At 41.6% G+C, this 106799-nt stretch overlaps 2 protein-coding genes and 2 pseudogenes across 5 annotated transcripts; 2 read left to right on the forward strand and 2 right to left on the reverse strand.

The window, feature by feature from the left end:
* Positions 1–34351: 34351 nt before the first annotated feature.
* Positions 34352–40619, reverse strand: tor2a (torsin family 2, member A). The gene is made up of 5 exons (XM_033620457.2): positions 40463–40619; positions 37814–38079; positions 37435–37610; positions 36888–37015; positions 34352–35239 (listed from the first exon to the last, which is right to left on the reverse strand). The coding sequence occupies exons 1-5, from the start codon at positions 40581–40583 to the stop codon at positions 34995–34997; spliced, it is 936 nt and encodes a 311-aa protein (XP_033476348.1). The 5' UTR covers positions 40584–40619; the 3' UTR covers positions 34352–34994.
* A 1603-nt stretch (positions 40620–42222) lies between these two features.
* sh2d3cb (SH2 domain containing 3Cb) lies at positions 42223–102514 on the reverse strand. 2 transcript variants are annotated; one of them, XM_033619808.2, is made up of 12 exons: positions 102388–102514; positions 93179–93911; positions 79668–79707; positions 78245–78373; positions 76040–76410; positions 74033–74133; positions 56243–56709; positions 52096–52211; positions 49442–49613; positions 48751–48862; positions 48454–48660; positions 42223–46195 (listed from the first exon to the last, which is right to left on the reverse strand). In XM_033619808.2, exons 1-12 carry the CDS (start codon positions 102404–102406, stop codon positions 46026–46028), a joined length of 2637 nt encoding a protein of 878 aa, XP_033475699.1. In that variant the 5' UTR covers positions 102407–102514; the 3' UTR covers positions 42223–46025. The 2 variants fall into 2 exon arrangements, with proteins under 2 accessions (XP_033475699.1, XP_033475700.1); XM_033619809.2 differs by lacking the exons at positions 93179–93911; positions 102388–102514 and adding an exon at positions 91380–91519.
* Positions 59736–69575, forward strand: LOC117252720 (UDP-glucuronosyltransferase 2A2 pseudogene; annotated as a pseudogene). Its single transcript, XR_013492107.1, has 2 exons — positions 59736–59874; positions 67493–69575. The product of XR_013492107.1 is annotated as a UDP-glucuronosyltransferase 2A2 pseudogene (transcript).
* On the forward strand, positions 59737–65548 carry LOC117252719 (UDP-glucuronosyltransferase 2A2 pseudogene; annotated as a pseudogene). Its single transcript, XR_013492106.1, has 2 exons — positions 59737–59874; positions 62371–65548. The product of XR_013492106.1 is annotated as a UDP-glucuronosyltransferase 2A2 pseudogene (transcript).
* Positions 102515–106799: the final 4285 nt, after the last annotated feature.

Genomic DNA, 106799 nt, shown 5'->3' on the forward strand with positions numbered 1-106799 from the left:
GGAAAATCACACGAATGGATGGGTTGGCATGAAATTTGGCACAAACATTCATTGTACTGAGAATAAGAATTGTAAGAACATTGATCCCCTGAGATGTTTCATCTAGCGCCATCATCAAGCCAAAATTTCTGTTGGTCCAGTTCCTACTCCGCTCTCAGCTGCCGTTAAATTTTGTTCGTTACAAATTGTCCTTTATAGCTCATATTTTTGTTTGACAGTGTTCTTGCTGGTGAAGAAAGTGAGCTCTAACGTGCACTCTCTGGTCTGGTAGTGATGCATCAGAGGGACCTCGTCCTGTCTGAATGACCCTCCTCTGTTAAACCACTTCACACTATCATGGCTGAACTGTCATTCATGTCACTGGTTGCATGCAGCAGAAGCCTCCTGAGGCCAGTTCCTGACCACAGTTACCAGCCCTGTTACCTTGGCAACCTGATGCACCACCAACCTGCAGCAGAGGCATGTTGTCACAATGTGGTGTCAGAGGTGTCGACGTCCAGGGCAGCAGGAGAGACTTTGATCCTGCGTGTGAGGAGATTTGAGTGTAGCCTCTCTGCAGACACCAGCTGAGGTAAAACTTTCAGGATTTTATTTTGACATTGGAAATTTGTACGCGACAGTGAAATCGCTTAAAAAGTCCTTTGGTGTCCGACGGGCATATCATGTCATTTGTTTAAATTATTTTGAACCCATACAGGGTGTAGCCATATGCAAAGGTATAGAAATTTAGGGAGGACACAAGGAGCAGGAACCCCTCCCCCGCTATGGAAGTAGCAGAAGTTTATTTTGACAAAATCAAGGAAATTTACATCATAAACCGGTGCATTAAAAATCACGAATATGCAGAAAAATGAAGTGTTTGATGCTTAAAATTGTCTTGCAGAGGACCCCCACACCTCCCAATGTTTAAGGGAATCCTACGCTCTTGGCCATATCCCATATATCTCACATATCGCTGCTTTGTCAGTGGATTTCTCGTCTACATACGAGGGGTAACTGAATAGTTTTGAGCCTAACCCCAGAAAATGAGTAGCTAGGCAAGCCAAATGATGCCTTTTATAATCTATTTCCTCATTATCATAAACATGCTCATGTTTTGAACTCTTTGTGTTTATTTCTGCAGATTCTTGAATTCATTAGTTTTTAATAACGGGAGCATCGCGCTGTGATCAAATATTTTCATCTCAAAGGAATGTCACCATCTGAAGTCCACCAAGATATGCTCAAAACTTTACATGACAATGCCCCTTCATGTGCCACAGTTTAACGCTGGGTACAAGAATTCAAGCGTAGCAGGGAGAGTGTTGGAGATGGGTCTTTGAGTCCCAACCTGATGAGTTCTTGTCCACGGGGATGAAGGCGCATCGGCACCGCTGGAGCCACTGTGTTGCCCTTGAGGGGGATTATGTTGAAAAATAAAAGCACTGAAAAATCTGTATCTTGTTTTATTTCCTTGAGGCTCAAAACTTTTTAGTCACCACTCGTATTATGCTCTAGGTATCTCTTTGGGTCTGCTCTTAACGTTCCGCGATGCCGCAACCAACGCAAGGACGTCAACAAAAGCTTATGGTGCTGTTTTAAATTACTTTTCATTATGTTGTGCCCTTTGAGCACCTTTCTTTTTGTGCGCAGATATTCTAAATAAATAGATTTTGTTTTTTATGCATTGATTTCAGCCTGTGGACCCTTTTTGTGGCTGTCCAGCCCAGTTGCCGTGCAGATATCTCCTCTGCAGCCCTTTTTAGGTTTAGAAAACACATCATGATTTGGTTCAACATTCACACAGGAAGAGAACACCCTGCTCCCGAGTGAAAGTCCAGCGTTTGTTGGATCCATCCACCACCCCTGCTCCTTAAATTACGTTGTTACCAACACATTCTCACTCCGACCTCGTCACATGTCCACGTTTGGTCATGGACTTTCCACGTCCACATATGGCGTCCAAGGTACCCTGGGTGTGTTGGTTGTTGACGTTCTGGGACGCCGTGTCAACTTCAGCCTGTTACATGCATTGTCTGTTTTCAAAATACACTTCTGTTTTCACAGGAAATGTACAGTTTGATACAGTCTCTTTCAAAATAAAAGCACTACGTCTGTACAACACTGTGAATTGACCTTTTTTTCCTTCAACAACAAACACACGTGGTTGGCTTTAGGAAAAAGAACAAGGTTTGGCTTTAGAATCTCATGGGACATGAACACCACTCTCTCGGGTGAAAGTCAGTGTTTGTTGGACCCCTCCACCTCCTCTCCTGCCTGCCCCACTCGGACTTTTGCTGCCTTAACTTTTGTCCTCGTCCTGAAGCATTTCCCCCTGACGCCGCTGGGCACTGTTAAACCATAACGCAAATCAGCTGCGTATCATGCTGACGTTAAAGGACGCCTTTCTGCGTTGGTTTCTGACGCTGCGTGTCACTGCCCGGATTGCGACGACTTCGGATTGAGACCGAGCTCTACCAGAACTGTCTCAACCTGACACCACAGGTATCATATCACCACAACAGGTTGCGTATGGCCGCGTTGTGAACTGACAGTGGGGCATTCAAGTGTAAATTATGAATTTCCCACATTTGAACTAAAGGTCATATTTCCAGTGAAGAATGATAAAAGAAGATGCCATGTAGATGTACCATCAGAATATAGGATCCAGAATTTTTGGAGCTTTATTCAACAAAAAGAACTAAAAAATCTCAGGATTTACTGCTTTGGTTTTTACCTTTTTTAAGACCATTCTCTCCCCCAAAGTCTCTCAACTTCATGGAGGTGCAATAATAAATAGCTTTAGTGTCTTTAAAAGTATATTGTGATCTCAGTGTATTTCTGTTATTATGACTGCATGTTGTGCCCATTTGTGTTTATCTGTAGTGTATATATTGTCCTATAATTGTCACCTTTACATACGGAGGAAATAAGGTTGTAATTTGGTGCAGTTGTCCTTTAATATTTTGTATAGTAACATATCTATAAATTATAATATTTCTTAAGTAATATTGACCTTATTGTCCCTTATGTTACTTTTTCCCATCAGTCTGAAGGTAACGCTCATGATGTTCCTGTAATATGTCAGCAGGGACTGAACGGCAGTTTGTGGTGACCTTAATGTAGTTTATCTCTTGGTGTATTACTGGAATGTTCCAGTAGGGACCTGTAGTGTCGCTCAGTATCTCTACACTTTCTTTTTTTCATGAGGCTTCTGGTTTTTTTTTTTTTTTTTTTTTTATCAGAGCAGACTGAAGCCGCCGTGGTTTCCCATGGCAGAGCCGTGTGTTACAGTGAATCCAGGCCCGTTGGGGATCCTTTTCTCATTCGTCTCTTTCCGATGAGCAAGCATTAATAACGCGTCCTTTTCCCCTTTCATAGCCATAATCTCCAGTGATCTCGGGCCTCCCGCACTAAATTATTCTTACAGGGCCATGAAAAGGCAGCAGCGGGGCCCTTTAAGAGGCAAATGAGCATCCAACGTGCAAAGATGTTCCCAGCAACGGAAATGTTAACTCACCGTACAGAGCAGAGCAGGGCAGAGGGAATCCACTGACATGTCTGATGAGAGGGGAAGGAAGGGTCCACCATCGCCCTGAAGGCAAAGCCTGCTGGGTAATTTATCCTTTAACCCCTTGTCTAACTGTTTACATTTGTCTTTAAGCTGATGGTTTTGTACAGAGCGACTTGTGAGGAGTGCAAGTAACAAAAAAAAAAAAAGATTCACATGCTGGATTAGCACAGATACGATCATTTCAATATTTCAATTTGTACGTTCTCTATAATAAAAAATAGAGCATCACCATCACAATCGAAACATATCACCATACGTGTTTTGTTTTACCATCCGACCAGACTGTGTCTCTTTATCCTGCACCGTACAGAGGGTGTTTTCCGTCTGCCTGATTCCACATGAACGCAGTCTAATTCATGCCCAACTTCCTCCGGTCAAATGTATAGTGCAAAATTCATAGCTCATCATCAGGGGTGTCCTTAAGGTTCTCCTGGGCGCGAAACACTCTTCTCAGGCTGCCTTCATTTTCCACATTAATTGCCATAAACTCAGCCATGTTGCAGTTAAGATGTAGTCAGAGACACTGTTTTTCTTCTTACTTTGGTTGCAAAGGTCCTCTGTGCAACAAACTTTAAGCAATTCCTTAAGTATAAGAACCAGATAAGGAGAAACACTTAAGGAAACATTAAGGAGAAGACTTAAGGACGTTTGTACAACTGATTGTATTCAAAGGAAACTTTAATTTGGATTTAAAGGAAAATCTTAGGGTGCTTTATGCAACTGACCCCTGGACTTCAAGATGCAGGTATGTCAGGTCGACACAGGACTGAACAGGTGGCGTGACGCATAGGTCCAGGGACCTCCAGGAGGCCTTGAGGGAGTTCCAGTGGACCCCAAAAATGGGACATCTTTCATTTTCACTACTAATTTCACTGTCGAAGTGAGCCTGATGTGACTGAGACTCTTAAGAGTGACGATTCTAATCATGGGTTTCACTTCGTCCATGCTTGTCTCCTCAGCAGGAGCTGACAATTATAGAATTCTGGTTTCAAACAAACAAATCTTTTTAGATGGAGATCCCTGAAGCGAAGTCTTATCAAGTAGGAGTCTGTGACCTAATGTGACATCAAACAGGCTGAGCACCACTGCTGTAACTGTATTGTTAAGCGGGTGTGACCGTAGTCCTGAAAGCCAGACGTATTGTGGGTTCTCTCTTTATTTTCCTTTCATATTCTCAAAACTGTCTCCAGTTTATGCAGAAAATAACCCCAAGAGCTGGAGATGGAGACACAGGAACACTGTGTAGCAACACACAGTAACGTACCAAAGACGCATGGCATTCATAGAGCCTGCACTGCTGAATGAATTTAATATTAGTGACACTTTTCTGAGTCACAGCAGCCTCGTTTTACACAGAGATGGCGCTACAGAGCCACTACCAAGTCTCCTCTTTACGTCGCGTTTGCATTTTTACACAGAACCAAACAACAGCAGCATCATGTGTGTGACTTTAGACAGCACGCTTGCATCCTGAAAGCAACGGGAGTGACATGTAACAACAGCGTCAGCCTCTAGTGTGATATATAACATACATGTCAGTAGCACTTTATAATCAATAACAATGACATAACATGGCATCAACGGTCATTTACCGTCTCTATTAAATGGCGGCTGCTCTCATCCTCTGCTTGGAGGGTAAGAAGCTCCCAGACCTCATTGTTTCCCCAAGTTGTGGGCATTTTTGGCTGTTCTTCTTCTGTGAGTTAGCTGCTAACTGCTGCTAGCTGTGTTTTTAAATCTACCAGTGGTGGGTTGGGGCAGTTACAATGCATGTGACAGGCTGAAGCTGACACGGCGTCCCAGAACGTCAACAACCAACACACCCAGGGTACCTTGGACGTCATATGTGGACGTGGAAAGTCCATGACCACATGTCAATATATGACGAGGTCACAGTGAGGATGTGTTGGCTGGTAACAACGTAATTTAAGGCGCTGGGGTGGTAGATGGATCCAACAAACGCTGGACTTTCACTCGGGAGCAGGGTATTCTCTTCTTGTGTGACTGTTAAGCCAAATCACGATGACCAAACGTCAAGACATGTGACAAGGTTGGAGTGAGAGTGTGTTGGCCGCTGCCACTCTTTCCCCCCATTTTTATAAAGAACAGCGAGGAGGAATAACAGCATGAAATTCCCACCTTGAACAGGCTGTGTGAAAGGGTCTGGTGTTTCATGTCCCCGTCTCAGCTGTCACAAACACCTTTGTGTCTCCTCTGCTTCATCCGCATCGACTGCTCTGTGATCAGTATTGATTTCATGAGGAAAATCAATAAAGGATATTGGCTTTGACCCCTCGTTCACCTCATCACTGAGCTGATGGTGTGTCTCTCTTCACCAGGCTTGTTTTTTGTATTTGTTTTGTTTCACTCAGTGGTGTCATGGAGGGTGTACGCGGGAGTATACTTACTAATGTTGCAGCTGACTTTGAGTATACACACTCCTAAATCCCCTCTGATGCGTCTTATTCAGACGAGTGCTGCAAGCCATTTTCAGTAAATTAATATTGCAGTCATTTCTCCAGGCACCACGACACCACCGCTTTCATTTGTCATTGAATTAACCAATAAAATCAAGTTTTTAGAATTGTCTTTTCGTCATATCATCCATGTATCATTTTGAATCAGCTGAGAAAGCAAACCTTTTAAAGGGGAACTAATGTTTTTTCAACCTGGGCCCTATTTTCTGATCTACTTTTGCCTAAATGAGTGATAGGATGTTCAATATGTGACATTTCTCCAGTATGAAGCTAGGGCTGACCTGCCTGCAGCCCGTGAGCGCGCGCTATATTAAATAATAGGGCACTCAGACAGCGTCAAACAACGTCAAAATACGTCCACTAAAAGTGCATTTTTTTCACACAGATAGGCTCGGATTGTTAGTATAATTATCCAACGACATAACGGAAAGGAGAAATGAACGTGTGTGTTTACCTTTAGCTGGATTCAGACATGTTCCTCTGCCTGTTGCTGCTCCCTCTCTCTCCTCGTCCGCTCTTCAGTTTCAATGAGCTCTGCGTCCATGTACGTCCGTGTTCAAATAAATACAGGCGCTCATCAAATTCAAATGGCTCATCCAGATCCAGCTCGTCAAAATCGGGTAAAAATTCCGACATGTTTGTTGTGGCAAGTCAAAACACTCACTCAGAGATTGAAAGTCTGGCTCTGAAATCTCACGTCTCGCGAGATTTTAGTTGTTGCAGGAAGTTACCGCTGGAGTGACCTTACAGATGCGACTGTTTGGAGTAGTCATGGCTGAATTTTTACCCGATTTTGACCAACTGGATCTGGATGAGCCATTTGAATTTGATGACCGCCCGTAGTTATTTGAACACGGACGTACACGGACGCAGAGGTCATTGAAGAGGGACGAGGAGAGAGAGGGAGCAGGCAGAGGAAGTGTTTAGACTTGCCACAACATGTCAGATTCCAGCTAAAGGTAAAGACAGACGTTCATTTTTCCTTTCCGTTATGTTGTAGGATAATTATACGCTGTCTGAGTGCCCTATTATTTAATATAGCGCGTGCTCACGGGCTGCAGGCAGGTCAGCCCTAGCTTCGTACTGGAGAAATGTCACATATTGAACATCCTATCACTCATTTAGACAAAAGTAGATCAGAAAATAGGGCCCAGGTTGAAAAAACATTAGTTCCCCTTTAAAGACGTCCTCTTGTTCTCTGTCTTCTCTCTCAGGTGGCATCAGTTTCCTCTCTGTGTGTCCAGTTCAGAGGAGGGTTCAGGATGTGTTTAGCCTAGCTTAGCACAAACAGCGGAAGCAGGGGGAAACTGCTAGCCTGACTTCATTCAAGGAGAAACATGTAGGCATTCAAACGACTTGATTCCACTTGATTGCTGTTGGTCCAACCTATTTTCATTGTCAAATACCGTTGCTTGCAGTGATTCCTACATACGAAACTGACAAACAAAGCCATCTTTTCGAGGCAGTATGATGCACCAACAGGCAGCGTCATTTTTAAAGTAATGCCACTGGTAACAACATGATATAAGGAGCTGGAATGTCCCTACAGGGTGGGAGTGGTGGTTGATTGGTTTCAACAGCAGCGGACTTTCACCCAGGAGCCTGGTGTTTTCCTCCCGTGTGAAAATAGAGCCAAACCATGATGGTGTTTTACCCACATGGCAAGTTTTTTTTTTTTTTCTTTTTTTTTTTCATAAAAAGCATCTGACAAACCGTAACTGGACACTTCCTGTGAAAACAGAAGTGCATTTTGAAAAGACAGGAAGCAGGTAACGCCGATATTTGACTAGGTTGGGAGTGAGAATGTGTCTACTCTCTTATTTTATTTTAAAGTTTTAGGTCATAAATATTCAAAAGGTGTAAGGTGTCAGGGTCCAGCTGTTCTGGAGCTTTCAATCACATCATCTTCATCAGTGGAGAAGTTTGAACTTTTGTTTACTTTTTTTTTTTTTTCTTGAGAACTTTAAGGACTTCTCTTCCATGGTAGCTTTGGAGTCAAGTATCTAATTTATCATTTATAACCATGATCTTGTTTATAGATTTTTTTTTTTAAAAATCTAGATGCTGTGTACATTTTAATTTCAATGTATATTAAGCTCATTTAAATTGAAGTCACTTGCATTTTTTTTTTATTTTATTAATTTATTTAATGATTTATTTTTTCAACTTTTTGTTTAGAAAACACGTCAAAGTCCAGCTGTTCTGGAGCTTTTGATCACATCGCATGATCATCAGCGAGTGAGCTTTGCACAGTTGTCTTTTTTCCTTTACTTTTTTTAAGAACTTTGACTTCTCTTCCGTTGTAGCTTAAAAGTCAAGTATCTAATTTATCTTTTTTAACCATGATCTTATAAAAAAAAATTCTGTCATGTGTATAGAAAACAATTGTTTAATTTTTTATTTTTTATTTAATTTTATTTAATTTTTATTTATTTATTTATTTATCTTTTTTGTTTTAAAAACACCTAAAGGTCCAGCTGTTTTGGAGCTTTGCTGTCATGAGGGGAAAAAAATAATAATATTCTTTTACAACTTTCTTTTTTTTGATAACTGTAAGGACTTCTCCTCGATGATAACTTTGAAGTATCTAAATTATTTTGATTATATTTTAAAATTTAAATTCAACATTACAAAAAATGTAAATGCAAATTTTAGTAAATAGTTCTTTTATGACTGAAACAATACTTTAAAGTAAATTAATGAAAACATTGGATTAAAAATTCATTCTTATTCTCCTCTAAATCGAACAAATTTTGTTGCAAACTGTGCAAAAATGAATCTTTTTAAGTAAGTTTCGTTTGCATTAAATGGACTTGAAGCAGCTTTTTGTTTATTGTTGTTGTTGTTGTTGTTGTTGTTGTTGTTGTTTTCTTCACCATCACAACATCACTGAGGGAACCCTCTGTGAGCTCCAACCGACTCCTCCAGCAGCAGCAGCAGCAGCAAAAAAGGGAAACGTCATCTATACAGCACTCAGTGTGTGTGTGTGTGTGTGTGTGTGTGTGTGTGTGTGTGTTACAATACAGAGTTGATGCAGGAGGGTTAACAGTGTTTTCATTGTGACTGGAAGTGAAGAAAAAGCGACAGAGAGAGAGAGAGAAGAGAAAATCAGACCGTTGTGTCTTTAAGAGGTTTCCTGCTCCTCCATTCGCAGCTGCTCTCTCTCTCTCTCTCTCTCTCTCTCTCTCTCTCTCTCTCTCTGTGCAGATTCATTACTTCTCCTCCTCCTCCTCCTCCTCCTCCTTCTCCTCCTCCTCCTCCTCCGGGCACAATGGGCATTTATCATCACCCCCGCGGTGTGTGTGAATGTGTGTGTTTATTCAAATCTCAGTACCAAGAGCGGACCGGCCCCACTCCCGAGCTCTCTCTCGGTGACACGGACGCACCGGGGCTTATTGTTGGAGGAGCCCCAGAAAAAGCCCCCAAATCGGCCAGTGAGGGAGGAGGAGGAGGAGGAGGAGGAGTAGGAAGAGGTGGCGGAGGAGACCAGGAGCGACAGAGGGAATCGGAGCCGGCGGCGGCGGCGGTGGCGGTGCTGGTGGCGGTGGAGGTGGTTGTGGCCGCGGTTTGCCGTCCGCTCGCACCCCGTCCTCCCTGCGACCATCCGGGGGAAGCATGCAGCCTCCATGCCCGCCTCCCTCCCTCCATCATCAGCCTCTGGAGTAGCCGCTTCCAATTTGTCTCCTGGAACTACACGCGGAGGAAGGAGCAGGTGCATCCTGCAACCTGCAGCTCACTGCACATCCTTTTTCTTTTTCTTTTTTTTTTGTTAAAATCTCCCTGCAGGTTGAAAAAGAGAGCTAGATGATAGTTGCACATTTTTGGGGAGGTTTAAACTACAAGGGGAGGAAAGAAGGAAGGATGGAGGAGAGAGATGCGTCTTAACAGGTGCAGATATGGCGGAGAGGAGTTTTGGGCTTTGATTCCGGGGATTCCTCTTTTCTTTTTTCTTCTTCCTCTTCATCTTCTTCTTCTTCTTCTTCTTCTTGTTGTCCTCCTGCACATGAACTCAAAGTTAATGTCTGTGATGTTTGTGAATGGAGGCTGCTGTTTCTCTTTCTCTCGGCTGGGATTATTTCTGATAAATTGGAGAGCGGCTAATTAGCGGCTGTAATTGGATAACATGGCTGATGTGGCCTCTGATGTGTAGAGACTGTGTGAGAGGTGACTTCACTTTGAGTCGTGATAGAGGAGAAGATTCACTTCCTCACACACACACCGACTCTTCTAAGGCCTCAGAGCACCTTTGTGTTTCTCAGTGTTTGCTGTGAATGTGATGTCTGAGCTCTAGCTGCTGATTGTCCAAACGCAATTCTTGTGAAATCTCAAATCCCACCCGAGAATTGTGCCTGGACATCTGTTGCTGGACGCTCCTGCACTGCCTCCGTAGAAAACCTGCCTGTCTTCTTTGCATGTGTCTCATTATTTCCTGCATCTTTTCCTTTGAGTTATTGCTCCATAACTGTTGTGCTTTCTGTCTCAGGGCCTCTCGGAGGGGCCACGGTGTTTCCCTGCCTCCTTACTTTGCCTCCAATTAATCTTAAATGAACTTTAATTCTCTAAAAGAGTTATTTCGGTTGCTTTAACTCTGATGAAGTGAAGCAGAAAAAAGCCCAACAGTCGCTGTGTGCAGCTTTAGTTTCATCGCAGGCCTGCAGGAGAAGGAGGCCAAGCAAAAAATAAAGAGTGATAATTAAGTATTTTACAAGCTGGGACGTTTTTTCTAAGTTGTTGGAGTGAAACTAATATTTCCCAGGCAGGCCCAGCTCCACAGCTTCTCTCTTTATTCGCACTTTTCCTGCTGAAAACCTCGCAGGGAAGGTTTATTGTCGCTCCACTGGTGAGCTTTTGTTGCCGCCTTTTGTTGGCGTTTTGGGGATTATAATTAGCATAATTCTTCAGGAATGTATCATTTTAATTTTGTTTAACAAACCGTGACCTTTTCCAAGCCCTTTATCCTTTTGATAAAGGATGCCATTACAAGCCAATAAAGACGGAATTCGTTTGTGCTGATTCTACTGTTGGTGAATAATAAAGAATTAATGATCACTGGAAGCATCACATTTTCTTTTGGTGCCATGTTTTTTGTTCTTCCTCTTCTTCTGATCATCTGTCCTGAAATTTTTTGTTATCTCATGTGCATCTAGATTTATTTAAATGTTTTCTTTTATTTAAATCTAATTCATAAGTGAAAGTTTAGCATGTTAAAGTGGTTATTCTTTAAAAATAGTTTAAAAAGGGGGGAAATTTCCTTCATTTTGTTCCGTGTTTTATTCTGATCGTGTTTCTAGATTTTATTTCATGTACATCTAGATTTATTCTTATGCTTACATTTTAGCAGGGTCAAGGTTTGACACATTGTGCTTTAAAACAAAATAAAAAGAGGTAATTTCTCTTTTTATTGCATGTGTTTTCTCCTTCTGATCATCTTTTGTTATTTTTTTATGTACATCTAGATTTATTCTTTTATTTAAATCTCATGTAATAATTAAAATTTAGCAGGTTAAAGGTCAGACACTAGTGATTATGTTTTTTAAAAGAAATTTAATTAATCAGAGGAAGTTTTCTTTTTTAATTCCACGTTTGTTTGTTTGTTCTTCTTCTGGTCATCTGTCCTATATTTTAAAATGATAATCTCATGTACATTTGGACTCATTCAAATAACTTTATTATTTCATTTAAATCTTGTGTAATAGTCCAGGTTAAGCAGGTTAAAGGTCCAAAACTAGTGACTGTGCTTTTTTTCCTAAATAAAATTAAAATAATAACAAAATGAAATAGAATAAAAAAGAGGAAATATTCCTCTTTTTATTCCATGTTTTTCTACCTCTAGTCATTGGTTCAATTTTGTTTCCTTATCTCATGTACATTTGGATTTATTCAAATATTTTATTTTAATCAAATATATTAGTTTAACTTGAGCAGGTTAAATGTTTGAAACTAGTGATTGTCCTTTTTTCCTAATAATATAATTATAATAATAATAAAGAGGTAAATCTCCTTCTTTTTCCATGTTTTTGTTTTCTTTTAAGCATCCTTCCTGTTGTGTTTTAATCTTGTGTACACCCAGATTCATCCAAAGAAAAACAAATTCATTGTTGTATTCAAATCTTATTTATTAGCTGAAGTTATGCAGGTTAAAGGTTTGGTCTGAAGGTGTAAAAAAAAAAAAAGGGGAAATGTTCTTTTTATTGTCTGACATGCTTCAGTCATGTGACTTCTTCTCATCCTGACATCATCCATCAGACATCAAAAGATCTGATTTAAAAAATAGTTTCTGTCCAAAAACAACAGATGGATGGACACAACAGATACTGAGAGTACTTTACCAATTTAAAGGACACATGTTTGAAAGTTTTAAAACCTAATCCAATTGTAATTCACTGTTTGGGGACCATTTTTGAAATGTGAGTCAGTTCTGAGTGAAACTATTTGCAGACGACAACAGATGTCACCATGTGAAAGCTGTGACATGACAGGGATGTGAAAAGCTGTCAGCAGCAGAGCAAACCAAACCCTCAGTTTGACTTTGGCCTCCTTGGGTTTCTGAGACAGGGGTCTGTTTGATTTTCACACCACAGCATCACCTCGGCTCGGATGCGTCGGGTCTCCTCAGACTAATTTGCTGCTGTAATCCGCTCTCAGCGTGTTGCCCGAGGAGCAGAGCAGCTCTGGGACGGAGCTCAGCCTCACAACAGTGGATTAAAAACTCGGGGAGGTGTGTGTGTGTGTGCCGAGTCCAAACACCACCACCCAAGTTGGGGAGAAAAACACACAGGTTGTCTGTTGACCGAGTGCCACTGAACGCCCCATCATGATCAGAGGGTTAAAACTGAGGAGACCCCTCTCATGGGGCTGAGGGCTGCTGGGAAACTGTCAGGTTTCAGAACCAAACAGAAACTTGTTTGAGTTGTTTCTTTGAGACTTTTTCTGCAAAACTGTTTTTTCATTTAACCAAATATTAAATTCAGTGTAAACACAGGAATCCAAACAAGAACTTTAAATAAACTCAAGTCTAAAAGTGTCGAAATTCTGATCAGAGTCGATGCTAACTTTCAGATCAGCGTTTGCTACCCAGGCCTGTTTGTGCGTCAAAAATTATCCAAAAAATAAGTCCTGGTGCAGAACTGTGATCACGTTAAGAGTTTTATATGTTTTGGAAACAAAACACGATTGCAAAATTTGAATGTAAGGACCAAAAGAGCGAGGACTAACCTGTAAAAACACCAAAGAAAGGTCAAATAAAAATGAAAAAATCCAAATTTTTGTTCAGAAAAAGGCTTTTATCTCATATTTTAATTGTTACAATGTTTTTGGCTTTAATACAAGGTAATATCTACCTGTCATCCATCATCACCGGTGGCAAGAAATTCTCCCAGAGAGCCATCTTTTTCCATTTTGCTTTTTAGAGGCCTGAAGATTTGAAATTGTTCAGTAACTTGTGAGAAAAACGTTACCATCTTTTCTATGACTTTTCCAGGACCTATTTGCCCTGCATTTATTAAACATATCAGATTCATCCCAGACTCCCTCTGAGGGTCCTGATCTGATGGTCGGGAACCATCTTATTGCAGCAGGTTTAGTTGTCAACAATCTTTAGTGTGCTCTAAAAACTAATTCATGGAGTTGGTAGTGGATAACACCTGGAATAAATACGTTTTTCAACAGAAAAAAAATTATGTTTCTAAAGTGTATCAGTCAGTCGACAGCTTATTTTAAATAGCTGGCCAAAATCTAAAAAAAAAATTCAGTTTTTTTAGTAGGACTGAATTAATTAATTAATTCATCTTGAATAAAATAAATTGATCACTAAACATCACCACAACTTTTTAATTAATATTTAGTTGGTTCAACTTAAGCCTCTTACCTCTGCTATAAGCGCGTACTGTCAGTTGCTTATTGTGATGTCATTTCCTGAAATATATCCAAATGCTTCAAATCCCTAAAATCTGTACAGCCAAAGCTAAAACAGAAGTGAAGCCAGTAAAAAGTTTTAATTAATACAAGTATTGAAATTGTGTCATTAAAAAACGAAATACAAAGAGCTTCAGATTTTACAAAATAAAAATACAAAACATAACGATCCAAAAGATTTTAAACTTTTACTTGAGTTATTTGAACCATGTTTATTATTTAGTTTTTGAGATATGCTCATATTTATAAGCAGAGTGATAAATTCATCATTCATTCCACTGGCACCACTGTGCGTTTTTGCACCACACGTAATGTAACGTAGCGTAGTGACGTCATTTTGAGCGCACAATGTGATGACAGAAGCCTTTCTGCTGCAAATAGAACAGATGTTCTAGCTATTGGGGTTTTTATTTAGTATTGAAATGTACAGGATTATGCAAACAATCTCGAAAATGACAGCGTGCAAAATTCCACGTTTGCACCGCATGTAAACTGAGGTGACATAGGGTCATGACGTGATGACGAGGAAGACAGAAGCCTCAGTGCTCTGCTAGAAAAAGACTGAATGTTTCAACTCTAATGATTTGTTTCTACAGATTTAAGCAGAATCCTGCCAACGACAATCTCAGCCAGTCGTCTGCAGGACGTCTGTCTGTAAAGGGTTAATTCATCTTTCAAGCTCAGAGCAAGTCATGTCGGTTGTACTTAACTTAACAGGTTTGTCAGGTTATAAAAGACTCACAGGATTTACTCAATAATGCTGCAACTTCAGAAGCTGCAAATTGTTACCTTAATTTTTTTAAGTTGAACCAGTTCATTATTTTTCTAGAGTGAAGGCTTTCAATCATGATGATATAAAAAGCGTAAGAGGATTTTCTGTGAATGTTTTGAACAAATCTGATCCGAGAGCTGTTTGATTAAAGATTCAACAAGTTGGTTTTTTACATCCGTTTGGAGCAGGATTTAAACACTGAGCTAAATCATCAGTTTATCCACTAAAACAATCAGAACCCTGGTTACTTAACACCAAACACAACCACAGCGCCCGTGCAGCTGATGGAGCTGAAGCTTTCCTCACTCTGAGGGTTACTTCAGGTGCAGCGAGGAATTGATCAGTATCGGCAGCAATATTGATGACAAAGATATCTTGAGGAAACAATTAGGAGAGCAGTGTAATGATTAGAGGGATCATTACAGCCATTTAACCTCTCTGGCATCTGCTGATGAGCTATAGACTGCTCGCCGCGCCTCCTGCTTATTTTGTGGAATATGATACAAGCTCGCCTTCTGCTGTGTTGTGTCTCCATGACGTCTGTTTCTTTCTGCATCTGACAATCAACACCTGTGAAGCAAATGTTGTCTCTGATTCGAGGCGTCACAAAGGCTGTGCAGCGTAACAGATGGTCAAAATGAAGCTGTGTTTCATGTATTCAGGGTTGAATTTAAAGGATATGGCCTCCTGATTGTCTCCTGTTTGGTGAGGATGTCAAAAGAAAAGCCCGGATTTATCTCTGTCTTCATCTCCAGAGGTGTGTGTGTGTGTGTCGAGGGGGTGTGGATGAAGGTAAATGTGATTACAGACGTTGACGCAGCATTAAAACGGTTCCAAAACGCTTCTTGCTTCCAGTTTCGGCCTCCATGTTGGACAGCGTCGAGCAGCTCTGGTCCTGCTGTGTTGTGCTCCGGGTCACTCACTTCCTCCTTCATGTATCCCCCTCTTCTCCTCCGTCCCCTCCTCATCCTTCTCCTCCCACCCAACACAACCACCTCCACAGTCACATGACCTGGGCTGTGTCATCACTGTGACACACACACACACACGCACACACACCGCCGCAGAGTAAAAAGGCAGGGAGGATGGAGAAGGAGATGAAGGGAGGGGACCGGATGTGGGTGGAGGAGGAGGAGGGGGTGTGGGAGCATCACAGGGGTGACGTCACATCACGACCTCCTTCCCAGCATCCCTCCCTCCCTTCTTCCCATCACACACACACACACACGCACACACACACTCCAGCAGCAGCAGCATCTGAGAAACAAGTAACAATGTTGAAGGTCCGTCGCTGGAAATGACCTCCTGACTCCACGAAGACATGTGACGTCTTCTTTTAGTGACGGGCGAAGAGGCCATTTGTATATACGCATGTGTGTGTGTGTGTGTTTGCATGCAGCATCCACAGTCTGCAATGTTGGTCGTTGGAGGCGAATGAGGCTGAGGTGTGTTCATGTTCTGAGGGTCGGGGCTGTGAGACAGACTGCAGCTCATCCATATGATGAAGCACTCCCCCCTCTCCTCCTCCCCCCACACCGTCGCCCACCTCCACACACACATATATAATCACACGCCCCCCAAATCACATCATCATCACCGACCCATCACCTCCTGTAAAATGTCACCACCGCTGTGTTCACCAGCCAGTTTGTTCAGCGGCGAAGACAAGAACAGGCGGCCATGTTTGATGCTCAAAAACACCAGCGCGGACAAATGGCTCCTTTACGACGCACACGTTCGTACGTGACTTATGAGCGGGAGCTTGCACACTTTTTTTGCCTGTAATTTGTTCCTCCCTTTCGACACTGGCTGGAGACGTCTCTGACCGAGCCACCATCACCCCATCCCCGCCCCCATCACCCCTTTAAATGGTACCAAACAGCAGCCGGTCCCCCCCCCACCACCACCACCACACTGCACCACTGTTCAGCACCAGCTGCAGACGCACAGCTGCGGTTCAGCAGGGGCGCGCTGACATCACCGCCTCCACCCGGCCAATCATCTGCTTTGTTTATTTTAAGCAACACTTACTGCCTGGTCAGAGGAGAACATGTTGGGTGTAAGTTGTCGTGTCTCTGCTGCCAGTTCCTGTCAGAAGGAGCAGAGACACTCTCATAGAATCATATCAACAAGTTCATGTAAAGAAGAGGCTGTAGAAATCACTTCTCTCCACACAGACAGGCACTATGCAGCATGCAGCGTTCATGCTGGCAGCTATTTTAGATAGCAACAATATATTCTTAGTGTTTGTTTTTTTAGATATGAATACAAAACAGCAGGACAGTCAAAAGGATCAGCGTCTATAGTTAGTCAAGCAGGATGTTTTCAAGTGTGGTATAGTTTGAGAAAAGGAGATGTGGAGTCTATATTTTCCAGCCCGGTCTCACTCTGAAGTCGTCGAAGTCCAGTACATGGGCGTCAGAAACCAACAAGAAAAGGCGTCCTTTACACTTTCATGACATGATACTCGTGATACGCGGCCAGTTGCTGCTGTAGTTTAACGGCCAAGGGCGAAAATTAAGGCGACAGATGGTGTATAGGTCCAACAAACAAACAAACGGTAAGCTTCTAAAGCCAAACCCTGCTCTTTTTCCTAAACCTCACACATGTAATTGTTGTTGAAGGAAAGAAAGCATCAATTTGCGGTGTCGTACCGACGTAGTGCTTTTATTTTGAAAGAGACTGTATGCAAACTGTGAAAACAGAAGTGTATTTTGAAAACAGACAATGCATGTAACAGGCTGAAGTTGACACGGCGTCCCAGAACATCAGCAACCAACACACCCAGGGTACCTTGGACGTCATATTTGGAGTGAAACAAACAGGTCTACTGTACTCAGTGATTATCTTGTGCCAGTTTGCCGTAGAAGGTGGTTTGACACTTATCCATGACACAAAGATCTTTCCTCCGCACAAATAAATCCAATGGAGGACTAGCTCTTCCAAATGTCATGCTGCATCACTGGGCCTCTGCTTTTACATCCGTTACCTTTCGGCTAGATTCGTCAATCTTTCTATCTAACTGGTTGAAAATAAAGCAAGAAGATTGCTATCCCTGCTAGGGTTATGGTTACTTAATTGGGCCCTGGGCCTTTTTGGGGTATTTTTACTGCCTTTACTTTTAAGCTCATATCACAGTCATTGTAAAGGCTACATACACATGCTATATCTTGTTGTTTTCAGGATAATCTGGGCCAGATTCCCCATCATTCCATGTTCTTCTATGTGCCTGTATTTTATATTAATTTTTATATCAATGACATTTTTACATGTATCTCACCATAGCAAGTCGGAAGTTGACATATTCTGCCATATATGAAGAGGGGAGACTCTCTGGAATCTGGCAATATAAGAACCATGATGCTGGGACATTCTGTCACTTCACAGCTGTCCAAAACATGTGGTTTGTGCCAGGCGGACATGATTGACAGTATTTTTTCATTATTGCAAGAAATTCCATTGACTCATTCACAAGTCAAAAATGTGTTTTATCTGAAAGAAACATGCAATATTTACATCTAAGATCACGGAAAAACAGTAATAATATTATTCCTCACTATATGAAGTGACTGGTAACAAGATCTGTATAATGGATTGTAAAGAAATTCGTCAGGTTTTTATTTTGTAGACAATTGATCTGTATTTACAGCGTGATGGGATGACAGCACAATGATGTGTTTGGTATCATAGGAAAGCTCCGGTCCTGCGCTTTCATGTGATATGCGTGGTATTTCTGTGCGACCCTGCATTCGCGAGTAATCCATCCAAGAGTAATGTGTGTGCAGAGCTGTATGAAAGCTCTGTCATACATAATGTTAGTGTAACTTTGTCTTTTTTTTGCTGTGAAAACATTGGACTACCGACAAGTCTTGGTCTTGTCGGAAAGCTACAATTCTGCTGTTATGCTGTCACATGATATGCGTGGCTTCTCGCTATGACGAACGGTTGCGGAGAAAATCAATAGAGAAGAACAGGTGTGAATTAGGACGCACTATGCCTCGTTTGGGCCCATAGGGTTAATACGTATATGGAAGCGAAGAAAATCCCACTTTGGTCTTTTTAGCCTATTTCTCTCGCTCTTTCCATCGCAAAAAAATCCACTTTTATCCCATCCATTCTAGACAAAACCTTTTGTACACGGACTGACGTAGGAATACATAGTGCCAACTACCAATAATTTATTCACACTTCCAAACTGTCATGTCTCCAGCAGTGTGTGACAGGTTTAAGGGCTGATTTACGAGCACACACTTACTGATCTTCATTTGAAAAGCTCAACATCTCTCTATTTATGCTCTGAACAAATAACAAATGTGAGACAACTGGGATTCATTGTAACTGCTGCAAAATCAAGATGAATTTTAGAGGCAGCACGGTCACATGAAACATCAATTCAAAGATAGAAAAAGACGCAAATTTGGTCCGAATGGCAGGTGAGGTGAATGTCGGGTGAAATTCGTCTAAACAAGTAGAGAATTTTGTTCTGACCTCAAATTAATCGACGGAAAAATGATGGAAAAAATGAGAAAGAAAACACTCCAGTGGTCAAATTTGTGCAAAAATGATGCCGATTTGCTTCCTGTTTGGTCTGAACCCACCTTAGAGTGTTTTCTGGAAGCTAGACAAACATTTCTTGATCAATTTAATTACATAGGAGGGCATTTTGGACTCATGACTTCAGTATTTCTGAAGTTCTACAGATGCAACATGAAGATCCACTTCACTTACACATATCTGACTCCTGTTTGTGGCTTTTGATTCTAAGAACATCTAAGAAATAATTCCTGTGTGTAGAGCATGTTGTTGGGAACCAAGCAACTTAAACTTGAAATCTACTTTTTAAGAAATAAACGTCGGAGGTTGTGATCCTGCCCATTCGGTGGGATCAGAGAGTCGTGCGGAGCAGCTGCAGAGTTGCAGCTCGTCGCCTCTTTCAGCATTATTACCATAATTTGTGGTGGGAACGAAATCGCTCATCAATCAGAAGTGTTGGGAAAGTGACCACGCCAAAGACCCGGGGCCGCTGTTTGAGCAGCGGGCTCACAGGGGTCAGCCGGGGTGCTGTGTGTGTGTGTGTGTTTTGTCATTAATCACTGTGGTCTGAAGAGAGCGAGAGGTGTCACAGCCTTTATCCTCCTCTGCTCCTCATCCTCCTCCTTCACGGCCGGTGGCCTTCGCACCCCATCTGACCACAGCACAGAGGCCAAGGTCAGCCTGACCCCCCCCCCCCAACACCATCTCTCCTCTCATCAGCCCTCTTCAGGAGCCACCCTTCACCCCCACCCCCCCAAACTCAACCTCCCTCCTCGCCTCACATTCCCCCCGCCGCGTCCCCTTTGTCCACCTGTTGTCCTGGAGACTCGATTGCCACTGAGACCACCCCTCTACTGTGTACTCTGTGTGTGTGTGTGTGTGTGTGTGTGTGTGTGTGTGCAGAGGTCAGAACAGAAGCTAAAATAACAGATAATCCCACAGAACACTGGTCAGGCCATGACACCATGGAGGCCACTCAGCGATGACAAACAAAGTAACATCACAGAACTGAACATATACCGTCACACAACACACAACTGAAACTAACTTCATACAACAAACTACAGCTGTCACTTCAATTAAAAAAAAATCAAATAAAAATCATAATAATAAAACCACAAACTGTTATTTTTACATTTCACAAACTAAAGGACGCTCAGAGTGCAGACCTCCACCAAGGCCAGATGCCTGATCTTGCAATGTTAGCCAGTGAAAAATAATTAGTGTATCCGCCCTCTGACTCGGATCCACTCCAAAATTAAATTCTTCACTGACCCGTGCTTCACCCTTTCAACAAGTTTCATGAAAATCAGGCCAGTAGTTTTTCCACAATCTTGCTAACAAACAAATCAAACACATAATCTTGGAGGATGTGAATATAACTGTGGGCCGTCCTGAAGCCTCCCACAGACTGAGAGATTTTAAGTTTAGTGCAGCGACACTGTGCAACATGGATCTAATAACTTAGTGTGTGTATGTGTGTGTGTGTGTGCATGCTTCGTCCTTTATGCGATCATGGTAAGAGCACATCATACAGACAAGGTTTCTGCTGCCACTACACCACAAGGTTTTCCTCTTTACTGGAATCACTAAGCTGCACATAGAGCCATAACCAAAGATATGCCCACAGGCCCCATATGTCGTATTAATGGAATAAACACTCTGTCTCATCAGTGTAGGTTTTCCAGAAGTGCTTTTATGTACAGTGAGCTCCTAAATAGACATTTCTGTCGTCGCTGATTAGTTTTCACTCATACTCACACATTCACTACATCGTTTCACCCTTTTTTTTTTTTTTTCAAAAAGCACGTGGACAGAACGTCAGCAGAACATGTGAAATGTTTATTTTCTGTGATATCTTACTATATAATGATGAAAACTCTGTCTGTGTCTGTTCCACGTTTTTCTCCTCGCTGACTTGGTCAATCCATGTGAAATTTGGCACAGTGGTAGAGGGTCATGGGAGGATGCCAATGAAGCAATATTACATCAATTGGCCAAAGGGGGGCGCTATAGCAACCCATTGAAATGTCAAACTTTGAATGGGCATATCTCATGCCCCGTATGTCGTAGAGACATGAAACTTTGCACAGAGATGCCTCTCCTCATGAGGAACACATTTGCCTCAAGAACCCATAACTTCCGCTTATATAGATTTTCGGCCATTTTGAATTTTTTGAAAAACACTTCAAATGGATCTCTTCCTAGGAAGTTTGAGCGATCTGCATGAAACTGGGTGAACATAATCTAGGGACCAATATCTAAAGTTCCCTCTTGGCAAAAGTTGGAAAACTTACTAAAACTGAGCTTCTATAAGGCAATGAATATTGCGGAGGGCGTGGCTCATCACATAAAGGTGTATAACATCTCAAGGGTTTCACCCATCACCACGCAACTTTGTAGGCATATGACCACACATAATCTGAGGGGACCCCTCCATTATTGACCCCATCAAACAAAATGGGGGCGCTAGAGAGCTCATTTCTTATCTAGGCCTAACCGCCATATGGATTTTTACTAAACTTGGTAGATATGTAGAACAGGACGCCTCAAGGTGACTGGAGAAATTTAACTCAAATTGGCAACTGGGTGGCCCTGATCAGCTTCCTCGCCCTCTGTAAGACTGTCTGAGAGGCCGTTTACACGTTGCTGGCTATTTTCATAAACGGACATTTCACCGTCTCTGTTTTCAAAAAGATCTTCGTTTACACTTACCCGTGTATATATACACAAGAGCATGCCAAACCTGTAGGTGGCAGTGTAACAAGACGCTCAAGCCTTCCATGTATCCATTGTCACCGTAGCAACATAGGTCGCACTTTTGACACAGGCGCAAGTTCCGGCGCATACTGTGACGTCGGCTGCCTATAACTCCGTTTATCTCCGTTTATCTCAGTTTACATGCAAACGCGCAACCGGAGTTTTCCAAAATCTCCACTCTGGTCGGAGTTTTTAGAAAGACTCGTTTTCAGAGGAGAAATCTCCATTTGCATGTAAACGAAGGGCACAAACAAAGGAAGATGTCTCCGTTTATCAAAATCACAGTGTATGTGTAAATGCCTTCTTAGTCTGTATACTAAACTAATCATCTTGCAGCTGTAGACACCAAACTCCTCCTCTGGGAAATGTCTAAGTCATGTCTGATGTGAGACATTACGTAGGAAGTTCTGGGTGGATTTCAATACATTTAGAGTCTTTATTTGGGTGGAGGGATAAGAACAAATGTTTCACCACTCAGCCTCGATGTTTGCCACTTAGTTCATCCTGATTGTTTTGTTGCTTCAGTTTGTTTCAGCTCATTTAAAAGTCACAGAAAAAGTAAAGAAATGACACAAGACCATCATCATTCACATAACTCTGCATCCTAAAATTAACCTTATAAAGTACTCATTTGAGACTGCAAATGCATCAGTTTGTCAGACCCAGACATCCCCTCATCAACAGCCCTCTCCAGCACCTGACCTGATTACCTGCCGACACACCTGCCCCTCATTCCCCTGATCAGCTTCCTCGCCCTCTGTAAGACTGTCTAATGTGTGGATCGCCTCAGCAGCCAGTTGTCTGTCTTCCTGTCTGTTTGGACACTTCATCCTGCCAACAGACTCTTGCTTTTTAGTCTGTTTGGACTGACTCCCTGTTGATAAACCCTGTTTAACACTGGAACAGTAAAATTTTGGTGCTCTGAGCCTTTTCTATCTGATCGTGGCAGCTAGAGCATAATGAAGTTTTATGGTTCTGTCTAAACTCTGGTTAAGGCTGAGACAAATAAAGATTTCAACAGTGCTCCAGAAAGCACGTGTTGACTCAAGATGCAGTTCATTCCTTAGTCTACGGACATTTTCACACCTGTAGACTGAATCAAAATGTTTATATACAATAATTTCCGTGTTGAAAATCCTGTGTTGTGTACATAAAATCACCTGACGCTGAGCAAGCACTGCCTCAGCTTGTTACTTTTTGGACACCTAAAAAAAGGTCTACCTAAACAAATCAATATCAGTTTAAGTGTACACTATCTTTAGAATATTTTTACCACTTTACCTTACAATCAGCCTTTTCCAACAGGGAACTGAAGCTGTTACATCAAAGCCACCACACTCCACTGACAAAAAGAGTGACTTAACTAAGCAGATCTGTGGAGTTGCTGGTCTGTTACGGCTTCAGTGGCTTCATGTGTGTGGTAAAGTGAAGCAAATATTTAAATATAACATACACTTAAACTAAGTTTTATGCTCGGGGACATAGGACCCCAGTTTTTGTACTCCAACCATCACACTAACCACCTCCCTGTACCTTCTGTACTATACAGGAACACAGCACATCCTGGACTGGAAAGGAAGGCTGATTATTTTGATAATTTATTTTAATATTAAAATTATATTAAAATTAAATTATATTATATTATCATATTAAATTATATCAAAATTATTTACTTCAATATTTCTATATATTTTGGTAAAAAAAAAAACCCATTCGGGGGCCTTGTCCATAAACCATCATTTATTTACAGAGGCCAGTGTATTGTTTTTAAGTTCTTTGCAATGGGAGCACTGTGTATTTATGATACGCAACAAACTCCAGCGGCGGACGAGGTGCTGAGCATCTATTCTGGGCAGAGCGCAGAACATTTGGCTTTTTTTTGTTTTTTCCTGGGTGCTGAGAGTATGCTGCATCATTATCACTTCAGCCATTGAGTCACTGTGAAGGAGAGACGGGACAAATACCACGAAGACCGACGGTCATATCTTACAGGTACAAGTGATCAACAGTTACAAATTGAGGAGAAATGTGTCCTCTTCTTAAATGCTTCAGCCTTCCCATCATGCAAACCAAGTACCCTACCTCGAGCTGACAATTGTACATCCACGAATATTCCGTATCATAGCAACCAGACGCAACCAAAGTGTCTCACCTGAGAAAATGCAGTGCCTCCAAAGTGCTCTCAATTGCTCCCAGCTGGGTGTTTCCTGTAGAGCGCCTGGTGTTTTCAGCTGGGAAACAGATGCTTCAGAGGACAGATGTGTTCAGTCTCTGACGACTTAACGTCACCACAACAACAAAACCTTCAAAACAAACAAAATTTAAATCTCTGAAATGTAACAAAAATTAAAAGTTTTTCTAAAACCTCATCCTGTTGAGTCAACATCTAAGTCAATCCGCTGTTAGATCAGGTGAGAGCCAGGCACTTCCCATCATGCTCTGGGTCTTGCAGTCGGTGAAGAAAGCAACTGCACACTTTTGTGTGACGTCAGAGCAAGTTGGGATGAAGTCGGGCACAAAGCTAACCGGCATGCATTGTGTGGTGATCGCCAGTGATCGAATCCACGCAGGCCTGGCTCATCTCGAACAAGACGAGTGTTCTTGGACAAGATACTAAACCCCAAAATTGCTCATGTGTATGTGGAAGTTCATTTCTGCACCTTGTGTAGTAGCCTCAGCCACTTATGTGTGTGTGGGTGAATGTTGCTTGTGTTGTAAAGCACCTTGAGTAGTTGCTAAAACTGGAAATGCGCTGCATGAATGCAGTCCAATACATTTTATTAAACTACATCACAACATTTCAGTGTGTCCAGTGTTTTGGTTTATCACCAAGTACCTGCAAAACAAATGTTAGCATGCTAAAGGGCTAAACTACGACGGTGAACACGGTAAACAGGATCCTTAAACGGCTGAATTCCAAGAGGCTACGTCATCAAGTCCCCTTAAAGGACTGATCCAATGTCAAGGATCCTTTAAACTCTACCAAGGACTGAGTCCTTCCTTCAGAAAATTTTCAAGGATGCATGTGTTTAATCTCAGTGGGCAAGAAGTACCCACAATTCTTTGCACATGATTTGTCAAAATTGAAGGCGGGGCCTCTTGTAGGACTGGACTTGGAAGGACCCGTCCTACCAAGGAAGCATCCTTGACTTTTTATACCTGCTAAACATCACAACATTAGCTTAGTCATTGTGAGCATGTGTTAGCATGATGACGTTAGCATTTAGCTCAGTGCCGTATTGTGCTTATAAAGCTTCACAGAGCTGCAAACATTGCTGCAGATGTTTAGTTTTATTTAGCAGACAGGGCTGTGAATGCACAACATTCAAATTATTACAAAGAACATCAACATGTTGTTGAAGCACCTGTTGCAACAAGGCCTCAGTGTTGTTCTGCTCTGCTCAGGGCCTCTGCACACGTCCTCCTGCACAGCTTCTGCCTGTTCAGCTTTCGTCCTCTCCATCTTGCCGGGGGACGGCCGGCTGCAGGAATGCGAGGCGAGAGCTGGGCCCGTCCCAACCGTCCCAAATGACTGCACACACAAAAAAGGATTTAACTCTTTGTCACAATTGTCCCCTCACACTCTGGCCTGCAAAAAAAAAAAACAGCACAAGACTCCCTAAACCAACCCTCCCCCCTCCCCTCGCCACCCTCAAGCCTGACCCACCCCCTCATTGTATCCACCCCCCCTCCTCTCCTGCCCCTACCTTTCTCCTGACCCCGGCCGTGTGCATAAAAGACCCATCAGAAGTATCGCTGGCCACATTTACAAGTCAAAGAGGCCCAATAATGGAGCGGTTAGGGAGAAGAATGAGGAGACAGAGGGGCACTCACAGATGTGGAGGTGGGTAGGGAGGGGGGGGAGGAAGGAGCAGCGTCCCATTGTTGCCCCCCCCCCCCACCCTCGATGGAGGGGAGGAAGAAGGGAGGGCTGGGAAGGGGTGAGGAGGTAAAGTAGGAGGTGAAAGTGGCTTTTTACACCCGATTTGTGATGGAGGAGCAAAAGAGGGGGAGACAGAGAGGAGGAGGGGGAGGAGAAGAGAGGGAGAGGAGGGGTGGAAGTAAAGAGGGAGGAGAAGAAGAGGAAGGGAAAAGGAAACGTGAAAGGAAAGAAGAAAGCAATGGGGACTATTTTGCCCCAACTTTCCCTCTGTCTCCTTCTTTCCTCGCTCGCTGCCTCCAGTCGCAGAAAAGAGGGGCAGGTCCAGCTGTTCTGCAGGGAGCGTGTGAAAACACACTCAGAGGTCACGAGCGGTGTGTTTATATACTATGTGTGTGTGTGTGTGGTGGTCATCCCAGCATTATTATGCATGTGTGTGTCTTATTGTCCAGAAGGCTGGAGATGGCGATACAGCAGCTGGGGTGAAGAGGCCTCTAAGCTGACCTTCGAACCCCTCCTCTTCCTCACACCGCCTGTGTGGTGGTGGCGGGTTGGAGGGAGGACGGGGGGGTTAATGAAGTCATCACGGCAGGATCGAGGAGAGATGTGGCATATGTAGGAGGCGACGGGGTGCCGTCAGAGGACGAGGAGATGTTTCCAAAATGTTGATGTGGCGGTCAGCTCCAGCAGGTAACGAGCCAACATTTGGACGTCGACAAAGAAACTGAGTTGGCTGAAAACTGAGTAGCTGATGAAATTTGGCAGATCCAGGGACTTGTTAATGTGACGCAACAAAGTTTAATAAGAAGCATTTATACCTCTGCATTGACTAGACGCTTAAGGGGGATTTATAGTAGTGTGTCTGCTCTACGCAGAGCTAACACAAGTGTCCTTCACCATTGCGATGGTTTGTCTGTGTCGCTTTGCAATCACACCTTCAAAATACTAGTCTGCGATGGGGTTTCTATGCTGCGGTGTTAAGTTTCTGTAGCCCCTTTTACACTGCCAGATTTTCCGCGAATGTTGGGCCAATTTGCCGGCCAGCTGCGAGTGTTTAGACACACAGAGCTGCATTGGCGAGTTGATCCGAGGCGCCCAATTTTCCGCCTCAGAAGGTAGACATATTGGTGGAACCCTTTTAAGTTTAGACCGAGGCGGCCTTCCGCAATGGGAGGGGCTGTTGAAGACTTGTGGGAGGAGCTGTTGATGATGCCGCACGTGCGAGCCACTGGCGGTGGATAAACAGGAAACAGCTGATAGCAGGAATTAGCGAGCAGCTAGTAGCAAAAGGGAAACACAAACCTGACAGACACTGTAAAGATGAGCAACTGGGGAGACAAGGAATTGTGCGCCCTCCTTGTCCTCGCAAACGAAGAGGCCATTAACCGTCAGATGACGGGGACAGTGAAGAACAGGCCGACTTACGAGAGAATCGCTGAAGGACTGACCAGCCGCGGCTTCCCTCCCACGTCACTGTTTATGTCACACGCTGAGCTACACGTTTTGTTACTTGCTCACGCCCCCCATTGCCCCGAAAAAGGCGCATTCTGTATAAACAAAAGTAGGTAGGCGGCATTTTGCTGCACTCCCCGATTTTGTTTTTATACTGCCAATGCTGAAAAAAGACTGATTGGGCTTTCCTGCTAATTTGCACAATTCCTATCTAAAAAGGGCTAGTGATTCGAAACACATCTAAAACATGGATTAATAGTCACAATCTTAAAAATCAGTTCTATTGTGACTCACAAGGTTTGCAGACAAAATAAAAATGTTTGTAGTTCGTGTTTTTTCAGTTTTCCTCATAAATACAGCATGCTAGCTTTATTAGCATAAACCTATGAAATTTTACATTGCATAACTTAGCCCAGCGCCTGGGTTACTGCATCCATCACTATGGAACAAACCAGAAAACAACTCACAGGAAAAGAATCAAAGTCCCAAACTTAAAGATCATCTTTTATCTGTGTGGACCACCTGAAATGTCCCCACAACCCACAGTGTCCCCACAAGCCAGTTAACCTCAAGTTGTCACTCACACAAACACACACACACAAACACACACACACACATACATATATATATATATATATATATATATATATATATATATATATATATATATATATATATATATATATATATATATATACACACACAGAATACTAAAGACCTCGGACACCTGTTCATTTCCGATGGAGAAACTATTAATTTCCTGGTGAAGGAGATAGAGACGCAACGTCTCCGTCCGTTAGAGGGATCACATCATCTCTGCTTCCTGTTCAGAGTCGACAAGCACAGTGACCGTAGAAGGAAAACAACATGTATCACCAGTTTTCAGGCATCAGTGTCACTTTTAAGTCCTGATAAAATACCAAATGTCAGGCTGACAGAAAAGCTTTGAAATGGATCTGTTTTGATGAGCTGGAGGTTTTTACCTAAAATATGACGTCCATATATTCCACTTCTTCATAAATGAACGCCACTCTGGGGTTTTGCTACAGAGCAGAGGTTCCCAAATCATGGTGTGTGGACAGGCTCCAGGCCTCAGAGCATTTGCTTCCAGGCCAAAGGGAAACATACAATTTGGCAAAATATGGAAGGCTTTTTATTTAACTTTATTTATTTTATTTTACCTTGAACTTGTCACAGACTGTCTGTGCTGTATTTTCTTCATTACTTCCTGTCACACCTCCTTCTATATCAGTTTTTCCTTGAATTTGATACTCAATATATATACATGACATTTTTTTTAATCATTCATATTTGGCTGGGTGGTTGATAACACGTTTTTCTGTGGTGTGACGAACTCATTACACACATGTACTTTTGCTTTACCTGGACTTTAAGGTCAGAGAAAGTTCAGAGGTTAAAGGGGACCTATTATGCTTTTCCTTAGTTGGTTTCTAATGTTTCCGATTTTAGTTTAGCAGTTTAACTTGTGATTTTTTTAGGCTAGAAAGTGACGCTAGTCTCTGTTACAGCCATTCCTCGGCTGCAAGGTATGTGCAGAGACTTAGCGTTGCAGAAGACCCAGAACAACTGACTGATCAGAGCAGGCTGGGGTTTTCCGTGAAGGGTGCATTAAGAGACGGCGCTAAAACAAAGTGTCTCAGACAGAAGCCCTTTTCACACAGAGATCACACTATAGGGCTGCTATGAAGTCCCTTCTTTACACCCCCTTTGCATTTTTACATCATAATGCCACTGTGTAAGATTTTAGAGACCATGCCTGCATCGCAGAAGCAAAAGAGCTGTGATGACATGTAAAGCCCAGTTCAGACAAGTGATTCGCGTCGAGACAAAACCATTTTAAAATGTTGCAGAGAAAAGTTGCAGCGATGTGAACTGGCCGATCTGAGCTTGAGTCAAGCCGTACTGTCCGTACTCTGAGTTTATTTTGTGCATGTTTTCTGAGAGCCTGTGGCTACAGACGAAATGGAGCAGTACCACCAGAGATCATGGAGGCAGTGTAGTAGAGTTCAAACGAGATAAGGCCATAGGAGATGACAAAGAAATTTAAATAATGACAGAACAAAACTGTAATAAAGTGAAAATAATTCTCTTTCCAGGTCGCAATTAGCCTGGTTCCAGACCATAGACCCCGCCCACTCAACTGAGTAGGCTTGCATCTCTGGTCTGGCATACTGCAATGAATTTGCGATTTATCTCGTCCAAACGATGGATGGACCAATGAACGCCAGGGGTGGGGGCGGGTCTAGTGATTAGCCAATCAGCGCCACGCTGATGTCAAGCTGTACGCCGGTGGGTAACTGGTGAGGATAGCAACAATGGCGACCGCTGCAGATCCTACAGACCACATTAACGATGCTATCGAGGTGTTTCGCCACTACTCACGTTAATGGAGGACCAAATTAAGGAAGCTGCTAAACTGGATTTAACGGCGATGCAGCTGGGCGTGCACGACGACGGAGACATTTTAAACGGGCAATGCTCGCTTGTTTTCGGCACCCCCGAGGCATGGATACTAATGACGTCAGATTCTGGGTGAGTCGTTGATCTCTACTGATTGGTTAGGGAAAAATCAAATTCCCTCCCCCTTGTAAATCGCCTTCAATGGAGGCGATGTCAGACTGAAGGTTCTGGGAGCTGTGTATTTAATGTAATGTATTTAATGGCCTTACACACCACCACTGTCTACAGCACTGCCTTCATTAAAAGGTACATTATTACGACCTCCTCCACCGTCGCCTCATTGGGTAAAACTTTTGACTCCGACCTCTAGTGCAATATGTTAGCTGTATCTACGCCACCATAAAGGACACATGGAAGTGACCTTTATGTTTGAAACAGATGCATCTATTTTCACATATAAAGGGTGATTGAATGAGCCTTAATACGGCGTCAGAAGTCACCTGTCCTGCCCATGGTCCCATCCTGTCAGCTGTCCCTTTTACACAGGAATTGATTTGGCGCTGTCACTGCCTCCACTTCTGGCTTAAAGGCAAAACAACTATGCCCCTATTCTGCAACTGTACCTTTTTATAAAGAACAGCGAGGCAGCACAACGGCACCAAATTCCCACCTTGAAGAGGAAGTGTAAGGGGGGCTCGAGAGTGAATACAGGAGTTCCAGCACAGACAGTGTGAGCAAAATAAGGAATGCATGTGAACATGTCCCAGTAGAAACCTTTAAGTATGGAATTGAAAATAAGCATAATCTGATACAGTGATACACCACCCCACCCTCCACACCCTCATATTCAAAATGTTACTACATGTATGAACAAATCTTTAATAATGGATCATGAAGTGAAACTAAACAAGAGCTTAGTGCAAAGAAACAAGTTGTCATCAAGGTAAACAAACAGGTTTCAATTTTTTTAGAAGGTTTACCGGCCACTTCATTAGGTACACCTGTTCAACTGCTTGTCAACGCAAATAGCTAATCAGCCAATCACGTGGCAGCAACTCAATGCATATAGTCATGTAGACATGGTGAAGACGAGCTGCTGAAGTTCAAACTGAGCATCAGAATGATGAAGAAAGGTGATTTAAGTGACTTTGAACGTGGCATGGTTGTTGGTGCCAGATGGGCTGGTCTGTATTTCAGAGTATTTCAGAAACTTAAGGTTAGAAAAACGTTGCCTGGTCTAATGAGTCTGGATTTCTGCTGCCACATTCAGATGGTAGGGTCAGAATTTGGCGTCATGGATCCATCCTGCCTTGTATCAACACTTCAGGCTGCTGCTGCTGGTGTAATGGTGTGGGGGAGATTTTCTTAGTACCAACTGAGCATGGTTTAAACACCACAGCCTACCTGAGTATTGTTGCTGAGCGTGTCCATCCCTTTATGACCACAGTGTACCCATCTTCTGATGGCTACTTCCAGCAGGATAACGCACCATGTCACAAAGCTCACATCATCTCAAACATGACAATGAGTTCACTGTACTCCAATGGCCTCCACAGTCACCAGATCTCAGTCCAATAGAGCACCTTTGGGATGTGCTGGAACGGGAGATTCTCATCATGGATGTGCAGCCGACAAATCTGCAGCAACTGTGTGATGTCGTCATGTCAGTATGGACCAACATCTCTGAGGAATGTTTCCAGCACCTTGTTGAATCTATGACCCCAAGAATTAAAAAGGGGGTCCAACCCGGTACCAGCAAGGTGTACCTAATAAAGTGGCAGGTGAGTGTAAATAGAAACGGTGATAAAAATTATTTTCAAAAAGGTTTTAAAATATTTTTCACTCAAGTGAAGTGCAGAGAAACGGATGAGTTTAGGGCGGCAGGCAGTCGCTTACACAGAGTGCGAGTTTTAGTAGACAGAAACATGTTGTCATGCATTTAATGAGCATTTCTCTTCAGTGCATAAAGAAAATAAGTTTCTGTGTGCATGTTAATTTTATTTTCATAATATTTTAGAACCAGTAGTCCTACTTGGCTTCAGTCACCAACATCCAGGCACTTCAGTGGCTGAAACTGTAAACTTAGTGGTCAGGTGATCGTCCACAAACAACCCTTAAAATAAAGTCTGCTTCCACAGTGACTGCTGTGATTTAAAAAGGGAGATTATGTCATTTACTCGCAGTGTAAAGAGTCTGGTTACTCTCACTGCCTGGCCTATGATGGCGATGACACCAAGCTAAACACAGCTGATGTTTGTATGAAGTCTGGGAGTTTACAGATGGTCTTCTTTGCACAGCACAGGTTCAAAAGCTGTGCATCTGCAACTGAATCAAACATACAACTGAAACCAAATTAATGTTAAACTGATGGTTTTATTTAAGAATACTACTGCAATTTTACGCTTTAAAAACATCAGTAAACATGGGCTGTAATTTACACACCTTTATCATGTGTCATTATTCAGTCTGTCTTTGCTCCAATGAGAAAACCTCTTCTGATTAAGCTTGATTTTTATTTTTATTGCATTTTCATCTTCTGACTTGCTGCTGCAGGTTTTAATACAGCCATCATTTAATACAACAAATAATCAATGCTTTTTAATCAATAATTATTTGTAAACAACTTAAACTCATGGCAATATTTCAGGATTTGAGTCATCATTTTGGCAGATGCAGACTGACTTCTAATCACAAACTGTCTACATCAACACATCAGGTCCATTTTATCCTCCACAGCAGTAAAGTGCACTTTGAGTGTGTTTAAACACACAGGCATCGTCTTTACAACAGTTGACAATAAAGAAACAAACTAATATCATTTTTTTTTTTTACAGACTTCGATTGAATTAAAGAGCACTGAGCTGCAGGTGAACTCTGCTTCACCTCCTCCACTCTCAGCAAAATGAGGTCTTTACTGCCCCTTGCTGGCACAACTGATGATGTGCTGTAAAACCATGACATCGACCCTGATGGACAGCAGCAAGAAAGTAAAACTGTTTTCAAGTAAAATCCGTCTTCTGCTTCAGATTTCCTCCTCAATTTAAAATAAAAAAGACGTGGCACTCTTCAGACAGCAACTCAGTTTGGCTTGAGTCCCAATACAGCCCTCCAGAGGAACAATACTTGAGGACATTGTACATTTTCTACTGTATGTAGTTTGGTACAAAACACGTTGGATGCTGTGACGATTATTTAAAGGAAAACTAAAAGTTGCTGAGTAAAGTCATACGTTTATTTAAAGGAGCAGTGTGGGGGATTTAGTGGTGTCTAGCAGCAAGCTGAAACTTCTCCTGGTTGGAATTCCTTCAGTGTTCATTGTTCAGGAGGTTTTCACCAGGTGCTGAATTATCCACAGAGGTCTCTTCCTCTCCAAAACAAACAGACCTGGTGATTTAAACCAGCAGAAAACACTGAATAAAGCAGTTTGATGTTGAAATCTGTGTTTCTCCACTGCTGTTTGGCTCATCAGCCTGTCCGCTAATGTGTGCTCATGTTTTTTTCTCTGACAGCTGAAGATCCAGATGCCAATATGTCTAATCCTACACACTGAAGCTTTAAGGACTTGCGTTGGCAGATTTTACAATCGTTATATACTGTTAAATAGATCTGGTTCAGCACCAATGATCGAATGAGACAAAGCATCTTGCTAAGAGCTCTGATATAAATCTTGAAATTTTTAATCTCAATCACTCAACGTATCGCTAAGTGAAACAAGCCTAAAACTTACTGTAATCCAGCGAGACAACAAATTTTCTTAGCTTCTAAAAAGTGAACAGTTTGGACATACAATTTTGAGAAGAGCTAAATTTCAGCTCTTTTTTAAAAAGCCGCATGGAGGAGAAACCTTGTGTTGACAAAGATTTCCCCCCCACGAATAAAAGGAACAATGTGTAACATGTAGCAGGAGTTAGAGGCATTATGCAGAGGATGGCAGATTGCAACCAGCTGAAACGTCTCCTGGTTAAAATTCCTTCAGTGTTCAGGAGGTTTTTACCTGGAGCTAAATTATCCACTGAGGTCTCTTCCTCTCCAAAATAGACAGACCAGGTGAAACACTGGATAAAGCAGCTTTACGTTACAAATCGGTGTTTCACATATGCTGTTCAGCATGTGAGAGACAGGCCGCTAGCCCAGCACCTGCTAATGTGTGCTCACTTTCTGTCTGATCTACATGTTCAGGTGGATGGAATTATTCACAGAGGTCTCCCGCTCTCCAAAACAAACAAACCCAGCACTTCAAACCAGTATAAACACTGAGTAAAACAGTTTCACATTTTTAAAAAAAATCTGAGGCTGCTAACTATGGTGGCTGATGTGTAAAACTGAATGTTCCTCTCTCGGACCACTGTTTGGTTTGTCTGTTAAAGGCTTCAGTAGAAACATGTAGGTGCAACATGGTGATCTCCTCAGACAAGGACCCGCTTCCTATGTAGATAAAAACAACTCAATCTAACGAAAACACAACAGTCCTTATTTTCAGGTGATTATACAGTACATACCTTTTTAAATTCCATTTCTGCCAATACATACCCTTACACCCTACACACTGAACATTTCAAACATTCAGGCAGGTGAATTAAAATCTATTATTTTCTTTTTCCAGTAAACTCTCCAACAAAACAGAAACTCTGTACCACTGAGTAAAGAGCTGCTGTGTGCTGCTGATAGTCGGCTAACAGGCGAGCACGGCACCGAAGCTCCAGCTGCTCCAGGCAGGATCTGCTGTGGACACCTGTGGGTGAACTGGGGAGCGTCCTGTAGAGAACAGTGTGACTGTATGAAAGTGAAAGCAGGGTGGTGGTGAGAGAAAGATGAATAAATAGACTTTAAAAGAAATTAACTGATGAGAGCCGACGGCAGACCGACTGCAGCTGAAATGTGAAAGCACACTGTACCAACTTCAGAGTTCAAACACTGAAGGCAGAGTTGGGTTTGAGGTAGAGCGTGGCGTGACTCCTGGTTTAAACACTGAAAAACGCTCAGGGAATAAACTCTCCTGTGCTCACAGCCGGACGTGCACCGGCGATGCCTTCAGGGAACCTCAGCATTGACGGCACAAAGCTGCTTTGAATTCATGGGTTCATTTCCCCTTGATTCCATGTGCAGGAGTCGTCCTTGATACTGCTCTGACCTCCGTGTGAGAGAAACTGATTCAGATCCGTTTCTCGTCACTGACTCACCTCAGAGGGAGTTTCCCTTTCAGTCCTTAAAACTCAACAATCACTTCCCCCCTCACAGGAAGAGGTTGATTTTGGCGGGGACGGCCTTACAGCCAGTAGTGGAGAAGTAATGACCCTGGACGGGAGTGTAGGTCATGTCGCCCCCTACTGCCTCCACCACGTCACTGCGGCCGCAGCTGCCCCGCTGGCAGAGCTGCGAGTGGACACAGCGCTCCACGTGGCGTCGGCTCAGCGGCAGGAAGGGAACGAAGCGGGTGATGAGCTTCTGCTGGATGATGCTGGAGTGGAAGAAGCCGCCTGCAGAGAGAAGCTCACTTCAGTTTCCTTCATCTGACAGCGATGGAACAATAACTGAGCAAATGAGTTTGTTTGATCAGCTGAAAGATGAGGAGCTGTTTTATCTCTGTGTGTCCAACATTAAGCTCATTATGGTGCTCCGCTGCAGCGCACTGAGGAGGCTTTGAATAGCCTCAAAATATTATGCTGTTCTAATCAGTGAATACAACTCTGAAACATTTCACACCAGTTCCAGTTCAGTGCTTGGACTCAAAATCAAATATTTAGTCAGAAAATGTTACAGAAGTCACAAAATACTGAAGCACTAGTTCCTCGAGTCCAAGGTGATGGCTTCTATTTGTTTATTTGGTCCAACACCCAGATATATTCAAATAATGTCACAAAGTAAGACAAAGCAACATTTTTTTCAGAATTAAGATTCATTTCTGGGTCTATAAAAGGAGCAGATCTCTCTGAACAGTCCTGATACAGAACTCACTAAATAGTCCATATTTGTTGTTATCTAATGCAGTGATGTTGTCAGGTACGTGTCCTGCAGCCCTGACGTATAAAAATCTGGAAGGACGCAGTAAACTCTATCGGTGTGTCCCGGGGACGCATTATTATCTTCTCTGGCGTCACTTTACTTTTACTTCTTTTGAAAGTATTTCTCGTGCCACAGAAACCACTGAGCTTTTGGTCCAGTGATCTGCACAAATCTGACACCTGCCCACCAACCCACCTGTCGCCGTCCCCAATGCCCTAAAAGCTTGGTGTGCCGCTGCTTTGTTACAATTGGTGGAGCAGCAGGGAGTCCCTCAGGGATCGATGCTGGGCAATAGCATTACATTATTAGGTTCAGAAAATGCACGAGAATTCACGATTACGTACATCGTCACGTCTGTGGTGACAGCAGGCAATATCCTATTTCTTTCATAGTCTCAATGAATGAAAGGAAAACAAAAACTCTTCAGAGAAAGACAGAGTGTAAACGGATTTTGAAAAATGCTGAAACGTTAAATTTATACAGTGAAGAGACGGTATCTCATATTTTGCATAGATTATCCATAGAAATTCTATCTCAATGGGATTATGACATCTGAAAACAATATATCACATTTACTGGATACTGGTAAAGATGATTTTGGTGCTCAAGATGAGACATTTGTACGATGTTTTGTACAGACTGTATATAAAGACACAAATACAGTCTGTGGTTAAGTTTTCAGATTCTAAATTTTAATTTCTTTTAAAAATTTTCAGATACACTGTCAACACAGGCTACATGAATGTAACCATAATGAGAACCGTATAACATCAAACATGAGTTTAACACTACTAATTTATTAACACGTTTTATTCGGGGCCCACTCAAATGACCATCTGGGGATCACTGTTTATGTATCTACTTTGTGAGTGTACATGATTACACACACTACTTAAATAGCTTTCTCAGAAATCTGAAAAAGAGGACAGAGCTTAGTGCACACTGTACATCACCGAATAAGACGTACCACTCACTGCAACATAAACACAAATGAAACCACAAATATTTGTAGTACTGAACATACAAATAAGTGATCAATGATATTTTCTCCTCACTGGCAAGAGAACACCTGCTGAGGTGCTGAGTAACCTGCTGAGCATTTAAAAGACAAAAGACACTCACTTGTTGTGCTGTTGTAAACCGTCCGAGCGATGGCTTCCTGCAGGTCGGCCAACTTGATCTCCTCTCTGTCCCGTCCTTCCTGCCGGCTCTCCAGAGCCATTTTGTTAATCACCTCCTCTCCGGTGGTGCTGCGGGGGAAACACACAAAACACAGTCAGGAGACTTTTTATGTCAGGGCCCCTGTCTCAGATCAGAGCACACTTGACCCCTAAGTTTGATTAATGGGAACACTGTGTATCGTGCCTTTTCAAATAAACCTGGGCACGACACATCGATCTGTGCCAGTGTTCACTCGATAAGGTGGTCTCTGGTACGGTTCGCATCAGGTGTGAAAAGGAAGTGTACCAAATCACAAACTCCAAAAATAAGCTATGCCCTGTTGGAAGTCATAAGTTAGTTTTTTCATACCAACTGAACACTGACACTGTGCCATGTTTTGGCCTCAGATAAACCTTCAAACTCGCAAATCTGTTACTCAAACTGGACTTCCTGAATCATATTTAACGTTCCAGTAATGTGGTGGGAGTGTGTGCGTGTGTGTGTATACCCAATGAAGACGTAGATGGCCTTGCGGTAGTTGGTGCGAAACACAACGTGGGAGGGACCCAGGAAGGGCTCCAAGACATCTATGAGACCCGGAGGCATCTTCTCCATCTCATCAAAAAAGAAGACAGAGCGAGCGCACTCCGTCAGGTTCCCCTGCACCCAGCTCTTCAACTCCTCCTGCAAACCAGAGGAGGGACATTCAGTCCTGACAGCAGCTAAAAAAAGCTGCAAGTAGTCAGCAAATTTCCATTCTGCCCACTATTGTTTTCTTCAACTAATTTTATCCCCAACCACATTTGATCTGTTCTTTGTCTCTTAATAAATTTAGTCATGACTACTGCCATAATCCAGATCACCCTACACAGTGATCCCTCACTTACCCTGTACTCCTTGACCCGCTCAGGTAAAGGGAAGTGCAGCGTGGGAACAAACTGGTGGACGTACGGGCTGCTCATCGCCGAGCCGTAGAGATGATTTCCCAGCATGGAGCTGATGAGCGTCTTTCCTGTCCCCGAGGAGCCGTGGAAGGACAGCACCAGTGGCCGCTCGGGGCTTTTATTCTGAAGGAACTTTGCCACCTCCTCCGACACGATTTCCTGAGCCAGATGTTGTCCGTAAACATTCTTGTAGAGGTCCCACTCCAGGTCTGGTTGTCAGGAAGTAAAGACACCTGAGATGTTAATGACCACCCACTGTATCTGACAGCTTATGTAGTGTAAGAATTAATCCCTAATCAAGTAAAAGTGTTATATTTGCATAAGTTGATTAAGAAACAAAGCCACATAACCATCATATGACCATGTCTTATGTATAAGTTCTTATAAAACTGACTGAAATGCATTTATATGTGTTAAAGCACTGTTATACATGTCAAGGTGTTCACAATACAGAGTTATGAGCTGACATTGTATCCACACTAAAGAGCACACATATAACCTATCATGTTCTGTATAATGATAACACACACACATTCAAATGATTGTATTATCTGATGCACATTTAAAGGTTCATATTGCATAAGAGCACAAGGGTCTACATAAAGAAAGTCCCTAAGATTCACGTTTTTTAAAAATAAAGTGAAAGCAAATCCAAAGCTAAGGGTGGAAGATTTGGGAAATTCCAGGCTCAAAATGAAAGTGATACACCATTAAAAACGGGCCTGTTCATGATTGGACAAAAAGGAAAAGGTTGCCACCAATAGATTTGGATTGGAGTGGGATGGATTAACAGAAGGAGGTGCAGACACTACCCAGTCTCCACCAGCATAAAAGCAGACGTACTGAGAGCGAGTTTTCAGTCCGGCTCCGGGGCTTGACTCATGATGTATGTGTTGAAGCTTGTGAACACATTAAACTCGATTGCATCGGACTCTGCCTGTCTCCAGTGTTTCTTATGAGTATTAATTAGCTGAATCCAAGGTACCAGATCGACATCAGAGGACAACTGAGAAGCAACGTTGAGGACAAGGTCAGGAGCCTCCAGGCCCAATTCCAGGCACCGATTTTTGCCTCTTCACTTACTATATCTCCTAACGTGAGCCCCTTTTACACCAACATGGTCCAGGAACTAAGAAGCAACAAGGAATAAACAAAACTGTACTGTCCCCAGCACGTGGACATTTGGAGCCAGGCCCTGTGGCTGAACTTAATCTAGACTCTGGTTCCTTAAAAATATCCTTAAGGCTTCTGCAGTAGAAACAAAGTATTAGATGGATTTGGTTTTAGTTTTAGTGCTAATGCTCTAGCATCAGCTGTCTTTCTGGGCTCTGACACAGAAATCATACAATTTAACAAAAGATTCTGTACATTATACATTCAAACATCACACTATGTACAAAAAAGGAAGAAAACCACATATCAAATGTTAAACACTTCACATAAAATCCACAAACAAGATTTAATAAGTTACATCATTCTCTTTGATTTACTGTTCGTATAGTTAAATGCATTAGGTTTATGAATCTTTTCAATATTCCCAAACAAAATATTGCAATGCTATACTGTATAGACTCTTTCCCTCCCTCCCTTATTAAGAACTCTTTTAATACTTTCTTCAAAGTGGCTCTGGCATTTATGGTAGTTTCTAACTCAATTAAATAATCCAGAAAGACCCTCTCTAAGCTAAAAATATCTTGGACTTTGCTGCTTTGATTTGTACCCCATTTGATGATCTGAGGATGCGGTACTCGATGGCTGGAGTCACCTTTATATGTCATGCCTTTATATGCATATGTATCTGCAGCCATGTGTTTATGTTCACATGCTTACAGGTATACATGTGTTGAAGTGTATATGTTGGTGTAGGTGTATGAATATGCTTATGTTTTATGAGTATCACTTTTGTTTTGTATTTTCTGAACCTGCTTTCAGCTCGAAGTGCTCTACAAATAAATTATTACTATTTATGTTTAATAATTTAAAACAATATTACCCATGTTTGGTTGACTTTTTTTGTATCTTAGGTGTATCTAATATAAGCCTCAAAAATACAGTGGTAATGGCCTCTAGTCTCTTTCTATTACTATAGAGAAAGTTGTACATTCTACTTTTTAAAATAACTACACCAATTAAACAATTTCCCTAATTACATTACATTACATTACCTAAATTAAATGAATTGGGGTTTTTTTGGTCACATTTTAAAGTGAATAATTAAAAAGTTGCCCCACAGTGTGGAGCCTGCAACTTGCAAAACTATGGTCAGTTACAAATCAGCTAACGTTATGTTATCTCCAATGTTTACCGTCAATATCAGAGAAGACTTCCGGTGTTTTGCTAGTTAGCATCACGGCTAACTAACGTTAGCAAAGCACTGATTATAGTAACAGTACTAACTATCTCTTCGTGAACACTCAAGACTAAAGTGCCAGACAGTTAACACTTTCTGCACACGAACTAAACATATCACATATGTCTAAGTTTACTAAACAAACTACCTTTTAAGACTTTTGAGCCTAGCTAGCAGGCTAACAAGAAGCAGCGCCCGATAGATAACGTTAGCTAGCCTGGACAGCACATCTGTGGTCTTACCTCTGATATTCGGCTTAAAGTCGCAGTCACAGCTGTCTGATATGCTGCAGTAGAGTTTCTGAAAGACGCCACAAACCGGACTACACAGGTATAAAAGCAGCACAGACAGGATGGCCAACATTTTGGCTGCCTGCTGGCAAACCGAATGGACCTTCTACGAAACACCAGGCAGTTTGTAGTTTTTCTACTTTCAGGAAGGCGTCCGGTGACACGTAACCAAGTGACAGAACGGACTACATTCCCCAGAGTGCGTCTGGCATGGGGCGTCGTCTGTGGGACACGTTGGAGGATCATAGTCCAGCAAGCACAGAGGTGATCACAACATCTGGGAAAATCCAAAGTGTTTTTTTTTATTTATTTATTTTTTTAATTATTTATCGCTGAAACGTTAAATGCATTATTTTATTAGAAATATATTCAAATCAAAATGTATTTAATTATACCAGATAATTTTGGAAAACATTTAAGAATAGAAACGTTGTTGTAATATCAAACAAAACCGTTTTATTAGTAAATAATCCTGCAGATGAACTTTCAGACACTCGATTAGACATTTATTTTCGTATAACTATAATTTATAAATAAAGTACACCAAATAGAATATCATAGAAAATATCATTTATACAGTAGAGGGTGCCATTAATGCAGAAATGGTTTATGAAGAGGCCACAGTGCAATTGAGTTTACTTTTTTAGTATTATTTTTTAGTGTTTATTTCAACTTATTTTGTTTAATTTAATTTAATTGTTATTTTATTTTATTAATTTTATTTTCTATAATTCTATTTTATTTCATTTCTTTTTTTTTCTTTTTTCTCGGTCATGACACACAACAGTAGTAGAAATCCAGCTTTTTAGTGATAGCAAACCAACCACTTAAGATATATTTGACTTCATTAAGCGAGAAAAAGTCAGTAGTCTTTAGTGTAATAGGCTTACTGTGTGCTCTTTCACAGATACATTTGTGATCACACCACCTTGCACCAAAACATGTCAGTTTGTGACCTCAAGTTTCATAACACCTTGATAAACTTTAGGTACTGTTTGTTTTTTACAAAGAGGAAGGGGTGGTAAAAAAAAAAAAAAAAGAGGGAGGCATGCTAAAAAATTTTTTTAAGCACAGGGGAGGGTCTTGTGTTTTTATTTTGGCTTAGAGGAGGGACATACAAATTTAAATGTTTTTATTCTTTATTTATTACCCATAGATTTTTTAAAAAATGCCAAAATTACACAATTTATTATTAAAGAAGACATTATTAAATCCAAGCTTAAAATACTGATATTTCATCGAAATCATTTTATTCTACATCTCATTTCAAATTTGTCCGTTTGCATGAACTAATCAGCGTGACGACGAAGAGTGAAAAAATAATTATTTTTTCAACTACAGGATTTCATCATATAACTTCAAAACATCAAAGGGTGAGTTAATAAAAATCTAGTAACTAATATGGTGAAGGTAGGGTCATGCATTTTCCAACAGTCACTCAGGGTGGTGCAACGAAAAATATTTGGAGCTTCAAAGAGGGGCAAAATGAAAAAATAAAAAATGAAATCACACCCCAGCCACACCACCCCTCTGATAAGTAAAGAACAGTCCCTTAAAAAAATCCCAAATTTATTTAAGAGGTGTTAGACGTGTGGGTTTCCTATTTCACTATATTCAGTGTGAGCCAGCTCTAGTGGGAGCTGGGAAATGAGCACCTGGCATGTAAGTGACAAATGTATGTGACCGTTTCATCAAATAAACTGACACGACAGTGAGGTAAACATGTTTATTTACATTTCACATTTCAGATAAATATTACACATTAATACTAAATTAATAGAAACGCTCAGTACCTGTGTGCTGTACTCGTGTGGTTAGGATCAGTTCACCTTCAGTTCACAGTGATAATGAGAGATACAGTATGTGTGATGATGTGAAGATGTGTACAGCTTTTATTTTGAAGGAAACAGGAAGAAAAAGGTTTTAAAAATGAACCAAAGTTCTGAACTGACCCCCCGCACTGGTTACAGCACCAGTAATCTCCACCAAGATTACATTAAATATAAACGTCAAATTAGAAAATCCTACTGATTAACACATGATGATGGACATAATACAAAAACATGGAAATGTAGATACAAGGTTATTGTGTTACTGGGCTGTACAATATGACATACAGTTCATACAGGTGTAGATTTAGGGAAGGCCCAGCCTTCAGGCAGACATGAAAACATTTCTATACATTAATCTATTAGACCAAGGCACAGCCTGATCTCACCAATTACTGTGAGGGGAAATTACACATTACACACACTGAATGTATCATCAGGTTTACTGAGTATATCTATCTTTACTGCACATGTTATCATGCGTCTTAATGTTGTGACGTCTTGTTGCTGTACAGTGAATATGTACTGTCTTGTAGTTGTGTTTTTATATTGCAGTTTTAATTCACTTAAAGGTCCAGTGTGTACGATTTAGGGGGTATATTGGTAGAAATAGAATATAATTGAAGTATGTTTTCTTTAGTGTATAATCACCTGAAAATAAGAATTGTTGTGTTTTTGTTACCTTAGAATGAAACGTTTATATCGACATAGGGAGCAGGTCCTCATCTACAGAGATTGTCATGTTGCAATGCCATGTTTCTACAGTAGCCCAGAAAGGGCAAACCAAACACTGACTCTAGATGGGGTCATTTGTGTTTTCTCCTCAGACAATGTAGTTAACAGCCCCTCAATGACAAGAAGAGACCTCTGCGGATAATTCTGCTCCCGGTGCACAACGGTGAACAATGAACACTGAAGGAAGGAATTCTTACCTGAAGAAATTTCAACCGGTTGCAATCTGCAATCCTCACCACTAGATGCCAGTAAATCCCCTAAATCTTAAAACTGGACCTTTAACACATGTTATTTTCTGTTTTCTGCCCAGTGACAACAGATGTAAATTCGTTTATAGCTGTGAGCCGTCCCTGTAAAGTAAACCAAATAAAATAAAGAAATCATGTTTAATTTCTTCTATGGTTGATCATTTTGAATCTGTACCATGTAACCTGACAGAACTGTTTCGTGATTGCTCTGTATAGTGTCATACATGTACTGAGAAGAGGGTTCTTGGAATGTGTCTAAAAAAGTGATCTGTTTGCTTTGAAATAGCTGAATTGAATCGTAGCAGTTGCCACTAATGAAAGGTCATGTAATCATCTTGTGTAAAAGGAGAATAACCAACCTGTGTACAGTAGATGGGCAGCTTCTGTCAGGTGTGCACATTTGGAACTGACCTTTGTGTGAACCGTGCTGCTCTGGGCATTACTAAAGTGTGACAGTACTGTTGAGACATTTTCATCTCATTCCTCTTTTGTCGAAGTGGAGTTGCAACATTGCCTCAACACTCTTTTCATGGAAACAGAAAACAACTTCCTGTTTTTCTTTACCACACCATAATAGAACCTGGCACAGTACCACATATTTACACTGATATCTTCTGTTCACATTTTGGTTCCTTGTGAGATGGATGAAGTCCTCATGTTAAATTAAAGATTCCGGAGCCCCCGCTTAATGGGTAGAGCGTACCATTAAGGCTGAGTCCTTACTGCAGCGGCCAGAGTTTGAGTCCAGCCTCGGCCCTACTGCATGTCATCCTCCCTTTCCTGTCTCTGTCTTACTATCAAAAATAAAGCAAAAATGCCAAAATAAATCTTTAAATAAAAGATGCTGGCAGGATAAAGCTGATTTTTGGCTCTGGCACTGGCACTTTGAATCATTAAAAGTGTTCTCAGTTAAGAATTCAGATAGTGGTAAATGAGACTGTCAGGAGGATGGTTGATGAAAATATGAGTTTATGGGGAAACTAAAATGACTGCTTTGCAGGTGTATGCCTCCATGAACCACTCAGGTTTCATTTACAATTTATATCCATGCCGGGGAAAACCATGTGGATGCTTCACACGCATCTTCCCCCCAATGGCACAGAAGATCTTTACAGTCAGTTTCAAGTTTAGTCACCAGTTCAGTATTTGACCAAATGTTTCCCCTTCTGTTCCTGAGATATGACGCTGAGTAATGGAAATAAAAGTGTTTCTGCAGAACTTTATGATGTCACATTGAAGCTGACCTTTGACCTTTAGGATATACATTATTATCACTTTATCATTTTATCCTGTTAGACATTTGTGTGAAATTTTGTCATGATTACCATATGAATTCTAGAGTTACAGCCAAAATATGTTTTGTGAGGTCTAAGTGGCTAAGTGGACATTTGTGCCAAATTTAAAGAAATCTCTCTCTTGAGGCCTTCTCAAGGAATGTGACGGATACAAGGTCAGTGACCTTGACCTTTATACATCAAAACCTAATCAGTTCATTCTTGAGTCCAAGAGGACGTTTGTGCCAAATTTGAAGAAATTACCTTAAGGTGTTCTTCAGATACTGTGTTCACAAGAATGTAACAAATGGGGTCTAAGTGACCTCGACCTTTGACTGTCAAACTGGACACTGCACAAATGTCCACTGTCCAAATTCAAGGACATTTTAAGGCCCTCTAGAGGCATTCATGAGAAGGGCACAGATACAAGGTCACAGTGACCTTGACCTTTGAACACCAAATTCTTATCGTTCATCCTTGAGTCCAACTGCCAAATTTCAGGAAATTACCTCAAGGTGTTTGTGAGACTGTGTTCACAAAAATATGACAGATGAGGTCTCAGTTACCTTGACCTTTGACCATCAAATTCTAATCAGTTCATCCTTGACTCAAAGTGGACAATGGTGCCAAATAAAAAAAAATCCCTCAAGATGTTCTTGACACATCACGTTTACAAGAATGAGACAAATAAAGTCACAATGACCTTTGACCATCAAAATCTAATCAGTTCATCGCTGAGTCCAAGTGGACATTTGTGCCAAATTTGAAGAAATTCCCTTAAGGCGTTCTCGAGATACTGTGCTCATGAGAATCAGACGGACAACCCAAAAACATAATATCTCTGGCGACACCTGTTGCCAGCGCAGAGGAATAACAATCAAAACAAAACACTAAATCAAGAGCTGTGTCTGTGCCATAGTACTGTAAATTTTGCGGGTCCTTGGTTTGTATGTTTTCTCCTCCAGGGTGCTGTACTACCTCAAACTTCTAGTGCCTCCACTGTCACTTGCATCTGGTGGTTCCTTCCAGAAACTCAAATTCTTGTCAACATGACAATTTATTTAACAATTCTGACTTTCAGATTAAGTTGTATAACTTAAACAGTACTGAGAACCGGTATGAGAACACATTTCAGGCAAACATTCATCCTGCTGATGTGCTTTTGACCTGGAATTTGAATCCTAGACCGACAAAAGTGGCATACTGTTTGAGTGTGGTTTATCTAGAGTCTGGATGCATATGAAGTGTGTTTGTGGCTGGAGTGGAAGCACCATCATGCTCTTCCTTTTTAATGACCTTCCAGTTGCTCTGGAGCAAAGCGTCAGACCCCAGGAGCTGCTCAGCGTCCAACAGACTGTCCCGTGCAGGAATGAGAACATGACAGGGAGCTCACCCAGGATAAACAAAGTCATTAAAAACTGATCTGGGGTCACTGCAGTCTGACTGGCGGCTCTAGTCTGTTGGACAAGGCGGTCAGCACCTGGTCAAACTTGGCGTATCGTAGAGTCTGGCTCTCCTCAGCTCCCCTGCTCCCCCACAGCAGCCTCATCTGGAAGTCAGTGAGGAAGAGCTCCAGGACCTCCGCCTGCTCCTGGAAACCTGCAACATTGACATTTGCCTCATCAGTGGATCAACAGCAGAGCTCAGAACTGGATCATGATAACCTAAAATATTTTTCTTCTTCAATTTAAAAAGACACAATTAATATGGTTAAAACTAGAGGAACACAAAGCTCAGAATTTGACCATCATAACCTAAAATATGTTTATCTTCAAATTAAAAAAGACAACTGGGAAAAAGGCATCTCAATCCTCTGTATCAATCAGATATGGTTAAAACTAGAGGAACACAGTTGTATTGCTTGGCAAACCAGTCTAGTTTCTCTTACAGTTTCATATGTCTGTGAAAACATGGATGCTTCATACACATCTTTCTCCCGACAGCACAGAAGATACAATCAGCGCAGTTTGAAAGTGGACACCCAAGATTAGTGTCACAAATTCAGTATCAGACCAAATGTCTCCCCTTCTGTTCCTGAGATGTGATGCTGAGTAATGAACAACATGTCACCTGATCATTTTAACATTTGTGTGAAATGTTGTCATGATAAGCATATGGCCAAAAACATGTTTTGTGAATTCACAGTGACCTTTGGCTACCAAATTCAAAATAATTCGTTCTTAAGCCCAAGTGGACATTCGTGCCAATTTAATGAAATTTCCTCAAGGCCTTTCTGAGGCATTCATGAGAATGGAACAGACACAAGGTCACAGAGACCTTGACCTTTGACCACCAAAACCTAATCAGTTTATTCTTGAGTCAAAATGGACGTTTGTGCCAAATTCTTTGAAAATTCTCTTAAAGTATTCTTGAGATCGCGTTCACAAGAATGTGACGGATGGGGTCTCAGTGACCTTGACCTTTGACCACCAAGATCTAATCAGTCCACCCTTGAGTTCAAGTGAATGTTTGTGCCAAATTTAAAGAATTTGCCTCAAGGTGTTTTTGTTGATATTGTGTTTACAAGGATGAGACAGACATCACATCACAGTGACCTTGACCTTTGATCTTTAACCGCCAACATTAAATCAGTTCATCATGGAGTCCAGGGGGATGTTTGTGCCAAATTCCATGGGCTCATTGAATCTCCAAGAGTCTCAGGTTCAGTCATACCCAGTTTAAGCTATTCCAAAACCTTTAAGGGACCCAGTGTGCATAAATATTCAAATACAACAGGTGAAAATAACAAATTTGTACTGCATCAGGAAATCGCTGTGGGTTTTGCTAAAACTGCATGTGACTAGCATAAAATGGGGATGTCTGTAAAGGCGAGTCTCGTGGGTATCCATACACATAAAACTCAACCTGCTACAGCCTCTGAAAGACAGTTACGTCAGCTGAAAACACTAGTGTCCCTGCTAGACTCACAAGTCAGTCTTTAGACGCTTTGCTTAACTAAAGACTGATGACTTTCTCCCTGATTTTGTGTTTAGATGGGCGGATACAATTTCAGAATTGTCCGACTAGAAACACGTGTAGCGGTACAAAATGGCTCAGCCGCGCTCGCAGAAAATGCCGTCAAAGTTAGTGGATGTTTGTCGCGTTTGCGGCGACACATTCTCGCCAACTAAAAGAAACAAACATAATCTTTTACAAGGCCATGACTCATCCGTCCGGCCGGACTATAGAGGGAATCGCCTTGTTGTTTACAAATACTTCCGGGTAGAAAACCAGCAGAGCTTTTAGCTATATATATATATATATATATATATATATATATATATATATATATATATATATATATATATATATATATATATAGCCTATATATCACATTTTTCACATCACGGTATCACTGTTTAGACTAATCCGATGTTTGTAAAGTCTATAAACACAATGATTGAACAAACATTACTATTTCTTAGCCATTAACAGTGTCTGTAATAGGTAATAACTGATTAAATGGTGCGTGAAAAAAATATCTTTTCCAGCGGATATCTTAGTTACAACATGATTGAGCTAGCAAAGCAGTTTTGTGTTGCTATGTGTGGTATTTATTCAGTTTTAGGAAATCACATCACATTTCCGAGAAGGCGTGTCCTTTTCAAAAATGCAAGAGGCGTTGCTTTGTTGCCGGCCGTTTTTGCCGGTGTGTTAAACACACTTTAGAAAGGAGTGTCCCCAGACTATCAGAAGGCGGAGATCTCTGATTGTCTGGTGGCGAGACTAGTGTCCCTGCAGACTCTTTTTTCAATGCCAGCACTGGGGGCGCCAAAGTCATTAAGTTTCAAATACTTTAAGTATCTGGAAAATATTTGATACAGCAAACTCACCAAACATGTTTTCCCCTCTCTTACCTTGTAGTTTGCTCTCAGCGTTGGAGCGGTAGATGCCTCCCAGCTGAGCGATGGTCCTGGCCGCCCCCAGGTGGAACATGACCACGTCCACACCGACTTCCACCGTCTCCCACGGCTCTGTCCCCTCACCAACCGCCACGCTCTTCTCCAGCAGAGACAGGAGGGGTAGGACGTGTGGGAAGGTGGTGCTGGACAGTGGACAGCTTTCTGGAGGAGAGAGACATGCAGACAAGAGTCAGGGTGTTTGATCAAAACGAATGAGTGCTCGACAAAGGGAACGTGTAGGACGACCCCCACCTCTCCCGTCGTTCAGACTCTTCATGAACGGCCTCAGCGTTTTCTCATAGAGGATAGCGCCCTCTGTGTGTCGCTGCCGTAACGCCGTCCAGGTCTGCTCCAGCCGGGACACCTGGGAGGCAGAAAAACATCACCACTAAAGCCAAACAGAAATGGTTTTAAATACAGATACAGACATTGGATGTGACGTTTATTCTCAACTAACCTGTAAGAGAGGGGTTTTAGTTTTGGTATTCTTTATATTTTCTTGGATTTTAATTTTAAAAGCTGTTTATTCTTACATTGAATAAACTGAAAACTAGAATTACCACCTCGCGGTTGTATGCCTTCATGAACCAGTTAAATGAACCAGTTAGCATCCGTGCCCATTCTCTGTTATTGTAGTTTTATACCACCAGTCTTAATAAATATGGTAATCCTGCAGTATTGTAAATGTGCTTTATTGTGTTTTATGTGCACTGGGTGAGGGGTCATACTGCAGGGTTTATAACAGATCACTGACTACTGCATCAATGTCATCATCAGACACAAAGTTAATCTCTCAACTATAACTTTGTTCCAAGTTCAGCTGGGGACATCTTATGCACGTCCCTCTGTCGCACGTCCCTCTGTCTGTCTCTATCAATAGTGGCAAAAATACCCCCAATATCATCTCATCAGTATAACTCCGGCCTCTGTGATGCATGTTTACCTGCGGCAGCTCTAAAGCTCTCATGACGGCTGCAAAGCCGAACATGTTGCCCATGGTGCTCTTGAGCTCAGCTGCGATTTGGATGATTTTGTGCAGCAGGCCGGCCCTCTCCTCTGTCGTCCCTGTGCAGCCCAACACATCCATGGCCAACATGATGGCCATGGTTTGGAATCTGCAGGAGAGAGGAGTTCATATCACAATCACATTGTCATATTGGCACAAATCAGCCATGAGGAGAATGACTAAGAAAGCCAAAGTATTGGATGAATAAAAAATGGAAACAACTCTTATGGTCTTGGGACAAACTTTACATTTTGCGCCTTACCTATGGTTAAAATTGAAGGTGACACCAGAGGAAAGGGTCATGTTGTTACTTAAAGCAAAGAGTTCATCCTCTGCTCACCCTCAGTTTTACACCTTCACTCAGTTTCCATCATTCTAAGCTGTACTTTGTCAGGTCAGCCTGCTAATATTTAACATGTCATCATAACTATGCTTAGAAGCCAACGTTACGCATGTTATCATGAGTACACAAGGTGACGAGAACATCTTTTTTCCACCTCTGACACACAGCTAAGATACGACCATTTCTAAATAAAAAAGATGCAGAGAAATTGATTCATGCCTTTATTTCAAGCCGAGTAGTCGAGTCGACTACTGTAACGCACTTTTTACTGGCCTCCGGAAAAACTCCTAGAGACTTCAGCTCACTCACAACTCAGCAGCTCAGCTATTAACCAGATCCAAGATGAGAGAGCACATCAGGTCAGTCTGAGCTGCTCTGCACTGGCTCGGTCCTGGCCCTGAATTAGCTACATTGCTAAATCCCTTGTTAAGCGAGGTTAACTTTTGAGAAGACATTCGGTTAATCAGTGTCTGTTGGTGAGTCTGTGCTCGTTGGGAATTATAGGTGCTGATTGTTAATGACGTCAGAGGCCACAAAGGTGACACAAGGTGAGATTTCTATTCTATTCTATCTTCTATTCATTATATACATCCTCCCCCTTGGTGACATCCTCCGTCACTTTGGAATTCATTTTCACTGTTATGCCGATGACACACAACTTTACATCTCCACTAAACCAAGCACCTCCCTCCCCCCCCTGCTCTCACTGACTGTCTCCAGGCCATCAACATCTGGATGACAAACAACTTTCTCAAGCTAAATGGAAATAAAAGCGAAGTCCTTCTCGTTGGCACAAGGTCCACACTCTCACCAATCATCCCTTCAATTTTTCCATCGACGGTCACCCGGTCCATATCTCCTCCCAAGTCAAAAGCCTCGGTGTCATATTGGACAGTGTTCTTTCTTTTTCCCCCCACATCAGTAACATTACCCGTACTGCCTTCATGCACTTACGTAACATCTCCAGACTCCGTGCATCTCTCACCCAACACAACACCCAGGTCCTGGTCCATGCACTTGTCACTTCACGTATCGATTACTGCAACTCAATTCTCACTGGTCTCCCCAACAAACTTCTCCATCGTCTCCAAATCATCCAGAACTCTGCCGCCAGAATCATCACCTGTACCAAATCCACCGACCACATCACCCCCATCCTCATTCAGCTCCACTGGTTACCTGTCCATCAGCGAATCCAATATAAAGTCCTTCTCCTCACATTCAAAGCTCTCCATAACCTGGCCCCCCAATACCTGTCAGACCTTCTCCACCCTTACACTCCCACCCGTGCTCTACGCTCCTCCTCAGCTGCTCTTCTGTCTGTCCCTAATTTCAAACTGACCACTATGGGTGCTAGAGCCTTCAGCTGCTCTGCACCCAGACTCTGGAACTCTCTGCCCCCCCATATCCGTCAGATTGACTCCATTAGACAATTTAAATCACAGCTTAAAACCCATCTGTTCAGACTTGCCTATCCGGTTTAATTTTCTGTCATGTATTTTATCTATTTTTAATGTAGTATTATTGGTATTTTTGTATGTTTTTATTGTAAGGTGTCCTTGGGTGCTCAGAAAGGCGCCAACAAATAAAATTTATTATTATTATTATTATTATTATTATTATTATTTCGATTGATAGGATCTCAAATCACCACCGATTTTAAATGAAAATTGTAGAATCAGTTAATACATGTTTTCAACTGTTTTTAAATGTCATGTTATATTCAATTTCCCTGTTTGTCAGTTTTATGTCCACTATGTCTATTTTCATGTGAAGCACTCAGTGCTTATAACGCCCTTATTGTAAAGCTGCATTTTTTGTATGAAAGGTGCTGTATAAATATGGTTTCTTATTCTTATTATTACACATAGTATGAGCAAGTTTTGACACCTAATAAAGATCCATGAACCAATAAAAACTACTGTACAACTTCCTGTGTTTTCAGTGTTTTGTCAAATTAAAGTTGAATTTACAAAACAGGTAGAAGGTTTCTCTTCTTTTTCTTCCTGTGCTGTCACTTTTGCTTGTTAAATGACAGGTGTGACCGCCAGCAGATTATAGCAGCTGCAGCTGTTATCTCGATGTTATCTCTATGAGTAAGTACTTTAACAAAAGGCTTAAATGAATTTGCTCTCTGCCAGCCTCCCTTTGTGTACTCGGCCAAAGAAACACCACTCTGTCGGATCGCGTGTGGATTGTTTGTATATTTGTTAGTTGGAGGCTCCTGGGTTTCTGAATCCTCTCTCACCTCTCCAGCAGGTCCAGTCTCAGCTGTTGGCCATGTGGCAACGTGAGCAGCTCCATGCCAGAACTGACTCCCATCATCCTTTGCACCTCCGGAGTCACCTCCAGAATTCTGGCCACCTGGGAAACACAGACACGTGATTGTTTGTATTTGATGGGTGATGTAATGCACAGTATCTGTCAACGTCATGTGTGGTGTGTTTAATTTTTGTTTTCTTTGGCCCTGTCTACACGTACACAGATATTTTCCTCTGTGTTTCGACATCTTGTCCACACGCACAGTTTTAGGTCACCGAAATGGGGATTTTTTTAAAAGTGCCTTCTAAAGCACTTTTTTTTATTAAACTCATGTAACTGTTTATTTTTGTGGAACGTTTTATATACTGATGTCATCTCCTAAATTCAAGCACGGCCATTGTTGCTTTGTGTAATGACCAGACATTAGAAACGACAACAACAATGGCCGACTACCTGTTTGGTCTAATGACTACAGCCCCTTTTCCACTGCACAAAAAACCCACACACGCGCTAACATTTGGCTTTTCAGGTCACAATCGACATTCACACCCTGGTTGAATGCAGTAGTCACGGGTACTTATCTTCTCCAGCTCCAAGTGGCATTGATGGAAATACAACACCTGGGTGAACGCTCTAATTTCAAACCTCTTACCTGTGAGATACAATGACACGCTGCCACAAAATTCCATTTGTCTCCACTCAAGCAGCGCTCAAACATCGATCCAAATTAGTCTGCACCGAGTTTGAAAAGCTTGACTAAGAGATATAGGCCCAATCCCAATACCCCCCCTCCAGTGGCGGCTGCTGGTCTTTCAAACAGGGGAAGCTCACTTTTAGTTTACATCATAATAGTTGTCATATTGTGGCGAGGCAGTAACTTACAAAAGGAGCATTTAATTGAAGCTGTTTTTCAACCACACTCATGCCATAGAACCACAGCAACACACACCTCAAAGATTACTTTTCCCCACCCTTTGCACCAAATCAATCTGAGGCGTTGATCTGCCCTGCTGTTTAACTCTAAGTTTCTCCTCGTAAGGAGGACTATCTATGGTATCGCCAAAATCCAGTCGACAATGTTCAAATTGTCTGCCATTATGTGCAGCTGGCTAGCTCGCTCGCTCACTCGCTGGGGCTGTTGCACCAGGCTAGTGTGGCCGCCTGTGTGTGCTTTGGGACGATGGAGGGACTCACAGCAGCACCCGCTGCTCGTTGGGGACAGTAACTGCAGAGCGACAGAAGTCAGAGTCTCCAAACACGAGTACAGTCTCCAATAACACCAGAAAAAGATGCTAGATTTGTCGCTAGTCGTTTTTAACAAAGAAAAAGTCACTAAGAGGACTGAAAGTCTCCAGATCAACTCGGGACAACGGAATGAAACTTGAAAAATGCTCCGGTGGTGCTTTATATTTCAAGATCGCTGATTCGCTCATTTCGCTGTCAATCAAAAAAGGATTCAGCCTCAGACAGATCATCCAATCATCATGCAGAAGCCCAGCATCCAGGCCAGCCGAGGCCAGCCCACTGCCCCATAGACCCCCAGAGACGCTGAGCGTCCGATGGGCGGGACAAAACCGAGCATTTATCCAATGACTGTCTAGTTTCGCTGCAGTGGAACAACCCACTCTATGCTTCCCCATTGAAGTCTTTGGACGCTGAGCTTCCACTGTTTAATGCACTGTGACGCTACGGGAATGAATGGGAAGAAAGTCTCGTCAGTGACCTGTGATCAGTAGCTGATTCTGAACAAAAGTTGAACGCGTTCTAGCGCATATTTAGTCAATGACATGAAAACACAAGAGTACATATTTGACCACTTATTTTTTGACATTTTAGGGGAAGCTGAGCTTCCCTTGCAGTCTTAGAGAAATCGCCACTGCCCCCCCTTGCCTACTACCTCTTGGTCCTCAAAATGAAGCAACGAGGGGTAGGGGTACAAATGTTTCCCTAGGAACTGGGACACCACTCACTATGTCACCGCGTTGGTTATGTTCACACATACGTAACTATTTTAAACAGGAAGCTGCGAGCCATCTACATTTCCAACCGGCATCTACAATGGAGTCTCATTCATCCTACCGATCGCGTTTGCCGCATTCATCATGCTTCGTTTGATGAACGACAGATGACAGGGGACTTCTGCTAGCTAGCTAACCAGCTAACATTACGAGGCAGCATAGTTACACTAGCTGGCGTGTTATCGTAATGTGAAAAGTCCGACAATTTTGCAGAACAGGACAGATGACAGACACCAGAGCTAGCTAACAAGCAACTTGACAACGGTAACGTTAGCTATGTATGAACTTTTTTCCCCGTCTTTTGCTCGGTGGTAGCCATGGCGACGTCTACCCCTCGCTGGCAAGTCAGCATCCGGCAGTAGAAAAGTCCATAGGGACTTGGGTTGGGAACCGGAGGGTCGCCTGTTCAAGTCCCCGTCCGGACCAAAATATGGAGCGTGGACTGGTGGCTGGAGAGGTGCTAGTTCACCTCCTGGGCACTGCCGAGGTGCCCTTGAGCAAGGCACCGAACCCCCCCAACCACTCAGGCAGCCCCCTCACTCTGAAATCTCTCCACTTTGTGCATGTATAGGTCCTGTTTGTGCATGTGTGTGTCTTTTGGACCTGTGTGTAATTGACAAGCAAGAGTGAAAACATTGAATTTCCCCTCAGAGGGATTAATAAAGTAAATAAACTTAAACTTAAATCCCTCGCTTCCAAGGGCTAGTTTCATACCCACTACCCCTCGCGTGAATGCGCAAATGTAGGGGTAGGGCCAGGGGGTAGGGCTAAGGGGGGGTATTGGGACGGGCCCATAAAAAGGTTTTCACAGGCCTCCATGCTGCTTTCTGCTGTTTACTAAGCTGTTCTCCGCCCACAACTGTCTGTGATGTCAAACATAAGCCATCAAAAAAAAAAAAACACACAGAAAATCATACTCGTCTGCTGCAGAGCTGGCAAAGGGGTGTGTGCCTATTTTTAGCGAATTTACCTGTGTTTAAAAAAACCCGTGTACATGCACTCATTTTGGCGGGAAGGGTTTATACTTTATACTTAAACTTAGTATTTCTGCACCACTTGAAGGACGAATGAAGCCAACTGCTGTAACCAATGTCTTTGCTTCACCTCGGTGTCGATAATTTAAGTCTGCCAGAAACTGCGGTTTTGGAACCAGCTGACAGTGGGACACTTTCCAGAGTGAGACTGTTAAAATCTTTCAAATCTCCAGAGCATCACTCTTATCGTTGAGTGAGCTCCTTCATCCTTAAACTGAATGGGAATTGACAGTGATGAGATCTCCACTAACTGTTTAGGAAAAAAGTAACGTTAGCCTGTACACTTGAGTGCTTTTGTGGCGAGGGGAGACTGCTAAAGACGCTGGTGAGTGTTTGGAGTTGTTTTTGCGTTCAAGTGTATAAAATAAAAGTCATGTGAACAGATATATTTTTTAAAACAGACAGGGAAAATATCTGTTTTCACAAATGTCTGTATACGTGTAGACACGGCCTCAGTTACTGGTAACTGTATGAGCAAGACAATACGCTCTGACATGTCCTTGTTTGTCTAAGAACCTCATCATGTGTTATAATTTATTCTGTGTACAGAAAACCTTTGTAAATTCTGAATTAAAATGTGCATTTAAACACTACATTGTCACATTATCATCTTCTGGTTAAAGCAAACAGTTCCCAATCGACACATGCAGCAGATACAGAGCAACATAAGCATTAATCTAAAGTAGTGTTTGTGGCCTGCTGATGAATGTAACTCCAATATTCACTCTTCTTTAAGCACTGATTTGTTCTCCACCAACTCCCAAAAGAAACATCTGTCCCTTTAGCTGCTGAATGTTCCACTTTGTTCACCAGCTGGTCTCTAACTGGGTCTGTCTGTTGTTTCTTGCTGAGCACAGCAGGTTTATCAGAGTACTTCCCTAAAAACAGCTGCCTGGAAATGATAAAAGCTGTGAACTGAATCAAAGCAGTTGTGTTGTGGGCCATAAGGAGCAGAAAGGTTCTGTAGAGTTAAGGAGGATCACTGGTGATAACACAACGAGCGACCCCTTTGTATATTATAAATGGTCATTCTAACCACTGTTGACGTAGAAGTATTGATTAGAGCAGTTTTAACTCGTACCATGCAGTCAGCCTTGGTGATATGTTTGGCCGCTGTCCTGGGGTCGACCTCAGCCAGCAGCTCCTTCACCCTCCGCAGGATGGCCACCTCCAAAGGCTTATTCTCCTTGGGCATCAGCGACGACTGGTACCTGCTTGGTTTGAATGATGATTCCGTCTCCACCACAGGCGAGAAGTACACGTTCCCGTCCTCCGACCTTAGTGGATCTACGCCCACTGACCCTTCCTCCGCCCACAGCCTCTCAACATAGCTCTGGGGGCCGGGATACAGCTCCGTGTAGCAGCTCCCACCTGCATCAGATGATGGGGAGTCGTGGTTCAGATGTGGCTGGGGTCTGTCGTCACACTGTCTGTGGAGGGTGCTGCTGGGAGAGGGCAGGCGTCGGGCGGTATCCGAGCGCCTGGAGAGGGACGGGGATGGAGCCACGCTGGTTGCTCGACTACTGCTAGGGCTTCTGGACTGTGGTGCTGGAGATGGAAGAAGAGAGGGAAAAGACAATTATTTATGAACGCTGGCAACAATGTTTTTCAGTCCACTTTTACTGATGATGAAGTGATGAAATGATGAAGATATTAGTCAGCTTTCAAGAAAGGCAGATAAAAAATATCCACTGGTTCTTAGTTAAAGGGGCGCTACACTGTATTCAGAGCGTATCTATGACTCAGAGTCTGATTCAGACTGACAATGGAAGTGGCTGAGCCAGTGGCTAGCAGCTAATGGTGCTAACACAGACCCAGTGTGCCAGGCTTTCAAGCCAATTTTTGTGTCGGCCAAACAGTGGAATTAAACTTCTGAGCTGATCATGTGATGCCACTGGGCCTGAAAAGACTCTTTCCCTTAGACTTACATTGTGAAAGAGATGTCTGTATATCAGTGGCTGGATTTTTTTGAGTGTAGCAACAACCATGAAATGACTCGTTTTACTATCAGGATTTAATCAGTTCCGACTGATAACACAACACACAAAGTCTAAAAGAACCACACGATTAAATAATTTTATCCCCATTCAAGTTAGCAGAGCCGGAGGTCTCTTATGCACCTGCTCTATAGGCCACACAGTGCGGAAGCAGCTCCTAAAACCCGGGTAATTTTATATATTGAATGTTTCTGGCGTTGTGTGTCACTGAGCAACTTTCATAGAAATTAACCACTTACACCCATGTGCTAACAGCATAAACAGTGCTAACAATGGCAACACTACTGTCAGAGCTAACAGTGTCAGTGGGGGTAAATGAGGATGAAGACTATGCCTCTGTTTCGTCGCCGTCCAGATATCAGCGCTAACCATCATAGAGCGCAGTGCAGAGCAGCAGCAAACAGCTAGCCAGTGCCAAGACTCACGTGCACACACTTGCGCACACGGTCGGACCATCTCTCACAACAAATAACAGAGAAGCTCTGATGGAAACACACACACTATATGCTGATATATTTCTGCTCTGAATGTTGCATACAGACCCATTAAGACATAAATATTTTTGCCTAAGCTCACAGAATTCTAGATTAATTTTCTTCTAAAAATTATCTGCTTGCTGAAATTTTTATCAAACAGAAAATAATGCATTTGTTGGGGACTATTTTCAGCGGTGGATTAATCCACATTTAGTGCTTTTATGAGTATCTATGGCAGCAGGACAGTAAGTGTGAGACTGAGTCAAACTAAACTACAGTGTGTGTGTACATGGTAGTGAAGGAGCATGTCACCCAGTGTGGCAGTGTAGCTCACTGATGTGATTTTAATAATTTTTGGCCAACAGTGGAGCTCTACAGCACAGAGGGAGAAGATATATCAGGCTCTGAATACACAGAATACTTGTTACTTGTTCGTTTACAGACTATCAAAACTAAAATTATCACCTCACTGTTGTTCTGCCTCCACAAACCAGTCAAGTTGCAGTTTACATCTGTGTCTGCCCAGACTCAAATGTTGCCGGGGTCAGTTGACAATGCTTCAAATATGGATGTTGCTGCAAAGAAGCTACAAAATCTAAAACACGGACGCTTCACACACATCTTCAACCAGCAATCACAATCCGCACAGTTTCAAGATTAGACTCACTAACTCAGTATCTGACAAAAAGTCTCCTCTTCTGTTCCTGAGATATAACGAAGCGTAATGGACAGAAAAGTGTTTTATGCAGAACATGATGATGTCACAGTGAAGCTGATATTTGACCTTTTGGATATAAAATGTCATCACTTCATCATTTTATCCTGTTAGACATACATGAAATTTTGTTGTAATAAGTGAATAATTCTTTAGGGCCAAAAATAAGTTTTTTGAGGTCACAGTGACCTTGTCCTTTCGCCACTAAAATCGAATGAGTTCATCATTGAGTCTAGGTGGACGTTTGTGCCAAATCTGAAGAAATTCCCTCAAGGCTTTTTTGAGATATCACATTTACCAGAATGAGACGGATGCAAGTTCACAATGACCTTGACCTTTGATCACCAAATTCTAATCAATTCATCCTTGAGTCCAGGTGGACGTTTGTGCCAAATTTGAAGATATTCCCTTGAGACCTTCTTGAAATATTATGTTCACAAGAATAGGATGCAGCAAGTCACATTCACCTTGACCTTTGACCCATGACCATGTAAATCTGATCATTTCATCTTGGAGTCAAAGTTGACGTTTGTGCCAATTTTGAAAGGCGTAGTTGAGATATTGCATTTACGAGAATGGAACAGACGTACGGACAACCTGAAAGCATAATGCATCCACGTCTATCACCAACACAGAAGCATAAAGATATCACAGACACACCCGTTAGATGAAGCTGGAGTATCAATCAAGTGAGTTGGACTCTGGTCCTTCACCTCAGCTTCTGTGTAACATGCGTTCTATTGCGAAACTCATTTGTCATATCGATTGTGCCAAAGTCTGTAAACAAGGTTATGGAGTTCATGTTAAAGCACACTGCCTGGTTACACCGTGATGACCTTAACATTATGTCATGCACACTGATGCAGCCGCAGTGATTTAATTTGACTGCTTTCACTCCATACTTACATTTTTTTGTATATATTTAAAATTTTGCCATCTTTTATTTTAATCATGTCCAATGTGTCTTGTTTCCTCTTTTTTCACAGTTTTTTCTTCATTTCACGTGTACAATTTAATGTTTAATGCTGCTGCCTCTGTGATTTTAATAATCAATTTCTTTAATCATGAATACATCACGATCTCACTGAAATAAAGACTTGCTCCAAAAATGTATAGTGTTTTAAAGAAAGGACAAAAAACAAGAAAATGTGATTTAATAAGGAATAAAACAAACAAAATAAATCTCACCAAATCCCATCAAATTAATTTACTATTGTTCCACAGTAACCTGCCACCACAGATCAGTCCTATCTCATTACTACATCTTATGGTCAAGGTCTAAGTTTACTACTGGAGATTCTCATTGAGCCAGTTCTTCCCCTATTTAGCCAATCTACTGTTGCTGCTGCTTCATACTACATACACCCTGAACTTTACTCCTACTCAGAGCCAACACCCTCTGAGCTGCTTTAACCATTGGAGCCGGACGACAGTCAGTCAGAGAGCCATTTGCTGTGAGGGAGGCTGGATGTGCAGACAACAAGCTGGTGCTGACAGGTGAAATCTGTTGACCTGGCTGCTCCCGGTAAGTCTTTGGATCAAACAATCAAGACCAGTGTGGGAGTTTCACAGGCTAAGATTGGGATAAGGCTGGTGGGATGTGGGTTTAAAGCTACAATTTTACTGATTTTAACAGTTATTTTTGTGTTTTATGTTGTATGACGTATAACTATGATGTATAGTGCATGCATAGAGCGTTCATGTAAATCCTGAGAACCTGCAGATGGATGCTATGGTCTCAAAGTCTAGCGGCTTCCAGATGTTTCCTGTTGACATGTTCAACAGAAGCAGGACTACACTTTTTGACACTCACTTTTTGAAGCCAAGTTCCTCAACCACTGTATTTTGAAAGTTCAACTCATAGACAGAATAAAGTCCAGGTTTGGATGTTTAGATGAGCAGACTCACTGCAACAGGAAAACATAATGACAACCAGATAAAAAATAAAACAAAGTATTCTATGTATATGGGAACCAGATTAAAAACAAAGTGTCTGATGTCTTAGTAAGAGCCAGGCTCAAAAGCAAAATGTTCTATGTAATTAAAACAAGAGCATTAAGGGATTATTTTGGAAACAGATGCCTGTCAACCCAAAACATTTCCTCATTTTGTTTCCTGTTTACAGAAAGTGTCAGGACCAGAGTGGTTTTTGTTCCTTTTACAGAGAACTATTTCATGCATTGCTCAAACCTCCCAGGTCTCCAATGTCTCCAAAAGTTTTATAATTCACAAAAAACGTTGTACTCATTTTTAATTATAGCCAAAAATAGGTCACATTATTAGTTCTACTAGTATGTAAATTGAGTTATGGATTACTTTTTAATTTAAATGTGCTATAATGTGTATTATTATTATTATTATTATTATTATTAATTTTATAATGTTTGCAGCACTCTATGCAGCTAAAGCTAAACTTTATTCTCACTGCTGTGGTTCTTAATTCTTGTTAGCACCATGTGTGATGGCTTGTCTGACCTTTGACCTTGTAAATACATAAGGCAGCTGCTATTGATTCCCCTTTTCATAGTCCAACACCTATCATTACCAAGCAACACAAGTTCATGTGCACAAAGCTGTGAAACCTGAGAACATATACCAAGTTCAAAAAGCTTTCCTAAACCTCCTGAGAATTAGCAGCAGGAATTCTCTGTGAGGTTATGTAATCAGGAGACTGTTATCGAGCTGTTGGGATTCTGGATGTTATGTAAGTTTAGGAGCAGGGTGCCTCTGTTTGCTGAAAATCCCTTCCCTTGTAGTTACGTGCATTCACTTTGTTTTGGCTGCACTACTGGAATTTTTAGTTAGCATGCTTGACAGTCATTGCACTCAACTGTGAGTAGGTGGTATCTGTTCATCTCAGGGGTGCAAAATATTCCTGAAGTTGACAGCAGCTAATATCAATAACCATGTGTACTGGTGCTATTTTGCCTGGCACACAACAGTCTTACTCCCAACTGGCAAAACTAAGAAGGCACTATGTCTGCATCTTAATCGATTAAACTAAGAAATTAAATTTGTAATAAGCTATCAAATATTTGCATACTTATTGGCATAGCCACAGGGATCAACATGACAAAAGTGTCATTATCTGCCAATGTCCACAAAGGTCCATGTGGACCTCTGAATGGAAGTCCAAAATGCTGCCCAAACTTTAAGACCATAGATGCCATCCTGCGCATGTCTGCTGTCCATGTCCATTTTGAAGGATATTCGTCCCTTTATACTTGACTAGATAAGTGCCTCTTCTCCTTTGACTAACATCAGCTCAGGTCTTTCTTTTTTCAAACAAACACAAGAACAATGTGACTTTTATGGGAACTCAAATGTCACCAACTTCTTCTAAAATGTCCACCAAAATTAGTTTTAAAGAATCTGAGGTGACAAAAAGGCCACTTTACACATGCAATACCCAGAGCACATTTCTGGTTCTTTTGAAGTTTGTTTGAACTATTAACTCCTGTTAATAATTCTACTGACCGTACTCCTGAAAAAACAAATTGTAGTTCTACTAAGGATCGATTAGTGGGTCATCTGGGAGCTGGACAACTCACAAACTCTGGTTAAAGGTTTTGATGATGGCAGGGTGTGCTGTCTCTTAAAAAAACTAAACTTTGTGAAGATATTCTCTTTTTATCTAACCATTTACCAGACTTCGCAAATTACCGCAGCATCGAAATGATCCTCAGAGGATCCTTAGACTAAAATGAGAAGATCTAAAACTTTATTTATTGCAGATTTGAGATGGAACACAGAGCTGCAGCCGCATGGTGCTTCTTGTCCTATCATTTTTTAAAATATAATCTTATCATTAAAAGGTTCAGGACCTCTGCAACACGGTAAGTCTTATCATTGTCTTGTAAAGCATTAAACATAGTTTGCAAATGAGTCCATCGTCCAGATTTACAAGTCCAGCTTCGAGATATCTGTTCAGCTGTTAGTTAGGGTGATGCATACTCTTAAACTCAAGAACTGTAAGGCCTTGCTGAGCAGGATTGATCTAACATTCTCACATCTCTTTCAGAGATGTACCAACTGATCTTAGCGGCACTTGTGGTGCTGCTCTGCTCTTCACCCTTGGTAAATGGAGGGAAAGTCCTGGTGTTCCCCTGTGATGGAAGCCACTGGATCAACATGAAGGTCCTTGTTGAGGAGCTTCACTCCAGAGGCCATGAAATCACAGTCATGCGTCCAGCAGACAGCTGGTACATCAAGCCAGACTCCCCGTTCTACAAGTCCATAACAATAAATTCTCCCGCTGGTTTTGATGAAGAACAATTTGGATCATTTGTAAAAACAATGGTCAACTTGCGGCGGGATGGTGCTTCACTTTGGACTCGTATATCTCTGGAGTATGAACTGGTGGAACAGTTCTATGAGATGCATAAGAAGTTGATTCAAATGACGGGGGAGATGTTTGAGAATACCAAAATGATGCAGAGCCTCCGTGATGCCAAATATGATTTGGTTTTGACAGACCCTGCGCTGGGTCCAGGGGTGCTTCTCGCTCATCGTTTGGGTCTTCCACTAGTCTTTAATGTGAGGTGGACTATTCAAGGTGATGGGCATCATGCAATTGCACCTTCCCCGCTCTCCTATGTCCCAATACCAGGGTCAGAGCTGAGTGACAAGATGACCTTTACTGAGAGAGTCAAGAACGTCCTTTACTATTTCTTCACTTGTTTTCAAATTTGGTATGTCACAGACCAAAACTACAAACCATTTGTTCATCGTTACTTTGGTAAAGATGTACACTACATAGAGCTGTTTCAGGCGGCAGACATCTGGCTGATGAGGAATGATTTTACCTTTGAGTTCCCACGACCCACAATGCCAAACATCATCTATATGTCAGGCTTTCAATGCAAACCCTCCAAACCCCTGTCGAAAGAATTAGAGGACTTTGTCCAGAGCTCTGGTGAGCACGGCGTCATCGTTATGACATTGGGAACCCTGGTGGCAAAACTTCCTGATGACATCGCTGAGGAAATTGCCGCAGCTTTCGCCCAGCTTCCTCAGAAGGTGCTCTGGAGACACAAAGGCAAAAAACCATCCACCCTCGGCAACAACACCTTGATCTTGGACTGGCTGCCCCAAACTGACCTCCTGGGTCACCCCAAGACCAGAGTGTTTGTGGCCCACGGAGGCACCAATGGAATACAGGAGGCCATCTACCATGGTGTCCCTCTGGTCGGCCTGCCCCTCATGTTCGACCAGCCTGACAACTTCTCCAGGATGAAAGTAAGAGGTGTGGCCAAAGTCCTGGACATTGCAACTGTGAACAGAGACAACTTCCTGGAGGCGCTGAAGGAGGTACTCTATGACCCAACCTACAGGGAGAAGATGAAGGCGCTGTCCAACCTGCAGAGAGACCAGCCCATGGAACCACTGGACCGGGCCATGTTCTGGATCGAGTTTGTCATGAGGCACAAAGGAGCAGCACATCTGAGGACAGAGTCGTACAAGATGTCCTGGATCCAGTACCACTCAGTTGATGTGGTGGCGTTTCTGCTGGCAGTTGTTTTGCTAGGATTTGCTGTTTTCATTTGTGCAGTTAAATTTTTGTGGCGAAGAGTGTTTTCTGGAAGCAAAGTCAAAAAGGAATGAAAAACGTGCTTAAAGTTGGTTGTGTCAGATTCCCTGGATCCAGTAAAAAAAAAAAAAAAACATTAGTAAACTATTCTGCTCTGTATTCAGAGTCCTGAGCAGGCTGCAAACAGTCCGACACTGGTACCCCAGCACACCTAAGTGTGTGTGTATACATCCACAAACCTCACAGTGTTTCCCATTAATTGCCTAGACTGTGGCTCACCAGAGTTTCATAATGAACCGTACATATTGTTGCACTTGTCATTAGAACATTAAAGACTAATGCTGTGTTCTTTGCTATGTCCTCACAATTCAAATCTATACAACCAAGCAACCAAGAAAAATAAAGAATACTGCAGTTCCTTGAATGGCCACTTGAGGCTGACTCCAAAAGCGAGTCAATACCCATAGACCCCCCTGTTAAAATGTCAGACTTTACAGCAGAATTGAGCATGTTTACAGCCTGGTGCAAAAACTGGTTTTGTTCTCAATAGCTAAATGCGTCATTCATGACAGCTGTACGGGCAGTACATTTTTATATAGCTACCGTCTACAGTAACTACAGTCTATGAGTCAGATCCACCCATTGCTTCTCCACAGCTTCACCCCCTCGTCCAAATATGGTCACATCTGGCCCCAAAAATCCAAGATGGCAACAGTCAAAATGCCACATTGAAGGCTTCAAAACGTGAGTCAACAAGCCAGTGGGTGACGTCTATGCATACAACCAATGTGTTTATGCAAGGTTCAACAATAGGGAATGCCCAAGGGCCAGACCCAGGCCAGTGGGCCAGTAAATATAATCAGACAGTTGCTGTTTCGGGCCAGTACTCACAAAAGAAAAGGAAGCGGAAGAAAACATTTCATCGCTTTGCAAGCGACATTACAACATGTGCTTTTCTCTCCAAGACTTTGCCTTGCTATGCCAGTGTCTGTCTCCAACTTTAGTGGAGACAGATTTACTGAAGTACAAAAATAGTTTACAAGACCACAAAGTTCTTCATAGATCTGTAGCCTCTTAATTTCCCCCCAGAGTTCACCAGATTTATGCATTTCACTTTAAAATGTACAAAATTTTCTTCTGGGTGAGCATGCCACCAGAGCCCTCTAAAGGGTCCAAGGTCCACCGACCGCAGTCTCACAAAATCCTGTGCAAAACACTACCTTATATCACATAACAACCTCAGCCAAAGACCTCATGTTTCTGTTCTGTTCTGTTCTGTTGTTTGGTAAGCAGCATGTCTCAAAAATCTGTAAATAATTAAATACTATCTGGTGGAAAGTTTGACCTTTCGTCAAGCCAACAGCTTTTAGTCTGCATCCAGGGATGGTTTTGAGGAATTACTCGGAGAGGGTTCTTTAACATTTTTCTATTCTCATTAACCACTGTACTGGCTTTAATAAAATTAAATTAGCTTGATTTATGAAAACTGACATATATATTTTGTGATTTTTTGTCACTAGCGGTGGGTGATGATTTAATACCATTTATAATTTTTAGTAATAATATGATGTTGACATGTTTTTGTTCCACTAATTCATGTTCTACAAATAATGATTTTGAGCAAGCTGTATGTGCAAAAGAAAAAGTTTAATAAAGCATTTTAAGAGTTTGGACTTGTGTACTGCATAACTGAGTAACACAATTCATTGCTTCTCAAAAATGTGATTATTTCATATGTACTTTGGCGACTATCGTTGTGTGGCACCAGTCTGCAAACATAATGAACAACTTGCATCCTGGACAATACATACAGTATACACAGTAATGTATACACACAGGACCATTTTTGTACAGTATACAAACATGATGACTCAGTGTTTTACATAAACAAATACATTATACAGTCAGAACCATAATAAAAACCTTATAAAATATTGTTATCCATATCATAATAATGATTACAACTTTATTCTCCAACCACTATGTATCAATCCTTATTTTTGAGACGTACTGGGAACAAATATTTCATGAAATTAATACATTTTATGCATAGTTTATCCAGCCAAAAATGTATGCTGCCATCTTTGTCCTGTTATGTATCAATCATATTATAATTTCTTAGGATTTTAACACTCAAAGTTGTATTTTCTGCCTTCAAAAATAACACAATCACAGCCCAGTCGCCAGAAGAAAATCTTGCCGCTATACATTTCTGCAAACCACAAATACTTTACATTTGTATGTTTCAAATGTATCATATCAACATTTCTAAAGTGACATAGTGAGGTTGAGAGGATGGTGGATGGCGTAAAACCTAGGCGAGATGCCTGTCAAGCTGCAGACCACTGTTCAGGACCGACAAACAACAAAACCGGTTGGTATTAGCAACCTGTTGCTGTTTTTCCAGTGGCTTTTAAAGGACCAGTGTGTAGAATTTAGTAGGTGTGGTGGGAAAAAAATCGATACAGCATAGCATCGGGATATTTTTGTTTGGCAATACTATATCATCACACAGTGCCACATATTGATTTCTTTATTAGATAAATTATTTATATGACAAATGCAAAGTAAACTTTAAACTGGAATTATATAATCAGGTGTTTTTTCAGTCCACTAGATAAATTTTGCTGCAGAAAATGACTGAAGTGAGATGAATAGTCTGAAAACTTATTAGATAAAACAGATGTTGACAAAGTTTTTTGGGGACGTAATTTACAGTTGAAAAAGGTGATAAATTGCAATATATAAAAAATATTTTTATCGCAATACTCGGCACATCGCAACATATTTAAAATCGTAAAAATATTGTATCATGACTTAAGTATTGTGATAATATTGCATTATGGATCCTCTGGTGATTCCCACCCCTAGAATTTAGATATATTGGCAGAAATGGTATATGATATTCATAACTATGTTTTCATTAGTGTTTAATCATCTCACTAAGAGTCATTGTGTTTTCGTTACCTTAGATTGAGCCATTTATATCTCTATACAGAGTGGGTCCTCCTCCACAGAGTTTGCCACACTTTTTTTGCATCAACCTCTGTAGCTCTCCTTCGCTTGGCACACGCTAGAAGTTTCAGTTGTTGCAATCTGGAGCCTCAAGACTAGATGCCAATAAATCCACACACACTAGACCTTTAAGTGTGGGTGGTTTTTAGTGGTCTGCTGTTGCTTTTCCCGCGAGGATGGTGCACGAAAAGCGGTTATTTTCAGACACATTTCCTGCCAGGATAACACCACAAAAAGTGGTATTTTAAGACAAAACATGATCTTTTCCTAGCCATAACTAAGTGTTTTTTGTGCCTTCAGTTACATAATAACATACAAATGTAACATATCCATGGTTTTCCAAACTGTACAATGCCGACATTTATTTTGGTGATTGTGTTGAAAAGACTACAGCGGACCATAGAACTGTGCATAATATAGAGATGCTCACAGTTGGCACAAACCTTTCTTATACTATGACGTATTTGAAATTAGACAACTCTGTTCTCTATTTTCAGTTCTTTATGTTAAATTGTTAGGTTTTTGGATCCTCTTGAGCTCAAGAAATGTTAAGACTTGTTGAGCAGGATAGATCTAATATCCTTACACCTCTTGTCAGAATCTTTTTCAGAAATGTACCGACCGATCTTGGTGGCACTTGTGGTGCTGCTCTGCTCTTCACCCTTGGTAAATGGAGGGAAAGTCCTGGTGTTCCCCTTTGATGGAAGCCACTGGATCAACATGAAAGTCCTCGTTGAGGAGCTTCATTCAAGGGGTCATGAAATCACAGTGGTAAGGACATCAGACAGCTGGTACATCAAGCCGGAGTCCCCGTTCTACAAGTCCATCACTGTGGAATTGCCTGCTGGTTTTAATGAGGGACACATGGAGTCATTTGCAACCAGAATGATGAACCTACGACGGACAGGTGCTTCACTTTGGACTCTTATATCTCTGGAGTATGAAATGGTGGAATTGTTCTATCAGATGCATGTTCTGGTGGTTCAGATGGTGGAGGGGATGTTTGAAAATACAAAACTAATGCAGAGCTTCCGCGATGCCAAATATGATGTGGTTCTGACAGACCCTGCAGCTGGTGCAGGGGTGTTTCTGGCTCACCGTCTGGGTCTTCCAATTGTCCTCAATGTGAGGTGGACTATTCAAGGTGAGGCCCATCCTGTAATCGCACCTTCCCCACTCTCCTATGTCCCAATAGCATTGTCAGAGCTGACTGACAAGATGACCTTTCCCGAGAGAGTCAAGAACGTCTTTTGCTATTTCTTCTTATGTTTTCAAGTTTGGTATGTCACAGACCAGAGCTACAAACCATTTGTTCATCGTTACTTTGGTAAAGATGTACACTACATGGAGCTGTTTCAGGCAGCAGACATCTGGCTGATGAGGAATGATTTTACCTTTGAGTTCCCACGACCCACAATGCCAAACATCATCTATATGTCAGGCTTTCAATGCAAACCCTCCAAGCCCCTGTCGAAAGAATTAGAGGACTTTGTCCAGAGCTCTGGTGAGCATGGCGTCATCGTTATGACATTGGGAACCCTGGTGGCAAAACTTCCTGATGACATTGCTGATGAAATTGCTGCAGCTTTCGCCCAGCTTCCTCAGAAGGTGCTCTGGAGGAACAAAGGCAAAAAACCATCCACCCTCGGCAACAACACCTTGATCTTGGACTGGCTGCCCCAAACTGACCTCCTGGGTCACCCCAAGACCAGAGTGTTTGTGACCCATGGAGGCACCAATGGAATACAGGAGGCCATCTACAATGGTGTCCCTCTGGTCGGCCTGCCCCTCATGTTCGACCAGCCTGACAACTTCTCCAGGATGAAAGTAAGAGGTGTGGCCAAAGTCCTGGACATTGCAACTGTGAACAGAGACAACTTCCTGGAGGCGCTGAAGGAGGTACTCTATGACCCAACCTACAGGGAGAAGATGAAGGTGCTGTCCAACCTGCAGAGAGACCAGCCCATGGAACCACTGGACCGGGCCATGTTCTGGATTGAGTTTGTCATGAGGCACAAAGGAGCAGCACATCTGAGGACAGAGTCGTACAAGATGTCCTGGATCCAGTACCACTCAGTTGATGTGATGGCGTTTCTGCTGGCAGTTGTTTTGCTAGTATTTGCTGTTTTCATTTGTGCAGTTAAATTTTTGTGGCGGAAAGTGTTTTCTGGAAGCAAAGTCAAAAAGGAATGATGAATGTGAAGTGTTCTGCTCTGTATTTAGAGTCCTGAGCTGGATACAAACATTCTTACACTGGTAAAGTGTGACGTAAAGTGGTCATGCTCTGTTTCTTTGTGTGTTTGTTAGAAAGATGATTAAAACATATGTAACAACGCAGTTTGGTAAAACGTTAGAGCTCGAGTCAAATCAGCCACCTTTAATCCATATCCACGATTCTTCTGACTACTTTGCTATTTTTTGAGTAGAATTTTTCTTCCTATTTTTCATTTTTGAGGTTACTGAAACAAATGTTCATGCTTAGTTTGCTAAGTATCCAGTTCTGTGTCAAACATCTTAAAATTTGTTATCATTCTGTATCTAAATGATTTTTTTGCACTAAAAAAGAAAATAATGAACAATACAACTGTATGTGTTTATTGGAATGCATATGCACTGAATATTTTGTGTAAGCTATTAATAATGGGTACTGATTCTGTTAAATAAAGAACAACTTAAATGAATGGTGACATATTAAATTACTGTTTTGTTCCTTGAAGCAGGTATCAAGCGGGTATTAACCACCAGAGCCTGGCAGCTTATTGGTGTCTTCTTACACTACTTATATAGCTGAATTAGTTTTGGGTTATTGTCATCAGGTAGTTCTCATAGGACACTGTCATTGTGTTTGAAGCTTCTGTTCACTTCTCACAATCATTTACTGTCTGACATCACAGCCGACTGTTTCACAGCTTTTAATATGTTTTTTAAAGAGATTTTTCTATTTGCATTTTGTCTTTATCTGAGAGATGACAGTGTGGACATATAAGAAACTTGAGGACAGAGGGGTATGACATGCATTAAACAACTAATGCAACACAAATATATGTCAAGGCAATTGAATCGAACACAACTGGACTTAGTTTTGTCTTAGAAGACGTTTCACCTCTTATCCAAGAGGCTTCATCAGTTCATGCTTGTCAGACTAGGCTGGAACTAGTCTGACAAACTGGTGTGGAAAAACCCAGGTATTTAAACTCTGAGGAGGTCTTCACAAGGCCAATGATGTCATTGGTTCGTTAGTGCTCCAATGGTGTGTCAACGACGGTCGTTGAAACTCCTGCTGCAAAGGTGGTCGTTGGAGTCACATGAGGCCATTTGTGAACAACCATTGTTTTTAGAGGTTAAGCTGTTAAGTCTCCTGGGCAAGGATGAAAGGACAGCATCGCAGACCTCCTCCTCAACTGAGAGATGGTTTTTCCAATTTCACATAGATGGCTTCTTTTACACCTCTTTCAAACCATCTGTCTTCCCTGTCCAAAATGTGCACACTGCTGTCTTCAAAGGAGTGTGCTTTCTCCTTGAGGTGTAGATAGACAGCTGAGTTTTGCCCTGATGAGTTAGCCCTTCTGTGTTGGGCCATGCGTTTGTTTAGTGGCAACTGATGAAGCCTCTTGGATAAGAGGTGAAACATCTTCTAAAACAAAACTAAGTCCAGTTGCTTTCGATTCAATTGCCTTGAGATAACTATGACCTGGATAAATGAGAATATCCACAGGCAACACAAATATAAATATAAAAAAACAGCTATATCACTATAATACCATACTAGCCTGTGGTGTGTGTGGTGTGAGCACATCTTTATTATGAGCATTATGTCTATGTTTTATCTTTTGACATTTCTGTATTGCAGCATCATTTCCTCATCACCTAACAAACACATATATCTGTGATTAACTAAAATAATTTGATACCATCGGCCATGTCATTGAATTGGTGTGTTTTTGACACAGATAAAATCAAAGCATCCTAAAAAGTTTTACAGTTGCCCTTCCCCCTGTGCACCAACTTTGCAGATGGTCTGTGTTTACTGGTTAGAGAGAAAGAAAAAAAACATCCATAAAGATTTTACAAGGCACTTTGGTGAAAAGTTAGGCCTTCAGTCAGGTGATTAGTTTTTAACCTTGTGATTTTATGATATGGTGTTGCTGTGTTACCATTCCATATATTTATGAGTTAACTACAGGGCACAAGCAATGAAATATTTTTTTGTAAATGATTGATAGTGGATGTTGTCTCTCTTAAATAATGGATAACTAAAACTAGAATTACCACCTTGTGGTTGTAAGCCTCCGCGTACCAGTCAAGCTGCAGTCAGGGCAGGAATTTCACAAGGGCCACGAGGGCCATGGCTCTCGTGGCCTCCTCATTTGGCCCTGTGCCCTTGAAAAAGATATCTGCCCTAAGGCCACAGTGGCCTTGATGCCATGCCCACACTGCCCCAGGTGATTTTGCGGTTTTCTCCTCTGCCTCTTTCCTGTCAACACGGCTTTGACACCTGCGTCTTTTGAGAAAAAAAATGAGATGACATTCTGGACTCTTACTGAGCAACTTCAAATGAGACGATGCGTACATCACCAGTGGTGGGTTTGATTCGAGCCTGGCATGAAGAGCTCGGACAGACTGTAACGACAGTTTGACACCAATCTATCACCGGCCAACCAGGAGACTTCATCAAACGCCCGGGCAGGGATTGGCACTGAGACCCGGTATTAAACAACCCAAGGCAAGTTTAATCAACACCGTATAGTAAGCTCCACTATTATCAGCGTTACTTTTTAAAGTTTCGGTTTCATGTATCATCGTTCTGCTGCAGTGCAGATGAAGGGAATATAACTTCAAGATGACTCTAGTTAACGACAACTACGCTTGTTACTGTGAGTAAGTGCGATAAAACCTCTGCCAGCCAAGCCAATACTTTATCAATAGCTACATGTGATCAGCATGTAGACAGCCATATTTCAACCCGCTCTGTCCACGGTCTCTCATTCACCGCTATTATGATTCATGATCGCAGTCAACACAAGCACATCGCACTCGCAAGGCTAACAGCAAGGTGTTAAAGACAAACTAAATGAAAGCTGTGTGTGTGTAGGCTAACACTTTATCTGAACATGTACCTGAAAGCAGCGACCTGCAGACAGTGAGTGTCCTCAGTAGAGGAGGGGCAGAGAGCAGGATGAATGACTGATACTGATGTTTGTCTTCATGCTGAGATAACGTGACTTTCTTCACTCAGTGTTGTGATGTCAGGAGGAATATTTATATTCCAGTGAGATATTATTGGGTTTTAAATAGTGACTTTGTTGTTGTAAACATGACTGTTGCTGCCATGGACTGTACAAAACTATATCCTGTGTAACTGACCTGTAAGGAAAGTATCAGGAAGTGAGGTGTGTGTGTGTGTGATAGTAGATAGATAGTTTTCTTATAAATACATGAATCTGGTTGTTCTATATTTAAAACACATTGGGTTTATTAGTACTATTAAATAAATCTCATTATTACTTATTATACTCATCATTATTACTTGAGCTTGTTTTATTTATTAGTCCTTAAATTCATTATGAACGTGGACTTAAAATCATTGTTTTATTTTATGGCCTTGCTGCCCTCAAAAAAATTGACAACACGAAAGGCTAAGTGGCCTTGCCCTTAAAATGATGAAATTCCAGGCCTGGCTGCAGTAATAGATTACATCCATGTCTGTGAAAACGCTGGCATGAGGGCATAATAAATACTGACAATTAAACAAAGGACAACTAAAACAAATGGTGACATATTTAATTACTGTTCTGTTTCTTGAAGCAGGTGTTATTATTAACCACCAGAGCCTAGCAGCCTATTGGTTTCTTGTTACACTACTTATATAGCTGAATTAGTTTTGGGTTATTGTCATCAGGTAGCACTTACAGCACAATACCATTGTTTATAGTTTCTGTTTATTTCTCACAGACACTTATTGTTTTACATCAGATGCATAGAGAGAGAGAACCTAGAGACACAGGGTTATGGCAAGGTTTAATAAAGGTCCTGTACCATGGATGTTGCCATGAGGCTTTCTACATTTTTCAAGCCAAAAAAACCCCACAACAAATTAAAGGGAAAGCCTGATATTTTTCAACCTGACCCCTGTTTTCTCATGTCTCTGTATTTCAGTGACTAACGGGAACAACAATTTCTTTAATTTGGTCCAGTATTAAGCCAGAGCGCTGCAATGTAACCACTCTTGGCTGGTTCGCACCAACATTTTACATCCACTAAAAGTGCTTGTTTTTGCCACCAACACCTCAGATTATTCTTCTAAGTGTCTGACGACATAATGGAAGGAATTCCTTTTTACATTTAACTGGGTGCATTAAGGGTTTACTTGACTCAAACCAGAGTTGGTGACTGTTGAAGCAGTGAAAAGACGAACAATAAAATACTGTTTATTTGAATGGAGTCTGGTGGTTTTGGCTGTTTCTGGTTAAACACAAAGGATCCTACTCTTCGACAAAAACGTCAACCTCTACAGGGATCCTTCTCGTAAGGTTTCATACACTTAGAATAACAATCTCATTGTCAGCAAGTATAACAGCAACAGAAATCTTCATTGGAAATACAACTATTATAAATACAATAATCAACAACAATCAGTGCAACAAAAAATATAAAAAAAGTAGCTGTAATTTAAAAAACGTCTTTGAACAAATAAAAACATGAAGGCGTTGTAGTGTGTGTGGTGAGAGCACATCTTTATCATGAATTTTAAATACATATGGTTCATCTTTTGACATTTCTGTAGTATCTACTTACTAATCACTAAGGGCTGCCGCTTCTAGGAGCGTCATAAGTTCGATACTTTTTCACTGAAAGATGAAACAGTTGTATTTGTATTATTTGTATGTGATTTTTACTTACTAATTCATATGGTGCGAGAAGCAGCTGGCCCTCCAGGTATTTTCACCATTCAAAAAAGTTTCCACACCCCTGGTGGAGACGGTAAACCTTCTGTACTTGCCCATCAAAGTAAAACTAACAAAACACTCCCTGGTGGACTGACTTGGGACAGAGGACATGTTTGGAATTTCAAGTTGACCTTATTTTCACCTGTTAGCCCTGAGGAGTATTTTCAGGTTCAGTTCATTATTAAACTTACTGTTGCTGTTCAGAGAGACAGAGGATTCTCCAGCAGTCAAAAGAGGCTGATCGTCCTGTTCACCGTTCACATCTGCCTCCCTGTGGTGGAGAGAGGAAGGACTGCATGGAGACACAGAGAAAGAGAGACAGAGAGATGGCAGATGGTTATCGCCACACAGGAAACAGTAACTCATTTTGAATTTGTTTTATATAAAGAGGGAGTTGTGTCGTCTGTTATGTTGCTTCTTACATCTTATCAGCCTTTATTACAACTACAATTACCGCCTTGCAGTTGTGTGCCTCTGTGCACCAGTCACGTTGCTTTTACAGTTTACATCCATATCTGTGAAAACATGGATGCTTCACACCCACCTTCCCCCCGACAGCACAGAGGATCTGTACAATCAGCACAGTTTTAAGAAGGACACCAAGATTAGAGTCACTAATTCAGTATCTGACCAAATGTCTTTCCTTATGTTCCTAAGATATGACTTTGAATAATGGTAAGAAAAGTGTTTTTGCAGAACATTATGATGTCACAGTGACGTTAAATTTTTGACCTGTTGGATATAAAATGCCTCATCAGTTCATCATTTTATCCTTTTAGACATTTCTGTAAAATTTCATAATAATTAGTGTTTGAATTCTTGAGTTTTGGCCAAAAACACGTGTAGTGATGTTGCAGTGACCTTGACCTTTGACTTTCGATCACCAAATTCTTAACAGTTCATTACTGAGTCCAAGTGGACGTTTGTGGCAAATTTGAGCCAATTCCCACAAGGCATACTTAAGTTAGTGAGTTCACAAGAATGAGATGGAACCAATGTCACAGTGACCTTGACCTTTGACCACAAAATTTAAGCAGTTCATTATTAAGTCCAATTATACAACAGTTAGTTCCGGCCCTGCAATCTGATTGGTCGAGAGACAGTAAAACCGTGACGATATTGGAGTACAACATCACGGTTATTTCACTGTGTATGTATCACTCCGCCTCACAGCTGATTGCAATCAACAATCAAATCAAAACTGACGGTTAGTGTCAGTTAGGTCAGCAGTTGCGTTGTAGGCTAATTAATTCATCCACTGTCAAACAGCCAAAAATATGGATTTATTTCCTAAAATAAGTTTTGAATTGAACTATGAATGGTCATCAGAGGAAGATGAGGGAGAGGAGAAGCTGAATCCATCTGAGCACACAGACAGGTTTGTCAGTGTTTCATCAGCGGAGCTCAATGACTTGGAGAAAAGCAACATACTGTCAGATCAGAAGGCAGAGTCGGCTGTGCCTGTGAAGCCACAGTCCACCATGCAGTCACCAGAGACTTATTTCACCGGCTGCACAATTAATGGAAACGTGCAGATAAATGTGTATAAATAGTAAGTGCCTGGCGCACCATGTCTGCGTTACATAGCAACGGTGACAGCAGAGTCCTGAGGGAACTATTTTTGTTGGCGGAAGACAAATAAAATGCTTAAATTATATATTTTGTCCTCATTTTTCAACATTTCTTAATCAGCCTTGCTTATTTAACTGTTGAACTGTTGTATAAAAGCAATATCACACTGGAGCTCATGATGTTATACTCGTATATCGTCACGTGACTGTCTTCGGCACTCGGCCTGCGGCCTGTTGCCTATGATCGAATCACAGCCGTGACGATATACGAGTATAACATCACTCCCTCTCATGTGATATTGCTTAAGTAGATGATGGTGTCAAATTTGAATAAATTCCCTCAAGGCGTGAGATATTGTATTTGCGAGAATGATACGGACGAGGTCACAGTGACCTTGACCTTTTGACCTTTGACCATCAAATTCTAATCAGTTCATTACTAAATCCAAGTGGATGTTTTTACAAAATTTAAGAAAATTCCTACACATTATTCCTGAGATATAGCATTCACAAGAATGAGATGTAGGAATGGACAACCCATAAAAATAATGCCACGCCGATCGCCAGCCTGGAGGCATAAACAGTGAAAAAATGAAGTGCTCTAGTCTCTTTTTAGTGAAACCTTACCTTCTCGGACAAACTCTCTCCTCTCTGCTGTGGCAGGAAGGCGGGCTGACGGCAGTGCCAAAGGCCGTCTCCAGGTAGCTGAGAGGCAGCGTCCTGTTTACCGGATGGTGAATCTGAGCTCCACACCACCGGGTCAAAGCCGCCTTGCTGCCCACGTAGAAGTGAACAAGAGCCGGTAAAGAGTCGAAGGCCTCACCCTCCAGGCTGTACTGTACCCGAGTGTATGTCTCACCGGACTGAACCACCGTCCTCCTGATGACAAAGTGAAGTGTTTTCTGCTCCCAGTGGCTGGTGAGGACAAAGTCGCCCTGACTGGACTGAGAGTCTCTGATGAGGAAGTCTCCGTGGTTCACTACCAGGCTCTCTGACACCTGAGGAGACATTTTAATCATTAATTAATATTGATAAATATTATGGAAATACACAAGTTCTCAAAGAAGGTTCAAACTGCTTAGCGGTGATCAGCGTGATGGCATAATTTTTGGCAAAATTGTAACAAATTTGACTGGTTAAAAATGGTGCCACAACCATTTTTATTGCTGATTTTTTTTTTGCAGGTAAAGGATATGTCTATGTTGAGGTTGGTGTGAAAAAACATTGGGTTTGGTTTTAGTTTTGGCTTTGCCTTATTAAATTAGTTCAAACTGGGATGAGGCTGACATAAATAAAGTGCATCTGTTCTGTGGACTTATATAATGAAGAAGTATATCTGATATCTGAGATTCTCAAATAGAAAAGCCTGTCAACCAGGTCTAATAATAAGAATAATATTGTATATATTCAATCATCCCTCTATTCGCCTAAATGATGACTGTTTACTGTGTTACTGCAGCTAATTAGAGGAACTCCTGCATTTTGTTTTGTTTTGGTTTTTGTTTGGTTTGGTATAAATCTAAATTTCTGAACAAGATTGTGCCTTCAAACTATCAGCTCAGCTGGTGTTTGAACAGAGCTCCATCTTGTGGTTGAATCACTGCATTACTCTTATTCATGAGAATTTAAGGTCATAACACAATTCAGATGTTTTATTTTAAAGTAAAACTCAAGGTAACATCCCAGTGGCCAGTTTTGTTTTGGATCCTGTAATTAAAAATTGGATCATTAAGCTCCACTTGTTAACCAAAAAACTAAGTTGAATCATCTGAATAGTAAATTACCTAAATGATAACAATGTAATTTACTGTAAAATTTTTAAATCCTGTAAAAAAGATGCTTTGTTCACTTTCCTAACAACGAATGAAACTAGGGTGATTTTTAGGTTTATTAGTGGCTATCTCACTAACTAACAAGATACACTACATACTGTACAACATACATACAACTAATCCTTAAATAGAGAAATACATGTGGCACGGACACAACATGTCACGTAAGTTATTACCACAGCTGGTTAATGAGGGTTTGGAAGCGTAGAACATATATGAACAAGTTTTTAATTAATTCTCAATAATAAACAACAGGATGTATCGATGTGATTGATTTATTCTAATGTGAAATATAAATAACACCCACAGGGTTGCTCCTCTGCTTCGCATATGTCTGGTATGATGCGGTATTCACATATAATAATTTTTAAACAGACTGCATTCATTATTTAGACAGTTTTATGCATTTTTTAATCAGCCAGCTCTGTGACATTAACGATGCATGCCCACGATACGCCACCACTTTGCCCAAACTCGTGTCAGCCCTGCATCGCCAGTCGCTTGTGACTACAGCTTGATCGGCTGTCTTGATGTAAGCACCGGGAGCACATGTCATGCCCTCTCATTGCTCCGCCAGCCTGATCCACATCGCAGGTATCCCAGCATGCTTTGTGTAGCAAATCAGTCGCTTCCAATATACAAAGAATGGAAGCCAATTTATGGTCATGTATTATTGTGTATAATGGGAATGCACCGTAAAGTTGAGCAGTGTGGTGCCTGCACAGCAACGATGGCAATGAGAATAAGAATTCTGAATATAAAATATGGTTTAGCAAACTTAAGTTTATGTTTTTTGTTTGTTGAATTATGCATGACTAATATTTTTCTAATTAACGTTAAAAAAAATCTCATATACCCCCTGCAGTACTCCAAAGTACAACTAGAGGTACCCATACCCCCATCTGAGAAACACTGGGTTAAGATTAAGGTAAGCCTAGTGACAAACATAAAACCTGTGTGTGTGTGTGTGTGTGTGTGTGTGTGTGTGTGTGAGGCAGACCTCCCAGGGGATGTGTCCGTGGTACCAGGCGTGGCTCTTCAGGTTGCTGCCGCTCAGCTTCAGCTCCTCCTCCAGCTGCTTCCTCAGTTTCTCCGTCGCCGGCTCCAACCAGAACTTGTCTTTGGAGAACTTAAAGGGCATCACAGGTGCACAATCAGACACAACAATCCGACAAAACAAACACAAAAGAAAACATTAGTTTAAACCAGTCATGTGGCATCTTCTGGCTTTAGGTTCACATCCCAACAGATATGTTTACTGTCCGCCGCATGTCTGCTGCTTCCTGCTGTCTAAATATGGCAAACCAGACTCCACTCTTTCCTTAAAAACCTACGTGAAACGTTCGTCCTCTGAGTGAATGAGCATTGTGGGTAAATCTGGTCGAACTGCAGCCCTTTTCAGCTCTGTTTTTTGTGTGTGTGAGGACAGAGGGGGATGAGGAGGGAGGACGGACAGCTCTGGCATTCCCACACTGGCATCGACACTGGCGACACCAGGGGCCCGAGACCCATGCTGGAGTCTTGGCCTCGTCGCCTAGGCAACGTCATTGTGTAATGGGGGTCATCACTCAGTGGTGCTTTGTCTGATGCGTCTTTATACAAATACAAAAAAAAACAAAAACGAAGATACTGTATATCAAGAGTTTACACCGACGCCGGGCTGGGAATGCTTTTGTTCAGACACACACACACACACACACACACACACACACACACACACACTAATTACTGTTACAACACTGTGTTATAGATGACATGTTGTTTTTCTTCTCCCTGACACCTCCCACCCCTCGCTTTTTGACACAATGGTTTGTCCCACTGGACTGTGAATCAAGGGCTGGGCATCGGGCCAGGACCACTTCAAAACAACATGAGAGAGTGTGTGTGTGTGTGTGTGTGTGTGTGTGTGTGTGTGTGTGTTTTAGAGATGGAAAAGACCTGGAAGCCCCTAATGAATAGCTTTAATTTCATTAGCATTATCATTCATTGCCAGCTTGTCCCTTTCAGACAAGTGTGTTTGTCAAGTATCCAATTATAAGTCAATGAACTGGAAATTCTCTCGCTCTCTGTGTCTCCTTCTACCTTTTCCAGGCAGAGCTGCCGGCCGGCTGAATCGAGGCTGCCGCAGTTACCAGCGGCAACCACAGCAGCTTTAAAGTATTTCCCCACAGAGGACCGCATTCCCGAGTCCTTTCTGTCACCCGTCCTGATTGAATTAGAGCCTGAGTGCTGTGTGTGGAGGATCACAGCAGCAGAGTTTTAATTTAACCTTTAACTGAAAATGGTGCCGCTGCTGAGAACAGAAAGTGTTTTGTCTGACAAGAGGAAGAGAGAAGAGCAGCATCACTGCAAAAAGGAAGCCAAGTAAACAAGATAAGAGTGTTAAATGAAAATAGATTTGGAGTCATAAAGAGGAAGCCTACCTTCACATATTCCCCGCTGCTGTCTGTCAGGTCCTGCTGACTGAAAAACAAAAGAAACGAGAAGTTGAATCAGAAAAACTCAGTAATGCTTTTTTATAGAGATCCCTAACCCTTCACTGTTGTTGAAGACGTTTTTCTGCCTTTGCTTGACCAAAAGGATTTATTGTATATTTGGATATTATATCACGGAGCCCTGAGACAGGATGACATGTAAACATCAGTGTTCTTTGTAAACTCTGGTTAGCTGGTCTGGGTCCATGTCATTGGTTCGACAACCCATTGGTTCGACATCCCATTAGTCCGACTGTCCGCGGTGCTGAACGGCTCGCGGCGGGCGTATGGTGCGCTGCGACCGGTTTGAGGCGGAGCAGGCTCACAGCTTATGAGTTTGTCACTTTCTTTTTCATTTTAACCCACACCATGATCTTTTCCTGACCCTAACCAAGTAGTTTTTGTGCCTAAACCTAACCAGACCTTAACCACAGGGCATCATGATGATTTCAGACTTCGGAACAATGAGTTTAATATGGTCGGAACAATGGGATGTCGAACCAATGGGCAGTTCCCGCTGGTCCTCCCTGACCTGCTGTACACTGAAGTACTGACCCACACTTACCGTAAGGGCCTTTGTGATGGTCCGACAAGCTGTCAGAGTAAGCATGGAGCCCACACTGTAACCAACTGCACCCCCTGAAGAAATATTATCAAATTTTTGGACAAATGAAAGAGTGATTCCAGAGAGAAGCAGACAGAGGGGTCTACAGTGTGTGTTTGAAGGATATATCCAGGATGTCAAACTGACTCAGCAGCAACAACAGATTAAAAAGACAAAGATAGTTAGAAGTATAGCAGTGCAGATCACAGTAAATGAACCACCACATCACTGAAAATTGAAACATAGGACAATGAAAATAAAGGGGATTTTTGCCGATGTTCAACCAGCTGTGTGTCATCTCGCTGAATGCCACTGCTGCTGCCAGCCAATGGGCAGACAGGGAGCCTTCGGGGAAGCCAAATACTGTTTATCTGCACACACTGTGATGACACACAGCTGGTTGAATATGAGCAAAGTCTCCCTGCTTCCCTTCACTGGATCCTGTACAGCAGGGTCGGTCTTTGTTTCACTGTTATAATCATTACAAAGCAAAAGCAGCATGTGTATACATTCAGTAGGCTATATCTTCAGTAGCTAGCTAGCTAACCCTACACTTTTCAGGGTCTGATTTTGGTTTTGGAACAGGGAAGAAACGTATATCTTTTTCCAGCCTCTCCAGGTAACGAGTATCATTAATGGTGGGACTTAGCAAAGGGTCAACTGTTCCCAGTGGTAAATGGACCTGCACTTGTGCAGCACCTTTCTAGTCTTCCAACCACTCAAAGCGCTTTTTACACTATGAGTCACATTCACCCATTCACACACTGGTGGCCGAGGCTGCCAAACAAGATGCCACCTGCTACTTAATAACCATTCACACACTCTCACACACTGATGGAACAGCCATCGGGAACAATTATGGGTTCAGTGTCTTGCCCAAGGATACTTCGACATGCGAATTGAAGGACCTGAGGAGAGAGCATATGCAGCTCTATGCGGCCGCCAAGAGAAAAAGTGTGACGCCTAGTATCTTTTTTCAGGGCACTCTGCCTTTTCTGTGCTGCTGGTTGCACCACTTCTAGTTAAAAATCTCTGAGGATGTCACTGCCGCTCATTTAACTAGGTTACTGTCAGAGTAAAGACAAAACAGCCCGTCTGTGGGAGCAGATTGACCTCCAGACACTCAGTGTTGCTAGTTAGTGTTGTGCTTTTATGACTGTACCGTTGGAAGCTGTGTGATCACCCCTCTGTTAATGTAGCATCACGTTAGCTACCTAGCAAACGGCAGACGGCCCTTTCTGACGGGAAACTGAATTGAATCTATGCTTTCTTCAAAACCAGTTATGTGACTAGTTCGTTTCCACAATGCTCCTGTGTTCAGTGAGGTAAAATGACTCTTTATTAATGGTGTCTGTCTTTGATCAGTTTCACTGATTCTGCAGGATTTGTGTGAGAGTTTGTAAACAGATGTTTTGATATAATTGTGCTGTTGTTTAATGTGGCCCCCTGTGACTTCAATTCATCAAGAATTTTCTCAGTTTTTGCATTATTTGTTTATCGTGGAGGCATGCGAGAAAAACTTCAGGAATTCAATGTAACAAGTGGCAAGTACTTCATACACAAATGGCTATTTTGAGGGTGAAGTGTTCCTTTAAAAATGAAATTAAAGTTGTTTCCAAAAGAAAATGAACATTTTTTTATGGTTTACAGTTGCATTTTTGTTTAATTCTGACATGAGTCTAATCCACTGCTGCCTGTGTCAATGGGGCTTTTCTGGCCAAAGTTTCTCCTCAGATCGATGTACTTTGGTACTGATTATGATAAAATATCAATTTACTAAAGAGAACATATGTAATTAATCCAAAAAATAATCATTCAGTGTTTATTGACTATTTTGTAAGTTACAAATAAATATAATTAAAAGTAGAAGTGTACCAATCAAACAACATATCTATTTTACCTTTAATCAGTACCAGATACAGTAGTTATTCCCAAGAAACTCCAGAGAAATTCTTTGGTTGTGGGGCTCTTAAAATAAGTTTCTGAGTATGATTTTTAGTTTAACACTAACCTGCTTCGTCAGGATTGTGTGGGTGGGGTTTGATCAGATGTTATTAATTCTGGCATATCCCTGGCAACATGAACAAACAATCCAACAACTGTGATCAGATACAGGTTCAGATTTTTATATTGCTCAATTCAGTGGTGACCAGATCTTAAAAAAAAACAGATGTGGGACAAAGAGTATGTTTGTATGGGACACTGAGGGGGACATATTACCAACGCCGAGAGGCTGCTGAAATGTTTGATATAATGAATGTTTAACTTAAAGAATAAACATTTCTTTTCTGCCTCACATGTACTGTGTCGCTTCATGTCATATTCCCCTCATGTGAAAATGAAAAATAACTCAAATTTCACAAACTAGAATTACCACCCCACAGTTACACGCCTCTGTGCACCAGTCAAGTTTCTCATATAGTTTACATCCATGTCTGTGAAAACATGGATGCTCCACACATATCTTCCCCCCGGCAGCAGATAGGATCTATATACTTAGCACAGTTTCAAGATGGACACCCAAGATTAGAGTCACCAATTCAGTATCTGACCAAATGCCTCCTCTTCTGTTCCTCAGTTATGACGTTGAGTAACGGCCAGAAAAGTGTTTTTTGCAGAACATTATGATGTCACAGTGAAGCTGACCTTTGACCTTTTGGATATAAAATGTCATCACTTCATTATTTCATCCTGTTTGACATTTGTGTTGTTTTCTGAGGTCACAGTGACCTTGACCTTTCTTCTTTTGTTTTTTGAAGATTATTTTTTGGGGGTTTTGCCTTTATTTGATAGGATAGATATTAAGTGTTAAAGGGGGAGAGAGAGGGGGAACGACATGCAGCAAAGGGCTGCAGGCCGGAATCGAGCCTGCGGCCGCTGCAGCAGTTTCACAGCCTTTGTACATTGGGCGCCTGCTCTACCCCCTGAGCCACCTGGTGCCCCAACCTTGACCCCTTGACCCCTTCCAGTCACTTCATTGTTGAGTCAAGGTGAAGATTTCTTCCAAATTTGAAATTTGAAGAAATTCCTTGAAGGTATTCTTGTGATTTCATGTTCGCAAAAATGAGACAGGCAAGGTCACAATGACTTTGACCTTTGACGACCAATATCCAGTCACTTCATGCTTGAGTCCGAGTGAATGTTTGTGCCAAAGTTGAAGAAATTCCCTCAAGATGTTCTTGAAATATCATGTTCATAACAATGAGACAGATGAGGACAAAGACCTTGACCTTTGACCTGTGGCCGCCAAAACCTAACCAGTTCCCTTAAGGTATTTTTGAAATATCGCATTCACAAGGATGGGACAGACAGATGGATGAACAGACGGACGGACAACCCAAAAATGGGCTATCTCCAGTGTGGAGGCATAACACCTCTGAGAGTCACCTGTCACTGGCTCAGTTACAAGTCGCTTCCATGTCTTTGCTGCAGCTGACTTTCTTTCTCTTTGTGATGGTTTCCATCATATTCCACCTAAAACTGCAAAGCTTATGACTTCCTGGTGACTCCCAATTTTCCCTGTTGGGCGTAGCATATATGACAATGACAGGTTCACCTGCACTTGACCCGCTACATGTGTGCAGTTTGATTGACATCAAACACAGCCCCATGGTGACAGCCTTCCCTGCTGTCCTCACAGCCACTGGATAAAAGACAGATTTTAGAAAAGCGTCTGTCCTGCAGTGGTTTGACTTTTGAAAAAACTAGAGCCAATAAATGTCATCGCTCAATATCTGGGACGTGGGACAAGGGAGAGAAATGCTGTGCAAAGTTGCTGTGGAAAGTTCTCAAATGAAGTCAAGAATTTTGATTTAATAAAATGAAATAATAATGAAAATATGATGAAATCTGTCCAAATATTTGACGCCAACTTTCAGTACTTTATTGTTTTTAATACTCAATCTTACCGACACATTGTGGTTGTAAACAAAAAAGTATTTAGGTTCTGTACCCTGCTCTAAGTACTGTAATAGCAGTACCTAAAGTAGCAGTAGTCGCAGTATAGTCAGTCAGGGTAGGAACATACTGTTTTCTGTCTGTCTGTCTGTCTGTCTGTCCTGTTGCACAACTCTGACAGCAGCAGTGTGTTAATGCGACACCACCCAGCAACAGCTTCCAACACAACAAACTGCTCCAGGGAGGACGGGGAATATCTCTGCTGCTGTGTGAAACCACATATCTGCAAACAGTCTGTTTTTCAGGTCTGAAGCAAAAGAAACTTCTTTTCTCCCCCGACGTCCGTCCAGTGATCGCAGCAGCTGGCTCCTCACCAGGTCTGATGGCTCGGGGAGCCTCAAAACTCAGCTGCACACACGGAGGAGCACAAACATGTTGGACTGATGTCATAAAGAAGGGGAAAAACAAACTGTAGTTGTGGTTTCTCTCTGACAGCAGTGATACGTCGTGTCAGTGAGACAACGTTGGCAATGTGGAACTTTTTTTTTTCTTTTTCCGGGGGTCACTCTGCTGTTTCTTAACATTCCGCATATTTCCATGAGTAACGTCAGGGGAGGTGACCTTTTGTTCCCAAACACAAACTCTGAGAGCAAACACACACACACACACACACACACACACACACACACACGCATGTCAAACATATTGCATGAGAATCTCCATGACTTTCAAAAGCTTCACTTGCAAGCCCCATGTTTTATTTTATGTCCTGAACTGGTGCTTGTATCAGTTTGGAGCTCATCGTGTGACATCAGAAAAGTTGATTTCATGGTTAAGGACGTGCAGCTATTTTATTTTCTCATAACACTTGCTGTTTCCTGTGATTATGAAATAATTCTTTCATCAGCACATAAACCAGATGATGAAGTAAGAGGAGCTCCAAAAGACAACAGGTTTGATTTATTGGCATCATGAAGCTGCTGTGACCACCTTTGTGACTTAAACATTGAGTCAATTCATTTAGTAAGAGTTTGGTGAACTTTGACAAGTGAATTGACCGATACAAGCAGTTTGACCTCTGAGGGAACAGAGACAAAATGTTCTCAATAGAGGAAATTCTTGTAGCTTGTTAGATGTGTCCTGTTTATAAAACTGGATGGTGCTGCTCTTCAGCTGCTCGGAGCACAAACTGCTTCACAAAATGTAGTTTAAAGGTAGGATCTGGAGGATTTTCTAACAAAACAAAATATAGACATATACAAATGAAATCCTGCTTAATCATCACCTATGGGCTTCTACTCATGTGTGGCGGTGACTCTGTTTGCAGAGCTCCTGCCCTTTAACTGTATTTTGATGTTTTTGTGAGCTCGGACCACTTCTGGGCGGAGATTTCCCCAGCCAATGAGAGAGCCAGGTGCCGTGCCCGAGCGTGTCCGAGCGTGCACCAGCGCGAGCCTTGCCTGAACCTCTTCTGTGAAGCCTTCTTCTGTACCTCCGGGCTCCGTACACCCGGGAGAGTTGAGCCTGATAGGAGGGGCCAAATTTGAATGTGTGTTTACAAACAGCAACTTGAAAATCCTCCAGACCCTACCTTTAAAGACAGTTATGAGACACAAGTCAATGATACAAATACATCTTTTGATGCTCAGAGCTTTTCTGCCCAGTAAATGTAACTAAATAGATTAAGAATATTTGGAATTACCACTTCAAGGTTTTATGCCTCCACACACCGGTCAAGTTGCACCAAAATCTTATCAGTTTATTTTCAAGTCCAAGTGGACGTTTGTGCCAAATGTGAGGAAAGTCCTTTTTGGAGATATCACAGTCACAAGAATGAGATGGATGCAAAGTCACAGTGACCTTTGACCACCAAAATCTAATCAGTTCATAGAATCAAAGTGAACGTTTGTGCCAGATTTGAAGGAATTCCATTATTGTGTTTGTAAGACATCGCGAATGATAAGAATGAGACAAAGTCACAGTGACCTTGACCTTTGACCTATCACCACATAACTCAACTAGGACATTTAACTGGCCTACTGTCCTTGTCCCAGTATACAAGCACGGGAGGGAAATCCATTTATTGAGCCAAGTATGTGCGACTCCTCTACGATAGGTGGAGATATGCCCCCTTTCAGCTTGTTAGTATGGGACATTTTTCCTGTTGACCTATTACGTCACAGACCAAACAATGGACAAACAAGTTAGCTACGGTTAGCTAGCAGCATCCCATCCATGTCTTTTAAAATATTTAACTCTTTCAGCTGACACAGCATGAACTGTGTGTCCTCATCCATCCAAACAGTCACAGCTCTGGATGTAGATTTCTCCATGTTGTTACCGGCTTCTTCTTCTCTTACACATTTAACGCTATTGGACTTCCGGGTCAAAGCCCGGGGCGGAAACTGTGGAGCATGCTCAGAGCGCCTCGGCCAGTTTGGGTCTGACTGACCGGATACATGCAGGAGGAATCTGACTCCCAATCGCATTATCTGGGAGTGTTAAGCCGACTTTGAGAAATTCGATTTAATACAATTTCATTTCAGTAACATGTTTACATGTGCTCTCAAAGTCTGGTTTTAGTCAGACTGACACAATAAAGCAATTTTCTCTGATGTGATGTAAATGTATTGACTGACTCCAAGGGGATGTTTGTGCCAAATGTGAGGAAATTCCCTCCAGCTATTGCTATTGTTGGTATGGAGCCACAATAAAATCAGTAAAATATTGAATTAAATAGCGAACAATCCAGAGAACAAACTAGCCAGCGACAGTAGTTTGACAACCAGCCTGACCAGCCGTCCCTTTGTCAACAAGCTTTCAGAGTATTTCACCTGTGGCTGACCTCAAGTTTGTTTTCATGTTTGTGCAAAAGGACAGCCGACCGTCAGCCGACCTGCTCAGCTGATAAACTCTTAGATTTATTCTTGTATTCATGAAGGACAGCTGTAGATATCAGTCAGACCATGACAGTGAGCCACCACTACAGTGAACCTCTCCCCTGTTAAATAACACATGTGTGTCTGAAGCTCTGTCATGTCATGGTCACAAACTGCTCTGAGAGCTCAGCGAGGGGGGAACTCCCTCTAGCTGGGGGCCGCGCTCCCCAAACCAGCATCAAATTTTACAGCACTTCCTGTTCCTTCAGCCAACATGAGACACACTCGTATCATCTACACACACACACACACACACACACACACACACACACACACACACACACACACTGTGGTTCAAAGCTCCCATAATAACCCAAAACAAATGTGACACCACCTACATGCATCCACGCAGAGCGGAGGCTGCTGAGGTTTACTACAGAGAGGCACATAAAGTGGAAAAAGAAACACAGTCAGTGACTTTTCAAATGAAGGTCAAGGTAAACCTCAATAACCACTTCTGTTTTCCCCTTAATGAATGACTCAGAGCTGAAGTACCACAGTACCATCAGGTCAGGAAACCACCGATCAGCTCCTCAGAATCCGGTCAGCAACTAACGGAACTCTGAAATACGTCTGTGAAGTGAATCCTGATTCACCACCTCTCTGTGAAGGTCTGCTTCAGCTCATGAGACTAAATGACATAGTCAAGTTAAAGGAAAGACACTGTTGGTACAAGACGGGATGCAAAACACGCTCTTTGATCATCCAGCCGTTCACCCTGAACCACCTCCATGGGAGTTTTGCAGCAGTAACGTCACACTGCCTTCGTCTTCCACACAACCACAGGAGGTCACATGTCAGGAGAAGAACATGACAGGAGTTTGTCTCATACCAGTCACCAGAATAAATGCTGACATTCTGCCTTTCTGCGAACCATGAATACGTGACAATCGTGCATTTCATCTGTGTCATATCAACGTTTCTAGAGGAGCTGGAGGTGATGGTGGATGGCATGAGACCAACAAATGACAAAAAACGTTTTTGTTTTTTTTTAAGCAAGTCATTGCTGCGTTTCCAGCTGCCTTTCAGCTCCCAGAAGTGGAGAATTTTAGGGACATGTCGTGTGTTTCCTGTGGGGAAAGTGTAATGTAGAGCGGTTGTTTTTCACAGAGACATTTGCTGAATTTACTGCCGTGATAGAAGCACAAAACTCTGTTGTTTTAAAGGGCCAGTGTGTAATATTTGGCATGGTTTATTGTCAATCTGAATCTGAATCTGAATATTCTACCCATTAATATGTTTATACAAGTGTATAATCGCTAAAAATAAAAAAATAAAATTAATTTGGTTTTCGTAGCCTTATAATTATGCTTTTATATATATATATAGCAAGGGCCTTGCTTTAGAGAGGTCGCCATCTTGCGCCTTCATGTATGTACGGCAGACCGAGCGGACAATCCAGCCAGCCAGAGAACGCGTTTCGCGTGTATAAATGAACCAACGCAACAGGAGAGAATGAACCCAAACCGTCATCTGCGAGGAAAAGAAGACGCAACTTCACTCCTTGTGATGCACTCTCTGCGGCGCTTTTCCTCCTGGTGATATATCTCCCCAACGATGGCAGCAGTAGCACCGAATCCCATTCTGTGCATTCAGCCTCTCTTCTCACCCGCTCAGCATCAAACACATGGAGTTCCTCATCTGTATGCTCCGGCTCAAACAGGTATGGCTCTGGGTCTGTGTCCGCTACAAGAAACTCTTCAAAATCGCATTCAAAGTCGTCCATTGCAGCTACTATAGTCCGGAGATATTGCTAGGCTAAATAAACAGCTGAGCTCTGTTTACCGGCTACGCTGTCAGTCAGTGTGCGGGCTGGAGATTGGAGGAGCAGAGAGGGGAGGGGGGTCCCCACGTAGTATCGTAAACGAGTATGTGTGTATGAAGTGTGTGTGTGTTACGCCAGAAGAGTCAGAGTTTGGGACGGAGTGGAGTGTTACCGGAGTTTCTGGAGTGCTCAAATAAACGGGCCTTTTTCCCGAACGCTCCTCTGGTCTCCTGCTCGTGAGGGATTCATTACAATATCGTAACATGGCTTAGAGTCCTAAATAAATATTCACCTCGTTGCTAGATAGACCTACTCCTGAAAAACTCGTGCGCAAGGCTTTTTGTCCCTACGAGGCCACCGTCATTTACCCGACGGGAGGGGTGAGCGAGTGAGCCCTGCAATCTAGAATTTGACCACTGATGTCACTGTTTTCAACCCATTTTACACACTGGCCCTTTAAGCTAAACCATGTTTTTTTCCTGACCATAACCAAGTGGTTTTTGTCAGAGAGAGATCATCAGTCAACTGAGAGTCCATCAAGTTGAGCAGTCTTTTTTTAAAAAATTATTATTCATTCAGTGCGCAGTGTACTTCTGGGGACGTTTTGGTACAGGCAGCTGCAGACACAGAGGCAGCTGCCTGGAGGCTTTGCCCAGTGAGGCTCCGAGATAACTTTAAAGGTTAAAGCAAAAAAGGTTGTTGGACATTTCCAACACGCTGTTGCATAGTTGGTTTGTTTACTATATCACAAAAATGTCGGTGTTGCACTAAACATTCCACTGACCCCCGTTCAAACTCTTAAACTCTTCGCGTCAGGACCATTTTAGTCAAAGAAAACTTTATTTCCTTTTTCAGTATTATATTTGGTGGCATGGTTTTGTTCTGGGGCCTCTGTGCCTTTCCTCCAGGCCTACGCAGAAAGCCTGCGTCTCAGAGAGTGCACCTCTCTGCCCTTCCACGCACATACAAGGAAAGCCTAAGGCAAAGAGAGCAAATGTTTCTGCCCTTCCTCATTTTTTTCTTTTACATTTTACATTATGTGTATTTCCTCCTTAAACAGAACACATTGTCAAGGACTAGTACCATTATTGATTTTGGTGCATTTTTATTTTCTGTGCAGTGTCAGATTTGAAAAAATAAATAAATAAAATAAATGCCTTGGTACCTTTATAGGACAAAAAATGTCTGCATCAAAAAAAAAAAAAAAAAATCACGAAATATTGTATATTAATAATATTTTCCACTTTCACTGACTCAGTTTTTTTTAACCAACTTCAGTCCTAATCATAAACATTAAATATTCATTTTCGGTTATATTTTTCCTCCCATACTAAAATGATAATTAATGATACATTTTTATTTGTTTTAATTTTTATTTTTCTTATTTTGTTTTCATTTTGATGCATTTTATTTTTCGTGAAGTGTCCAGAGGTCAAAAAGAAATGTGCACAAAAGGTTTCATAAAATATCATATAATAATATAATTTTCCACTTTCACTGAATTGGGTTTTTTATATTCATTCATTTTCAGAATTTTAACCCTTTAAATGTCAGTTTGTTTACATGATGCCACTGATATTTTTTATGAAAAAAAATTGAGGGATTTTTTTTTTACCCTATACGAAATGCTATGTGGAATTTTTATTTTAATTTTACTTCACAGTTAGTGATTAGCAACAACATTGATTTTCATGCTATACATTACAGTCTTGGATATGTCAGTGACTAGCGAACAACACTGACTTTCACGCCCCAGCCACCCCCTCCGCCTGAGAAGTAAAGAACAGTCCCTAAAGTCAGAAAAGTGTCACAGCCTGAAGGCGACATCTACACTGTGCGATGATGTGAGAAAATATCTGGTGTCACATGTTAAACAGCTTCCTGTAACAGCCAGAGATCAAATTCAGGTGTAAATCAGGTCAGCCAGGAGCAGGTAGGACAGACAGACAGACAGACGGACAAACAGACAGACAGACAGCATGAAGTGAAACAGGCTGCTGCATCTCTGCCAAAAAACTCTTATCACTATTCTGACTGGAAGCAGAGCGGGATCAAATTCCTCCTCTTATGTAATTTACAGCCCGGTCCGGTTTCAGCCTGCACTCCTCCATGTAACACAGACAGACCGACAGACAGGCAGGCAGTCAGACAGACAGACAGCAGACCAGCCCTCTCTCTCATCAAAGTCGACTGGTTGTAAATGTTTTACTGGTCTGAAGCTTTTCATGTTTAAAGGCATCAAACTAACTGAAAACACGTTTGTCTCTGCTCTGAAAGCATCACACACACAAACTACACACAAACTACACACTGAACACAAATAACTCAAGCTCAAATATTAAGAAATGTCCAACTTGTAGAAAACTCCTGGAGCACTTAAACGCATCACATTTGTCCTCTAAAGTCTCAGCCCGACACTACAGACTTTACATTAACTATAACATGAGTCCTCTCACCTTGTCTGTCCCTCCCCGCAGCGGACTGACCGACACTTAACGTCCCCGACTTCACACATGTTGTCCCGCACGCTCCGACCCGCACTGCCGCTCAGAGGGACCCAGCTGACTGACTGAAGCGCGGCGGCAGGAGCGAGCTACTGCGCATGTCCGCTCTCACAACTACTACTGAATTTAATGTATTTTAATGATGATGCATGTCAGGGCAGCTGTTTATTGAAACTTTATTTTATTTTAATGACTTTTTCTTGTTTTATTGCGACTTTATTCTAATAATATTTCAACTTTTTGAAATCATAGTAAACTGCAAGGGACTGTTCTTTACTTATCAGAGGAGGGGGAGGGGTGTGACTTTGTTTTAATTATTTTTTGTTAACTTATTAATTTATTTATCTATTTTTTAAAAGTCCCTGAAGCTACAAATATTTTTCCTTGAGCTTCAGAGATAAGACTTTATAATCCCACAGTGGGAAAATTCAAGTTACAGCAGCTCAAGAGTCAGACACAAGATACAAAAAGCAAAAAAAAAAAAAAAAAAAAAAAAAATGAGCGCTACAATAAGGATGAAAATATTACAAAAATACAAATTGCATAAATTAAATAATATGAAATCTAAAATCTTTATGTCCATGATTGATAGCTGCAGGGGATAAACTGAAAGACATGTAGTATATTGACTTTAAAGATATATATATATAAATACCATAAATATTACTGCACAGTAAGTGACTGTGGCATGACCCTCCCTCCACTTTAACGTTGGAAAGTTAAAAGTTGCAGACGAAATCCTGGAGTTAAAAACATTTTTTTTGGTTTTTCACACTTGTCGTGCTGGTTAGTTCATGCAAATGTTTTTTTTTACATGAGATACCGTCGTAAATGTGAAAATCCAATGACAATTCCTGTTTTTAAAGTTGTCATTTTGGTGATTTTTAGAAAATCCTGACAGGTTTGGAAGGCATGTTTTCTTTTAAAACAAAATATCTGTAGTAAAATAAGTACAGATACAACCATTTTTAAGTTTTATGCCCCTCCCATCAGCCAAAATAAACAAAGCATAAGTCCCTCCTCAGTGTTTGATAAATTATTTGACATGCCTCCCCCTCTCTGCACCACCCCCGTCCCTTTTATAAGTAACGAACAGTCCCTAATAGTAACACATAACAGCTCATGATTAATTGCATGTGATTATTTTTTAGTCAAATTATACGATAAAATAAGATGAATTATATACGACTGGTATTAAAACAGCATTAGGGTTTTGTTATATTATTTAGTTCCTTATCTTTATTGGTGGTGTTATTCATTACAGTTAATATTCAAAATAGAGTCTAAAGTTTTACATAAATTAAAATGATATTTTTAACACTGAATTGTAAGATTATTTCTGGACTATGTACTTGGAGTTTAAATGTTCCCTTAATATGTTTGTGTTTAAAAAGATTTCTAGTGCCACAAAAAAACAAGATACTGTTATAAAAATAAAAAAATATAAATTTATCCAGTGCAGCAGGCAGCCTTATTCTGTCCAGTATCAAGTCACTCAGTTCTTAAATTCTTAAAACAAGCTGATTTGCAGTTGAAACAAGTTGAAATAATCTCACCACAACAAGAGATTCATGAGAAAATAAGACTTAAACCTACATGAGAGTTGACAGGAAGGAGACCTGTAGCTTTAATCCGTGCTGTATATCCCCTGAACTGAAGTTTAAAGAGCAGACTATAAAAAAACAAACCACAGACTATTTTTGGGATCGTCGCTGCATCTTTCTCAAAGTGTCATGAATTCACTTTCTCACCTGTCAACACGCTTCACTTCCTGCGAGGCGTTCACAGTCCTTGTGGTTTCCTGTGTGCTGGTGACGCCTCGCTGCCTCTCTGTTTGCTCGCCCACGTGGCTGCGAGCTGCTTCAGCTATCGGGTCCATCGGCACATACACATCCTGCAACGGAGCCACTTTGGGGCCGTTAGTTGCCATGTTTGAGGGCTCCATAGCTCTACCTGATTCTAAAGCATCCCTGCTCTGTAAAAAAGACCCCTGGCTCCTAATGGGGTCCGCTGGAGGATCACAGAAGCAAGACTCGGGTGCTGAGGTCAAAGGTGAAGCCCGGCTGAGTGTCGGGGTGGCGGGCAGCGGCCGGGCAGAAACAGGCCGGTCCAGGCTGGTCACACTGAGGATGGACAGGGCACTGAGCAGAGGGGAGTCTCGGACATGTTCCCCCGCCTTCCACTGGCTCTGCCCTCCACTCACCCTCTCCTCCTCCTCCTCTTTCTTCTTCTTCTTCTCCTTCAGCCCCTTGCAGCTCTTCGACTTCTGGCTGCGGGGCACAGTGCCCACATGTGTGTACATCTCGCTGGAGCGGGCGTAGCTGGGGCTGTGGAGGCAGTCCTCCATGTCATCCACCGCTTGCTCCACCGCTGCTGATTTGGCACCACCGAGGCTCCCATCATGCTCTGGGATTGCCTTGATGTTGGTCTTCTCTGACGGGCGGCGGGCGGAAAGGTTGGTGAGGCTCCCAAACCATTTGAAACCTGGAGAGCAGGAGGACGTTAACAAGGGTTCACAGAAACATCATCATCATTAAAGAGACCATTCTATAATGAGTTTTAGTCTCAACGTGTAAATGACGACATCATGAATACAGATAATTACTTCAACACAATCGCCAAATATGAATCAAACTAATCATTTAGAGTGAAATTTAATATCTGTCGGATAAAAATTGCCTTGACTTTCATTCAGACGTTGATCTTTACATTTTAAAAGCAGAAGGATTGCATGTAACATCCATACAGAGATGTGAGTGGACACAAATCTGCCTCGGATGATACAAATTGAGATGAAAACGTGACCACAGCTGCTGAACGAATTCATTTAGAGGCATGACAAATGGAGAGTGGATCTGGAGGGAAGTAACAGAGACAACTGGAGTTCTTGGTGAGATTTCAGATCAGTCAGAGGCCAAATGTTCACACACACACTCTGTGCATATGTTGCTACAGTAGCTAGCTTAATGCTATCATCTCTGCAGCTGGCTCATCACCTGTGTTTGGCATAATGAACACTGACTGCACAAACCGGCAGTCAAGTTTAGTTTGCACTAGGTCTGAACCTAATAACTTTTTTGATCTTTTATGATTTCATCTTGCGCCATCTTCAGGTCAAACTTGCCAATCTGGTCTCACTCCAAAGTCGTCGAAATCTGTTGCTTGGGCACTGACTTGCGGCATCAGACAGAAACGAAAAAAGGCGTCATTTAACATCGGCATAATGAGCTGCTGGTGGCTGTTAAAGTTTAACGGTGCCCAGCAGCGTCAGGGGAAAACACGGGGTCAAGAACTAAAATAAGGCGGCACAAGGCTGAGTGGGGCGGATGGGAAGGGTGGTGGATGGGTCCAACAAACACCAACTTTTACCCAGGAGAGCGGTGTTCGTGTCCTCAAGCCAAACCCTGTTCTTTTTTCCTAAATCCAACCATGTGCATTAGTTGTTGGAGGAAAAAAAAAACGTCAATTCACGATGTTGTACCGATGTTGTGCCTTTATTTTGAAAGAGGCTGTATGTAAACAGCAATGCATGTAACAGGCAGAACTCGAAACTGTGTCCCAGAGCTGGAGTTCCTTCGGCATACATATAGAGACAGGGAGACACTTACTCTTATTCTATACACTTCTAATAATTTATTTTACTCTCTTGATTTATCTGTACTTTATTCTGCCCTTGTGCTGCTGCAACACCTACATTTCCCCTCTGTGGGCCATCTTAAATTCATGACTGAATACTTTTAAAAACCCTTTCAGCCTCAGCTGTACAGCATGCTAAATGCTAACATGCTAAATGACCTCAGGACTCTACAAACAGATTTCTGTATGAGGGCAGAATTTGGAGGAATCAGGACGAGAGTCTGGTGTCAAAAGGTTCTGGTTTCTGTTTGTAGTCTGAGTTGTATCAACCAATCATGTTTGAGCAGGCCTCATGTGGAGAGGTAGATCACATCGGCCGAAATTCAGTCTCGGAACCCATCAGCTATTGTCTAACGGTTATTTCGCTTTTTATTTAACTTTAAAATTTAACTACATTCATATGCAAATACCTGTTTATAGAGAAACAATGGAAGATGCACGGAAAAGGAAGTCTCGGCCTGGATATCCTCTGGCAACACCAGAACCTCTAAAATACTGGCGGTTCCCACCAGAAGCTGATTCTCGTCAGCCGTCAGGCAACAGCCAGAAGAAAATGTTGGCATTGTTCGTGTCTGCAAACCAACGCTTAAAGTGATGTGACCTGACTTTGTTTTTAGGAGGTCGATGGCGGGGTGGACTGCATGAAATCTAGGTGAAACACCTGCCAAGATTCAGACCACTGTTTGAGACCAACAAATGACAAAACCAGCTGTTTTTAGAGCTGCGTTTCCAGCGACTCTTTAGGCTCCAAATGTGGATGTTTTTTAGTGACTTGTTTCTTTTTTTCCAGCAGGATAGTGGCATGAGAACAATGATTTTTAACGAGACATCGATGGCTTCTCCAACCGTGATTTTGACACCAAAACCATGTATTTTAAGCCCAAACATGATCTGTTCCCAAATCATAGCATTGTCAAAACATAACGTTTCAACAAACCTGCTACATAATAATATATAAATGAGCATGTCCATGTTTTGCAGAAATGTACAGTGGTAAAATTTGCTGATAGGTTCAGAGAATGTTTGTGTCTATTTTGCAGTCACATATAAAACAGGGTTAAGAGCACAGCGGTTGCAGTATCTCAAACTGTATCTCAAACTTCTCTGCAGCTTTTATTATAAAGTCTAACTACCCAACTTCCTGTAATTCGTGTTAATATCCGGCTGCCCTGCAGGTCCTGACCCCATTGTTGAGTCACTCTGATCTGAGATACTGAATGATGAAGTGCAGGAACTGACTTACTGCTGTTTCAAAAGATGACACTCAGTAACACAGGAAAGTACAGCCTGTGGCTGTTAGTTAACCTGGTTATCGGAGCTTTTTAAAGAAGAACCTGACATTGTATTCATGATTACAGCGACCTGCGTATTCCTGCTCAGGGTGCTGGTCTCATTATCACAGTATGTCCTGTCTGAGAGATGTAGTCATACATTTTACAGACAGTTATATAATAATGTGAGACTTTAAGTCACCAGTGAGCCCAGCAGCTGCAAACATTTAATTTTCACTTTGTCCTGTGAAACAGAAAAAAATGTTTTCTTTGCCTCGGAGTCATCTGAGGAATGTTGTTGTACCCTCATCTGCAGAAACTCTCATCGTTTCTATTCAGAACTGCGGCCCGTCCCCTGAGATCTCAGCAGTGTTTGATTATGTTTCTGCCCCGGGGACCTATTAGACTGACGGGTATTTATTTCCTCAGCTAAATATAGACTAATTATTTTGAGAAGGAGACAGGAGGGAGATGATGGAGGTGCAGATGCAAATAAGTTGTTTTTATTTTATTTATTTTTTTATGTTAAAGCCAGCAGATAAATCGGCTGATATGGAGTCCTCTCGAGTTTGACTGAATGTTTTTTAATCATCTTATAGTGAAAATATAAAGGTGGCGAATTCACGTAGAGCAACAGAAATAGATGTGAATACATGCTAAATTTGCTGTCATGAGAGCCTATTATCGCAAGTCCAAATGACAAATCAGATTCAAGATTCAAGATTCAAGATTAACTTTATTGTCTCACAAAGTGAGAAATTTGTTCTGGGCCGTTCACCCATGCTGCAGTCACAACACAGAACATACAGTACGATACAACACAATACCAAACATACAATGGATATGTGCATCCCATATCATACAAGGTGCCAAAAAGTGCAAGAAATATAGTGAATTGATCACTTTTTAAACTCATTTTCCTCAACAACAAAAAAAATGCTGTTACAAACTGTCAGGACGTTACATTTATCCAGAGGCAATATGGCCCTGAAATAATATCACTATTATTATAATAATTCATTTGGGAAGGTTTTTTTCCTTTAAACTGAGTCAGGCTAACAGTTTCCCCCCACTTCTAGTCTTTGTGCTAAGCTAGGCTAAACACCTCTGGATCAACACCTTCTCACTCCCAACTTGTCTAATCCAGCAGCTCAGTCTGAGGCCTTAATCTTCAAACTATAAAGCGCTAGGTTCCCCTTTAGTGACAGTTTTGGTCGCTCAGGGATGGAGTACTAATTTCTGTTTATAACATGCACACTGTCTTTTCAAAATAAACTTCTGTGTTACCAGGAGACGTTGGTTTCATCACCAAAACTACTTTAGGTTTGGGCAACCCAAACTACTTGGTTATGTTAGAAAGAATGTAATTAGTAATCTTACTATATAATGACAAAAACTCTGTGTGTGTGTGTGTGTGTGTTCCACGTTTTTCTCCTCACTGACTTGGTCAATCCATGTGAAATTTGGCACAGTGGTAGAGGGTCATGGGAGGATGCCAATGAAGCAATATTACATCAATTGGCCAAAGGGGGGCGCTATAGCAACTGACTGAAATGTCAAACTTTGAATGGACATATCTCATGCCCCGTATGTCGTAGAGACATGAAACTTTGCACAGAGATGCCTCTCCTCATGAGGAACACATTTGCCTCAAGAACCCATAACTTCCGCTTATATAGATTTTCCACCATTTTGAATGTTTTGAAAAACACTTCAAATGGATCTCTTCCTAGGAAGTTTGAGCGATCTGCATGAAACTGGGTGAACATAATCTAGGGACCAATATCTAAAGTTCCCTCTTGGCAAAAGTTGGAAAACTTACTAAAACTGAGCTTCTATAAGGCAATGAATATTGCGGAGGGCGTGGCTCATCACATAAAGGTGTATAACATCTCAAGGGTTTCACCCATCACCACGCAACTTTGTAGGCATATGACCACACATAATCTGAGGGGACCCCTCCATTATTGACCCCATCAAACAAAATGGGGGCGCTAGAGAGCTCATTTCTTATCTAGGCCTAACCGCCATATGGATTTTTACTAAACTTGGTAGATATGTAGAACAGGACGCCTCAAGGTGACTGGAGAAATTTAACTCTAATTGGCAACTGGGTGGCGCTATAACAACAGAAAAATGCTTCAAAATGGCTAAAATGTGACCGATCGCTGTGGCTCCCCCTGTGGACCAGTGTTGGTGTTGTTTTCTAATGTTTGGTATGACTAAGTCATGGTATGGTATGCTGTACTCAATGGGTATGGACTAGTTTAATGTAATTTAAGCAAGTTAGCGACAAGACGTCATATGAGGTTAACATAGTTTAAAAAACAGGCTCATGCACTGTAAGTCTTCCAAGGAAAAATAATCCACCAAAATGTGTAAATATCCCACGTAATCATGAGCCCGTAATTTGTGCACAAACCAGAAATTTTGGAAAGCTGCGATCACGTGACCAGTGCGCTGACAGGAGTGAAAATAAAGAAGGAAGTGATCCCATGAGGTTGGAGGTCGGGGTGGTGGATAGGTCACAAAACACGGGACTTCCCTCAGGAGACTGGTGTTCGGAACCATGTGGTAAACTTTGAGTCATTTTAAGCTTGCCTCGTCACCATGTTTTTTTTTTTGCCTAAACCTAACCTCCGTAACTTTATGTTAAGGACGTAATGTCACCGGTAGGGCACTTATGCGTAGGATATCATATGAACTGTTGTGTGTATATTTACGTAGGATATCATATTGTAATGTTTCTGAAGTGCCTCCATGAACCAGTCAAACAACGAGCTGCAACATTAACGTGAATTATTAACAGAGACTCGCGCAGGCACAGTCATCACTGTCTCGCTGACTGACCAACGTACTGACTGACTGCGAGCACATAACATTCCTATGAATATCACACATATGAACCGTATGAGGAGACGCTGGGGGGGGGGTTCCATACGAGACACAAACAGCCGCTTCCTGGGTTAAAATCCTGAGTTTGTTGACACCTTGTACTTTGTTTCTCTTTATACGACGCCACTGCTGTGGATGGGTTCAGACTGGAGTCAGTTAAAAGCCAGGTGCATCTCATGCAGCGCTTAAAGGTGTCTTGTGCCTCAGAATCAGATACTGACGGCCACTGACCAAGCTGCATATTTAACGCCCTGGGTCGAGGAGCAGGCTGGCTGGATCTTTCTCTGTACTGAGCTCACAGAGATGAAACTGACTCAGGAGGGGATGGCATACTGCACGATTTCCCAAAATGCTTATCTGTTTCTGTAATTGACACACATCCAAAGACAGTACCAGACAGTGTCAAGAGTTCATCTCTGGGTGGAACAAGTTGGAGCTGACCTCTGCCCCTCAGCGCTCATGATTCAGAGAGATTTTTGTCAATACTAAAGCAAAATGTAAAACTGTTCACTGTGTTTTTATCACAGATCACAGATGCACTGACATCCCACACTGATTTGTTTACTGTCCCAAAGTGTCTGGACTGAATGCCCGGCCTTCAGATGCATCATGGGTGAAATTCAGCTTTAAATCGTGAACAACTGTGGAGTCAAACAGCAGAAGAAGAGCAGCACAGAGAGCCATTGTCCTGTCAGCAGACATTCGCTGTCTTTTCTTAAACTCTGCACTCGGCCGGGCCGCTGTCCATTCACACCGCACAAAGACACGTCTGTGCTTCATTTACAATGCACCAAAACACTGTTTGTGAGTGGAACAAAGAGGCAACACACTCACACTCACACACACACACACACACACACACACACATGCACACACTCGCAGTGAAACAAGTGTCAATACATCAGTTTCTTTTATAGGAATACACAAATAAACTTGCATCAGCCTCTTTCCCCTGACTCATCATGTAACTCTGTCTCTGTCTGTACAAGGATTTATTTTCCAGAGGTGGAAAGTAACCGAGTACATTTACTCAAGTACTGTGCTAAAGTACAGTTTAAAGGTACATGAGCTTTATATCATGTATTTCCATGTTCTGCTTCAGTTTTTCCTCAGCTGGAAATGTTGTACTTACTCCATTTAGACTTAGAGAAAAAACATTTGATATATAAAACACATTACATGTTTGAAGACCAAACCTTTTTGGCTTCTGACCCACTGTCACATTTCAGATGTCTGTGAGGTGTAGAGGTGAACAAAGTACTCAGATCATTTTAATAAAATGTCCAAATGACAGAGTAAAAATACGCCATAAAAGGTCTGGTGTGTAGAAATACAAACGGATTCAAACCAGTGCTTGGTCAGTGACTTCTGATGTCAGACACAGATGAAAAAAGCCATCCTTTCATGCCGGCAAGATTCACGGTTGTTCCCCATTATTGTTTAACGGAGCCTGGCGGCACGGGGGGAGACGTAGCAGCAGAACAATGAAACTTAAGGCAGTGGAAGTCTGAGTAGGGTTGGCGGTAGGGGCTGATGTTCACCCGGGAGGGTGGGTTTTCACATCCCGTAAGGTTCCTAAACCCAACCATGTGTGTATGTTGGCTAAAAGTAACCACGTGTGCTTGTTGTTGAAGAGAAAAAAAAACGTCAATGTGTTGTAGCAACATACTGCATTTATTTTGAACTAAATTTCTTTTGAAAACACACAATGCATGTAACAGGCTGAAGTTGACACGGCGTCCCAGAACATCGACAGCCAACGCAACCAGGGTACCTTGCGCGACATATCTTGACGTGAAAAGTCCACGACTAATAATTGGCAACTGGGTGGCGCTATAACAACAGAAAAATGCTTATAAATGACTAAAATGCGACCGATCGCTGTGGCTCCCCCTGTGGACCAATGTTGGTGTTGTTTTCTAATGTTTGGTATGACTAAGTCATGGTATGGTATGCTGTACATAATCACAGAAACTGTCAGTGTGTCATTCTGTCAGTCAGTCATTCTGTCTGTCCCACGTTTTTCTACTCACTGACGTGGTCAATCTATGTGAAACTGCACATAGGCATTGAGGACTGGCATAGGTAGAAGGTGACAAAGCTACCAATGGCTATGAACTAATGAGCTTATACTTTTATTATATATTGCTACTGACTACAAAAAAAAAGAAAAGGTAAGAAAATCATGACGGATATGAGTTTGCATTTTTCAGGGCATATAGCCTGTAACAAATGGCACCATTTTACTTTAATGTGAGTTCTTGTTTGAACACAGGTGTCATTCTGAGGTGGCAATCTGAATTATTTGCAAGGCCCCCCATACCCAATGGGCCCCAGTGCAACCACACTACCTGCACTGTTTATATTTACACCCCTGGTTGGGCCCCTCTAGAAGGTCACCAGACAAACCTGACAGGTTGTGAGATGATCATCTCTAACCTTTGCTTTTTGGGGAAATGCTGGAATTTAACCTGTTCAGACCTCAAACATGAAACCACGTGAGAAGTTTAGAGAGGAAATGTGTCTTTTTGGAGGAACCGATAACAACTCATAAATATCTGAAATGTGACAAGTGGCCTAAAATAAACAGTGTTTGTAAGAGATTACAAACCAAAACATTTTGGGAACTGCTGGTTTAATGTCAGATAAATGTAAACGGAGTAAAAAGTAAAATATTTCCCTCTGAGATGTGTGGAGTAAAAGTGCAAAGTCACATAAATGGAAATGTTTAAGTAAAATACTAGTGGTAACGACTAAACTGTGTATTAAGGAGTTAAAACTCAAGCAGCTACAACAGTGACATGACGCTTTCACACTTTTCACACTTGTCTAATTTTACTTAAGTAGGATTTTGAATGTAGGAATTTACAATGGAGTATTTTTACAGTAAAATACGCCACTTTTACGTAAAGTAAAGAACTAAAGAATTAGTATTTCCTCTACAATAAAAAAAATCAGTTTTGTCACATAAGGACTTCATTTACCTTCTATTATTTGCACCACACTATATTAATTAATCCAAAATGTTCTTCTTCTGCTTTTGGCACAATAAAGGTTTTTACAAGGAGGTCAGTTTCACTAATAATCATTTAAGGAAATAAACCGCCTTAATATCCTGAATATTGCACGACAGCATCTTAAAGTTAAATATAACTTACTCAGTTTTCGTTTGTTCATGGTTTAGACGTTGACTTCCTGATATCTTCACTCATATAAAACGTCTATAAAAACAGTTGGTGCCACTTGTTGCTGTGGTGTGATAATGAGCCGCATGCTCTCTAACCAACAGAGTAACTCTGCTTCCTGTCTTCCAAACAGCGGAAGCAGTTTCATGTTGTGTTGATGCAATCAGGTGACAAGTCACTTTCTGTCCTCACACTGGAAATGAGTGTCTCTTCAGTCACTGTGGAGGTTTTCCGAAGAACATTGACATGATTTAGATTCAGGTTTCCACTCAGAGGCATCGCAGAGCTGTTGCCACAATTTAAGAGATGCTGAGGTCACGAGTCCACACCCTACCAACACCCTAATGTATATGTATAATACATATGGAATAAACCTCTGTTTAAGACACAGTGGCGATCGTGGGAAAGGAAATGTTCAACTTTATAATCCATGAAATCGGAGTTAACTCAGATTCAACTTAACGTGAAACAAGCTCAAAGTATCATTATTATACCTTCTAGCTAAAATCTTCAAAATGTCAACTTTTAACTTATCTTGAGGACACAAAACTTTCCAAATGCTAAAATGATTCATTGTCATTAAGATCTATAGTTTGGGTAATTTCCCCTTCTTGAAGAGCATCGTGTAATCCTGAAACTGATCTAAGAGCAGGAAATAGGAGGCTTTAATCTGACAGCAACAACATGACACATTGACTCTACAAGGCAAGTTTATAGCCATGTCGCCGTAAAGTCCATCATGTATGTCCTTTTCTAGACATCACAGAGGAAAACTGAGCGCAGCGTTAGTTCAGGCAGGACACCATGTCAAGCTCAGGTCACATCCGAGCTACATCAGCTGATATCAAGCAGCCCAGTCAACTGATGGAGCAGCTGATTGATGAAGGGAGTCAGCTGATAGATCACATGATTCCTTTCTATGCAACCAATCGGCAAATCTCATTCAGGGCGCCTTATTTAAACTGTTCTGGCCTGCCTACTGTTGCTGCTTCCTCTGCAACCTGCCTCCACCCCAGCTCCTCCTTTTCATGCTGTGTCTGACTTATCAATGTCATTTCTGTTTGTCATTGATGCTGCTCTGTTCTGTTCCCGGGGGTCTTTGCTGCTGCTCTCCCTGCCTTAGGCTTTCCATGTAGGCGTATGGAAGGGCAGGGAGGTTTGCTCTCTCTTCCTCAGGTTTTCCTCATTTACACATGGAAGGGCAGAGAGGTGTGCTCTCTGTGCTTTGTATTGCGTTCACACCAGGTGAGTGAATTATATGCAAAGTCAATATAAAGATGCAATTACATGCAAAATCCCACTGGGTGGTGTACACAAATTATGCGAATGAAGTGAAGAGTGTGATTTTCACATAGGCGTGTGGAAGGGCAGGGAGGTGTGCTCTCTCCGCCTTATGTTGTGTTCATACAGGGTGCGAATAAAACAATTTGCGTGAGTGAATTATATGTAAAGTCAATGTAAAGACACAATTAGGTGCAGATTCCCGCCAAGCAGCGCAATGGACATGATGGACTCACTACGAATTACTCGAAATACACAGATTAAGCACCAGAAATGAAGCAAATACTGTGATTTTGTGTCATTTGCTTTTTAGTGAGAGTTAAAAAATCTGAATTACAGCAACCAATTTGCACCATGATATCCAATCAGCATTGAGATCCTCCAGAGAGGTATGATGTTGAGGATGTACCCATGGAAGTTCATTCATTAATCCAGCGATTTCACACACGTATGACACGAGTCAATGCAAAATATTCTTGCATTCAAACTTACACAAGTAACAAAATTTTCAACACACTGTGACTTTATTGAGAGCGAACAACACGTTTCGCCTGTGGCTTCTTCAGGTTCACTCATCACCTATAGAAATAAATTTTCTTTGTCTAAAGTGATCCTGACTGAAATCATGTTTTTAACTCCAGTGACAACAGCAAATCAAGATCTGTCGTGAGAGCTCAGACAAAAATTATATTTCAGAAACTAACATGAAATCAGTATTAATAGAAAAATGAGAAATGAGGAAACATGGACAGGCGAGCCACAAAAAGACATTTCCTAAACAAAAACACATTAGAAATATTTCACTTCCTGTTTCAGCTGTTAATCATTGGGTGGAGCTCAACTTCTTGTTACAGTGACTACTTTCTCTCTTACATGTTAAAACACATGTTACAGGATCCAGTGCTGGCTGAACATTTAGGAGAAAAGTCTGAAGTCTGAGTCATTTTAATTGAACCAGGATCCTGGCTGTAAAATAATCTGTAGCGTTTTATGGAACTGTGGATTTATAATCTATGTACATACTGCAGGTTTTAATGGATTGACTTCATCTTTTTAATGAACAGACACATTTTGTTTGTAAAGCTGATCAGTTTTTAAAAAAAACTTTTGATTTTATGTCACCATCAGTCATTTCATAAGTCAGTGTCAGATGCTGAGTGAATAAGAAACTGCTCTTGAGAAGCCTGTCAAAAATGAAATATTTTATCTGTATGCATGTGTAGATGTGCGAAAATGACTTTCATGAATTTCAACAGAAGAAAAAAAAATGAATTGAAATTGGACTTTCCCTCCCTGTCGGTGTTCTCTGTCTGCCAGATTAAAGAGAAAATGATGGTGAATGTGAGCGGGTTCTCCTGTAGCAGACAGACAACATGTAACCGCAGCAGGAGGGCATTCATCAGCCTCCAGGCTCTGTGGGTGGAGGCACAGAGCTGTCAACATCTTGCAACATTTCCTGCCAACACTTCCTTGTGAACACCAATCCCAAAACCAACTGAGCAGATCTGTGCGCTCAACTAAACCAGAGTCGTGTCAACTTTATTTAACATGTTGTTTCACTGAGATTTAAGAAGTTTTTGTCAGAATCACCAGAGTTGAGAAAGACTCCACCCGACGATGACCATAAACAATCAAGTGATAATAACTCTAAGCGCTCCCAGCAGTGAGACTCAGCAGATCTTACCAAAGATATGAATGTTTAATCTTTGATAACTGAACGACCCTCTGTGGGTTTGTCGGGATATTTTCCCTTTTTTTGTACATTTGGCCGGCTCATTATTTTTCATGTTAGTTGTTGTGTTTTGGAGGAAATTGAGTGCTGTTCTGCAACTCCTCGACTTTCTTTGGGTCATATTGGACTTCTGTAAAAAGCCTTTCTGAGGGTCGTACTTGGAAGTGAAAATCCAGCATCATCCCGCCACAAATCAAATAAATCTGATCGGCACCACAGCAGTTACAGCCTTTCAAAATGTAATGTCCAAATTATTTGAGACTTTTCAGTGTACTTTAAAACTGTAGCTAGATGAGTACATGAAATTGCAGCCTGTTCTCATTCCGTTCTGTCAGTGATTTTGGCATCGAGCAATTGACACCAAAAGCCACCTTTCACGATGTTATGATATGGCACTGGATGCCGTCAGTTTGAACACTGCAGGTAACAAGGAGGAGCTGGGAATTCCCTATAGGGTGGGTGAGAGAGGGGTGACGGATAGGTCCAACAAACCCCAGACTTTCACCTCTTTACACATAACAATAACATATTAACATATTTAGACCTGAGCAACTTGGCTTGATTTCTTTCAAAAATATGGGAAGATGGCAATGAGCACCGAAGAAAGAAATTCCCCCTCAAAATTGCAAGAAATTAGTAAAAAGAGAAAATTAAAAAAAACAATAAAATTAGTAAAAATAAAAATTAAAAAAGGGAAGGAAAAGACCTTGAAAAGTGCTTAAAAACTATTTTAAAAAATCCGGAGCATAATTTCAAAAAGTAATAATAATTAAAAATATAGGCTAGTTTTCCCCTAGTTTTTTCCCTAAATTGTAAAAAAAAATAATTTTTTGCAATTTGTGGGACATTTCTTAATTACCAGGTTGCTCATTGCCTTTTTCCCCATGTTTGTAAAAGAAATTGCAAAAATTTGCTCAGGATTCAAATTAAATACTTGAGAAAGCATCTGAAAGCAGCACAAGAAAAGTGTTGATGCTCCAGGTTTCAAACGGTTAAAGAAGAAAAAATAAACCACAGACTTACTGTCTCATGATATTGACTTTTTTTTCTTTCCAAACATTTTCATCACAATAGTTTTTTTGCATAGTGTCCATTGTGTTTTAAATACAATTGTTTCACTTACATAGGTTCAAGCAGTAGTTTCTCTAGTTTAATTTGATGTGTTTCATTAGTGCTAGCTTTGAAGGTAAATGCTAAAAACGGTTAGCTCTTTCATGGCTGCTAGGCATGGGGAGGGTTGTAACTCTTCGAAAATGTTTATTGTTCAACTGTTAAAATGCTGTTCTAACGTCAACCTCATTCAGGCTACAATGCACAAGCACACACACACACACACACACACACAGGTAAATACTTTATCATTTTTGATTTT

This window comes from Epinephelus lanceolatus, chromosome 9 (assembly GCF_041903045.1).
Source record: "Epinephelus lanceolatus isolate andai-2023 chromosome 9, ASM4190304v1, whole genome shotgun sequence".
Classification (NCBI taxonomy): Eukaryota; Metazoa; Chordata; class Actinopteri; order Perciformes; family Serranidae; genus Epinephelus; species Epinephelus lanceolatus.

Bases quoted from the DNA above. Each gene is read 5' to 3' on its own strand.
- tor2a (XM_033620457.2), bottom strand. From the start codon at position 40,583: ATGTTGGCCATCCTGTCTGTGCTGCTTTTATACCTGTGTAGTCCGGTT. The intron at 38,080-40,462 runs GTAAGACCACAG...CCTGACAACCAG, and splicing joins CTTTAAGCCGAATATCAGAG to ACCTGGAGTGGGACCTCTAC. The intron at 37,016-37,434 runs GTATACACACAC...TTTCCCCCGCAG, and splicing joins GCCATCTACGTCTTCATTGG to CACCACCGGAGAGGAGGTGA.
- sh2d3cb (XM_033619808.2), bottom strand. The intron at 79,708-93,178 runs GTGAGAAAGTGA...TTTGTTTTTCAG, and splicing joins GAAGTGAAGCGTGTTGACAG to TCAGCAGGACCTGACAGACA. The intron at 48,661-48,750 runs GTGGGGGTCGTC...TCTCTCCTCCAG, and splicing joins GAGTCTGAACGACGGGAGAG to AAAGCTGTCCACTGTCCAGC.